General features: G+C 33.1%; 10 protein-coding genes, 1 long non-coding RNA gene and 1 pseudogene across 20 annotated transcripts; 8 read left to right on the top strand and 4 right to left on the bottom strand.

Moving 5' to 3' along the window:
- The first annotated feature begins 681 nt into the window (after window positions 1-681).
- LOC11422889 (acetate/butyrate--CoA ligase AAE7, peroxisomal) lies at window positions 682-3,670 on the top strand. The gene is made up of 3 exons (XM_003609690.4): window positions 682-995; window positions 1,365-1,952; window positions 2,551-3,670. The coding sequence occupies exons 1-3, from the start codon at window positions 780-782 to the stop codon at window positions 3,445-3,447; spliced, it is 1,701 nt and encodes a 566-aa protein (XP_003609738.1). The 5' UTR covers window positions 682-779; the 3' UTR covers window positions 3,448-3,670.
- Window positions 3,671-3,898: 228 nt separating this feature from the next.
- Window positions 3,899-5,279, bottom strand: LOC11417727 ((S)-8-oxocitronellyl enol synthase CYC2). Of its 3 annotated transcripts, none has more exons than XM_039832913.1 (2): window positions 4,340-5,279; window positions 4,099-4,302 (listed from the first exon to the last, which is right to left on the bottom strand). In XM_039832913.1, the coding sequence occupies exons 1-2, from the start codon at window positions 5,148-5,150 to the stop codon at window positions 4,130-4,132; spliced, it is 984 nt and encodes a 327-aa protein (XP_039688847.1). In that variant the 5' UTR covers window positions 5,151-5,279; the 3' UTR covers window positions 4,099-4,129. The 3 variants fall into 3 exon arrangements, with proteins under 3 accessions (XP_003609737.1, XP_039688847.1, XP_039688846.1); XM_039832912.1 differs by having other exon boundaries at window positions 4,099-4,308; window positions 4,346-5,279; XM_003609689.4 differs by having other exon boundaries at window positions 3,899-5,279.
- A 5,572-nt stretch (window positions 5,280-10,851) lies between these two features.
- On the bottom strand, window positions 10,852-12,373 carry LOC11427892 ((S)-8-oxocitronellyl enol synthase CYC2). Its single transcript, XM_003609687.4, has one exon. The coding sequence runs from the start codon at window positions 12,285-12,287 to the stop codon at window positions 11,157-11,159; it is 1,131 nt and encodes a 376-aa protein (XP_003609735.1). The 5' UTR covers window positions 12,288-12,373; the 3' UTR covers window positions 10,852-11,156.
- A 1,655-nt stretch (window positions 12,374-14,028) lies between these two features.
- On the top strand, window positions 14,029-16,037 carry LOC11427891 (protein trichome birefringence-like 4). The gene is made up of 5 exons (XM_003609686.4): window positions 14,029-14,545; window positions 14,653-14,845; window positions 14,951-15,147; window positions 15,234-15,392; window positions 15,485-16,037. Exons 1-5 carry the CDS (start codon window positions 14,040-14,042, stop codon window positions 15,828-15,830), a joined length of 1,401 nt encoding a protein of 466 aa, XP_003609734.2. The 5' UTR covers window positions 14,029-14,039; the 3' UTR covers window positions 15,831-16,037.
- A 125-nt stretch (window positions 16,038-16,162) lies between these two features.
- On the bottom strand, window positions 16,163-21,540 carry LOC11418314 (exosome complex component RRP4 homolog). The gene is made up of 6 exons (XM_003609685.3): window positions 21,164-21,540; window positions 20,994-21,039; window positions 20,810-20,899; window positions 17,467-17,532; window positions 17,324-17,389; window positions 16,163-17,055 (listed from the first exon to the last, which is right to left on the bottom strand). Exons 1-6 carry the CDS (start codon window positions 21,418-21,420, stop codon window positions 16,597-16,599), a joined length of 984 nt encoding a protein of 327 aa, XP_003609733.1. The 5' UTR covers window positions 21,421-21,540; the 3' UTR covers window positions 16,163-16,596.
- Window positions 21,541-29,447: 7,907 nt separating this feature from the next.
- Window positions 29,448-32,417, top strand: LOC11412715 (uncharacterized). Its single transcript, XR_003010937.2, has 3 exons — window positions 29,448-29,818; window positions 30,254-30,781; window positions 31,321-32,417. It is a non-coding gene; the product is annotated as an uncharacterized lncRNA (long non-coding RNA).
- Window positions 32,418-41,690: 9,273 nt separating this feature from the next.
- Window positions 41,691-50,524, top strand: LOC11414692 (AMSH-like ubiquitin thioesterase 3). Its single transcript, XM_003609678.4, has 14 exons — window positions 41,691-42,032; window positions 42,407-42,471; window positions 42,584-42,659; window positions 42,768-42,968; window positions 43,256-43,344; window positions 44,232-44,337; window positions 44,801-44,847; window positions 44,960-45,281; window positions 45,426-45,515; window positions 45,613-45,675; window positions 47,436-47,510; window positions 48,440-48,502; window positions 48,788-48,840; window positions 49,877-50,524. The coding sequence occupies exons 1-14, from the start codon at window positions 41,934-41,936 to the stop codon at window positions 50,055-50,057; spliced, it is 1,530 nt and encodes a 509-aa protein (XP_003609726.1). The 5' UTR covers window positions 41,691-41,933; the 3' UTR covers window positions 50,058-50,524.
- Window positions 50,525-57,464: 6,940 nt separating this feature from the next.
- Window positions 57,465-59,856, top strand: LOC11409033 (MYB-like transcription factor 4). Its single transcript, XM_003609677.3, has 3 exons — window positions 57,465-57,792; window positions 57,882-58,011; window positions 58,808-59,856. The coding sequence occupies exons 1-3, from the start codon at window positions 57,660-57,662 to the stop codon at window positions 59,562-59,564; spliced, it is 1,020 nt and encodes a 339-aa protein (XP_003609725.1). The 5' UTR covers window positions 57,465-57,659; the 3' UTR covers window positions 59,565-59,856.
- Window positions 59,857-65,702: 5,846 nt separating this feature from the next.
- LOC25494113 (importin subunit alpha) lies at window positions 65,703-69,831 on the top strand. The gene is made up of 11 exons (XM_013602851.3): window positions 65,703-66,036; window positions 66,302-66,398; window positions 66,512-66,603; window positions 66,732-66,863; window positions 66,941-67,126; window positions 67,238-67,401; window positions 67,485-67,566; window positions 67,716-67,844; window positions 68,643-68,770; window positions 68,853-69,228; window positions 69,342-69,831. The coding sequence occupies exons 1-10, from the start codon at window positions 65,815-65,817 to the stop codon at window positions 69,208-69,210; spliced, it is 1,590 nt and encodes a 529-aa protein (XP_013458305.1). The 5' UTR covers window positions 65,703-65,814; the 3' UTR covers window positions 69,211-69,228; window positions 69,342-69,831.
- An 11,356-nt stretch (window positions 69,832-81,187) lies between these two features.
- On the top strand, window positions 81,188-87,824 carry LOC25494112 (RNA polymerase II C-terminal domain phosphatase-like 4). Of its 8 annotated transcripts, none has more exons than XM_039833496.1 (10): window positions 81,202-81,343; window positions 81,453-81,533; window positions 81,614-81,762; window positions 83,142-83,221; window positions 84,335-84,459; window positions 85,187-85,367; window positions 86,070-86,359; window positions 86,808-86,993; window positions 87,085-87,123; window positions 87,254-87,824. In XM_039833496.1, exons 3-10 carry the CDS (start codon window positions 81,620-81,622, stop codon window positions 87,554-87,556), a joined length of 1,347 nt encoding a protein of 448 aa, XP_039689430.1. In that variant the 5' UTR covers window positions 81,202-81,343; window positions 81,453-81,533; window positions 81,614-81,619; the 3' UTR covers window positions 87,557-87,824. The 8 variants fall into 8 exon arrangements, with proteins under 8 accessions (XP_013458303.1, XP_024638799.1, XP_039689428.1 ...); XM_039833495.1 differs by having other exon boundaries at window positions 81,203-81,343; window positions 81,437-81,533; XM_013602849.3 differs by lacking the exon at window positions 81,453-81,533 and having other exon boundaries at window positions 81,188-81,343; window positions 83,145-83,221.
- Window positions 87,825-109,046: 21,222 nt separating this feature from the next.
- Window positions 109,047-110,110, top strand: LOC25494111 (GATA transcription factor 16). The gene is made up of 3 exons (XM_013602848.3): window positions 109,047-109,282; window positions 109,399-109,527; window positions 109,615-110,110. Exons 1-3 carry the CDS (start codon window positions 109,259-109,261, stop codon window positions 109,894-109,896), a joined length of 435 nt encoding a protein of 144 aa, XP_013458302.1. The 5' UTR covers window positions 109,047-109,258; the 3' UTR covers window positions 109,897-110,110.
- A 7,331-nt stretch (window positions 110,111-117,441) lies between these two features.
- Window positions 117,442-118,479, bottom strand: LOC25494110 (arp2/3 complex-activating protein rickA-like; annotated as a pseudogene).
- Between the last annotated feature and the right edge of the window lie 3,821 nt (window positions 118,480-122,300).

The raw sequence follows: 122,300 nt of genomic DNA, 5'->3' as shown, positions 1-122,300 counted from the left end.
ACTAAAGGGAGTTCAGTTAATAAAGTGACAGAAAATATTAAAATATCAAAACTGGCTATTTTTTGTTTGGACCGAACCGGTGGCAACCTCCACCTATCCTTTAAAATTGGATTTTCCCATGCATAATAATCAAACTCTCATCTTCTTCATCTTTGATATTGTCCTTCGATTAATTCTATAACAAAAGCATATTTTTATCTCCATGATTTCTTATCTCTATTGGTGGAATAAATACCCACTACAATTCTTATTTATCGGATGAAATACTTTTTATTTTCTAAATTCTTACAAAAATGAAAACTGCATGTCTTAAAAAAACTAAAAGTGTAACAAAAAAAAAAAACTAAAAGTATTTATAAAAAAAAAAAACTAAAAGTATCAACTTTTAATAGAAAAACAAATCAGTTTTAAAAAGTTATATTTAAGTATTTTGATGTAAATTTGCAGAATTTATTTATGAGTAATTGATATATTTGCTAACAACTTCCTCTCTCTCTTTTCATTGGTTAAAAACAATGTAGAGATAAAAAAGAGGAGAGAGCAATGCAAAAATATAATGTAAGTATGAGAGAGAAAATTGTCTAAAATTATTAAAAAATGGTTGTACAGATAAGTTATTTATAGGGATGAGACAATAATCGGTGTGAGATGTGGATGAGAAAGACAAGGGTGACGACAATAAGCTGAAAAGTGAGAGTATAAATATAAACACAGAACAGTAGAGAATTGGTCGTCCATTTCTGTCTTACACACACACGGAACGGAAGAACGCAGTGGCGATGGGTACGAAACAAGACATAGACGACCTTCCAAAGAACGCGGCAAACTACACATCCTTAACACCTTTATGGTTCTTAGAAAGAGCAGCTCAGGTTCATCCAACTAGAAAATCCATCATCCATGGATCCCGTCACTACACATGGCGTCAGACTTATCAACGCTGCCGTCGATTCGCCTCCGCTCTTTCCAACCGTTCCATTGCTCTCGGAAACACCGTAAGAACAAAAACTTCGTACCTATGCATTTTTTTTTTTTTTTACTTTGCTTTTCTCCAATCAGATAGGAGTAGATTAATTTTCCCGATTTGACTTTTGTTTAATCGGATGCTGACGGATGAAAATGAATGAACTTTTCTTTTTACCGTAGTAGATGATGATTTTTTTTTTTTTTTTTTTTTTTAAGACATAGACAGTTTTTTTTATTTGAATTATTATTTTCGTCATCTAAAATTATATTCTGAAGTTTTTTAATTTTGAAAACTTTTTTTTATGTATGATATAAAATGATAAAAAATAGTTTTCAATCATTCTCTACTCTAATTATGTGTTTAGCTTAATCATGTTCACTCTAATTTTCTTATGCAGGTAGCTGTTATTGCACCCAATATTCCAGCTCTCTATGAAGCTCATTTTGGGATTCCAATGGCAGGGGCAGTGATAAACCCTGTCAACATTAGGCTAAATGCATCCACAATTGCTTTTCTTCTTGGTCATTGCACTGCATCAGTTGTAATTGTGGATCAAGAGTTCTTTTCATTGGCAGAAGAAGCATTGAAAATATGGTCTGACAAAACCAAAACATTTAAGTCTCCGATTTTAATTGTCATTGGTGATGAGAATTGTGACCCTAAGTCACTTAGATATGCATTGAGCAAAGGGGCAGTTGAATATGAGGACTTTCTTCGAAGTGGTGACCCTGAATACAATTGGAAGCCACCAGAGGATGAGTGGCAGAGCATTGCTTTGGGTTACACGTCTGGGACCACTGCTAGTCCGAAAGGTGTGGTTTTGCATCACCGTGGAGCGTATCTCATGTCTCTTAGTGGTGCACTTATTTGGGGAATGAATGAAGGAGCTGTATATCTTTGGACTCTACCCATGTTTCATTGCAATGGTTGGTGCTATACTTGGACACTTGCAGCTCTCTTTGGCACAAACATATGCCTCCGCCAGGTAAAACTAATGTCTGATGGATTTGGTTTCTTTTCCTATGCATTTATTTGAATGCTTTAAACAAATAGTTGTTGACTTGTTATGCTTACCCAGGGCGTAGCAAAATTTGATCAAACTACTATTGATTCGTGATACATGATTTAATACAAAGTGTTGTTAAATAGTTGTTGTAGCGTAGTAGAATTTAAAATGTGATATTGATTCAAACAAACCACTATTTTCTGGGATGTGATTGACAACATTGATACCTAATGCATTGATTAGTATAATATTATGTTAGTCTTGTTGATGATTTGTAGTACATTAGCTTCAAGTTTGATGCTATCATTAATGCTAATGCAATTTGTTGAATGTCTCTCATGAACAAATGATTAGGGTCTGTTTTAAAACAAATTGTGGCACGATTCAAACATACACTTATGATACTTTTGACCAGGATTAATCCTGTCATCTTTAGGCAGTTTGTTGTTGGTTAACTAGTAATAACATGCTCTCTTGTTAACTAATATTGTTGTCTACTTTGTTGAGAGTTGTTTTCTTTAATAACTAGTTTGCTTATATCTACCCTCAATCAAATTTTCTTGATGTTTTTATGCAGGTATCAGCAAAAGCAGTATATGAAGCCATTGTTAAGTACAAAGTGACTCATTTTTGTGCAGCACCAGTGGTGCTTAACTCAATAATTAATGCTCCGGCTGAGGAAACCATACTTCCTCTACCTCATGTTGTACATGTGAATACTGCTGGTGCTGCTCCTCCTCCTTCTGTTCTTTCCGGCATGTCTGAACGAGGATTTCGTGTCACACACACTTACGGTCTTTCAGAAACCTATGGCCCATCCGTCTATTGTGCCTGGAAACCAGAGTGGGACTCACTTCCACCAGAATCCCGTGCCCGGCTCCATGCAAGACAAGGGGTTAAGTACATTGCCTTGGAAGGCTTGGATGTTGTGAACACAAAAACTATGCAACCTGTACCTGCTGATGGTAAAACTGTTGGCGAAATCGTGATGCGTGGTAATGCTGTCATGAAAGGCTACTTAAAGAACCCTAAAGCTAATGAAGAGAGCTTTGCAAATGGATGGTATCATTCCGGTGATCTTGCGGTGAAGCATCCAGATGGATATATAGAAATTAAAGACAGATCAAAGGACATCATCATCTCAGGTGCTGAAAATATCAGCAGTGTAGAGGTAGAGAATGCTCTGTACTCGCATCCTGCTATACTTGAGACATCAGTGGTCGCTAGACCAGACGAGAAATGGGGCGAGTCTCCGTGTGCGTTTGTGACATTAAAGCCAGGAGTGGATAGGAGTAACGAGCAACGTCTAGTCGAGGACATACTGAAGTTCTGTAGGGCCAAGATGCCTACTTATTGGGTACCGAAATCGGTTGTCTTTGGACCGTTACCTAAGACAGCTACTGGGAAGGTACAGAAGCATCTGCTGAGGGCTAAGGCAAAGGAGATGGGACCTCTCAAGACGAGCAAGTTGTAATCATATTAGAGTGATAATGTCGATAAAAGCTACTTGTTCTTGCTGGTATGTGATGTGTTATTAGAATTTGTAATAATCAGTAAGAATTAGTGTTCTATAATAATAAAAGCTTTTAGCTGTTCTTAAAAGCAGCTCAATGTTTTTATCTCATTATGCAATTTGGATACTACCTTTCAGTTCACAGTAATATATTTCAGAAAATGCTCCTTGATTGATACAAAAAGCTTTTTAATGAGTTGTAAAAATTGTTATGATTATTTGAATGTAGAATAAAACAGTATTTTTTCTGTCCTATTGCCAAATTCAGAGGGGTGTGATTTTTTTTAAGAAGACAGTAAGGTAAATAAGTGTAGTTCTCCTTTTTATTTCACTGAGTATAGGCCTCAAGAAACAAATGAACTAACAAAAACTAAAATAATGTGCTAAAACTCCATCAATATCCAATTCAACATTCAAAAGAAAGGAATGGGCATTATTAACTCTTGTTAGGTGAAAAAGATTTTTAACAATACATAAAGCAGATAGAAACAAACGATATTATTACAAGAGAGAGATAAAAACAACAATGTAGTTCAATGTTCGTAGATGGGTATGAGATTCATCTCCCTCAGCTTCATCACCCAGAATTTCACACTATTAAACGTCTCAGCATACTCAAAAAACTCATAATTTTTACTCTTATTCATACTAGATACAAGTTGAAACTCAAATCGAAAAACTGGCACCAAGGCATCAAAACAAGCAATTTCCTCCAATTTGGTCTTATGAAGTCCATACTCCTCCACAATCTGATCCCAAACCTCACCCTTATCACGCATAAACTGCACCAAATCAAACTCTTCCTTTTCATCCAAATCCACAAACTTAACAGCAAAAGTCTTACAAAGCACCTTCCACATACTCTTCCATGCGAAAACGTCACCATTTGTGCAATTAAACGCTTGGTTCTTAGCCTTCTTTGTAACTGCAGCCCATACATGTTGCTTTGCCAGCACACGAGCATCCGTCATATCACAGAAATGCTCCCAAGTGTACCTATTTCCTGGAAAACGAAACGGTAATCCTACCTGGCGACATATGGCAGCGTATGTCGCTAGTACCATCAGCATGTTGTATGCACTTCTTGGCGAAGCACCTATTATGATAGAGGAACGATGTATTGAGTATGTAATTGAAGGTGCATAGGATTTAACGAGATCCTCAAGCGCGTAATAGAAATTTGGATAAGAGAGTCGAGGCATATTCTCTTCGAAAGGTGGTTCGTGGCAGATAAGTTTGGTAGACTGAACCGGGTCATGCACTGGACCCAAGTAGTGTTTGGTTCCTGTTTGTACTGTTATATGGGTGAGAGGCGAAGACGGATAAGATTTTAGGACAGTGAGAACGTTAAGAAGCATGGATTTGTTAACGCTGATCTTAACTTCTTCGTCTGCTACAAGCTGGAATGTGACCCAGAATAGGTGGGTGACTTCGTTAGCTATAGGTAATAGCTTGGCGCGTGTGTCAGCTGAGTTAACTGCGTCGAAGGTTATGAAGCTGTCGAGGATGGAAGAAGGGAACCATTCATCGGGGGAATGGCGAGCTGCGCCATAAACTTTCCATGGACCTCCGAGACAATCAGGCTGCTTCAAGGCTTTGGCTAAGCTTAGGCCAGCCATTCCCGTTACTCCAACTACTAGTGCTACGGGACTTTGATGCGCCATATATCACAGTCACTGTAAATTAATGGAACCTTTGATGGCAGTGTATTGACTGGTGACTAGTGATGTTACACTACAATTAATTATATCTAGAAAACGGAGCATGTGAATGGATATTATACTAATGGATAAGCTTTGATGTTTCTTTATATAGAAAAGCTCTGGGAGTTTCTTTCACTATTGACATTGTCGTAACATGGCCACATGTTTCTTACCAACCGAGCATAGCCATATGAGAACAATTTATACTCTAAAGTGTGCATCAATGTGTAGAAAGAATTTTTAATATTGAAACCAAGCAAAGCGGTGTTGGAAGCGAAGTGTTGTTTTATCCAACAAAAACAATTGCTCTAGAGAGAAGGAACGAAACACTACTTTCTAATTTACTACGCATGATCGAATTTTCTTTGCATTTTTACTTTCTTTGTTTATAATTCGAATGCATGTTTCTTGTTTCGAAAATTAAGACGTGTGACTTTGAACCTATCAACTAAGAATTCAACTAGGATCTAAATTTTGTCATAGATTGATCGTCGAGCTTATTTGTTGGAGTGATAAAATTCGATGTCAACAATTTGTTGATGACATAAATATCACATTTGTTTTGAACACCAACGGTTGTAATTTTTTTTTTGAAGCTGCTAATATTATTATGCAGAACTAGGTGTAAGAAGCACCATAAAACGCAAAAAGGAACAAAATACAAGGGGTCCGAAATCACGCCGATATGCCAAAAGAAAAACACCATACTGCTATAACAACTAAACACACCAAGTTGCAGCTGGCCCTAAAACAGCACCAAAGGCTCAAAACTCGGACTGCATCAGTGGTTATAGCAGCAGCAACTGTTCACTGCCCCTAGAAACCAAAAACAAGAGAAAAACCAACACCACAAAAACACCAATATGGAGACCCCACCTCTATCTACTAAAACATTTCTTAGGATTCCAACACCATTTATAATATAAACAAGCTGGAATTTTCAGACACGTTAAACCCAATGATTGTAAACTGACAATAGGAGAACACTGATTGTTCGAGAACTTAAAAAAAAGAGGAAGAACTAATTTGTCATGAAGTATCATATCATATTCTAGCTCAGTTGGATGCAATAATATATTTTGCTAATTATACATGTTATAGTAATCATTATTATTTGTGAATTTATTTTCAGGTATTTTTTTATTTATTTAGATATGCATCCTATTTGTCTAATTCTCGTATGATAAATACAAACAAGCTATTTGTTTATATGAGGTTATAAAATCCTTTCATGGAGATTCATGTAATACACCTCAACAACAATGTCTTCAAATTGTGCAAAAGTTTTAGATTAGGGAATTAAAGAATGTGTTTGGTTGACGTCAACGATTTAACACATACAATAAACTTGTGCGCATGCAACAACTATTTATAAAGATAATTATATATGCATTGTTCAATTGAAAGAGGGATACATTAAAGAAGATCGAATAAAAACAAATTTCTTTAAAATTGTTTTTCACCCATGATTTACAGAAAAGTGGTAATGTATGCATGTAACAAATTCGTTTGTGTTATAATCTTGCATACTTTTTTACAAAGTCACTAAATAGAATTTTTGAACCGCTGATACAAAGTATTGATCTTTACCGTTTCATAGATGATTGTTTGGTTGAGAGACAAAAATAAAGATATTATGTAATTTTCACAAAAAATATTATTGTACTATTTTTCTTTCACAATAATTTCTTTCCAATTAGATTTTTTAATAATGTTTTAATGCGACATGTTAGATTATCCAACACTTGAACCAACTTTTTTTGTCAATATAAAAAAGATGTTAACTTTTGTATAGATTTCCTAAAGAGAAATAACTTTGGCTAAATTAAGTGAAATGCCTTTAAGTTATTTAATTATAACAAATTAGTCCTTTATGTTTTTTGCATACCACTTATTTTCTTTAAATTTTTTAATTGTAACAAGTTAGTCATTCAAATATTTTTCGTAACACTTAAGTTCTAAGATCTGAAAGATCTTTCAAATTGTTACGATTTAAACTTAGGAATAATTGGTATGGAAAAAACTTAAAAATCAACTTATTACAATTAATTTCCTTTAAAAAAATCAATTTATTGCAATTAAATAACTTAAAACCATTTGCGTAATCTAACCAATAACTTTTTTGCTTGGGCCTTTAACAAAGCTATGAGTGAGGTACTAAACTATGAGGAGTGCTATGAACACTCTCTTTCTAACACTCACTTTTTTATTGGGTGAAATTCATGTGGATACCACACGTTGAAAATGGATCCCACGTAAAATGGTGAGACTCACATGAGTTTCACCCCAAAAGGGTGAGTGTTAAAAAAATGTTAAAAAGAGAGTGTTTCTCCTAAACATAAACAGATTGATTATCCAACAAATACAACTAAGCAGGGAATTGGAATAAGCCTCTCTCATCTCATCTCATCTCATTCATCCGTAATAAATATTAGGGTTACTCTCAACGAAGCAAAGGATGGAGAAGAAGACACAGCCAAAAGTGTATCTGCCTCACGAATTGATCACTCAAATTTTAGTTAGGTTGCCAGTGAAGGCTCTTATACAATTAAAGTGGGTTTCTAAGTCTTGGTTTTCTCTTATCTCTGATCCCCACTGTGCAAATTTGCATTTTCAACTTACCACCTCCACTGCACAAACTCCTCCTAGAATTCTAGCCATAATGGAAGATTCACCTCATGAAGTTTATTCTATAGATTTTGAATCGTCCCACTATTATGCTTCTTTAGTGAACCTTACTAAGTCTTGTTTGATTCCCCAATCTCATAATTTTCCTTCTGTTGAAATTAAAGGTTCATGTAGAGGATTTATATTTTTCCACTGTTTTTCAAGCCTCTACCTATGGAATCCATCCACCGGGCTTCACATACAAATACCTTTGTCTCATTTTGATTCCAAATTAAAGAAATATCATTCCAATCATCTATATGGTTTTGGTTATGACCACTCAACAGATGATTATTTGGTGGTTTCAATATCCTATCATCCTTATGATTATAATGATTCATCACATTTGGAGTTTTTTTCATTGAGAAATAATATCTGGAAACAAATTGAAATTGAGGGTACACACTTAGCTTATATGAATTCCACTTTGGATCCTCGTAGCAAGCGAGGGGTTCTCTTTAATGGGGCTATTCATTGGTTGGCTTTTCGTTATGATTTATTGGTCTATGTTATTGTTGCCTTTTTTTTTTTCTCTCTCTTCCTCTAGCTTCATTATTGTTGCCTTTGATTTCATGAAAGGAAACTTTTTGAGATCCCTCTTCCAGATCACGATTTTGACTATCAATCTCGATATTGTTATTTGTGGGTATTTGGAGAAATTCTCAGTCTATTGGGTGGTGATTTTCAGAATGGTACAACTGAAATATGGGTGATGAAAGAATCTTGTTGGACTAAGACACTTGTTCTTCCTCCTGGTTACTTTTACCCTATATACACTACAAAAAATAATGATATCATTGGAAAAAATGGTTTTCATTCATTGGTCAAATACAATGACCAAGGACAGCAGTTCGGGTTTCATGGCAACTGGGACGGGCCATACCAAGCGGTCATGTATATAGAGTCTTTGCTTTCACTCCCTGACAATGATCAAGTTTAAGAACTTGAAGAATGAGGTTTTGATTTTGAAATATTATCCTTCACCGTTTTCTTGATATTATGAACTCTTGGGTAGCATTTGTATGCTAATATGTGTTTGACTGCATTTGTAACATGAGCTGTGGAATAATTTAACAAAACTGGAAGTCTTGATACTATTCAATGAATAAAGCTAACCAAAACAATACACACACACACACTACTAGATAAGAATTAGCAGAATTACAGATATCGACAGTTTTGTTTGTGCGATTCACTGTTATTTATGCATTTGTAACTGGATAGAGTTCTAAATATATGTTGTTGTCACTGTCTGAAATTGTTTTATATGATAAAATAAATTAATCTGATGAGTTTATGCATATTGAAGGAAAAAGGTTTTGTTCTCTAATTTCAGTGGACTCTATTAAACTTTGGCCCTTGCCATTTATCTGTTTCAAACCAGGAAAAAAAAAACTAATTTCAAAATTATTCAGTTCTGCTCTCTATGTTCTTTACTCTCTTTATATTCAGTCTAGATAGGATTTCTTTTCAGAATTATTAGCACCAGTTTGGTCAGTACCAAGCATGCTAGGAGAGTACGGACTTGAGTTCATATGTTTTATTTGTTTTCTATGTTTACAGTTTCCAATTCTTGTGAAAAGTGAATGTTAGTTTATAAATATAAAATTGATTTTGTTTATCATTCGATATATTTGATGTTCTCAAGATTTCAACTCATGTTAGGATTTGATGTTTCCACTTCCGTGTAGAGAAAATAGTTCTCGGGTAAACTCAGTTTTCTACTTCCTTTTGCCTATTTTGTAGTCAACCATAATTTTTTATTTTTTCTAACATTTAAATCACTTTTAACTTGCACCGATTTTACAAAGTCAACTTATTTCTTTGTAATTTTTTTATTTAACTATTCCTTGTATGTTTAATATGATGTACTATTCAATTAAATAGTACACACTATTTGTTTGATCTTTTATAATTCCTTCATTTACAATTTGATCTACTTGTTGATTGATTCTTATTGTTTCATTGATGCTAACAGTACAAGGGTGAGATTAACGAAATCACATGACACAGTGAATTTGTTGAAGCTGCAAAATGTAGTTTTTTTTGCTAAAATCACATAGTCCATTGTGATATTGTCGAACTCGCTGATAAATGTAGTTATTGCTAAAATCACCGGGTCCTTTATCGGCATAGTTTGGATTACTTATATTTTGAAAGTTATGTTTTTGCTATAAGAACTCCAAAACATGACTTTTTGTAGTTAGGTTCACACAAGTTTTAGTTATATGCATCAATTTTCTGTAAACATGTTGTGACTTTTTGCATGAGTTACTCTTTATTTCACAAATTGTTTTTAGGAGGATTTGGGAACAGAGTACCTTGTCCGCCCTCTAGGCTCTCCTGAGGAGGAGGAAGCATCTAGTGAGAAGACGAAGACGAAGGTGAGGAAGATATAGGCGACAATGAGAAGGCTGTGGTTCCACTATATCACCCTTGGTCCATCTTTGCTGCTATATGTCAACAGAGTTACCACTTGTTCCAGAGAAGCCATACTCTAGAAGTTCATTACAGTGTATTTTTCAACTTGTTGCTTATAGAAAATTAGACCGGAAGGAGTAGCGGAAAATTGTAACTGTGATTAAACCATTGACTGAAAAATTGTTAGAATAAATTAATGGAAATGATCAGGAAATAAGGAGCATAATCTCCAGTCCTTTTTGATAATTTTTTTTTCCTCCTCTTGGAATATTAAGCATTGGAAATATTTAAACTTAACATACAGCTGTCTAGAAAATTTGGGAGGTGACAAATGGTATGTATTATCTCGTGGAGACGACTTCTTGCTAAGGTGGTGGGTGGACATGTTTGTATTATGAATGGTTTTCAAATCTTGTCACTTGTCTTTTTTTTGTTCGATCACCTTTGTAATTTGGTGAATCATGTACTCTTTGTACTTTTCCATAATTGATGAGTCAAATCCTAATTATACGTCTCTCATTGATATATAATAATATTAATTTTCTCAACACAGCTGAATTACATGTATTAACAAAAAATAGTACTGATACTAGCTAGTACCTCAACCGAAGATCAAATCATCTAATTGTGTGGATTAAAAGAAAAAGAGAAATGCAACGAGTGTCCTAAATGTACTCTTTAACAACCTTAAATAGTAAGTTTTTATAGAAATTAATGAATTCAATGCATTGAAAATTTAACTATTTAACTTTTTCAATAAACAAACACTTTCGAATCCTTAAAAAATGTCTACTCTTGTTATTAACATTTTTTTACGGTAGTCTCAAATAAACACTTTTTTCCTTCAAGAAAATAAAGAAGATAAAAACGATAATGCAATTATTGTTGGTAGGAGGGTATAAGTTTCATCTCCCTCAGCTTAGCCACCCAGAGTTTGATACTCTTAAACGTATCAGCATACTCTAAAAACCCATAATCTTTACTCTTGTTCATACTAGATACATGTTGAAACTCAAACCGTACAACTGGCACCATGGCTTCAAAGCAAGCAATTTCCTTCAACTTGGTCTTATGAAGCCCATATTTCTCTACAATCAAGTCCCAAACCTCACCCTTGTCACGCATCAACTCAATGATATCAAACTCTTCTTTATCATCCAACTCAACAAACTCAACATCAAAAACCTCACTAAGCAACATCCACATACTCTTCCAAGTGAAAATGTCACCGTTTGTACAATTAAATGCTTGGTTCTTAGCTTTCTTTGTAACTCCAGCCCACACATGTTGCTTTGCCAGCACACCTGCATCTGACATATCACAAAAATGCTCCCAAGTGTATCTATTTCCTGGATACCGAAACGGTAACCCTACATGGCGACATATCGCAGCATACGTCGCTAGCATCATCATCGCGTTGATTGCACTTCTTGAAGATGCGCCAATTATGAGAGAGGATCGATGTATTGAGTATGTAATCGAAGGTGTGTATGATGCAACGAGATCCTCAAGTGTGTAGTAGAAATTTGGGTAAGGGAGTCGAGGCATATTCTCGTTAAAAGGTGGTTCGTGGCATATAAGTTTGTTAGACCGGACGGGGTCATATATCGGACCCATGTAATGTTTAGTTCCGGTTTGGACCGTTATATGGGTGAGAGGAGAAGATGGAGAAGATTTAAGAACGGTGACAACGTTATGGAGCATGGATTTGTTAACAGTGATGTTAACTTCTTCATCTTCTACAAACTGGAAAGTCACCCAGAAGATGTGGGTGACTTCATTGGCTATAGGTAATAGTTTGGCGTGTGTGTCAGCTGAGTTAACTGCGTCAAATGTGATGAAGCCGTCTAGGATGGAAGAAGGGAACCATTCGTCTGGGGAATGGCGAGCACCGCCGTAAACTTTCCATGGACCTCCGAGACAATCAGGCTGCTTCAAGGCTTCGGCTAAGCTTAGTCCAACCATTCCCGTAACTCCGACAACTAGTGCTACCGGACTTTGATGCTCCATCTTCACAATACAGTGCTATAATGGAAACTTGGTGGTGGTGGTGTGTGTCAATTTATATAAAAGCTATTATTGTCGCGTATTGACCGATGATTAGTGATGTTACACTACTAATTATACTAACTAATGCAATCTAGATGTTTCTTTATATAAAATCATAGATTATTAGTCCGCAGCCGCGCAAGTTGCATGTGAAAGATACTTGTCAACTGAGATAATTCATTTTTTTTATAGGGTCGTGAACGTGAAGTATCATGCATCATCCAGGGGAAGCCGCGTATTATTTTCGTGTAAAGTTGTTAAGTATCCAACTCTTTTCTTCTTCTTGCATATATTAGTAGAGAGTTGCTATATATATGGAGAAATACTTATCTAAGAATTTCTCTGCTATATGGTGCGAGAAAACAACCCACTACTGGCACACGAATCATGGGTAGTGTTATTATATTTTCAAGGCTTAAATAGATCTTTCATCCCTGCAAATATAGGTCATTTGAATTTTCGTCCATGAAGTTACTAATCCTTCCAATCTGTCACTGCAAATATTAATCATTTGAAAAATGGTTTTAATTGCATTTGATTAGTAACTTCAGGGGACGAAAATTCAAATGACTTATAATTACAGGGACGAAAGACCTATTTAAGCCAACCACCTCGCCCAATCATCACTTGTCGCATGGGCACCACGTCGCTAATGACAGTCCACCTTAGCGAAAAAACCTAATTAAGACTAAAAGTCAAATGATTAATATTTGCAGTGGCAGATTGGAATGATTAGTAACTTCATGGATGAAAATTCAAATGACCTATATTTACAGGGACGAAAGATCTATTTAAACCTATTTTCAAAATAATAAGTCAAAATAGATTGCAATTTAATTAACATCCTAAGGTGCCTATTTGTTCGTTGTTTTTCCATTATAATATGTTTGTCAACTCATATATGCAAATATTATAACTATAATTGTTAATTTTTTTATAAATTACCGAAGAAATTGGAATTTTAGAAAAGGAAAAAAGGATGATGTATTTTTTTTTTTTGGTAATAAAAGGATGATGTATTTACTTGTGTGTTTTTCGTATGGTTTTAAATTAACCATAATTTCTTTAAATTTATAATTTATTCAAGTTTTATTATAAAAAAAAATCACATAATAAGCACATAAGTTTTGTACTTTAGAAAATTTAAATACTTACGATGAATTCTAGTCATTTTAGATTTTTTCTTAATAGAGGGATAAAACTTACTTAGAGAGATTAATCGATTGTGTTTAAGAGAAAGAACTAGACTTCATAACATGATGAATCACAATTCGGAAAGAGCTATAGACTTCAACACAGATTAACTAATTATATTCAAGCCTCGGAAAGGAAAAAAAAACTCTCTTTCAAGTTTCAAAAACACAATCCGTAAACAATTAAATCAATAAATATAATTATATCTCACTTTTTTTTAAGAATAATCATGTCTCACTTGATCTTTTAATATGACTGATTGATATAATGGTAGAAACAAATTCATATATGGTACAGCTTAACTCATTTATGTAAGATAGAACTAGCCTAAATTTTATCATTTTGTGTCTGTCTATCAGAAATTTCATCCCAAAACAGTGCTACACCTTGACCAAGAGGACGAAGAGGGAAATATAGAAAAGAAAAAAAAGAATGAAATAGCTCCTATACTATTCAATAGTATATCATATCATATATATATTCAATTTTCAACATGTATATCCTTCTTTGAAAATTATCATGGCCTGCCTCAAAAAACCATTGCTGAATTCACCTGAACTTCAAAGAACTCTTCAACACCCTCTCTTACGTCCAAGAACTCACATTTTAACAGTCCCTTTTTTACTTCTCTCTCTGTTTCTCCTCTCAGTATCATACACTACACACTCTACCCGTTACAGTTACACCAGTACCACTCCTTCTCTTCGTTTACCACTTTCTTTGAAACGTGTATTGGCACATGCACCATTCACTTCTTACGTAGTTTCAGAAGCACAGAGCAACACATTCTCTTCTGTTACGGCAGCGGAAAGAACACGAGGAAATCCAACATATAGTGACTCACAAGACCTCAGTTCATGTGATATCTTTGATGGCTCTTGGATTCAAGATGATTCTCATGAAACTGTTTATCAACATGGTTCATGTCCTTTTCTTGATGATACTTTTAACTGTTTCAAGAATGGACGTTCAGATTTTGAGTTTCTTAAATATCGTTGGAAGCCACATGGTTGTCAAATTCCAAGGTTCTATAATTTCTACCTTGTAAAATTCGACATACCAATGTACCATGTTCATTTTAATTTATTTGTGTTGTAAATTTGAAGTTTTTTTCTTGGATAAATACATATAGGTTTGATGGGTTGAAAATGTTGCACATGTTGAGAGGTAAGAGAGTGGTGTTTGTAGGAGACTCTTTGAACAGGAACATGTGGCAATCTTTGGTGTGTGCTTTGAGAGCTTCTCTTAAAGATAAGAGCAGACTCTATGAAGTTTCCGGACGCCGTGAATTCAGGATTCAAGGTTTCTTTTCTTTCAAATTCAAAGTAAGGATGTGTTGGCTGTTTTTCTTGAGAAATTTGATAGAACTTTAGCTTGCTTAAGGTTTAAGGTTTGATATTGTGTTTTTGACATGTTGTGATGTTAATTAGGATTATGGATGCTCCATAGACTTTGTGAAATCCCCGTTTCTTGTACAAGAATGGAAAGTGTCACGTGACGATGAAGTTCCTCAAAGAGATACTCTTAGGCTTGACATGATTCAAGCTTCCAAGTCTCAGTATTATGATGCTGATATAATCATTTTCAACACAGGACACTGGTGGAATCATGACAAGACAAAAAATGGGTAAAAATCAATTCTGCTAAGACACTATTCTTTTACTATTAATAAGTAGTTCAAAGGCTAACTACTATCAATTTTCATTCTTGCAGTAGAAACTACTTTCAGGAAGGTAATCATGTCTATGACAGATTAGAAGTTTCTGAAGCATTACAAAAGGCACTGAAGACATGGGCTAAGTGGGTTGATTCCACAGTTGATAGCACACGTACAAGGGTTTTTTTCACTGGATTTTCAGCTTCTCACTACAAGTAAGAAGAATGTGTACTTCTACTTTGTTTTATCTTTACATCTCTTATCTATTATGTAGTTAAGTAATTGATTCTATGGCTGAAATTTGCAGAGGGGGGCAATGGAACTCTGGTGGTAAATGTGATGGGGAGAGACAACCCATTACAAATGAAAGCTATCTTGCAGCATATCCATGGACAATGGGAATTGTCGAAGATGTTATAGCAGAGATGAAGACACCAGTGTTTTATCTCAACATTACCAAAATGACAGACTACAGAAAAGATGGGCATCCTTCAATTTATAGAGAACCAGGTTTCAGTGATAGCAAAGGCCGTAAAATGGTCCAAGATTGCAGCCACTGGTGCCTTCCTGGAATTCCAGACTCTTGGAATGAACTCCTCTATTCCACTCTACTTGTAGCTCACACAAATTTTATTGCTTCTACAAATTATTAACCATGCGATATGATCTTACTTAGTGTAAGAGAGACATAATTTTTAGGAAAGTAACTTGCACACCTATAGCCGTGATTGAACATTGCAGGATAGCACTTGTTACTCAACAAGAATACTCATATCCTTGTTACAGTTCCATAGTTAGATTCAAAACAAGTGTATACTTTGATACACAACTTTGTAATTTCTCCAGTATACTTTTAACTATATAGCATGATTTCTGTTTTTATTTTTACGTAAGTTGATGACGGATATAATGAATTTAACTTTGAAAGACTCCTTCAATGAAAACGTTCTATTTAACCCACATAAATTAAGTTTGAGATAAACTATTTCGACATAATAGACCACTACAATTTAAATAGCTCCATAAAATTTTGGTCTGAGTTTACAATGAAAGAAAAAGTATGAAAATATCAATACTCATTTTGCCATGATTTAGTATACAAAAGGAAGATTCATAGACAACCACCCATAAGAATATAAGATGATGCACAAAAACAAAAAAAACAGACATGTGTTGTAGGTGTCACTCCTGAAAAGCAAGGTGGCAACGGCCAATCAGAAAAACACTTCACCCCACATCTCCCAGCAGGTGCAAGAGCTTTAACATAAAAAATAAGTCCATCCAACTTTTAAGTGCCACCCTACAAAGTATCAAACATGATTGAAGAAAATGACTTGCTACAGTTAGAATAATTCCTTTCCTATTTTTACCCCTGCAAAGGGATAATAAAACTTCGCTTTCTAACCACGATTTCACAATCTACCGCTTCTTTTTATTTGAGCTTCTCCTTTCTGCCTCTTTTTCGGCAACCAGAACACAGAACTCGGAACCAAGCATGTCGTGTATATCAAGATTCGCAGAAAGGCTGAGATCAATAACTCCCTTGATGATTTCCGATGTTATAATGAATCCTAAAGTGGATAATCCTCTAACAGCATTAGCAGCCCTGCATATGTACTTTCTTGTCTCCAGTGCTGTGTACTTTTTCTCTTGTTCTTCAAGACTCACAGAATTTTTATTGGGAGTTAAAACCTGTGGATCAGATTGGTTCACTTGATCTTCTACCATGTCATCTCTGACTTCAACATGTTCCCCAACCCATATGAACCCATTACAGCCAATTATTAAATCAATACCGTACTGCTCTAGATGATGGAAATGTTGTTTCTGCCTCTTCACTAAATACGGTGTGACTGTAAGCAGTTGACCAGTACTAAGCTGCAATAACACTCAAAGCCATTAGTAACAGTAGTAAATGGCTGAAGAATAAATTTGAAATAAAATTTAAGAACCCAAAACGTATTACAAAATACAAGTGACAAACCATACACAAAATCACTACAAGTGCCATAGCTATCAAAATAAAGTAAACCCCTGATTCCAGGATTCTTGCATTACACCTCAATCATAAACAGGTAATTCTAATCCGTTCAGTTTTATATTTGTAAGCAGCATGAGTTTTTAAAAGGTTTTCAAGAATACAAACCTTTCCATATTTTTGACTTCTTGCTTGAAGGTGTAAGCCATCATGCTGAAAACCACGAACTTCAGCCTGTGGACATAGTTTAGGATACTCAACTGCTATTTCCTTCATAAAAAGTAAATTTTAAGAAACATGGCAGCACTTACACAAATGACATCTGCCTCCTCAAAAATACAGCGCATATTTAGCTCATCTAAAGCTGTCCTTCGCCTCTAAGTGGAAAGAAAAAATCTAAATGAGGGATTTTCAAGCTTAATTGGAAAAGAAATCCAAAAATATGACACAGCATATAAAAAAATAAATAGACCCAATCAAAACTGAAGATGATTGCACCTTGTTCCTATTTTTGTGCTTATAAAAACTCGAAGGACTTAACTGCTTGATAAGTGATGACCATAATTGTTTTACAATTGCATTTGTTTGTACCCCTCACCCTGTTCTATTAGTTTCTTTGAAGTTTAAATTTTAAATATTTTTTCTTGCGTGATTAGTGTTTCTTCATGCAGGCATAAAAGGTTACACCTAAATCAGTATACCCACTTCATGAAGACCGACTTCGATGACCATCAAATGTTGATCCAGACCAAATACACAATTCAGGTCATAAATAATGTTTTAAGTCCAATTAGGGCTGGAAATGAGCCGAGTCAAATCGAACGCATCTGAGCTCGACTCGACTCGTTAAAAATTGGTTCAGCTCGAAACTCTACTCGAGTTCGAAACAAACCTTTTTTTTAGCTCGTGTTCGGCTCGCTTAAAATTAACGAACAGACCGATTCAACTCGTTCAGTTCAGTTGTACAACCCACTTGGTTATATAACATCAAATTTTTTAAGATCCAAAAATTTACTAGAGGTCCTACCAGTTCTTGTTTGGCCCATATCAGAATTTTAAGCCAAACAATGCCCCAGAACTTAAACCAATCTCATTCGATAAAATTTAAAAATGAACTAAACCAATTCAATTTAAACAAAAATTGGCAATAGGACAACACATTAATTCACAATAGTGAAATTGGGCCCCAATTGTTACTTTGATCAATACTGTATCACTCTTTGATTTATAGGCAAAGCGTTCTCTCTACTGCTTACCTACTTTCGATGTGGGACATGTGAAAACAAAGAAATTATACTTTGTTACTAACAAGATGGTTTTGTAATTTATTATTAGATGTGGCACTATTTCATTTTTTTTCTTCTTCTCACAAGCCAAGTAACATAAGCCTCCACTGTATCTCCAACTTCAGAATTTCAATGGAATTTGGCAATAGTAGGGAAGCTTTATATGAGTAAGACTGCCATCAACTAACTACCTTTTGCAATAGCCTTACAACATCCATGAGTAGGAGTACCCACTCCCTTTTCTCAAATGTCAACATTAAATCAACGGTTCTGCCATCTTTACGAGGAAAGAAAGATGAACTCTTGTTAAGAGAATTGCTCAGAAGATGGCCAAATCACAAAGAGAGGACATGTCAGCGCTCAAAGTATTTCAGTTATCTTGATAGATACCATGTCCGAAGACATCAACTTCCTTCTCAACAAGAAATTGGCTTCTTATCCTTCTATTACTTGGTATATGATGAATTAAATAAACAAGTAATGGATGCAATATTAGCTATGATTGACCAGAAACACGCGAGAGAACGGTTGATTTGATGTACTCTTGAAATGCTTCCTTGTACTTGTCATACAATTGTTGAGAAAAGTAATGACTAAATTAGCAGTCGGTGCACATATTATGGATGATTGTATATATCACCATGTAGTCTTTAGAGGTAAAGTGCGGCTTCTAGTCTTTATGGATGATTGTATATATCACCATGTAGTCTTTAGAGGTAAAGTGCGGCTTCTAGAATGTTCTCGAGCTTCTTGAAAGCATCCTGGATAATATTCCATCCTTCTTAGATATCAATAGTCTTGTGGTCAATGTTTTGACATGTTGGCGAGAATTGAGAAAAATATCAAAATCGAATTTACATGCATTATTTTGTTGTGTCTCCTCTTTTTAGAAACATAAAGGGACCAATAGCATAAGCTCAATAACTTATCTAGCACAACCCAACCAATAAAAATAGATCACCACCCAAAAACTCAAAATCCACCTTACTACTTTCACATGGTCACTCCATTACAAAATCACTTTTAATTCTTACTCTCAAAATGCCAATTCATCCACCCAAAGCAAACCTAACAACAAACTTGCAATATTATTCAGACTCCTTTACTCCCAAAACTGTAGAAATTTTGCAAGCCTCTCAACATGGTCTAGTGTAAAAAAATCAGCCAAAAAACCAATAACTTTCCCCCTTCCTAACTAGAGAACACGACAAAGAACCGAACAAAGTCACTACAGATGGAACAATTTGTAATCAAACACTAAACTGGTGAATCAATTTCATCAAAAAAAACCCCAAAAAAATTGAGAATCAGCTACTTCTTCAAAAAATTGGAGAATCAATTACATCAAAAATCCAAAAATAGGAGGCATGAAGCTTGCAGAAGAGAGATGTTCTCTGCAAACACGAAGGAGAGAAGAATACTGGGTTTCACGTGCAAAGACCCCATAATACCCAATAACGTTTAAAAATTAAAGGCAATATGGGTGTTTCTAGGCAAATCGCATGTGCGTTTGCAAACCCACCGACCTGCGAACACACAGAACGGCCGCAGCCTTAATATGAGCTGCACCAAACCACACCACAGCGGCCAACCATGCTCCGGCGCACGATCGCGCCGGAGTCGCAAACCACTGCTATTGACTACCAAGATGCATACAACTGTACAAAATAGTTTTCACGTTTCAATTTAAACTCTACACTGCCCGTAGGTGCTATCACCACTTCTAAGTGTCAGGACCAAATTGAAAATTTTGTCTCGTATATTAAAAATAATTACTATGGCGTCATTTGATCCATGTAGCCGACCCCACTTAGTGGGATAAGGCTTGGTTGTTGTTGTTGTTGTATATTAAAAATAATTACTGTATTTTCATGCCCTAAACATGACAGCCTTTTCAATTTGGTTCCTATACTTCATAATATCTCTATTGAATGTAATGTCATGGAGTTACAATGGCAATAGTTAACAGGACAGAAGTTGAATACAATTGAAACTATATGACAGGCTAAATTGAACACTTTTTAACCGAGGGAGCAAATTAAAAATTACTACCCCTGCATAGAGAAACACACAGTTTGACATATATTGTAATTAATACTACTAAGCACGTGAGTGTGCATACTATAGTCAAATAACCTCCAGGATGAAACCAGGTCAGTAATACAGCAAAAAACTCATCAATACTTGCAATGCTATCACAGTTGTCAAAAATTAGATAAATTGTAATCCACACACTGAAATAGTTTTTGTTTTTTTATCTTTCATTTCTGAAAAATAACTAACTATGATAAAATTTCTTAAGGAAATGGTCCTAAATTTTGAAAAAGGAACGGTTCTCGTTGTCTGCATAAGGGAGATTGCAAAATACCTGTACACCATCAGGCATGTTCATAGCAGAAAGCATCAAATACGCGTTTTGACTGTAATTAATATCCAATCTCCAACGCTTCTGAGCAACCTACACAACACAACAAAGACCAGTAAAATTCCTAGAGTTAAACAAACATTATCAAATCAAATTCAGAAAATGGTTGAAACTATAAAAACTGTACCTCAATGACACGCCCAATAACAATGTCACCAACCTCAGGTTTGTACCTAAAATTAAGTCACAATATTCCATTAACAAACAAAAACATAACAATTAAGGAAGTGGAGAAGCTATGAACTCATGAAGACGTGTCAGTGTGTGCTTCGTAGGTTAAGAAGTAAGATTGATTACCTTGAGCGTAAAGCGCGGACATAAACAAGCTTGTTAACACGTTCAACGACACCACATAGAGTGGCGACGACTTCGCCGTCGAGATCAGCGGTTCCGTGTCCCTTGAGTACGCCGTCTTCATGGTTGACGGGGATGGAATCGGCAATGGTAACTGAAGAATCAGAATTGACCTTGGAAGAGAGAGACTCGAGGTGTTCTAGAGCCTTCTGTAGACGGAGCTTTTGAGTTTGACTCAACTGTAAATGAATCCCTCTCATGGTGGCGGTGTTGCGGTGGCTTAGTTCAGTCGACGGAGGAAAGCGATTGAGGGTGGTAGCTAGGGCACAGCTTCTTCGGTTCTCACTTCGATGTGTCCAAATTTAATAATTCACGGCGCAAGGTTTTTAACAGGGTTTATACTTTCTTTTGTTTTTTGTCCGAGATGTGGTTTTTTTTAGGTGGGTCCCTTCGGGTTGGGTGGGCCGGTTTTGGGTCATACTGATCTAACTTATTCCTAATCCTAGTTAAAGAATATTGCTTTTTAGGCCCCCTAAAGTTACAAAAATGCCCTAAATAACACATCCTATACTTAACTACCGTATGTGCATTTTTTTTAATGTAACTGTTTCACCTCCGGTACATAAGTACCGGACATATATTTTGTTTCTGTTTTCTTATGGAGGACAAAGAAAGAAGATGAAAGAGAAGGATCAGACGATGAAGTTGTAGGAGGTTGTTTCTTTTGCGGTGCTTTTTTGTTGTGACACTGAATCCATGAAATTTGGCTTCCTGTATCCAATACCCATTTGTTGAAGTTGTGGTGGTGTGCCAATGGGAAGAGTCAGAACAAGAGCCATAGAATATTTGAAAGATGATTTAACATTTATGGAAGAAGAAGATGAAGATGAAAGTGTTGTGAATTGTTGGTTGGTTTTTGGTTTGGAGTTTATGGAGATTTGAAGAGAGGTTAGAGACTAGAGGGAACGAAAGGGAGAATGAGTCATTTACATGGTGATTATTAGGTTTTGATGAGAAACATGTGAAGAAAAAGAATGATAAGAGAAGAAGCATGCACAGTGAAACAGAGCCATTGAAAAACAGAGGAAAACAGAACACGGGTGTTTTCTTTTCTTAACCCGCATGAACAAGCTTCAACACGTTTGTGCATACACGTCTCTTGGTCGGCACCGTCATACAAGCAATAAGCACTGTCGTTGTTACCTTAGATGCAACATTGTCTCCGCCGTTGTCCTGGTCATTGCCGCCCAAACCACCATTATAACACCAGAATTGGTTGCTGCCACATGTTGCCAACCACTGCAGAATCACCACCAACAATTTGTCTGTAGCATGCGACTTGTTTCAAAACGTTTACCTGTTCCGACTCGACGTCGACATTGGCGGAGAGAGCACTTGGGGAGGCACTGGCATGGGAGGATACTCTTTTTACCACCATTAGAGCGTTGTAATGTCAGATTACTTTCAATGCCACCATTGAAAAGTTGATTACTAGGTGCGATTTCATGTAAAATGTTATTTCAAAGAAGGAACAACAACGTTACAATTGGTATAAAAAAGAAACATGGTCATTTTTAATAAAAGTAGAGTCCTGATACACATACATCCCTAGCTGGCAACCTCCCCTTATACACCCCCCATGTGGCAAGGCAATATTGATATTTTAACATTAAATGAAGGGCATTTTTGTAAAATCTTTAGAAAACTACCATCTTTCCCTCTTCTCACCTACGTGTTTACTGCCACTCCATCTGGCCTTCACATTCGCCGATAAGGCCACACATCACCATACCCGCCGCCATCACAGACACACGCACCACCATCTTCATCCATTTGGTTCTCCCCACCTTTTCTCTCTTTGAACGACCTTCATCCACCACCCTCGACCCCACTACATCTACCCCACTGCGTCTCTCACTCACTCGCGTTGCTTTTGTCTCTTTTTCCTCGTCGCTACAGTGTTCCCCCCCCCCCCTCTCTCTCTCTTCTTGCTGAATTTCTCTCTCATAGCTGGCTGTTGTCCCTCTTTCCCCGGTGTCTCTCTCCTCCGCCTTCTCTCTCTCCGGTGCCCGATGGTGACTCTTTTGATTATTGCGTTTTTGGCAATACTTCCATCTTTTTCTCTTTATATTGAGTTTGACTGTGTTGTTTGGAATTATGCAAAATTAGCAATTTTTCTCTCAAATTTGATGATTGTTCTGTTAACAAATGAGATTTATTTGATCTTATTGTGTTGATATTACGTTCTCCCTATTTCTGGCAATCATGTGTTGAAGAAGTAATGTTGTTGGCATCTTACCCTGTTTTTTTTTCTTTCAAATTTCCCACCTTCATATCTATAAGTGATGATTGACACTTTGCCGACTTGTTGCATTGTGTTGTTGTTACCCACATGAAAAACAATTTATTTTTGTTAAACTAATGGCTTAAACATGTTTTGATTCAGTAAAAATATGTCTTTGAAAATGAGAAGAAAATTTGGAAGTAGAGTGAACAAGGCAGGGTGAGTGTGGCTACGAAAGAGAAGGCAGAGTGAAGAAGATACAAGATCTTTTACAGTTTTTAGATGTTTTACTTCAATTTATGTTGTATCCTATATCACAACCGTTTGATTGAATCCAACGGCTTATAATGGTGCTGCAGAGACTCTGGAGAGAGAGGGGAAATGTTTTGGCGGGATGGGATGAGTCAAAGATTTTGACCACATGGCAGTGTGTGATTGGATAATGAAGGGTGTATGTAAAGTGGTATGAAAAAGGGTGTTCATGGATAATTATCCTAAATATGCAAGATAGTAGTTAACAATTTCGTGGGATTTCACCTGCACTTTAGCATTTTTTTCATTTGGATAAAAACAACTATATATATGTATAATACATATCCGGTACTATGCACCGGAGGTGAAACAATCTTTTATTTATTAAAGTTAATCGAATGATAATTGTTGCCCTAATTTTAACCTAAATTCAGTACTTGCTTACCCTTTTTAAAATATCAAATTGCATAAATCTCTTTTTTTTTTTAAAAAAAATCATTTCCTACTAAACAGATAAACATAAAAAATAAAAAATCACTCCTGTTAACAAATTGTTCCTATTTTGTTGCAGAAATCTCCTATTTTTTGAACAAAACAAATCACTTTCTTTAAAATAAAATTTTGCTAATTTCGAATTTGACATTAGGGTATGAATATTGTGTAAATTATAGTTGATTTTGATATGTGATTGTGTGAATTACAACTTTTTCTTCATTGTTAGAATAGTTTTTGTTCTTTTTTTCATTGTTAGTTTTTGTAATAGTTATTTTATCTGTGTTTCAGTCTCAATTCAATACCTTGCAACCATGCTACTTCTCTGTTTATGTTCTTCTACTTGAATTATGGATGAATTTATGAACTTTTTTTTTTAATTCTTACCTTTTAATGTTCTTAACTTTTTTTATTTTATTTTGTAGGTTCTAATGAAGGTCCACGCAGTTATAGTTACTTGAACTAGGAGAAAAAGAGCACAGGTATTGAATTTTAGTATCCAAAATTGATAATGATTGTTCTAAGGTGACAACTAGGGTATCCATAGAAGAATGGTGGGTAATTTACCCCAACCAATACACATTAGCTACATAAGCACATTTTTAAGTGGTATCCATTAACTATCTTGATCCCACCAACAAATTTCTCATTTTCATTGGTTGGTGGATAAATTATCCACCATTCTTCAAAGGTAATCTAGAAAAAACCTTGTTCTAATGAATCTGAACGTTTCAAGGTTCTAATAAATGTTTTGAATTTTAGTATCACACCATTAATTGACTCTTTTTTATTGTGTTGTCTTTCTTTCTTTCTTTTATGTAGGTTTGATTTGTGATGTCTTGAATTCCTCGGTGCAAATGTGCTAACAATTAACTATTGAAGATTTTTAATTTTAAGATTCCTGTTTCATTTCAGATATGATTCAGTATTTATACAAATTGGATGTACGTTTCCTTTCTAAATTTGTATGTTTTTGATTTTTTCTGTCAAGAAATATTCTTTACTAAATTTTTATCAAGACATATTCTTTCCTAAATTGACGAGAAATCTAAAATGTAATTTTCATTTGGTTCTGAACATCATTTGCTTAACACCATTTTTATAATAATTCATTTTGCTTTGAACTTTTAAACATGTTAACTGCTTTGCTTCATATGTATTAGGTTGAAATATGGATGAGTTCTTTTTTCTTCATCATAAGTTACATAATGGTTGAAAATGACACAATCATAAGTATATAATACTTTCGTGGTAAGCATAGCTTTCCTCTTCTATCTCATAATTGAATTTCCTTCCTACTATAATATGAGTAAATGCGGCGTACTTTCCTTTTCTCTTGCAGGCAGAGGTACTTGGTGTTGATCCAAGAGAAGTTAATGTTCCAGTGGTAGGAGGTCATGCAGGAGTTACAATATTGCCTCTTTTATCATAGGTTTTGTAAAGGATACTTGATACTTCCTTACTTAAAAATGATGACATCGTTAAACAAGTCACTGAACCTTCTTCAAACATGTTTTTTAAAGGTTAAGCCTCCCAGTAGCTTCGCTGCAGAAGAAACCGAATACCAGACAAATCGCATTGAAAATGGTGGAAAAGAAGTTGTTGAGGTAATGTCATATCCCTTACTCCTTAATGTTATTAGGTTAGCAATCACTTAACCCTAAAAATTTCCCGCTCAAAATGTTGTATTAATTGTTGTTAGTGTTAACCCTAATTCTTTCAATATTCCACCAAATGAAATTCAAAAAACGTAGCAATATTTAACATGCCTTTTTATTAATTTGGTGATACAATGAACTACATTTAATTAATTTCTATTGTTGTGCCGTCTGAAAAACACCAATCTCTCCACTCAGCCTCTCTTTTCGATTTTCAATGCATGTAGAATGGTATCCCAATTAAGTTTGTTTTCTATATATACATGCATGTTTTTGTTTCTCTTGGTTTCATCCTGGTTGTTTTATTTCTCATAACCAATTGTCTATTATCAAGAAAAAAAATGTCAAGAGCTAGACCTGAAACACTTTTGTCCTACCATGCACTGACTGGTAAAGCAATGACATATTACGTTTGGATCTGAAAATAGTGGTTTTTTTTTCTAACTTTTCTTTTTCGTGTTTCTTTAGTTGGATCTTTGGTGAGTAACCCTGCTACTGAATTGGACAAAGCTGTCAACAAGCTCCGGACGAAATACCGCTCCTATATTGTCGAATATGATGTTGAGGATGTGGGTTTTAATATTTTGTATTCATAATCACTTCATTTGTTTTTGCTTATACGAATTTTTGACATTTACATTTGTTTTCTTTGCTGTAGGGCGCTGTTAGGTTGCCTAACCTATTTTCTGCTGACTTTGGGGATGAGATTAGCCGCTTTGCCACCTTGATAGACACAAAAGAGTCTTTATACCTAGGCTATCTCTATCACCCTCCGATGTGAGAATCCCTTTTAAATTTCAAAGAAAACAATTTCCTTTGGCTGTATCATTTGCGATGACAATCAACAAGAGTCAAGGACAATCACTACAAAATGTTGGAGTATATCTCCCGTGCGCCTGTTTTTTCTCACGGACAATTGTATGTTGCTGTTTCGAGAGTTACATCTAGAGGAGGTTTGAAGATATTGATTACCGATGAAGATGGTGATGACACAAATCTGACATCTAATGTGGTGTATGAGGAAGTATTTCGAAATGTCTGATGTACAAGTCACATATAAAATACCTTACTTTTACCTAGGCTTCATATATAATACTCTTGCATTACAATCCATCTGTAACTATCTTCTAAGATGTTCTTAATTATTATTACATATCATCCTTTATACCTTTTCCATAAATCTAAAGTTTATTATATTTTAAAGTCACCTATGGCTTATAAGACCCGTGCAGGGCACGGGTCACTTATCTAGTAAGTAATAAGTTTATCACCTAATATGTGATTGGAGTATTAGAAGGACAAACTTCTTAGATATCATGTCCTTGAACCTATGATTCTTTTTTCTTGTTTTTTTATGGAAATTTGAACCTTTAGGATTGCCTCAAAGAGTCCTAACTAAAATGTGATTTCAAGTGTTCATTTGATAAAAGATTAATTACAGTTAACTTAAAGCTTCTTCATTCTTGAGTGTGGGATTCACATTGTTATTTGGATTGATATAGTTTTTTGCTCTTTGATATGTATTCTTTTAATGTTGCAGCTACTTCATGCAGATTTCTATCGAGGCATTTCCTCAAAATTGTTGCAAATTTATCTTGGTGGATGAGGGTGGAGAACGGGTTCCTTACACGTGCAGTTCTGCTTAACATTTGATGGCTTAAGTCCCTATCTCCTGAAGAATTACGAGAAGCGGCTGCAAAAAGAATGAAATTTTTGGTTTCAAGATATAGTGGACAATTGATTGCATGGGACGTTGTAAACGAGAATGTCCACAACCGGTTTTTTGAGGACAAACTCGGCAAAAATGCCTCTGCAGTATATTATTTAACAGCTTACTATCTTGATTCGAACACCAGCATGTTTATGAACGTGTTTAACACCATTGAATTCAGTCAAGACCAAGTTGCCAGCCCAGCCAATTATATCAGGAACTACTGGAATGCTATTGGCTATATGGGTGCAAGGCCATTTGTCAAGCGGCATGCCAAACATTGCTTACATGAGGTCAGGTCTAGATCATCTTGGTGCAACTGGACTTCCTATATGGCTCACTGAAAGTAGTGTGGATTCTAATCCAAATCAGGTATTTCCTATACTTTAAAAGTTTATGCTTATTACACAAGTCAAAATACAAAGCTGCAAGATTTAAAACATAAGATGCATAGTTTAGCTATCTATTTTCGTCTGTTAGTCATAGAAGTAAAAGAAACAAACCTGAATTTAGCAAACAAATTTTTTAGAAGTATTAGTTTCATTAGCTTCACTGGCTATATTATATGATATGATCAAACAAGAAATGATTATTTTTTTGCTTATTTTTGTGTGTTGAGCAGACAATGTATTTTGAAGAGATACTAAGAGAGGCTTACTCTCATCCAGCTGTTGAAGGGATTATAATGTTTGTAGGTCCAGCGCAAGCCGATTTCATCAACACACAACTTGCAGATGCAAATTTTAAAAATACTCCAACCGGAGACGTTGTGGACAAGCTTATTGGTGAGTGGGGAACTTGAACTCATACAGCCATATCAGACAATAGATAAATCGTAGATATTTCACTACATCATTGAGATTATGATGTAACTGTTACACATCCTCTAATCCAATACTCCAAAAAACTGAATATAAGTGTAAGGAAAGGATTTTCACCGGAACCTACCAATGTAAAAATGCATGCCTAAAGAGCAACCAACTATTATAACTCCTACTGAAGCTAGCAGTATTTAACTGTGTCAATTTTGAAAGATTATTATTGTAATAAAAGGGTTTTGAAAGATTATAGCAACATTTTTTTGTTAATATTACACTTTTCATCCAAATTAGAAGTGAACTCTCTTTGTTAAATATCTACCACAACATGCACCAGAATTTTGCAATCTATATAAACAGGTGGAAGAAACATTTCAACAAACAGTTAAAGGGCATCATTTACGGCTAAGGCCAAATATTCGATAAAAGAAAAATTATTTAAATAAAACCTTTTACATTTTTTTTTTGAGGGAAAATAAAACCTTTTTTTGAGGTATATAATATAACATTAACATATAATTTTTACAAAAGAATGAAGTAGCATTTTGTAAAAAAAAAGAAAAAGGATGAAGTAACATAGCAAATAATATAACATTGACATATAATTTTAACAAAAGAATGAAGTAACACACTATTGATAAAAAATTAATATTTTTAAGGTGAATAAGTATGGTGTCTGAGGTTCGAATTCCAACATCTGCATATATTTTGGACCACATGTTTCATTCTCTTTGATATGCATTGAGATTTGCTATTTCATTCTCTTTGATATGCATTGAGATTTTTTTTTGTCTACTACATCTACAAGTGGAAAGTCTAGTTAAATTATAAAAAATGCACATGCAGTGGTTAAATACCAGATGTGTTATAAAGGACATTTTTGTAACCTTAGGGGGCCTAAAAAGCAATCTTCACACTTAAAACCCTAATTCTACATTTTTAGGCGTCAATCAGTATTACCAATTGGATCTAACCCTGTTTATGACAGCCCTTGATCTAATTTGATTCTTGCTCATCCCTCAACTGCATTGTAAATGACAAATAATTAATGTCTTCTTTTCCAATACAGATATCTATCTCGTTAGGAACCATGACTCAGACCTCACCCTCCTTTCTCTCTCCCTCTCTCCACGATTCTTCATCTCCCACCTCTTTTCCCCTTAAACCGTTGTCTTTCTCCTCTCATCCCTCCCTTCACCAATGCTCTCGGTTACGACACCATCCTCACCGTCTTCGACTCTACCGGCACCTTCTATGCCGGAGGCTTCATCTGTTCTCACCTCTGCCAAAAACTCACGTATGAAACATCTTTTCGCTTTCGATATTTACAACAACATAATCAAAAACCTCTTAGAACCTGAATCACTTCATTGGATGGTCGCATTCACCGTCTCAATATCAAGAACGATTCGCGATTGAATGTCTCACAAGATAGCAAATCTGGTAATTTTTAGATTTACAATTTTTTTACTTTTAATTTAGGTTTTTTATTTTGATTTGTTCTTGAGATTTTCAATTGATGTACTTCCTTTGGTAAGTTATTTTGATTAAAGTTTGAATATTTATGTGATTTGTTATATTGGTACTAATTATTTTTGGTTTTGGAATTTGAAAATCATGCCTCGGAACACTCCAATCTCATGTTGTTTCTCCATTATTATATGTACATCTATATGATTTTCTACATTTTTCATTACTCTCAAATCAAATATTTTCCTTTATAAAAACATGTTTGTTATTTTGATGTGTTAGTTTCTTTTTCTCTGTTGATATAAATGTTTCCATGTTGGTAATTGTTTTAATTTACTAAGAAACAAATGTTGGTTTGTTTATTGTCTGTTTTTTTATTGTAACTTATTTGGATCATCACATTGACAGATCAGAAGGTATACATATTATGCATGTTACCTTTCAGACATGTGAATTTGAGAAGAAATTAAGCAATTTGCCAATCTAAAAATAATTTAGCTGCCAAATAACCATTGGCGGCCTTTGCAATGGACTCAAGGAATCCTGCCGAATTCATAATCACAAGCAAAAATGTGGCTGCTTCTACTATGCTAAGCGTAAAAGTTTGGTTCATTATTGTCTTCACTATACCATGATATTAACTTTTATTTCTTAATTGTCTTCATAGTAACATTTTCAAATCACAGTAGTCATTCCTTCAATAAGATAATACTAACTACATTTCATTATTGGACATTATATTTGCATCTTTGGTGAGGTGTTCATCTAATATTGTTTGTCCAACCGCTTACGTTGCTGGAAAAGTCTGATGAGTGTATCTTTACATGGTTTTTAATGTTTCAATTTTTGGTTTTCATATCAGATTTGATGCAATTGTTATATCATCAGAGGTTGGATATAAAAAACCATACCCAAGAATATTTCATGATGCTCTAGGTATTTATCAGTTACTGTTGCGCAAACTTCATATATGCCAAAAAATATGTTAATTGTATATATTATGTTTCTTCCTAACAAAAATATTCAATTCTTGGTCAGACTTTGTACATGCAGTTTTATTATGATTTTAATAATAAAAAGAAAATTTTGTGCATCGAGTACTTAGCATCAAGTGAGCCTATTTTTTACTGTAAAATAGTCTTAATCTTTGCTTTTTATAGGGGTGTTGTTTCTTGCCAACCAAAAATTGGTGTAATAATAATGATGAACTTTTAAAATTTCAGCTTTTAAATCAAAATCTCTAAACTATAGTTAACACTGGAAGCTCAAGGAAAGGAATGTAGCATTGCTAATGTGTTAGGATTCATTCATATTCATATTGCTCTCCGTTTTTTAAAGATATGCATCTCCAAAAAGTTTTGAAAGTGTGCATCTGATTTATATCTATCCTAATTCACCCAAAAAATGAAAAAGTCTTGTTATATTTTGTTCTATATCTATTTATGGACTGTCCTGTTTCTACATCAATATGGCAGCAAAACGGGTACAAGAATGCACGATGGAGGTTGTCTGCTTGCAGGCAGATGATTTCAAAGATCTAATCTTCAAATATGCAGTATCACTATCACATGTGAAGCTTAATAAGTGGTGCTGCTATAGAGCCAAACTAAGTGTAACGAAAGGGGAGCATATGGTTCTTATGGGTAAAGTTTCTTCTTTCACTTTTATTTGTTTCAATGAAGTTAGAAATTTATACAACGATTAACCTTGAGTTTGCTGATTGTACTGCATAATTGTAGACATGCCTTTTAAGAAGAATGAAAAAAAAGAATAAAATCATTGACCTTACTCTTGGGGATTTAGAGTAAATCTTAGTATTCTGTCTCTTTTATATTTCAGTTGTATTCTTGCACTATCTTTTAATTTTCTCTCCTTCATTTTCCATGGACTTTGTTGGTGTCTGCATGTTTAGCTTTATAATCTAACACATTTGTTTACATACCGAAACAATCGGATAAACTGCTCTCTATGAAGTGATTTTGCTGAAAAAATAGTCATATTTTTCAATACATGACATGTCTTCATCAGTGATTTTGATCCTTCAGTTTGGCAAGTTAATGAAGTATTTATGTGCCATGGGAGTCTCCAATTCATTTTTTTGGTTCTAAGGTCATTTTAAATGGATATTTACCTGAGGTTGATGCATAAAAGAGTGGGTAAGATTATCTATGGTATACAATTTAGTATTCTTACACGGATTATAGATTATTAAGTGCATATAATTTATTTCCCATGGAGATTCGTTCAACCAAGATGAAATGGTCGTCCGACAATGCCAATTCAAGTGACAATGTCCGTATGGAATATGGAGATACTTTTGCCAATATGCCAGCCAAATTGGTCCGTGTGAAAATTGAAAGTGTTGAATGAAGATGAAATTTGACGGATAAAATAATGCCTAGCAACATTGATTGTTGTGGTGTTATACTTGATTTGGTGCTGGACTATTTTTTGGATTTTGTTATTTCATTTTGTTTAATGTTTTTGAAACCTATCATTTGCACTATGTTAAGTTGCGATTTATCTCATGGTTATTATTATGCATCCTGTTAGTTGTGTGTTTTGGTTAATGTCAGTGGTAATGTTACTGTTCATTTTAAATATATTCCTTTTACTAATTAATTGTCATGATGGATAACTTAACTAGAAATTTTACATGGTCATTTTTTATCTTTAGAGACGCTACATAAATCAGTCAACCACCAACCATCTCCATTAATCACATTTCTATTACACTACTTCAAATACCTCATGTCACTCCTGCTCACTGTTGCTATCTATATGCAATTAGTTTTGCTGTATGCTACTATTATTGACATTTGTTCTAAAATATAATGATTTTTTTTTTAAAGTTACACAATGAATTGCAGTAAAGGCATAAGTCTGAGAAAGTACATGCTCACTTATCTATGAAGAATTTTTCCAGAAGTTTAACTCAACAAATTTAACTTCAACGTTGAAAAGACATTTTAGAATGATTTTTAATATGTACATATCAAAAGTCCATAATTACTTTAAGAAAATGGTTAGAGATATTGTTAGAGGATGAAAAAGACAAAGATACAAACGTTACATCTAATGTAGTTTACAAAGAAGTGTTTTAAAATTTTTGTTAGTTAACATTATTACTATCCATGTGATGTTGGAATGAAGTTTCAATTATATTATATTTCACGTTGTTTTAATTTATTTGACGATTGTAAAAGACTTATTCTATGTAATAGATCATATTACAATATATAAGCTTTTTCATTGTTTATTAGCACGGGTAAACGATCTAGTTGTTTTCATTTCAAGGTGATGTTGATATTTATGTTTCTTTTATGAAGATATATATGCAATATTTATCCAAAAAATAAATAAAAAAACATGAATCAAGTAACCATAGAAAATCTGACCGTTTTTAAAATGAAAAAAGAAGAATAAAATAAACTTAGATTTTTTTTTTTGCAAAAATAAAATAAACTAGATGAATCATTTGGTCATCACAAAGCTAAAAATGATCTTATCTTATTATCTTTTTGCATGAAAAAATATCTTATCCTATTAACTAATCACTATAGTATTTATACAGCAACACAATTATTATTTTTCTGAAGAAATGCAGTAACAAAAGATTAGCTAATAATTTATATAAAATAAAAGTTTAGGTAAATCATACTTTTTAGATAATCAACGTAAATCATTACTTACACAATGAATTTAAAAAGTCAACTGTTTCTTATAATAAGGATTAGAGGGAGTACTCTACAACAATCATTGGTAATGTGAGGAACCTATTGAAAAGGAACTTGGAGGGTCCAGCTAAATCATTCTTTGTGGGAAGCGAATTTGTCTGCGGACTTTATGGATAAACTCGGAGTTGCTAGTCATGATGTTTGGTGTGATCTTTTTGAGCTACCAGAGGGGTTGTTGCCGCTGTTGCAGACTAATGCCCGATGAAAGCAGTACCACAAGGCTTAGTATTTAGCTGTTCCTTTTTGTTCTTTTCTTTTGTTTGGCTTGTTCTAAAAAAAAAAAAGTTCAGGACCGACGACTTTGCAGATGAATCAGAAGTCAAGCTTTGTCGGAGCATTCATAAAATTAGCAAGTTCACCATGACCAAAATTCAAATGTTTATAACGAAGAGCATATGAGACAAGTTTGCAACAACATAAGGCGGAAAAACATAGATAGAAACTCCTCTAACTAACACGCTCCATCAACAAAAAGGAACAAAAATAAAGGGTCAAAACACCTTGGCCCTTTGACACCTTGATGACTAGACCAGTTACACCAAACACTAACAAACAGTGAGATAAATGGAAACCAAAATCAATAAACTTAACAACAAAATAAATGCAATCCAGAAAAGACATAAAACAACGACATTGTTCGCCCTCTAAAGACATGACTACAACGACATTTTCTCGAAGTTGAGAAGCGAAGCATCATCCCGAGGAGGACACCAAATGCAGATGTAATACATCTCCTTACACAAGCAAAATAAACTAATAACAAATATCAAAACGTTTTAGAATCCAAGCAATGTACGATTACAACAATAAGACAGATCCAAATGAGCACTCAATCTCCTTCGATGTTAGGATGAAGCTTCAATGAGCATGTAACGCCCTATTTCTATTAAAGCGATAAAACACGCGAATAATAAAAATATTCAAGAAATAGACGCCACGTCGTCAACTATAACGAAATCATCAAGCATATATATAAATTCTCAACAGTTGCAGCGGATATAAACAATACACCTCAAAAGTATACATACCATGAGATCAAAATACATCAACATAAAAATTCTCCAAATCCCGACAAATGGACAAATCTCCACAACATAAATAAATTCAGAATAAACAATCTAGAATAATCATAAGACAAACATCCTAGATCAGACCCTACCCTACGACTATAAGGAAACGATAACGGAGATAGCTCCCGATATCCAAGCAATTCACCAAAAGCAACTAATCGTGCACTTCGTCTACCCATCCATACAGACAGGTAGGCGGTCAAAACCACTAGGGGTAAGCTTTACATCAATCATAATCCACATAAACAGTTTGACATAAATGAATCAAATCAAGTATCAATTAATTAATCATGAGCAATTTATTTCCATATACACATTCATGCAACAATTCCAAATATCACAAGTATGTATTCATCAAACACACTTATCATCAACAATCATCATTCACATGCAACAAATAAGACTCATGCCAATATGATATGCGCCTAATCCCGACACATATATGCATGTGATACCAAATCACCTCAAGGTCATCACCCATGATGCAACAAAAACATCATATGTTAGATTTCATACCCGTCTTACATTATCACCGAAGTAAAATAATAACCTTCCTTTACAGCATCAAGACTCAACATGACCATGATGCATGGACATATAAGCAAAGACTTAACAATGCAAAATCACTCATGAGTATTCAACAACAATATAAAAGATAACCTTCAATTATATTGATCACCTCGACAACAATTGCATTATTAAGTATTTACGTCCACACAACAATCAAGTCATAATTCAATAAAGAGTCATCATCACATTGTCATCACAATTATCAATAATCATCAACATCAATTGGTATATACACATTAATCAACATCAACCATATTATATAGTTCCTGTAACACCCCGTTTTCCCAACATAAAAATTTCGCATAAATAATCAGAGTTTTTCAACATAAACGGAATGTCACATTCTTTTCTTAAAATCATAAACTGAATAAATAACTATTTATCCTTTAAAATTCAAATACAAGATCTTTAATACTTCGCAGCGGAATTTATTTCAATAACTAAAACAGTATTTGGCACGAAGGCCTCTTCATAAATTTCTCATAAAAATCCAATCTAAAAACATAGTCATAAATCTTCAAAAACAATACGTAAGGAATAGAAAAACAATAAAAAGGTTCTCATCCCGTTACGTATCAGAGCACCTAAGACACACGAGAAGGAAATCTCACACGACATCAACTATTCTTGGTTACCTGTTAGTTACCCATGGTGGGCAAATAGAAGAGGTGAGATTTCACAAACAATAATATTAAGCATATAATTCATCAATTACATTTAACAACATAAGCATCATCAATCATATTTAACAACTCATAGACAACATCATGTAATCATCATAATATTCATCATAGATAATAATATATCATAATTCACTTCTTTAATAGTTCATATAAAGAATCACAGCTTTAAACAATTTCATGATTTAACAACTTAACAACTCGACAACTTGATAACTTGACAACTTGACAACTTAACCTCTTGACTATGCAACTTAATCTTCTAATCATGCATGTGGTACCAATCTTTGAGCGTAAATAGGCTCCAGGGCATCAAGCCCTCAACTTTATTTGAGCGTAAAAAGGCTCCCAGGGCATCAAGCCCTCAACTTAATTGAGCAAAGGCTCCAGGGCATCAAGCCCCCAACAATGAAATGCTAATGCATGGACTCGACCTCTTAACATCTTAAATCGACAACCTCTTATATAATCCAATAATTTGGAACTTCATCATCTTAATCAACTTAGACCGACTCATGCAGCTTAGTTAAATAACAACAGCAACACAACATTATACAAAAACAGCATGACATAATAATATCAAATGCAAGTCAACAACGTCTCAATTATTCACATATAATTCAAGTAATGCATATACAATTATATCACAGTATAACAATATCAAATAATAATCAACATCTTAAAACATCATATATACATATAACACTTCATCAATCATGGACAATATCGTATTCACAACATATACATTCATATACTAATTCATCAATCATATTCAATTATTCACTGTGACCTACGTGCAGTAATTTGACTATAACTCTAGTTCTATAAATCCTTTTGAAGTCAAACCAACGGCATTAGAAAGCTAACATTTATACCTACATCTTTTGTGTTTACACCTAAGACCAATTCTGTACCAATCAATACCAGTTTTCATTTCAAATTCGGACAAAGTTGTGCTGAAATTCATAAAAATTCACTAAGACCTCCTTGGAGTATTTTCATCATAACTCCTAAACCAAAAATCATTTTTACGCCAAACCAAAGCCATTGGAAAGCCAACAAACTTATCTACAACTTTCATTTTTACACCAAAACCCAGTTCAAAACAGAAACGTGTGAAAAAGACGCAAGAACATGGAACAGAAGATGCTGTCACTGTGCAGCTCTCGGGAAAAACCAATTTTTCACCCAAAAATTCCAATTTTGACTTCCCAATGCCCAAATTTGATTCCAAAATTTGTCTAAACATTTATATAGATCAAAAGAGACTCAAAATCATATAAAACTTGACCAAAAACATTATTTTAGAAAATCATCAATTAACCACTTTTAACCCTAATTCTCAAATTCTCAAAAACGAAAACCTACAACATGTTAAATCCAATTTTCAGAATCAATGACTTAATATTATTGAATGTTAGTCTCACCCTTACCTTATAGATGAAAATCGCAGCACTCCTAGGTCTTCCCCCTCCTCTCGGCTTTTTCTCCCTTTTCTCCAAAATTGATTGTACGTTATGTTTTTTCTAAACTAGGTTTCTCCTATTTATAACCCCTTTTCTATTTTATCTTATTTCTCTTTCTCCCCCAAAACTCTCTAAAATCTCATAACAAACTCTCAACTCAATCTTATTTCTATTTTCAAATCTTAATCTATTAAATAACAACATAAGCCACTTAATAAATCACATAATCAAATAAATATATTTTAAACTCTTCTTAATAAATTTTAGACTCAATTAAATAATGAAATAAATCTAATAATTCAAAGAGGGCGTTACAGTTCCACCACTCTGAATACTTCTCATATTCCAAGTAAAGAGAAAATGCAACACCTTATGATAAATATCATATTAAACACCTAACAATTCATTCACATATCTTCATTTAGTCATATAAGGCTAGTCACGAAAGATTTATAAGGTAATTGACTTTAAATAATCGTTTTCGACAAAGTCCGTACCAAGTGGAAAAACGGCCAACATTGATAATTTTCAAAATAAGGTAACTTATTTAAGTTCGAAAACTCACAAATCAATCTTAATCAATCATGTAGTCATGAGCTTAAGCCACTTACGAACTATTAAACATTAGTTCAAAGATTAGGCTAAGTTCGTATGAGAAAATCCCAAGTTCTCATATTCCACAATCCCACCCGAAAATCAAGTTTGACATGATTAAGACATTAAACCAACTTTACAAGCCTTGCCTAAGTCCATATGAATTGTAGACCAAACTTGTAATCCCTTTTAGTTCATAAAAGTTCATTTTCGACAAAATCCGAAATTATCAAAAGTTCAAGTTTCAACCAAAATAGAAAACCCCAAGTTTGAATGAGCAGATCATGTTCCAGTAGGTTTAGGAGTTCAAACAGAGATTAAACAAGTTGAAAGAAGTATTTTACAACGCTCGGATTGGGCCCCTAAACTCCGGAACGAAAATCAAAAGTTGTTGAAACTGGGCTCGTGTCGCTTAAGCGGCTGAGTTCCATAAGCTTACCGTAGCTGTTCGCTTACCGGTTCGCTTAAGCGACCAAGTTCCAGAACTTAATGTGACTGTTCGCCTAAGCGAACAATCATCAGTTCTGCAGAAAAACTTTCGGGTTTCAACCTTTTTTCACCCAAAATTTCCAATTTTGATCTCCCAACGCCCAAATATGTTTCCAAAGTTTGTTTACATGTCTTAGCACTTAAAGGGCTCTCAAGAACACATCAAACATGAAAACAAATGTCATTTAAACATAATTCACCAAATCAACCCATTTTCACAAAACCAACAACAACAACAACAACTTATTTCACATCACAAACTCATGATTTATGAACACCCAAACTATGAATCATCAACAACAATATCTCTTAACAACAACAACATCAATTAAACATGATTCTCATCACAAATCAACAACAACACAACACAATTCAACATTTAGAGCACAATTCAAAATATATCATTTTCACATACTATGAACATGCAATTTCACCAACAACAATTCAATTATCACTAATTTCATGTACTCAAACATATCATCGTAACAAGAGCACAAATTTCAACAACTAACAAAATAATCACTTATTCAATTAAGCACTTAAGCATACAATTAGGGAAAAATTACAACTAATTGATTATGATCGAAATCTAACCCCCTTACCTCAATTAACAATAATCCTAGCAAAAACTTCAATTTAACTCCTAGAATCTATATCACCTCTTAGGTCTTCAAGCTTTCTCCCTTCTAACCCTTTTCATCTTCTCTTGAACTTTCTCTCTCCACCTCTCTCAAAATTCTAATGAAATGAAATGAAAACCTATTTTCTCTAAAGACAAAGTTTACATAGGCTCTTCTCAAATAGGCTTAACTCTAATGCCTTAGTGGGCTTAGCTCACTCAATCATTAATTCTAAAATATTTCTACTCTCTTAACGATAAAATAATAACAGCGATCACTTATCAGCTCACAACTAATTACCACACTAGTAACTTAGTAAAATAATGGTTCTCACTTGAAATACTAAAAATAATCATCACCATGAATTTACTAAATTACCCTTCCAACACGAAAACGCATAAAAATGCACCCAATGATAATATTCACACACAAGCACATATAAACACGTATTAAAACAATTAAAATAATTCTAGCGAAAATCGGACAGTTACAGAGCTCATGACGCTCTAAGTGAATTGTCTTTCCACGTACCTTGAAAAGAGCATCCCTCCCACACTTCTCCCGCCTCACACACCCTTAATGTGGAACGCATCTCTTTTAACATTTTTCTCTACCCAAGCATTCATAATCAAATCCCCAACACAATCTTATAATAGACTTATAAGAAAGCACATAAAACACCAATCCTAAATCATATTTATTTGTCGAGAAGGATAACGAAACCTCTGTCCAATTCTCCACGAACAAGGCTTTAATCGAAGCATCAAAAGTAATGTGAGTTCTCATATAATCAACAATTTCGATAGTACTCGACTCTACATGAACAAAGGAAATTGAGGCGAGATGTACCAAGAACAAATTGAAATGCAGCGAGATGTTGAACCACAAACTCAGGCAAGACTTAGAAGTTTGGATGAACGCACGAAACAAATAAATGGAAATCACAACACAAAAAGGGGAAGAAATTAAAATGATTGTAAATAAAAGAAAAGGAACAATTTATCAAGGGTTCAAAACATTTTAGAACCAATCATCGAAATCAAATGGTGTCGTGTGAAGTTAATAGATCAAGCGGTCTTAATAACACCCGAAAAAGAAACAACCACTCGGTTATCTCATCCCTATGAAACGGCAGGAACACATGTCAAAGTGTGTATTACAATGACATGAATACGAAGACTTGTCAACTCAGGAAAAATTCTTATGCTTCATTCTCACATCTAAGCTACAAGTATAAGGGGTCATAGGTGCCACATTAGTACGACACCCTACCTTAAAAAAAAACCACGTCGTTTCATTCTACTTTTCAGACTTAAATGTTGTTTAAACCCATTACTATTAAAATAACCAAGGATCTAGGAGGGCAAGCAATGGCATAAGCCTAAACGATCCAACCCTAGCATATCATACATTGCCCACAAAGGAAGCTCGCTTCTAGTCGAGTAAACAAACCCAATAACGAGATCCAAATACAACACAAAATGAGATGGCCACATCGCCATAAAGGATGACACTTGCAAAATATCACTCTTGTTGTGTCATCTTAGAAAATTAACGCGTACACAAGTAAAGATTCTAGAATCATACAACATCATGACACACATCCAAATCAGGCACCACTTTCTATCTCATATTCAATTACCATAATGAACTAAACATTAATGATGTCAACAAATTGAAGCGTACTATTTTAAAATCTCAATACACGGGTCACTCTCCATGTAGATCACACACTTAACATATTCTCACATTGGCTGCCTTCTATCACCCCCACCTTACCATGGCATCAGAGTTTCCTTTGCAGGTACATCTGAAGAAGGAGCGTATGAATGGAGACGAAGAACACCAACACCTGCCGTGAAGACCGGATCACCTTTTACTATATTAACCTGATAAGGTCATGTAAGTAGTTTTCAAACAAAACTTCAAGCATTCAAATTTTTTTTTTACTAAAATAAACAATATTCATCAAATTGGCAGAGTACATCAAAATCAAACATAAATTCAACATCGTTAAAAATAAAAAAAAGATGAATCAGCGAATGAACTCAAAATATTTGAACATCCAATGTTTTTTTTTTGTTACAACATGCAATGTTGAAAACCAAGTAATTTAAAATATGTAATTGATCAGTTATCTAAAACATACAAACAACATAATTATAGATAAAAACACAACAAAATAACACGGTTGATCAATTAATTCAAACCATACAAACATCACAATCAGATGAAAAAACACAACAAAATAATAATACATTAAGATGATAAAATCACGTGAAAAAAGACCTAGCATTTTTGCTGTCGTTACAAAGCTAATAAAACAACAAAACGCAAAAGATAGAAGAAAAAATAAATGAGAAAACTAGAGCCTCATGAAGAGGGATCCCATAGCGTCCGTCCTAAGGAGGGGAAGCAGGTCCCGAGTAAATTCAACATTTATCAAAGCTCCTACCCTAAGAAATTCACACATTGATTTCTTTTTCTAAGAGTATGATGGATAGATAAAATCCACATCTTTATTCTATAAATATATATAAAAAAGCAGGATCTTGGATTTTTTTTTTTCTTTCTCTCTTGGTTTTAATTTATGACCTCACTATGTCGTGTGTATGTATGAGAACATAAAATAAAATAAATGAAAAGTATAAAAAGAGAAGAACAATAGCAGCTCTTTCTACCTTTTTCGAAACGACGAGTTTAACGACTTGTCCGACACGCCTTTGATCCTTCCTTGCTGTGCTACCTTCAAGCTTCAACTCTCGTGAATTTCAGTCTCAGAAACAGAAAAAGTTTCGTTAATCAATTGAAGTTTCTATCCACCGGCGGCGGTGGCATTCGTTTCCGAAGAAGAAGAAGAAGATGACGATCGACTTGGATTCGATGGCTCCCAAAGTCGACGTTGATAATCGCCTTCCTCTCCGCTATTACTATCGAATCGCCGATAGTCTCCTCAAACAGGTACTCTTTCGATTTCAACACTTAATCATCCATTTTCTTCAATTACGTTAGGGTAGGGCTTTGCTAGATTTATCTCCAATCTTCCCCAATCACAATTTTTTATACTTATCATTTTTAGAACACCGTTAGTGATTTAAGAAAATGACATAATTGAATGTAATCACCGGTACAAATCAATGTAAAACTCTTATGTTAGTTGCAGAATTTGAACTGAGAATGGTGCATGAATTCTATGGCTTGAATTTGGTGCCTTTACGAGTTTTGTGTGGAATTACTTGAACTTTGATATACTTGTCAGACTGTTGCTTTTCATTGGTTATCTTATTCTTTCTAGGCGAGTTCAATTGCGTGATTAATTTTGATCTTGTAAACAGGCACGTGTCTACCGGGAGGAGAATAATGTAGTCGATTTGTACATCATGCTCCTTAGATTTATAAGGTAAAACATTGACGGTTTATGGATTTTCTTTAAACACATAAATTTGCAGTTAAATTAAGGTATAACCTTTCCATTTTTGTATCTTAATGTATTATCTTCGCATCTTTTAAAGTTTGGTTTCCGAGACGATACCTTATCATCGAGACTACCAAGCTACACTTGCTAACGAACGAGCAGCATATAAGAAGGTGAGAAGCTGCTTTGCATGTTTTTATGGTAGATGTCCATGTGTTTATTTTTGTTTTTGTTAAATTTAATATTTTTTACCTTTTTATGTTAATTTTTTTCCTTTATAGAGATCACGACTTGTATTGGATGAGCTTGAGTCCTTGAAGCCAGAATTCAAACGCCGGTTGGACAAATTGAATGAATCGCGTATACAAGCTCCATTGCCTGAAGAAAATGGTTTCGATATGGCTTTGCAGAGTTCAGCGAATTCAAGTTTGGAATGGCCAGCTGTCAATAAAAGATATAACTCAAGCATGGATTTCAAACAGGTGAGGACCGTGTCATATATTTTTACATCAATTGTCGGGACACTGAAAATTCTCAGAATATTTTCATCTGTTCCAATGGTACCTGATCTAGATCCAAGTTGAAGGGCTAGAAAATTTTAAAACTTTTGTGGGCTCTATTTATCTTTTTTTTTTACAATCAATATACATTTTTGAAGGAGCTGCGTAGAGTGCACAAGATTTTGACTTTTTCTGCTCTTATGTGCTTGCATGTGGTTTATACCTTTTACCAATATCAACTCTTCTACTTTTCTCTGACATATTTGCAGTCTACTGGATTGGGCTCACAATCTTCATGGAAACCCAATAATACGTTATCTTATAATTCCATGCCTATTGACAAGCAGTTTCAGAAATTGTAAGCATTTCTGCCCAACATTCTATTCTCTATAACTTTCTATAACTTACATGAGGCCTGTTAGTAAGTGATGTTTTTTTTACGAGTGATTTCTTTGGGGCTTTAGCAATTCTAGGAGATAAATATTATGATGGTGAATTTAGTAAGGGTGGCAAAATTGGCCTACCCGGCTTGCCCCACAACCAACCTGTCTATAATAGGATGGGGCGGGTTAATTTACAATGGTGGGTTGAACATATCACCCACCATGGTTTGGCCAGCAAAAATAGCCTAAAGTAATTAACTATATAAAAAATAAAATGACGGGTCAACCTGCCCTGTTTTTTTATGGGTTATGTGGGGCAGAGGTCAACACAGATTGAACGATTGAAAATTTCAATCCACCCTGCTAAAAAATGGTGGGTTAACCAAAACTCCCCGATGGGTTCAACGCAGTTGGCCACCCCTACAAATTATGAATTGGGATGTGCTCATTCTTTTGACTTCCGTTTCTTTGTCCTCAATTATTTTTTTCCTTTTGTCGCTTAGATGTTTAAGGGGATTTGATGTTGCAGGTTTAGCAGTTGTCCCCCACCCCCCCACCACACACACACGCAAAAAAAAGAGTAAAGAATAGAAGTGTTTCATTTAACAGATTTCTTGCATTTACTACATGTACACCTTACTGGATCTAATTCTAATGTTATACTTATACTTTTTTTGTTGCTTATATACTATTTCCACTCCTAATGCCATTTTCATTCAGCCCAATTTAATTAGCATATATGTTCCTATTATCCGTGTGATTTGAGGAGGTTCTGTCTTGAACATCGGTGATATATTTCAAAAGAAAAATCATGCTGCTGTGTTGAAGGAGGAAATATGATAATTTTTCTCTGGACTTGCAGATCTCTGAATGTACCCCTACCAAATAAGGAGACCTTGTCAAGACACTCATTTTTAGGACCAAATGGTCTTCGGGGACAATGGCTTGGACCTAGTGCAGAAATAAAGGTAAAATTGAAGTGCGGGTTTGTTATATTAAGTGACCATGAATAATATATATCTCTGATATAATACTTGTTGCAACAATGGAGTTTTAGAAGAGAGAATTGAAATTGAATGCTCTGAAATTGATATACGATGTGTAGCAAAGCATATTGAACTAGCCCTTATGTAAATTGTTACTAGACTTGCTGTCTATCTAATTGTGAGGAAATGAATCATGAAATACTGCCCTAGTAGATAATCTAAGATACTGAGTTACTGTGAAGATGCAATAAAGATATTACGAGATAATTTTTCATAGTTCTAAACAATACTGATGATGGGGTTTTTGGGTACTATAGGGTGCCCAAGTCCCACATCGAGTAGAATGGGATACTATTTGGTGGAGTATTTAAGTGACTTACTAGCTTTTAAGGGAGGGTTCCCCAAGTGTTTGGATACATATCAACTCATATTTGGTGCTGTGCAGGTTCAATATCCAAGCAGTAATGATCTTACACATGCCAAAGATTCAAGGTTTTACTTGTTTATTTTAAGATCAGTTTTTGTTCAAAGGTGTTTTGTTCAGCTTTTTTGCTCTAAAATATAAATGCGCACAAACTTACTATTGTGTTGTTCATGCTGATAGCACTGTAAAGTATGACCTTGCTGGCATTAAAGATGGTGACCAAGGACCACTTACATCCACAATGGATTCAATTCTCTCCTTGGATGATGGAAGATGGTTGCATCCTACTGCTGAGTCTTGTTCTCCTGTTGTAACGGAACCAAGGGAGGACTTCTTACAGTCGCTCAACATCAAGCAACCTTTGCCTCCTCCTGTTCTTGCACAGGTTCACCCGGAACGTGCCTGTATTCCTCATTCCAAAGTTGCAGATCCAAGGCCAGGACCAGCAAAATCTTCTCATGATTCTGGACATGGTCCCACTACATTTCAACACCTACACATCGTAAGCCTAATTTAGTTTTCTGCTAGAAGTGTGCACCATATATCTTGGACTCTCTTGGTCATTCATTGGAACATGTTCTTATTTGTGTGTAGGTTGTTTAGTTCTTACATTGTGTAAATCATAATTTTTAATTCGTTTTTGCAGCCTGTAAAAATGATGGAAGATTTTCTGAGATTAGCTTCAGTAAACACGCGAAAGAATTTAGAGACTTGTGGTGTTCTTGCAGGGTCTCTGGTAAGAGCAGACTTAATTTTGTGTATCTCCAGATTCAAGAAAGTTTCTTTGTGCTAATTTTAACAGTTATTTGTGCTTGCAATTTGCGTGGCTCTAGAAAAACAGGGTTTTCCAGATAACAACACTCATAATCCCAAAGCAGGAATCAACTTCGGACTCGGTAAGAAGACGATCATATTTAAGTGCTTGTGATCCAGTTCTCTGTTTTAAGTAATTATATATGCCATTATACTATCTGTCTCAGAGGATGCAAGATACTAAATAACCTGTAATTTGTATTGATGAACAAAGAAAATTACAGGAGAATAAAAGAAAAATCTGATAGAACGAAGTCTACATACGCAAGTCAAAATGCTTCCCTCACCAAAGAAGATTCTCTGTGATCCCACAATCTCGCCATAACAGAATTCTATGATATTCGCTCTCCTTACTCACTTGGTCCTTATATAAACTAACTCATCACAAGTTATTCATCCCCCTTGCCATCTCCAAACCTTGGGTTCATTAACCACATTTGGTATCAGCTGACCCAATTTGTCCTCTTGATTTCTATCATTTTCAAATATTACAGGCTACCTTCTCTGCTTCTATCTGCTTTGAGGTTATGCCACACAGATGTTGTGATCGGAGAATCATGCACAATTAGGAACTATTGATAGTGGAAATGATTTCTTAACATTTTTGTGAAATACTGTTTCAACATCCATCGGTACTTTAGGTTCGAATAATTCACATATTTTTAAACAATCTGGTTCTTTTGTCAATTTTAATATAGTCATCCTTGGGAATTCTCCAATGATTGTGATAAACCCCCTGCTACTGAGATGTATTTGAGCAATGATAGAATGAAAGGCAGTTGATCAGCTCACGGCAACTGTAGCTGTTGGATGGAGAGTATTCAAGCTAATGACCACATTGTTACATACTGCCCATATAACAGTGGAAAATGAGTGACTAGCCGGGTTGAGTGGGGGATATATGTGAAGAGAAGGGAGGGTAGAAGATATGCAGAAGTTGAGTGATGTATTGAGCTTCAGGGCAGGAGGAAGCAGACCCTCAAAGTTCTGTAGTGTTTTTATCATGTTGTCACAACCTGAAAACTCAAGCTGTGTAAACCCAGCCTTGTGATCTTGAGACTCAGAACAATATACTTATTAGAATAGTTATCACAAACAGCCATGTCATAGCATAAACATTTGATAGTAATGCAGATGTCACAAACCAAAAGTTTCAAAATACACCATACAGAAGTTTGGTAAGTGTTATACTTACCCAAAGTGAATCCTACACAAGCTTCCATATGGCTATATAATTTACATGTTAGAGTATAACATCGAAGGAGGCCTACCACAGAATTATGATGCTGAAAATATCTGAAACTGCCAACTCCAACCCTAAACTTCAATAAGCACCGCCAACTTAGTTCATAGGAGAAACTGATGGACGGGGATTTAAAGTTTCACCAATGTCTCAAAATAATGTTTGAGGTATAGATAAAATGGAGCAAGTTGGGGAATATTAAAGTACAAAAGTAGATCCTGTTAGGTAGCAAAGGATGCAGATAAAGGGCAAAGAGTGAAATGTGTGAGAAGCTTTATTTGTTTTCTTCATTTTTTACCTTCATGATCCAATGCATTTCACATATTTTGTTTTTGATTGATTTTTCAGTGGTTCTAGTTGTGAATGGGATTTATGTTGATTTTGATTTTTTTTAACCAAATACCTGGGTTTATATTAGATAAAATGGAATGATGCATATTATATATACATAGAGTGAGTTAGGTAAAATATTATCAAGTACACATCAAAATACAAAGGATTTTATTATTTAAATATGGTTCATTGATGCTCTTTTCTTCTACCCTGCAATGTTATTTTTCTATTAAGCAGTAAGACATCTGAATTGACTTTATTGTTCAGTGTCAAACGTTGAATGAAGAAGAAATATTTGAAGTTCAAGACAGCTTGTCACTTTTTTCTTTAGGTTGGATACATGTAAGTGCTCCTCTGTCTTTGGCTATTATATGTATTTATATTCGGGAGTAACTTGTTTTTCTATCCTGTATGGTGGCAGCAAAAAACTTATCATTTAGTATTGATCTGTTCTACTACAGGGCGCCTGCGTGCTGATTAATTAGTATATGAAATCTGCATCACTTATGTTGCTCATATTTATTAAGTAGTAACTTACAAAGAATCATTCCTTAATTACCCGCTTTTCTTTGTAATCCTGGTATATACAGATAGTTGAACCGGCTACACTAAAATTTTTCATTATCAAATTATTTACTTTTTGATAGAGTGATATCAATGTGAGTAATACTACACAAATAAAAAAGCCAGGTTTTTGACAGAATTTAAGGGTGCTTTTTGATTGAATAAAGTGGCAGTGAACTTTTAATAGCCATCAAGCATGCCAAATCGTTGTGCCACTGTTTCTCAAAAAAGTTCCAATCATCACGTTTTTCTATCAGTATAGCCTTGAAGAAAGCAGAAAAGTGAAAAACACAGCAAATCAGGTTTAGTAAGAAGTAAATGAACAGAATGATTCCTTTTCATTCCCTTTTCCTCTTGGGGCTTTGGAGTATACTCTAAGATAGCAATTGTATGCTACTATTTTGTCCTTGCGATGGTCTCTCTCTCTTTCTGTTTCCTTTGGTTTCCACTGCCTTTAGGTATTTTATCTTTATCTTAAAGATGATAGTTTCTGCCTTTCTATGTAATTACAATCAAAGTAACCATAAGCCTTAACATACTGATTTTGATGGTTGGGTGCATAAATAGTTTTTACTCCTGTAAGGTACAATTGGAGACATATTACCTTCTGTTTCAAGCACACCTCTTGTATTTCTTTTACCCACACTTTTATTCTAAAGTCTTAAATGTCCAGTACTGATCTTACTTATTTATCTTTTGATTTCAAGACACACCCGTCTCAGACTTGTTTCATGTCATCCGTGGATCTACACACGCATTACTCATATCAGGTAAATATATGGCACTATATCTATAACTATGGCTCAGGCAAGAAATATTGCACTTATTTGAATTTTTAGTATAATATATCATGGGAGCAGGGCCTAATATTTTGAAGTATAATATTTTATAAAACACAATTAGACAATAAGCCTTATTTTCCAACTTGAAGTTCTTTTTTTTTTTTTGGTACTACCAAATTTTAAAGTTCTTCTATTCCAACATCCAATTGGCAACTACAAGTAACATTTCTGCATTTCTTCTAATATGATGCATATTTTGTCGTTTCATTTTAGATAATGTTACCAGAGGCAATTGCAATAGTCATGGCTCCTACAGATACAGAGAGGTAATTTTTTTTTTTGGCATTCATAAATCATGATCATCATTTATTGTGGATTAAGCTAGGAAACATCTACAATAACCCTGATCATTAGCTGAGCTTTGGCTTCTCTTCACTCCAATTTTGTTCAATAGTATGCTTTGCCAAGATTGGATTAGAGAATTATTTGCTACTTCTGTTGTTTGATCTTGGGTATAGACCAAGAATGTGGAGTGGAGTGAGAAGGTTTTTGTTTAACTTAAACAACTTGCTCAAAACTATGGTCCACATTCATGGACCATGAATTAGATGCATGCTATTTTTTATTAACCTTCATGGTAAATGATTGATTGATAGTTATTTAGGTCAATCCAATGGACGATTTGATATGGTACAAATATGATCTCATCTGCTACTTCTCTAATGTTCCTCACAGCCACCCCACCCTCCAATCAAAGCCAACCTAGCTAAACCATTTGCCTTTATGTACTGTTATTTGCTTATGAGTTCTTATGTTCTCACACCCCCTACTTGCTTAGTGCATATATCTCTTTCTTTCCCTCTCTTTTCTTTTCTTTTCTTTTCTTTTCTCGTCACATAACCAGTCACATTTTTTTCTCACTCTGTCTCTTCCCTTTCTTTTTTTTCTCTTTCCATCTGTTTTCTCTATACCTCTCTAAGATCTCGAGAGAGTATTATTTTCATTTACTTATTAGTTATTAAAGACATGATACCTTTTGTTAGCAAGAAATGGCACATCCACAAATTGTGGAACCTTAATAAACATCTTGCATGTATAGTAACTGATTTCGGTAAAGTTTTCACCACATAAAATAAAAATCGTCTTTATCATGTAAAAGCTAATAACAGCCACCTACTTTCTTTGATGTATATTATTGGTTGTGCCTTAGAAACTATTTAATTAGTATGGAAATGAGGAGTATAGTGCTAATTCGATATGGATATAATATTTGAAGATTCTTTATTTAAAAAGGAATTATTATATTAATTTGTTTCAATTTCTGTCACTAATTAGAATAACTTCATTTATGTGGTGATGCAGTCCACATGGCATATTTCACCTGTCTGATCCAGGCGGTGTCTCTGTAATTCGTAACTGTCAAGAACGTGGATTTCATCCCCATGAAGAGCCTTCAGATGGAAGTCCAATATATGAGCACTGCTCTCATGTCTATATGAATGCTAACATGAAGTTTGATGTTCTTGACCTTCGCGAGAGATGATTGATTGAGCACTCTAAAGAATTTCACTTCACAAACTACAAGTACAGAGACAGGGATCTGCCTCATTTTCTACCTGACGCTATACTGATAATTGCATCAGTGTATGTGGATTCTTCTGTATTTATAAATTCTGAGAGAATACTGATCACGAGTCCCATGATTTTGTACTATACTAGCGAAACCGTGAAAAGATAGTTGTGTAAATTTAGCAATATTTAAAACACTAAAGAATGAGTTGCTTAACAAAATAACTTAAATGTGATATAGGACACTTAGGTTTGTACAGAAAATCACACCATGAATGTGATATAGGGTTTGGGGCTGATTACGTGCTGCTGTTGGTTTGCTATTTAGAATATTTTTAGACTTTCTGCAAGTCAAAGTAGAGGAGGGGGATGAACCTTATTTTGATTTCTATGTAAATGAATTGTCTTAATTCAAGTTTGTCCTTTCAATTGCTTTTGTGACTAATGCTCTTCTTGGATTGACAGACTAAGAATTGACGTTAGATTCATTTGCAAAATTGAAAAATTGGTACTTTAAATACAACTTTATAATTACGAGAATATAAATTCATGTGCTTAATGCTTGAACTAAGAATAGTTAAGGAATTGAGGGTTCTTGATCGTAAAGGGGTCAAAAGAATTTGATCTTAAATTGATAATAGATTATTCTGGGATTGAGACTTGAGAGTGAAATTTGCTTACATAGAAAAGTGTTAGATTTTCTTTTTTCTTTTTTTGATAACTTGGCCAAGTTCTTGACTTGTTCATGAACCAACAAAAATAGATTGAAATCTATTTTGTGACAGTCCTCTATCAAATTCTGATGGAAACACATAAGCTCCTAAATATATCAATTTACGCTTTCATGCAGTTTGCAGTCATATATCAGTCGCAAGAATGAAAGTAGTAATAATAATTATTGAACCAAAATTATAATCCGTGGTGCCAACATAACCTCCCTTCAAATGAGCTTTAACTTAGTTTATAAGAACATTGAACAATATACATAGGGGTTCAAGTGTGAACCCTGAACATTCCACGTATTCACCTTAGATGAATTTTTAGTCTACTTTCTAAGTTTTTTTTTGTCACTCTGTGACGAAAATAAAAACTCCCTTCAAATTTAACATATGTTTCTTTGTAAGTTTGACCTATGCACCATAAATGGACCCCTATGATAAAAATCGTCGGAAATTCTGAACACCCTCTTCATTATGTTAATATTATGTTGTGAGTGATGATCAAATTTTGGACCTCCTCCTTCCCAACCACCAATTATGCCCCCTAATTTGTAACTATGTCTTGAAGAATTGTCATGCGGGATATAATTAAAACATAGATAATGTTGAAGCCTACAAAGAGTTATGTGAGCAATATAAAAGTTATTTCTTAACTTTTCATCGCATGATTTTCGTCAAACATCGAGAGAATTTGTCGCCTATTTGTTAAGTATAAATAGACCCAGTGTCATCTTAAAGTTTGGTTTTATTCTAATTTAAGACCACCTAGTAAGTTTGAAAATGTCTTGTAAATATATTTTGAATTCACATATATTATCTAATGTGAGATTCTCAATAAATTGACAAACTACTGTGTAATCTACATAATGTATCTCTTTTCAATTTGTTCATTAAAAAGATGGATAAGACACTCCAAGCTACACTTCCATGTCCGTCTTTTGAATTTGTACAATGTAGGAAATCAAGTTGAAAAATTGAAATTAAAAGAATTTGCATCCACACAAAAATACATAAACAACTGCTACTTATGGCACCCTCCCTTAGAGAAACCTTAGGTTAAAGGTATCGTAGTGAGAGCCTTAGAATTTATGAAAAAATCTTCATATATAATATTAAAATTACCGTGACTAATGTCTTCAGCCAAAAAATATCTCAGATTTCATTGCTCAATTTTGCAATAAGTGACACATTCATTTTCAGAACCACCCACGGGTTACCTACTCACTCTTCCACATTCATGCACCAAAAAATTGTATTGTTTTGGAGTTTTATTAACAAGATATTTTTCTCCCCACTCTCTCCTTTTAAATGAAAAAAAATAATATTATTCTCACATTTACTATTCTGGAAGAAAAATAACCATTGAAAAATAAATGATCGAAAAAAGTCAACAATTGTAATGCTGCATGCTGCATTTTTATGGTTAGATTAATATTGAGACCACTTGTTAAAATAAATTAATGTTTCTTGAGGGGATTTTGACCTAATCCCTCTCTTTATATTTTCTTTGTTTTGGTTTATTAATATATCTAGTGGTGGTAGCTAATGCTGCACCACTTTTGGTTTTAAAAATAAATGATATTTCAGCCATTTTATGTTGCTTACAACATTCTTGAATCTTTGTAGCGGCTAGAGCACCTTTTTTGTGTTCTCATGGAAAAAGTTATTAGCCACAAAATCAACCTAGTAAAGAACAAAAAAGGAACAAAATTAAGATAGTACGGAATTTATGTCTTGCTTGCACTCAAACCAAACTGAGAGAAAGGGGTCAAATTGAATTAGGGAACAGTAGTCTTACCTCCATTGTTCCACATTAAATAGCAACTTGCCGTGCTGGTTGTGTCCAGCTCCTCATTATGTGTCTCAGAGTGTCATTAATTGAAAAACCATTAAGACTTGATTCGGTAAAATGCAGTGGATAATTGATAGATTATTTGATGGCGGATGAGTTTATATCAGTAATAAGTTGGGTGTGATAGTAGATAAGCTAGAATACTTATTTTGTCAAACAAAATATGAGTTTTGTTAGGACTTGTGAGGAGTTTAAAATCTAAAATTGATGAACAAATTGGACTAAGTATTACTCCCTCCGTTTTAAAATACATATATTTAAGTCAACCACTTCATATATACCAATGTACAATTTTGATCATTAATATTTTTAATAATCTAATATAAAAAATTATAAAAATTTAATATTTTAAAAATATTTGTCGAGATAAATCAAACAACATCTTACGAGCTAATATTTGTATTTATATATTAGTTAAAAAGTATGGTCAAAGTAAGTCAAATGAATAGTGCACATTACAAAAACTTGACATGTATTTTGAAACGAATGGAGTATGTTTTATATTAATTAGGTATAATTCATTATTTATAAAACTGGTTTGCAAAGTGATGAGAGTTGTCTCTCTTTAAAAATTCGGGCGGACCTGGACTAGACCCGGTGTGGCAAGTGCCACACCAGTCCAGGCCCAAGTTTTTTTTTTTTTTAATTCTTTAGCTAAATGTTATATTATATAAATCAATTTTTGTAAATTAATCACATGTGTATGGTTTAGACCAGTGGTATCAAAAAAATGCATAATGCAAGTGCTGAACCAGAGTACCTTAACGTAATATTCAATAGTATGTACCACTATACCTAAAAAAATTTATGAATAATTATTTTGAGAAATAATATATATACACTAAAGAAATTGCTCCCTCAAAATTTACTCTTGGCTCCGTCATTGATGCAGACCTGCAAAAAATTGTGTATCATTGATATTGTGAAGTCAGGTTTGCCCTGCTTCACGCACAACACTATTGGAGTTGATGTCAGGGGCGGTTTCACCGTCCGGCGATCCCGGGCGGTCGCCCGAGCTCGATCGATAATTTTTGCACATTAGATCCAACCCAAAAGCCAATTAACACACTTACAAAAAGAAAAAATTGGACAATCTGAAAATTCTCACACGCAAATAGGTCTTGGAATTTTATTTAGCACACTATTGACGGGTTCATCACTCTTATTTTAACGGATTAATGGTTCAAATTGACCATGTAATATACATTATGTCTGAAAAATGACCCTTAAAAATACAAAACATATATTCTAGCATTGCAACTTGATTTTCTTCTTATTTTTGACCACCCTGTAATATACGTGTAGTCTAAAAATGTGATCTACATGTTGAATTTTTCATTATTTTTTTCATACATGTTTAGCACGTTAAAATGTAGCTTTACATAAAAAATTAAATTTCTTCGACCAGGGATAAATTAATTATGAATTTTTTATTCCCTCATAATTATGAATTTCTTAAACAATTTATAATTAATTTATATCTCGTTTAAAGACTACAAAATTTCATTGTGAAGGTTCTTATCATGCCTACAAAATTAGGGAACTAAATTTGACTTGTGAGTATACGCTTACGCGGAACAAAAATTTCAATTTTGCATGTTTTGGATGAAAAATCAAAATAAATTTAAATGACTTCGAAATGCTATGAAACTTTACAGATCCTTTTTATGTATTTTTATAGATGTCTTTGCAAATAATGAGCTCAAAATTCGATTTATAGGTCGAGATTTCCGCTGTTTTGTTTTTTGAGCTTTTGACACTTTAAAAATTCATAATTAATTTGTTGTTTGTCGAAAATTTATAAATTTTTTGTGTAAAGCCATATTTTAACGTTCTTAACTCGCCTCTAACAAATCATGAAAAAATTCAATCTCTCGGTTGCTTTTTTGGACTTCGCGTATATTACAGGGTTATAAATAATAAAAATCTCGAATTCTATGGTCAGAAAACCTGTTATTTAATTACAGGGCCAATTTTCAGACTTCACGTATATTACATGGTCAATTTCAATTAATAATCCTATTTTAAATTGTACTTTTGTTGACAAAATGATAAACCTCTTTTATTTTGATTTTTTTAATTAAAATTAAAAAATAATGTTTCGATTTATGACTGTTGATATATTATGTCACATGTAAATTTGCGATAAATTTTTTTCCTGAGCTCCATAAATTTCCTGGCTCCGCCACTGGTTGATGTGCGAACATAAATGGTGGTGGATGGCACAAGTCAATAGATTCTAATACCATATTACATTTTTATATTGATCGTAACTCATTCTTACAAATTCGATTATTGGTGGGACGAAGTTTTTGCAAATAATAAAAGCAACCAGACATATGAGTTTGTTTGTACATAACATTTTCACCAAAAATCTCAATCTCAAGGCATGAAGTAAATCTTTTTCTAACATTTACTTTTTCATCAATGATTTTTTTCATTCACACTTGTCTCATCAACATTCATCCTGTTTTTGGCAAAGCAATAACTGCGAAAGAGAGGTACTACGGCCCCTCAAAACGTGGGCGCACAAATGGTAGCACCTTCTTCTTCTGCTCATTAAATTCTTTTATCCAACATTTCTATGCTACATGAATGCTTTCTTAGTCGAATACGTTTCCAATGTTTCTATTTCCATACACTTTCTAATTCTCAATAGTGACTCAAACAAGGGCAGTAGCAGAGCCATATTCCTCACCTTAATGCTTAGTTGCATGTGATAAAATTAAATAAATTTGACGGGAATGGTTTGTCATTGATGTCGACAATTTTACTATTAAGAACAAAGTTACACTTAGTAGAGAGAGAGTTATACGAAGCTCATCTAAAAAATATTTAAGTGTACCCTTAACATTTTTAACAAAAAAAGAGTTTGATAATAATAAATATAAAGAATAATTATCAGGCATTAAAAAAAAATATATACATGTACGTTACAAAATGAATGTTGTTTAAGGTTTTTACGCACATATTAAGAAATGTGTTAGTTAAAAGAAAGAAATATGTTATTTCACCAAATTATCATAATCAACTATTGATTTGTTTTTCATTAAAGAAAAAATAATACTTTTGAAGTAATGTATATAATATTAATTGAAGGGTACAATTGAAAAGAAAAAGTTATTATTGCATTGGACTGAAAGTGACATTCATTTTAAAACAATTTTTTTGCTAAAACGACACTCATTTTAAAACGGATGGAGTACTTAACAGAAAAAGATTGAATGTAATAATTTTATTTTTTTAGTCAAGTAGCATATCGGCTAAAAATTTACTTTCTTCTAGCTGATTTGCTATTAAAATTTACTAAAAGTAGTAAGATTCATCTTTGGACCATATGTTTGTATTAGATGTCTTAACTATAAAACAAATGTTTTTGTTTTAACATTTTCTTAGAAAAAAACAACCTTTTTAATAGTACAAAAAATTAAATAATAATTATAGAGCAGCTATATATACATATAGGTGAAATAATATAAGCATTATTAAAATAAAACGAATATCATTGGGACTTAAAATTAGTAGTATTTGAGAGTAATACTAGGATGAAAGAACTCTTAAAAATAATTCTCAATAATTTTTTAGTAGCTATATATTTTTATTTTTTTATAATCAAACTGAATTTATTGAGAGTGTCGATCTAGTCGGGATACTCGATTTCTCCTTGATGTCCTCCTATTCATTGAGAAACTATTGCCAAGGTAGTATCAAGAACATATTTATTTATTTTTTAAGAAAGAACAAATAGTGTTACATATTAATGTTTAGTAGCAAATCAACAGTTCAGTTACAAGAAAACATGGCTATAATACCAGCAATAACATGGTCATAGAATAGAGAAAAGCAAACCAAAATAAATTAGACTCATTCAACTCAAACAACAGCTGCAACAGTAAAACCTCATCATCAATCAATTGTGAAACAAATCTTACAACAAAGCAACCTGGACAAATTCAACGAAAATATTTACTAATTATATTCTTAGACATCACATGTTATACGACAATAATTCTCTAATTTGTTTGTTATTATATATGATAGGCAACGTTACATTACTATTACTATGATAGCTGAAGTGTGAACTAGCAAAGTACATTACTTATAATATTCTTATTTATTTTCGGCCACTAGCTGTCCAAATTTTTCTTCCTTTTTTAATATATTTTTTTCAAGACTAAGAATCTCTGCCGCATCTCTATCAAACACAGACAACAAAACAATCATCCCTTTACCTCAAAATGTCAACTAGCTAGTGTAAGTATCATCAACCTGCAAAATAGGAAAATTGTTCTGAATCTACACTCACTTTTCACTTAATTACATGTCTGATCTTATACAATTGAATAAATTAATACACATGATAATAAAAATAAATAAAATATAGCTAGATATTTATTATATGTTGTTAGGTAAAAAATGAAAGTAGGTTTAATGTATGTATGTGCAGAGAATGATCCCACTTATTACTATTCTGGTACAGTATAGGGCAAGGCTAAAAAATGTAGTAAATGTAGATCCTATATATCCAAATAGTACCTAACCAATATATATATTTTTAAGTTGATTTTGTGGTGGAAAAGTCTCAATGGAGGCCCTAGTAACCACAGTAACAGATTAAAACTGTTATAATCTGGGGACACTAATGTACTCTTACTACTGCAAAAAAATATTTCTGACAATTCAACTATGTTATATGTACTGCAGGTAGTTTAATTGATCAGTACTAGTTAGTTACCAGTGAAAGAGTTTGTTTCAAATGTCAAAATCATTGGTCACACTGAATACCTTTATATATAATGCTACAGTGAGGATATATGCATCCGGCCCATCCATGCAAATGCAAGCCCTTTTCAATTCTGTCCCAATTATAATTACTGTCTTACCTTTCCATTTCTCTTCTCTTAGTGTGCATGTGTGAGCACAGCACACTAGTATAGTTACTAGTGTTTCCTTTTGTTTTTATTTTTTTGTGTGTTTTGTTATTGATTACTGTTAGTTATCATCAATGGGAAGAGCTCCTTGCTGTGAGAAGATTGGTTTGAAGAAAGGAAGATGGACTGCAGAAGAGGATAAGATCTTAACTGATTATATCCAAGAACATGGTGAAGGATCTTGGAGATCTTTGCCAAAGAATGCAGGTAAATGATTAATGATTTTGATGATATTTAAATATGTTATTGTGTCTGATCTGAGTATGTATATATATATAAACAAAATGAAATATTAGGTTTGTTGAGATGTGGAAAGAGTTGCAGACTCAGATGGATAAACTACTTAAGATCAGATGTGAAGAGAGGTAACATAACTCCTCAGGAGGAAGAAATCATTGTCAAATTGCATGCTGTTCTTGGTAACAGGTAGGGTTCTTCTGCCCTCTCTGTTGCTTTTTCAAAACATGAAATCAAATGTTATGATTATTCATTAATTCCTCATTTCAAATTAATCTACATACTAAGCTGAACGTGAAATTTCCAATTTACTAGCTGTTTAATTGGTAATTGTTGATAGTATATTAGCAGTAGATAATTAAGATTATACCTTCTACATGTATTATAAGACTTAATTCAATGTGTAAACAAGCATGAACCTTTTCAAATTATATGTGTGTAAGATTAAGTTTGTAAACCTTGTTAACATTCTAAAACCATTTATATATAAATGCTAAATTTTTTAATGAATCCTTTGTTGCCGACAATGTCTTCTCACAAAAAGGAGCAAGACAAAATAAAATACTAGTATTCTTATTTATACATAGACATGTGATTTCTGTCCAAAAAAAATAAAATTAGACATTGTGATATTGATTAATTTTAGTTTATCTAGTGACATAAGGATTTGTGAAACTGTTTGAGAGATCTAATGGAAATAGCTTATGACATGTTTATAGACTGTTTTCAACTATTTTTACATGCTTTTCCAAGATAACTTATGAAAATAATTTGACTTTTTTTTTTTTTGTTGTAGAACTAACTTTTTGAAAGAAAGAGTTATAGAACTATCTTGTACACAAATACTTGTATGATAAATAGACACTTATAATTTAATTAAGTTGTTTAACTAAAAAATTTATCATAAAAAAAAAATTCACAATACATTGAAATTTAATTTGGTTTTATTTACTTTAACTACTTAGAAATTGTTGTTATGGTGTAGGTGGTCTGTAATAGCTGGACATTTACCAGGACGTACAGATAATGAGATAAAAAATTATTGGAACTCTCATTTAAGGAGAAAGATTTACTGCTTCATGAAGTCATTAAATGAGTCATTTTCACCAATTGACTTAGCTGCTGTTAACCTAGCAGCTGCTTCCAAGAGAAGAGCTGGTAGAGGAGCTGCACCAAGGCAAGATCAGAACAACAAATACAACAAAAAAGAGGTTCTTGAAGTTCAATTGCCAACACTACTACATACAAGAAAAGAAGAAGAGCTACAACAAGGTTATAATAATACTAATAATTCATCATGCCCTAATATGAACGAATTAGTTGACAATTTGGAACCATATGAATGGTTAGATGATGAAATTATAAAACTAAGTTACATGTTTGAAAGTGGAGTACTTGTTAGTCCAGATCATGAGAATAATAATAATAATAATAATAATAATAATATTAATATTAATGTAACCAATGATGATAATAATATTCTAGATTCTGATTTTGGTGTACTAGTGGGTAATAATGATGGTGGTAGTGGTGGTGTTTGGAGTTCATCAAATGGTGCTGAAAGTGGAGAGTGTAATTCTTCTGTGAATTCTGTTTATGAATATCAATGGCCTGATATGCATTTAGAAGGTAGTTGTGTTCAATCCTACAATCAACAATGGGACCTTTGTGATCAACAAGGCCAAGATGTTAATTGCTTCTGGGATGCTTCAAATTACCAAGAAAATGGATTTTATCATTGATCCATTGATTGCATTCAGGGGAGATTATATTATATATCCTATAGTAATGTATTTTTCTGGTGCTGAATTAAATAAAAGTTTATCAGGTTTTTTATTGTGTGATCAGTTAGTTATATAATGTACGTAGTAGTAAATTTCATTTAGTTCTTGAGTAATTGAGTGTTATAATAAACTCTAACTCTAGAGTCCCAAGTCCAATTCATACTCAAAAATATATAGATTAGAGGAGACGTGTGGTGTGTCTATGTAAGGCTAATGAAATCAATAAATTCGGCACTAAATTGTCATGAAATTTATGTATAGTTCAATTGGAAATTATGAAACTTATGTTCCAAAAGACATTTTGAATTTTGAGTTCATTCAAAAGAGTGTACTAATTAATATGATATTTTGAATTTTGTTGGGGGTATAACATCAAAATATTGTATTACCAGTTAACATGCGATTAAAGTTGTGGAGTCAGCTACCCTCAATATCTATAGAGTAGATCATTCCCTATGACGTAATATTTAATTTTTCAAGCAAAATGGTCATCATAAAGCGCTTAAAGGTATTTTCAGTTAATTTTACTTTGTATATGTGTGTATATTAAACTTTTAAATGTAACACCAAAAAAAATATTAAACTTTTAAAATATGCACAATTTATTACTAATCTCTCTCTCTTCCGTGTGTTATGCTAGAAGAAGTTATTTAATTAGTCCATTCTTCATTCGCAATGACTTCTTCATAATTTGGTCCACTTGAAATAGCAATGCTCATAAACTTAAAAATCTTAATTTCCAATTGAATTTTTTGTCGATTATTTTACTGTGGTTGGTTAATTTACACTAGCTTATTTTGTAGTGGGTGTATACTAAATTAACAAGGTGTATTTCACAAATTTTTAAAAATGAGTTTATGTAAGTTAACAGGTCCCCATACACTTATACCACTAATTTTCTAATTAATCTAAATTAGCAAACTATACATTAAGGCATATCTAACAAATTTATGGTTAATTTTTTTTTTTACAAAACAATCTTATAATTATAATTTATTTATCTACGTCCCGCAAGGAAAACACCACATATTCTAGACATTAACTATGTTAGGGGGTTCATATTTGTGTCGTTTTGAGTGTTTGTGTCAGAGTTCATGCCCTATAACTTATCATCGAAGATAAAACTTCACATTCTTGATGTTCTTTATAAGTTATAAAATAAAATTATTAACGTACACACAAAGATATTAGTATACCCGTCTATTTTCTTTTCTCGTCTCACATTTTCTTTCTCGCTCTCCTTTTCTGTTTTTTGAAAAATTCTTCTTTTCTTTGAGAGGGTAAAAATAAGATAAAATAATAAACAAAATAGTTTAAAGAAAAAATAGTTAGACAAAAAATTAATCTCTTAAATAATTTGATTGGGTAAAGATAAACAAGAGAATTGCTCTTCTCCCATCTCTTTTTGTTCATTTCCGTCAAACGTGAGTTAGCATACACTGAAAAATACACCTACACCTACTTGAGTTAACTCACACTCGGCTATTTTGACGGTGACGAGCAAAAACGGATGGGAGAAGAGCAATAACCGATAAATAAATCGCAAATGAAAGATTTGGGCTTTAGAGTTGAGTTTAGTGGGCTCAGCCCAGTCGCTAAACTATAAAAAGACACAAACCTTACTACTAGGGCTTTACACACTCTTTCTTTTGAATTTTGCTCTCCCCCTGCATTTTTCGCTCGCACCTTGCAGCCATACCAAAAATGTCCTTGCGCTAGTTAAGTAGCGCAAGTGTTAAACTATGTGTTACTTAATTAGCGCTGCATCACTTAAGATGTACATGTGTTAAAACACTGTGTGAGTTAACTCACACAAGTTTTAAACAATGAAGCTGGGATTGTTGTTGTCATCATAGTTGCATAAAACAAAAGAACAAACTAGCCTTTTATATTATAATATGATATCCCTTTCATACTATAATGTTGTTGTGGTGCTCTGTTACAATTAAGTTTCAACTTTTATAAGTCTTGTTGTCACATTTTCTATGCAAGAAGATGGATTCTCCCATACATGTGGCTTTCAATTATAGCTTTGCATGTCAGCTCTTTTGATTCATTGGCTTTGCATTTAATATTCATTGGCATGGTATTTAATATTCATTAAATGGTTTCTCCACTGCAAAGCCATGAATGCAAGAAATATGTGCCTAAGATGACAACAACAATTCCAACTTGATTGTTTTAAACTCACGCGGGTTATAACATTTGCGTGAATTAACTCATGTAGCGTGATTTAGAGAATTGTTGTTGACACATTTGATTTGGCTAAGACACACGAATAATTTACCTAAATGCCCCTCGGCAGTTAACTACCGAAGTTTTAGAAAATTGACTGCAGTTAACTACCGATGATTTCCTCGACAGTTAACTATCGAGGATTTCCTCGGTAATAAACTGTCGAAGCGTCCTGAAGCCAAGACAGAGGTAGGAGCTTCATTTCCTGAACCTGCAATGTGTTTCAAACACAAAATACAACATATGTACCTTTTTTTTTATGCATAACGGTTCAAATGGCAACACAAATATTGGCGCAAATGCATAACTTAATTAAACCAACATTTTTATACCATTAAACAAAGTAAAATATCCCATGAAATTAAAAGTAATGTCATCAAAATACGAATTTACAAATCAATGTCATCCAAATATCAAAACTAAAAAGCAAGTCCTAGAAAACAAACTGATACTACTGGTCTTGGTCCTGCTGATGTTGTTGATGCCTCCTCCTCGGCCTCTGGCCTCACCTCCTGGTCAAGATCGGTGCGATCTGCTCCCTAAGATGGCTCATGGCCTGAAACCACTGTTAAGGGCTCATGACCTCCTCCTGGCCCATCTGTGCATCAGCGTAGGCAACAGCGGCACTAACCATGTCATAGGTGTCAGGCGAGCTTCTCGCCTCATACCGCTCCCACTGCTGTGCAATGATCTGCTCTTCATTTGCTGGCCTCGGAAGATCTCCTGGAAGAGGTGGCAAAATCTGAGGGTGAGACACCCTAGTGAGTGTACCATAACACATAGCCATCCACCATCAGCCATGTCTGCTCTCCTACCTGCACACCCCAATCCGTCGAATGTCTGGGGACGGCCTGAACGTATCCGTACTGCCTCAAAACCCTCTCGGGCAAGTGACGGTACACCCTACGAACACCGCACATAATCCAACCTGAATACCAGAAAACCTCCTCAAAATTCTGGATCTCCCTGTGCTCTTCGTACGGCCTCCAGCATACGTCATCAAACTGTATACGATCAAGCAGTGACCGATACGTGACCCCCTCTCCGTGACCCTTCTGAAGCTTCTACCTCGCCGCAACCGGATAGTTTTCCATGTAGTCAGTGTTGGGATCAACACTGTAAAAGCCAGGAAAATGCGCCAAAAACCATGCCTGCACAAACCAAACAAATCACATTTATAAATTATTACGCACCAAAAAATATAACAAAAAAATAAAAGTTAAAGTTCGCATTTATAAGTTTCTTACAGTCAGCAGTGTCACGCTTCCCCAGAGAGCTCTGTCTCCAGGCCTACACGCCTAAGCTAACTCGCCGTATAGGTATGTGAGTGTCATCCCTCCCCATAAATAATTACGCATCCTCGCGTAGCCCTCCTCCATGGTCGTCAAATAGACCAACTCGATGCGTTTGTTGCTTCTATCACCAAACAACAAGCATCCTACAAGATATAAGAGATAGGACTTCGCACAAAATGTCATAACCCTCTGCAGCTCCTCCATCTCCTCTGCATCCTCCGTATCCGCCAATACGTTAGCCCTACCAAGGTACCTCGTATATAGCTCCCTCAGCTTTGGGTAACTAATGTACCCACCGTACTCCGTACCACAAATTTTCTCCGCCTCCTGCTGCGACACACCCAAGTGCTTCATCAGTAGTGCCGCTCCCTCATGTTTCAGCATCTTCTTCCCATGGCTCAACATCCGCCCCTCAGTCTGAAGATGCGTCAGACATGCGACATCATCTAAGGTCACAGTCATCTCCCCCAAGGGCATGTGAAAAGTGATGGTCTCGGGATGCCACCTCTCGCATAGAGTCATCAGCAAGGCATGAGGCACAGTGGCGTAGCCCAGGTAAACAAAATCATGTAACCCGCTCTCCCTAAGCGGATCCCAAAACCAATCCTGATTCCCGTTTGGGCGTCCGAGACTCAAAATTTTAACCTCATGATTAATCGGTTTTACCACACGCAGCTTATGAACCTGAAATAATAGAAAAATAAACATAGTTTAAACAATTTATACATTAAACAATGTAAACTTTTAACTAAACAAAATTAAACTTAACAAATGCAAAAATAAAACATAACACATGTAAACCTTAAAACTTAAATAAAACACATAACAAAATAAATTTAAATCATAATTAAACATAAAGAAACCAATCCTGATTCCCGTTTGGGCATCCGAGACTCAAGATTTTAACCTCATGATTAATCGGTTTTACCACACGCAGCTTATGAACCTGAAATAATAGAAAAATAAAATAGTTTAAACAATTTATACATTAAACAATGTAAACTTTTAACTAAACAAAATTAAACTTAACAAATGCAAAAATAAAACATAACACATGTAAACCTTAAAACTTAAATAAAACACATAACAAAATAAATTTAAATCATAATTAAACATAAAGAAAACAATAAAAGTTGAAATAAAGAAAATAATTAAACATAAAGAAAAGAATTAAAAAAAACACATATAAAAGTTGATATAATAATTAAACAAACACACATATAAAGAAAATAATTAAACATAAAGAAAAATCATTTAAAAAAATTACACTTACGTTCTCTGAATTATACCAAAGCGATAACGCCACATGATTGGCATAAGAGTGCAGCAAAGATAGGTCGTTCGGTCCTCCAGGAAAGGGAGGGTCCACAGGTAACACCTCCGGGGCAGCAGCTGCTGCAATGTCATCATCATCTCCTACATGTTGCTGCTCTGGTATATGATCTTAGTCATACCCACCATCCGTAACATCGTAGTGTACTTGATCCTGATAATTCAGGTACTCCACCTGCTGGCTCGGATCAACCACCTGCGACTCTTCAGGCTGTGTAGCCTGAGAAGCCTCCTGCGAACTCCCTGAACCATCCACCCTCCGACCTCTTCCCCTCTTTGGGATGTGGCCGCTTTGCCTCTCCCTCCGGTGGCTCTGAGTCATCGTACACCTACCACCAATCATCTTAGATGGATCAATGGGATCCTGATCGGTCATATCTACACAAAAAATTATAAAATTAACATCATTCAACTTAGACATTCAACCACTTTATCAAACACACTAAACTTAAACATAACCTAAACTTTCACATTCAACCACTTTATGAAATAAACACATTTAACCTAAACATTATCATACACACTATCATTCACATTCAAACATAAATGATCAAATGCATTATCATACACATTCAACCTAAACATAACCTAAACTAAACATAAACATTCATCTTCGTTGAAAAATCAAAAAACATTCAACCTAATTCAATATACACTTTTTCGAATTACAATCAACATCATATTCACAACCTAAACTAAGTAAATAATCAATAAAATTGTCATTGAGACATTTTATCAAACACTTTATGTGCAAAGTATCAAACATACTCAAAATGTGTTTTTTTTGCCACTATTCAAAACCACATTATACTCTAACATTATTCAATCATCAATTAAAGCAACTACATTCAATTATAAATTACATGCAATCATCAAAAATTCAATTCCTACATCAACCCTAACCCCATGAAAACTACCATTTTTTTTTATAAAAAAAACCTACACAAACTAACATTATGATTAAAAATGAGTCAAGATACTTACTTGTGATTAAATGGAGATTATGTACTTGATTTTGCTCAAAAATTGAGATGGGAGAAGTTGTTTGGTTTTGGAAAGTTTTTGAACACTTGAAGCAATACTCAGAAAACTGAGTTTTTGCTTCTGTTTATGTTCAGTTCGCATCGGCAGTTAACTGCCGTCAGTTTTCTAAAACTTCGACAATTAATTGTCGAGGGGTATTTAGGTAAATTACTTGTGTGTCTCAGGTGACTTAAGTGACGCACGGGCTTTTTCGTCATGGCCATAGGATGTGAGCGAAAAGTGCAGGGGAGAGCAGAATTCCTTTCTTTCGCGGTTACATTCAAATTCTTCTCTCGTTTCTTTGATCATCAACAACCGAAACGATGCCGCTTCGACCTAATTCCAAGAACGATTCTAAGCCCGATTCCAAGGCCGATGCTCGCCGTAATCGCTACAAGGTCGCCGTCGACGCTGAAGATGGTCGCCGGAGACGTGAGGACAATATGGTTGAGATTCGCAAGAACAAGCGTGAAGAGAGTTTGCAGAAGAAGCGTCGTGAAGGCCTTCAAAATCAACAACAGTTACCCGTTACCTTCGATTCAAAGGTACTTCACAGTTTCTCTTCGCATTATCGTTTCTTTTGCACAAATTAGGGTTTAATCGTTTACGTGAATTTCACATGCTTTGATTTTTAACTTCGATCGTGTAGTTTGTTAGTAAATGTTAATTCAACCGTGTTTGATATTTTATTTGGATTTGATTACTATTTATGGTTAGTTTAGTTAGTCTATTGGACTTATGCTACTGATTCTTTTATACGTTATTTTCGCATTATTGAAACCCTGCTTCTATTGTCAACTGTTGTTGTAGTTCGAGAGTCTTCCTGCACTGGTTGCTGGTGTCTTGTCCAACTATGGTAGTGCGCAACTAGAAGCCACCACACTGTTTCGTAAACTGCTTTCAGTTGGTAATTGTGAATCATTCGTTTCTATTTGTTATTTTTGTCTTAATTAATTGCTTGTAGAATGGTGTTATTTAACCTGTGATTGTTAATGTTGTTGTTTATAATTTTTGTTGTAGATCGGACCCCTCCGATTGAGGAGGTTATTCAATCTGGTGTTGTGCCACGTTTTGTTGAGTTTCTTGCTAGGGAAGACTCCCCTCTACTTCAGGTTCGAAGTGTTTGAATTTGCTACTTTTGTGTTTGTTGTACGGATACAGATGATTACGTAGCGTATGTAGAGTAGTTGAAATTTGTTTTGTGGTCATTAGTTATTTATGTTGACTGTTGTTTGTTTAGTTTGAGGCTGCATGGACGCTGACAAACATAGCATCTGGAACTTCTGAGAACACTAAGGTGGTGATTGATCACGGAGCAGTTCCTCTATTTGTCACGTTGCTTAGGTCACCTAGTGAGGATGTTAGAGAGCAGGTATCTTGTATTTGAATGTGGTTGTACATACTTCTTCCTTTTCGGCTTACTAAATAACTATATCCATGAAATTGTAGGCTGTGTGGGCTTTGGGAAATGTCGCTGGTGACTCCCCTAAGTGTCGTGATCTAGTGCTCAACCATGGTGCCCTTGTCTCACTGTTGGCCCAGTTCAATGAGCACACCAGAATTTCAATGCTGAGAAATGCCACATGGACTTTATCAAACTTCTGTAGGGGAAAGCCACCACCTGCATTTGAGCTGGTAATATCCATTGTTTCATTTAAATCACGTCTATTGTTTCATTTAAATCAAACCATAGAGATAGCTCTTTTGAGTTTTGCCTATTGCTTTTGTTAATATATTGTGTGACAGGTGAAACCTGCGCTTCCGGCTCTTGAGCGTTTGATTTTGTCGGAGGATGAAGAAGTTCTGACAGATGCCTGCTGGGCTTTATCATACCTATCTGATGGCACAAATGACAAAATCCAAGAAATTATTGACGCAGGTGTATGTGGCCGATTGGTGCAGCTCCTTAAGTGAGTATTAGTTGTACTATACATCCTGTTCATGTTTTTTCAATTGTTGATTGCCCTAACTTTGTATATGATTTCATTTCTAGGCACCAATCTGCTTCAGTGTTGATCCCTGTTGTTCGTGCAGTGGGAAATATTGTGACGGGAGATGATGATATGCAGACTCAGGTAATGACTTGTAACCTGTTGAAATAATTACTTGATACTATCAAAAGGGACAGAGTTGCAGTTGTCAGTCTTCACTTTCTGTCCAAGTCCTATTTTCTTTTAGATTTTGTATTTGATTTTCCTCATTGTGTTGGTTTATATCTTGCTAGTTGATGATCAATCATGGTGTACTCCCTTACCTTTTAAGCCTTTTGACACAAAATCATAAGAAATCCATCAAGAAAGAATCTTGTTGGACTATATCAAACATAACAGCTGGAAGTAAAGAGCAAATACAGGTAAGCCAGGAAATCCTAATTTCTTTGTCATTTTTATGTTTTTTTAGGATTTTTTTATTTGTTTGTACATTGTCGTCTACTTGTGTAGAATATGCATACATATAAGCTTCATAACTCCATGAATAAGTTGTAAAAAAAAAAAACTTCATGAATAAATCAAACATTTGAAGTTGCTAAAATGCGTCCCGGGTTTCTAATTTTTAATTATGGCGTATTGTTTTTGTTGCTCGGATGTTGCCGTAAGACTCATAACACACATAAGTAGTTATGGTGGAGATATGTTGAGATTATAACCAGCTTAGATTTAGTTAGACAGTGTACTTGGCACACACCAGCAGAATTAATGGTGAAATAGTCTCACACCCCACATTTGTAATCTTTATTTCCATTCTAGCGAGTAAAGAATATAGGCTATTGAATAAAAAGTGGGGTGCCATTGATTTTTGGTATCGTGTTGCCTCTTAAGAATAAGAGTTTTGACTGTTTGAGCATAGCTCATGCAATTTGTCGGATCAGTTGGATTGGATGAAATTTATTTTTGTATTTCAAGATAGATGATGTTGGTCATGTATAATTGTCACGTCACAAGTTGTGACGTGACTCACAACTAAACCAAATGGTGGCATTTGTCCTGCTGGAAACAGGGCGTTGAATATTTATATTGTCTAATGTCTAATTTGAGATATCAAATGAGTTTGTATTTATGGTAAAGTTTATTTTTCAATTTTTGTTTTAAAGCTGACATTTTACAGTTTATTTTTTAGTTTTTGTTTGAAAGCTGACATTTTCCATATGCAGGCTGTTATTGATGCCGGTCTTATTGCTCCACTTGTCAGACTTCTTCAAAATGCAGAGTTTGACATTAAAAAAGAAGCTGCATGGGCAATAACAAATGCTACAGCTGGTGGAGATCATGAGCAAGTCAAGTATGTGTTTTCTTTAATAGTTGTTCTTTAAAATTCTAACTTTGTGAATTTATGATACTCACTTGTCTATTGGGGTTACAAGGTACTTGGCGGATCAGGGTTGCATAAAACCACTGTGTGATCTGCTTAATTGCTCCGATGCAAGAATCATCATGGTCTGTTTAGAGGGTCTAGAGAATATTCTGACTGTTGGAGAAGAAGAGAAGAGGCGAGGTAACACTGAAGATGACAACTTGTATTTTCAGATGATAGATGTTTCTGAGGGATTTGACAAGATAGAAAACCTGCAAAGTCATGATAACCAAGAAATATATGAGAAGGCTGTTAAAATTCTTGAAACATATTGGTCGAACGATGAAGATGAGATGCTACCTTCAGATCAATCTGGTTTCAACTTTGGAAGCCAAAATCTTCCATCTGGTGGATTCAATTTTAGATGAAGACCTTTCCTTGAGAAGGTACATGTTTTACTAGTATTTCGGGTAAAAAATCATATGATCATAATTTTGGGTCATTTTTGTGTAAAATTATTCATTATTAATCTCAAACTATTTGGTCTCAACTTCTGTAGGGACTTGGTTGAACGAATAAGGGATTTATGCTGAGAGGCGGTTGTGGTCAAGTCTGGAGAGTCAGTGAGTCGGTCATCGCACCTTGTGTCTGGATACAGTCTGGTCTTGTATCCATTGCTGTTAATAAGGTGCTGGGGAGTGGGGGGGGATCAGTTTAAGCTACCATGTCTACAAACGGAGTGGCTGGTGTATGGAACAGAAGCATGGCCTTGTCGGCTACACAAGCAAATTTCCAAAGAAAAAGAAAATAGTGCTTTGTTTGTACATTCATGCTTTTCCTACTTTATTTTTTTCCTAGCAACACGAAGAGTTATAGATTGTATATAAATCTGTTTTGGTCTGCACTTAATTTGGTCAAAATGACAACTGGTCTTTTTTAGGGAACTTCTACAGTACACTCGTAAATTGAGGTGTACCAGTACTCTTGCTTCATAAATCTATAAACTAACGATCAATTTTATGAAATAAATAAATATTTGTCGGCATTTATATTTTAGAAAATATGTGTCGCGTCATTTTTCGGAGATCAAAGCCATTTGATTAGCGTTTGACTCACTTTTCTTTCCACGACTGAACACATTTTTTTTTTAAGGGGAAAAAGTTCAGAACACCCTATATTAAGAGATTTAGGGTTTGGGGGTTAGTTCCATAAATGGAAGGTATTAGCACCTTTTATGTCGTAGTATTCTACGGGAACCTCTTGATTTTATTTAATTAATGTGCTATGACTTGCTTGCTTTTGAAGAAAAAAAAGTTAATGCGATGATTAAAAGAAAAGAAGAAAGTGAGACCTAATTTATCTGCCTTTTTATTGATTTGAAAGGACATGGTCCTCTGCCTACATACCCATGAGGGATCAAAACCTCGTAGTTTGGGGTAAAAATTGATGTTTGATTTGTTGAGTGTTTTTTATTAGTTTTGAAAAAGGTTTTAAAATGAAAAGTCAAGTGGCAAATGAGTATTTGTTTGTGTTTTTAAATATTAAAAAAATAGACTTAAAGTAAAGTTAAATTGATTGAAGTTTGATTAAGAAAATAAAATAAAAACGCGGTCACTTGTTTTTTTGAAATATTAAATAAAAATTAAACTAACAGAGCAATAAAAATAAAAGCGCGTGGATTTTTGTCGTGACGTTGGATCACCACAAAATTCCTAATCTAATTTTTTTGCATTTTTGGATATATCTAAGGCGGTAAAGAAATAAAAGGACACACACACCCACACACTTTTCTTATTTATATTTACATTGGACCTAAATACATTCTAATTGCTGGAAAATAAATAACAATAATTAAAATGCTAAATAGAATAAAATAAAAAGAAATGGACAACCAAAGGGACAAAAATTACCGAAGGGACAAAATTCCGAAGGGACTTTTCCGAAGGGACAGAAAAAAGAGGGAGAAGAAAAGAATAGCTCGTCAACACAAGCTAAATAGGGAGAAGAGAGAAAAGTTCTTTGACAACTCAAGAGAACTTTTGGTGTCTCAAATGTGTGGAATGAGGGCTCTATTTATAGGTGAGGAGGTTGATGAAAAATGGAAAATTGGTTTAATGGAAATGATGGACAATTATGGTGAATTTTGAAAAAAGAATGTTAAAGTTGACACTTGACTTGAAATTTTTTTAGACCTTGGACATTTTATTTTTTGACCTATTGACACTTTTGTTTTTTGGGACACTAATTAATTAAAAATAAATAAAATAAAAATAAAATAAATCTAATATGAAATAAAATAAAAACAAATTAAACTAAATTATGTAAAGAAAAATAAAATTAAAAGATGGAAAATAAAAATTATTAAATATAAAAAAAAGTAATTAATCTTAAAATTAAAATTAATAAAAGATGGAAAGAAAATAAAAAGAGAAAAGAGGACCCGACTCGGAATAAAAAATGAGGTATTTTAAAATACCTCCCTGCCGAATTTTTTTCACTGAAAAATCAGAGATTGATCAGAGTCAAGTGACATGTGTCAGTGGGGCCTTAGGTCAAAAATTGGGGTATGACAATATGATTTCAGAAGAAAAATGCATCATTCATTGTTTATAAGAATCATAGTTATTTTTTTACATATTATCGTATAAAATAATCAAAGTTCTCTATTATGAGCGATAGAAATTAAAAAAAAAAAAATTGTTTACACTTTTGATGAATAAGATTTAATCATTATAATTATAAATGATAAAAAATAATATTTTTCTTCAAAAAAACGACTTATTTACCTATAAAATTAAAGGGTTGGTGTACCGGTACACTCAAATATGTTGGGTGTACCGTAAAATTTGCCTTTTTTTTATCCTTGTCTAGTTTTCTCAACCCAAAATGACAACTGTAGTATTCGCCTTTTTATTCGTTTTATATATTTTCGTAGATAAAATTGGATTTTGAAAGTGTTTTGAATTTGGGAAAATACTTGGATTGTCCCAAGCATATAAAAACCACATGCTAGAAGAAATGAATAAATCATTCAATGAATCTTACTTAACCAAAAAAAAAATTAGTCTTATCAATAGATTGGGGTCTGTTTGTTTGATTACTCGTTTTTTTTTTTGTAGTAATCCAGGTTTAAATCTCAGACTTTGCATATTTTATGTACCGATCAACTGAACTAAACTCACGAGGATTATTCGTTTGTAATAGGTTGTAATAGGCAATTTTAAACTCTTCCTGTTTTTCTCTTTTTTAAAACTAAAAAAAATGAAAACATTGGTGTTTTACATTTTTTATTTTGGGTTTCACTCTATAAAAGCATAAAAATTGTGACACTTTTCATTAACGGCGTTTTATAAATATAGCAACAAACAATATAAAAAATTAGGACCAATTAAGCTAAACTCACGATGACGTTTGATTACTCGTTTCATTTGTAATAGGCAATTTTAAACAGTTTTTGTTTTTCTCTTTTTTAAAACTAAAAAAGATGAAAACATAGGTGTTTTGAATTTTTTATTTTGGGTTTCACTCTATAAAAACATAAAAAATTGTGACACTTTTCATTAACGGTATTTTATAAATATAGCAACAAACAATATAAAAAATAAGGATGATCGGGTGCGTTTGATTTGCTAAAAAATGAAGGACAAGAAAGAACAACTCTAGTTGTTCAGTGTTTGATTTGTAAAATTGTTTTAGGTGCAGGACAAACTAGAGGCAAGGGACGGGATAAAAACTCATATTTTTGTCCCTCACCAAACCACAACACAACTTTTTATCCCACATACAAGTTGTCTAAAATACAAAAATAGCATTTCGCACCCCAAAAATCGTATAAAATAAAAAATTATTCAATGTCATAAAAATTTGTCCTATGTTGTTATGTCTTATGTTGTGCTATTTTGTCTTATACTGTTCAGTCAAGTACTTACTGTTTTGCAAACCAAGCACCCCGAAGTCTTGTGGAGCTAGTGAGGTTGGACCTGAATTACCAAACAGTCTTTTATTTATTTTTTCTTTCAAAAATAGTTTTTGTACACTGATTAGTGATTTTCAATTGAGTATTTAAAACTAAAAATCAAAAGCAAATAAATAAGCCCACTTTACTAAATAAATTTAGTTTTATGAGGAAACCAAAATAAATTTTAGTATTAAACTTATATGTACACAATCTGCACTCATCTCATTACTATGTCCGATCACTCGCACAAATACAAGGTTTGGTGGGTATATATATATATATAGGTGATGTATCAAGTGAGAGGACATTTTAGAATGAGAGGGTGAGAGGATGAAATAATGACCCTTAGATTAAATTAGATGGCTGTGATTAAATGTCACTTCTATGACTCGTATGATACTCTCTTTTCCTTATCCCTAGCTGAAACTGAAATGTTGGCTTCCTTCTCCCTGTATCCATGGCTTCTCTCTTGCGCTCAGATTCTTTCTTTATTGTCACTCTCCTCTTGATCTTCGTTTGGAAAAAGATGCATAGATTAGATTTTAGCAACATGGACTGGTAATATAGAGGAAAAAAGCGCAGAGAAGAAAGGATCCCTTTTGGAAGCCTTGACTCCGCCGTAACAGTGACGTATCCTCAGACAACCGTTTTTTCGCCGTCGCCAAAGCATTCACCAAACGTTTCCCTTTCGCCGGTAACCACGACGGAATAATCAGGGATTGCACCTTAAAATACTTACTGGAAGCTTTACATTTATGGCTTGTTAAAGGAAGATTCACGTTAATGGTGGAATGTTCTCAAACAAGATTATCCAATTTTCTTAAAAATTAAAATTAATGGTAAATTGCTGAATTTTAGTGTTGATTAATTATTTTTTCATGTGTTAATTAAGGGTATTATTTTTTGTTGAGATGGAAAGGTCTGAGAATAACGTTAAGAAAATCACATGAGATGAGAGCAACAGAAGAGAGAAGACGAAGTGGAGAAGAGGAAAGATAGGTTACAGTATTTGACCCTTTTGAAAGAACAATTAAATATGAGGCGTTGATTTTGATCTAACGGTCTAAATTAATTCCTCTCACCCTCTCATTTTAAAATGTCCTCTCATTTGATACATCCCCTAAATATATATATATATATATATATATGAGTTAAGATCCGTTGACATCAGGTGTCAACAGATTCGTTAACACCAAATCTCATCCATTAAATTTGTTTAATCTAATGGCTATTATTATTCACTTAAAAGTGCACGGTGACATCAAATTTATTTTACACACCTTAATACACTGGTTCTTCACCAATCTCTTTCTACACTCCCGTAATTGACCACACAGAAAGTCTGTTGCAAATTTAATTGAAGGGTTTTCGATTTCACCAAAACCATGAAATTGGTTTTATATATTCATATATAGTGAATTTGATATCTTACTCCTGCCATCAATTTTATGTTTTAAAATTCAATTTGATATCTCAGAGTTGAACACAAGGGCATGAACAAATAAGTTTTTGTCATGAACTTAAAGATTTGTACGACACGCATGGTTTTTTTATTTTTCAAAGAAAGGGTATAACCTTTGTCCAGGAATGTTCCTCTGCACAACCACAACGTAAATGCTTTTGTCAAAATTTCACTTTTAGTAATTGATTACCTCATACTCTCTTCAATTAGCTTCTCCATGTGACTTAGAATGCAAATTGATATTAAAGGGGGAAAGAGACGATCACAATTCCTATAAGAATTTGTTGGAATAGAAGTGAAATTTCATCGATCATCGAAGAGGGAGGTAAACGGAAACGTAATCACCAACAATGATGAAAGAAAGACCTACAACACCTGAGTGCAGGGGGAGTCCACTCTAGTTATCATGTAGATGAATTGTTAGCCCTTCGATTAAAAATTTAGACGGTCAGAATTTGGTGTCAACGAATCCGTTGACACCTGATATCAACGGATCCGTTGACACCTGATATCAACGGATCCTAATTCTATATATATTTAAACGTCGTATGAGAAATATTATATCAACTTATATAATTTTATAATTTCTATAAGCTTTCATTACTTTATGAATTATAATTTTATATTGCATAAATTTAAAATTTTTAATCACTCTGCTATATATACAAGTATTTTTTTACATGTATATTTACGAGCACTTTTTTTAGTTGAATATACGGATATTGTTAATGTGTGTCATTTATTTATATATTAATATATGAATATTAAATGTTAAATTTCCATCCCCTCAAAATTTTTTATAGCACTCTCTGGTGTTTTAAAATGCATGTCGTGGCCAACTACCTCACGCATGCGAATGAGGAACTTTGACCGTCAATATATATATATATATATATATATATATATATATATATATATATATGGCATTTTAAATGAGAGGAGATTTATTGTGAGAGTGAGAGGGTTAAATCTTAACCCTTGGATTTAAAGCAACGGTTCAGATTTAGTATGTTACAGAAAACTAGGCGCGTATTAAATTTCTCCCACAATACCATCTTCTTTCTTCTTTAGTTTCCCAATCACTTTGCTTGGTCTCTTCTGTTTCGTATTTTGTGACTCACCCAATTGTTTCTATCTCATGAAACTCCCATTTTTTTCATAGCTTTTTAAATCATAATTAACAAAACCTGTAAGTTTTCTTTCCATGCCAAAAGGAACTGCACGTCGATTCAAATTTTGGGGCTTAATAGGATGAGCCACTAAGTAAATTATTATTTTTGGCCAAGCTTCAAATTGATCCAGCATCTAAATTTATATATAATAATTGTTATTTTTGATATTGAAAAGAATACGATAATTGTGAGGTCAATAATGGCTACTTGTGACAGTGATGAAGAAAGGTTAGGTGTGTAAATAATAACTTTTGATTCATTTTAACTAAAACAATTAGAGTTGATTCAGCAAACCCAAGAACCGGAAAAGTTAAAATTGAAAGAAAAGATCGTAGCATCAAATCAGCAACACGAGAGAGAGAGAGAGAGAGAGAGAGAATGCAGAATGGTTTTTTGTTTTTTTAATGAAGAAAGGAAAGGAAAGGTCGCACAAGCAAATGAGGGTGGCGAAAAGTTTGGATGCAGTTATTAAAATTCAATACCATTGTAAAGATTAATCCAAGGGCTAGGATTCAACCCTCTCACCTCTCATAATAAAAAGCCCTCTCACTTGATATGCCCTATATATATATATATATATATATATATATATATATATATATATATATATATATATATATATATATATAGATAGATTCAATAACGAAAGAAATACCTCAACTCCAAGAGCAACGATCTCTCTTCGCAACGCAATAAAGAAGTCTAACAGTTTATCTCGGCTTAGGTGAAACTAAGTGGAGGTCCAAACCGACTGAAGTTGAAAAATCAACGGATGAGTTGTGGATAGCGGTGAAATGCCACTCAAACCCAGAGCTAGCTGGTTCTCCCCGAAATGCGTTGAGGCGCATCAGTTGACTGGACATCTAGGGGTATATATATATATATATATATATGACATATCAAGTGTGATCACTTTTAAAATGAGAGATGGGAGGATTAAAAGGAACATATGAGATCTTAAAACTGCTTCTCATATATGTCTTCCTTAACCGCACGCGCGTGATTCTCTCTTCAGTTCCAGCATTGCCTTTCTCTCTCTTCTCTTTTTTTTTTCTTTCACATCTCTCTCTTCTCTTTTAATTATTAAACTCAACAAAAACTCAGATTTGTGTAAAATAAAAATCCAGTTTGTACACCACAACATTGTTATTGGTTTTCCTGTTTGAATAATGAGGCGCGTAGAAAGAAGGAAATACAGGCAGGTGCAATTTAAAGTCCAACTTTTAATGTAGTCCGTTGATCTTGATCCAAAGGTTATAATTTATTCCTCTCATCTCTCATTTTGAAAGTGCTCTCACTTGATATGTCATATATATATATATATGATTTGTTAGAACACACCCACTAGTTTTTATGTGGGAGTGTTTTAGCAAGTTATAACTAAAAAGTTAATAAATACACCTTAAGGTGTATGTTGCTATAACACACCTTCTAAAAAAACAAGTGGGTGTGTTCTAGCAAATTATAGGCATTTGTTAGAATACACTCACTTATTTTTTAGAAGCAGTATTTTAGCAAGTGAATAACTAAAAAGTGGTTAAATACACCTTAAGGTGTAGCTTTGCTAAAATACTTTCACATAAAAATTAATGGGTGTGTTCTAGCAAACCCCTATATATATATATATATTGAATGAGTAAATAGTCAATTTCCCCCCTGAAATTGTAAGTTTCATCAATTACCCCCCTGAAATTAACAAAACTTCAATTACCCCCCTGAAATTTCACAACATTAGTCAATTTACCCCCTCCGTCAAATTTTTCTGTTAGTGAACATGACGTTTTGCAAATACCCCCCCTGAAGTTTTGCACTTATGTGCAAAATACCCCCCAAACTTAAAAATTTATATTATTTTTTTCTTAAAAACAAACAATTAATAGTTAAATATTAAAGCTAACTATTAATTTTGGAGTTTGGAAAAACTACATAGATATATACATCAAAATAGGGAAAAATGTGTATTTTTAAAGTGACAATAATGGTTATTTCTAATAGACAAATTATTATTTTTAGAGGTTTATAAACAAATTAATAATCGGATTTAAATTTATATTTTCTCCTTCACTACCTTAGTCTTTTAACTCCTCCAACTCCTTCAACAATTTGCTCAAACCATTTAAACTACACAACCCCCAATATTAATCCACAAATCATCCTATTATTGTCACTTTAAAAAATACATATTTTTCCCCATTTTGGAACCTATTTTGATGTATATATGCATGTAGTTTTCCCAAATTCCAAAATTAATAGTTAGTTTTAATATTTAACTATTAATTGTTTGTTTTTAAGAAAAAAATAATATAAATTTTTAAGTTTGGGGGGCATTTTGCACATAAGTGCAAAACTTCAGGGGGGTATTTGCAAAACGTCATGTTCACTAACAGAAAAATTTGACGGAGGGGGTAAATTGACTAACGTTGTGAAATTTCAGGGGGGTAATTGAAATTTTGTTAATTTCAGGGGGATAATTGATGAAACTTACAATTTCAGGGGGAAAATTGACTATTTACTCTATATTTAATTATCTAAAGTAAGAAAATTATTAATATTTAATATTTTGAAAATATTTATTGAGACAAATCGAACAATATCTTACATGCTAATATTTGTATTTATACATTAATTAAAAAATATGATTAAAGTAAGTTGTGTTAATGGTATACATTGGAACAATGCGACATGGATATTAAAACTGGGGAGCAATACATAATATTCCTCAATATTTTTAATATATTAATAATAGTTGGTCACTAAAATAGTATGTAGAGTATATATATATATATATATATATATTGACACACACATATATGGACTAACCAAGGCCTCAGTCATTGCCTGAGTGTGTGTTTCTCACAGAGCTTACTTTTAGGAGAACCATATCATGGACTTGTCATAAATATCACTGGATTAAGGCCATAGATAAGGATCCACATTCTACAACATCGATTGAGTCTATATTCAACAATGACTCTTAATAATTTGCTCACAAGTGTCCCCGAGGACAATTGTCCACGTAACAATTTAAGGAGATCTCTTTCACCCACCACGTTTACTGCCTTGATCGTCAGTGTATTTACATGTACATCGCACCCTCTTAAAAAGAAGACCTACTAACTAAGGTCCTATACTCAAAAGTCACCCATCACCCTTAATTTGAGATCTCATAGTCCGAAAGGATTAATTCGATGAAACACGCTCGAAAAATATCGTAATTATTTACTAAATTTGAAAAATATATATTTTATTAAATACATATATATCATATACTTCACTGATACTCATGGGAATATATTCAGAGTACATTTTTTTTTTTAAGGAATATTTTTTTATTTTTAAATACCAAAAAGTACAGATCTTAATACTTGTGAGAAATTAGTTGAGATTTATACATTAGTTATCTTTTGACAAAACATATTTGAATATTGTTTTAGGGAATATTTGGAGTCTATGCAATGATATCAGCTATTGCAATATATGTCCTCGTGAGTTTAGCTCAATTTGTATAGACAATATATAATATATACAAAATCTGGGGTTCGAACCTCGACCACCATAAAAGAAAAAACTATTACAATATATTTGAAGTTTATGTAATGATAACATGGAGTATAGTTTAGGGAGAAAAGATTATGTAGTGTGTTGTAATCGCTTTTTTCGGTCTATGTAAAATATTTTTATCTTTTAATTATGATCATTATAATTACTAGCGGATGACTAATTGTAATAAATCAGCGCTTATCATTTTTAATTACAAATCAATATTGTAAATATATTACTAACTGACACCAATAATATAATATTATTATATAAAAATTTGTTTAAGGGTCCGTCTGGTTCGAGAGTTTTTGAGGGGAAGGAAGATTTTTAATTTGAAATGTTTGTTCAATTTTTAGAAGGGGAGGGAAGGGGAGCAAATCTCTTTAAAATTTTATTGCATTGCCATAATTATCCTTAAATTAATTTTAAATCTCAATATTAAACTTGTAACAACTTATTATTATTATCTTATTTTAATTCAACTTATTATTGCTTATTGTTCTTTTTTTTTTCAATTTTAATTCGCTGAAGATGAGTGATTTCAGGTTAAGAATTGACCCAAAACCACCCCTCAATGGAGAAACTGTAAGAGAAAAGCTAGAGAGAGAAAACTATGGTCGACTTGTTATTTCCTTTATAATTATAATTATTATATACTAACGAAAACATGTCTGTCTTTCTATTTTTTTATTGCACCAACGTTTGAAAATTATGAACGGTGTTTTTTTTTATGAAATTTTAATTTTGATTAAAACTTAAAAAATATATAAATGTTTGTTGCTTTCAAGTCATAAAAAATTAAACTAACCATGATTATTTATTTCAACGGCATCGACAATAATACAATATAACAAAAAAATATAATCTATTTTTTTTTTTAATGACACCATCAACAATTTTATTATAGAAAAAGTTGTTTAAGGGTATAATTGTAATGATGAAAAAGTAAGTATAAATATACTCATCTAGATTATTACACTATTTTAATGATAAAGAAAAAAAAATATCGTGTATTTAAATTCATTCTTATCTATTTGTTAGTTGTGTTATTTATATTGAAAATCGAAAGTATTTTTGGAAAGAAAAATTCAACCCAAAAGTGCTGAAAGAGGTAGTTTTCTGTATATATAATGTATATATATATTACTTTCTCCGTCTCATACTATATGACTTACTCGATAATGTGCAATATTGATTTAACATAGTTTGATCGTATTTTTCTAATCATATCACATAAGATGTTGTTAGATTTGTCTAGATGAATAATATGTTAAATTTTCATAATTTTTTCTAATAAAAAAAATATTGAAAATAAAAAAATTATGCATTTATATGTATGATGGGTATATGGATCTTATTTAAAGTATTTTGTAATCAAAACACGGGACCGGGCATCAAACCGGTATACTCAGGGGGTTCGAGGTTCAAATATCGGATCGGGATTCAATCGGGGTTGGACCGGTAATAGTGAAATATATATATATATATATATTATTTTTAAATATGAAATAATACACAAAAAAATGTTTGGTTTGCAAAACAGCAAGTACAGTACAGAACAGTACAAGAAAGAACATCACAATACAAGGGAGAACATCACAGGACAAATTTTTATGACATTGAATAATTTTTTGTTTTATACGATTTTTGGGGGACAAAATGCTATTTTGATATTTTAGACAACTTGTACGTGGGACAAAAAAGTTGTGCTGTGGTTTGCTGAGGCACAAAAATATCAGTTTTTGTCCTGTCTCTTGCCTCCAGTTTGTCCTGTACCTGAAACAGTTTTACAAATCAAACACTGGACAACTGAAGTTGTTCTGTCCTGTCCTTCATTTTTTAGCAAATCAAACGCACCCATAATATTCATATTTTACTATAAAGTAGTTTTTAAAAAAATTACTTATATGATTCCTCATACTTGTTGTAATTTAAAATGATATAATAATCTTTTATTAATGTTAATTGTATATAAATTATCATAAATGCAATAAATTTCTCAAATAAACGAGTCTAAAAAAACCCAAGAGTAATGTTAATAATCGGCTAGGCCCAAAACTTTCATTCCCTATTGTCGAACCACATATTCCTGACCTCTTCTTATTTCTCAAGAAAAAAACCAAAACACGGTCGGACCTCTGAAACCGGGAAAACCGCCGGTTCCCGGTTTGATAGCCGGTTTCCCGGTTCAACTCAACAACGGTTTTTAATGTCAATCGGACCGGAAACAGAACCGGTTCACGTTTGAACCGGCCGGTACGGTCAGGTTTTGACTACCATTTTTGCGCGTCTCGTTCGGTCTTCACTCCCTCTCCCTCAAGTTCGAACCTAATACGCAGTTGTGCAACCTCTCCGCCCTCCTCCATCACCGTTCCTCGCCGTTGTGCCTCCCATTGCATCATCTTCTTCTTCGAAACTCTAGTCTCCAGGTTTATTCTCTCTCTCTCTCTTGAATCACATAGGTCATGTTTAATTTCGATTTATTAATTTCAAGAAAATTTCACACTGCTTTCACCTTTTAGGGTTTTCCACTTTTAGGGCTTTCTTCCGTTATTATTGGAATCCCAATAATTTAAAGCATCCTGCAATTTGCAATCATCATTGTAGAAACCCGATTGAGTAACCGCTATTATTGTGCTGTGAAACTTTCTATATCTCCCAATCATTGCTTCCTCATTTGTGGTTTTGTTGGATGACAGGTATACATGAGTGTAGTTACAGATTCTCCCGCACATTCTTCTGGCAGCGATGACTTCATTTCATATCTCAATGATGCTCTAGATGCAAGTTCACCCGACTCATCGGCAGATGAAGAAGCTGAAACCCAAGACGAGTTTGAGGATGTCAGGTACTCTTCATCTCCCGTTTCATATTACATGCGTTATGGTATTAGTTAAACTGTTGCCGGGTGTGATTGTACAAATTTATTGAAATCTTTTAGGTATGACATATTCATATATGAGGTTGAGGTTATGATTTGTTAGAGGATTAAACATTGTTTAATGTGGTCCTTATACAAATGGACATATCTTAAAATTTGTTTGTGATAGAGTGCAATGGTATTTGATTGATCAATGTAGCTGACCCTATGTACAACATAGTTGATTGTTGTTGTTGGGTTTGTGGTTTGTATAGAGATATGATGTACGATAATAGAATGTTATTGCGTTATTTGGTCCATGTAGCAGACCTCACCTAGTGGGATAAGATTTGTTATAGGGTATTGTGGCGGTTCAGACTTTTATTATAGTTTAATACCAGTAAGCTGCTCACTAGCTACTTTCAATCTTTTTTTTAAGTGATTATCAAGAATTGACAGGTTTGTTTTAGGAGTGATTCTTGTTTCCGAAAAATCATGAATGGTCGTTGTGTAATGTTTTAACTTTTCATTACATTCAGGACATTGTTTGTACTAGATAAAGACACACTAAAGTGATGGCCTGAATCTTGTAGCGTCTTTCTTTCCCCGTTACTCTAATGATTATTACCACCGGTTACTCCTTTTCTTCTTAACTAGTCAAATGAAAGTATTTTTATCTATGTTTTACATATTCTCCTGTATGAAAAATTAGTTTTTTGGTGTGTGGAATTGTTAATCGCACAAGCTTATAGGGGAATTTGGCTGTGTAATTGTAAGTTCATCAATATTGTGTGAGACTCAATGTTGGGGAGTAAAGAACCACTAACAAATAAGTTCACTGTGGTAGAGATAAAAATATTATGGTTGATGACTGATCATGCAAAATAGAACCAGGAATAAAATCATCGAAGAGAAAGCTGTGATCACTTCAATTGAATAAAAGACAGTAGGGTCTCATATTTAGCTGCTAAGGGATATGTCATATGTCAATTGTCAAGATACATTTTTGTAAAAGAGTGCAATAGTTAAATTGTAAGGGACTAAATGAAAAATAGGATTCCATGATCCATCTGGACTCTCAAATGACCTATCTTTAGACATGATCCATGATATTGATATAGTATTTTGTATCGCTTGGCATTGATCCATGTAGCTGACTCCAACCTATCGGGAGAAGGCTTTAACCATTGTAGTTTTTGTTGAATTGTGAACCAATTAGCATAAAGCTATAGGAGAGACAGGGGTCATATAGTTCTTATTTTTTGTGTCTAAGATACAACGATGCATTCTTTGATTTTTTTTTTTTTGTTTTGTTTCAGTTTTTTATCATTTTTGTTTGTGCTTACACTTTACTTTACAAATTAAAGCAGAAATAAAAGACGTAAGTTGGAGAGCACTGAAGAAACTGAGGGGTCTACTTCAGAAGGAATCATGGAACATAAACTAGGTAATTAATTCTTGTTTCATTGCTAGGAACCAGAATCCTTCCCGCCACACTTGCATGATTTATTTATTTATTTTTTAAAATTTGTTCAGAAATAAATTTTTAGAGCAAGCAAACCAATTTAATTTTAAAAAAAAGGATATCACAATGTTTGTTCTGTTGGTGTATCGGCAATTAATTCACTACTTGTACAACCTAAGATTTTTAGACGGGTATGGTTATTTGCAACTGCCAATTTTCTTTACTTGAACCATTCCTCCCCCCCCCCATTAACCAAGAAACCGAATTAAATTTACTGATGTTGTCAGCTCTTATAGCGTAGTGAGCTAATGATGATGCATACTCCCTCCGGTCACATCTATAAGGAAAAAAACCACCTCACGTCTTGGTCAATATTATAAGCAAAACTTAACCACATTCTTCTATTCCTGATATAGCCTTATTTAATTCCACTTTATCTTTTAGGCATTTATTACACTTTTATTTACCAACAATACATTTGATTTTCAAGGAGTTCCAAGAAACATGTTTTGAGGAGTACCGTAACGATATAAAAAGGAAGAGTCATAAATTGTTGAATGCTTTGGTAGATTTAAATGGAACTAAGAATAAGACAAAGCGTTCTTTTTGAGAATGTTAATGCGAGTCTTCATTTTTTCCTGATAAGTAAACGCACACGAGTTGAATGGATACAAGTTTTGGAATTCATATTAATGCTCTCGTTGAGTGTTTCACATTAAAATAAATTGGTGAATTTATTCCAACAAAAATGTGGTCGAATTTTTTGGTTAAATTTAAAAAGGGCAATATGGTAAACTTGACTCATGTTTTACATCCAATCAAGAAAATTGAGTTAACTGATTTCCTTAAACACCGCAAAAGCAGTTTTTTTTCGCTTATAAATGTGACCGAAGGGAGTACACAACTAGATGTTATACACTTTGGACAGCCTTTTTTATGGGCTACTGGGTTGCAACTTGCAACCATACCTCATTTAAATTTATTTTTAAGGGTCCAGATTATGCACAATCTTTTCAAATCTTTATGAAAATATGATAGTGAATCTCATAACTTATCATTTCATTTTGAAACTGTTGTAATACCTATGTCTCTCAGTTGTCGCAGAGTCATCCGTGAAGGTAGATGTATGTACACATCCTGGTTCATTTGGAGAGATGTGTATACGTTGCGGGCAAAAGTTGGATGGGGAATCTGGCGTGACATTTGGGTACATACACAAGGTATACATTGTTTCTGATGATTATTTTCTGGAATTACTCCATCTGTCCCAAATTATACGACATTTTGATCATTTCACACAAATTAAGAAGTGTAATTAATGTTGCATGGGAAAGAGAAATTATAAGTCATTTTACAAAATTATCCTTCATTAACGGTATAGGAAAGATAAATTAAATAATTGAAAGAAGACAGTAATAAATAGTTGAGGGTATAGTAGGAAAAGTAACATTTAATACTTCATTGGTATTGTAAAGCGAATTATAATTTGGGATAAATTTTCTCTCCAAAACGACTTATAATTTTGGACGGAGTAATAATTTAGATTTGGACTGTTACAACGACATGGTGCAATTTTCAAATGACTGTTTGATCAACTGAGTGGTTTTTATCAATCATGACCGATCAGTGTAGACTGTAGCAAGCCTATATTACCACTCATTTGGGATGTATATGTTCAGCTACTGTGCTAGGGAACTTCATATAACTAAAAGTATACAGTTGACTGGTTTCTATGCACTACCAGAGTTTGATGATGTGAAGATTCTATCAGTTGTATACAGATCATAATATTTCATGCATTGTTTAACATATAAATTGTATATTCATTCTTATGATTTGGTTAATGGTTGGGCTAGTAATGTTAGCATGTAAGTACAGTCCAGTTAATCCATCTAGTTTAACCTGCAATAGTTTATTTAAATATAATGGAAAATTTTGTATTTGCAGGGATTGAGACTTCACGATGAGGAAATTTCTAGACTGCGCAATACAGACATGAAGAAATATTTATTTAGTAAAAAGCTTTACTTAGTTCTTGACCTAGATCATACATTGCTAAATACCACTATCCTTGGTCATTTGAGCTCAGAAGAGTTACATTTGCTTAACGAGACAGATTCTCTAGAAGGTATACCAATGTGCTTTTTCTTTTGGCAATTGACATCATGTTTTATTTTAGAAGGTTCTGCTCAATGCATTTCCTCATCTTTATTGCTTTTTTCACATACCAAGTATGAACTTTATCTTTTTATACAACAGAAGACCTGTATCCAGCATAAATGCTAGACGTGTTCTAGTTCAGCTGTGCTGTCAATATATCATCTATTTGTGAAATGTTGGCATTATACCTTTTTCTTCTTTTGTAAATGTATGAAGATACATTAGTCAAAATGTGTTTAAGGAACGAATGAGTATTTTCCATATAATCTTACAGTTGTGCTTGTTGAATTATTTTTAAAAAGCTTGCACAAGCTTGATGCATTTTTTGTTATGAAAAATTTGCTGAGCAAGCATTTGCTCAAGTTTCTGTAGTTGTTAAAAGACAGATATCGTTGTTATTCTGCAATTGCAAGTACCATGTTGGTCATCATCACATAGAACTCTGCATATATCATACGCAGCGTAGAGCCATGTTGTCGTATAAATAGCATCTCTGGTTTTGATGATAATTTTTTAAGTAGATTGACATGATAACTCAAACTCCTGCATTTTTGGACAATCAGGGTCTTTCCATTTTGATAGCTTTTTCTAAATTTAACCATTTGATGTTTTGGGTATTTTTATGACTGTACATATGTTGCTTTCCTTAACGTGTATTATGAAATTATAGATGTCTCCAAAGGCAGCCTCTTCAAACTGGAGCATATGCACATGATGACAAAGTTGAGGCCCTTTGTCCGTACATTTCTTAAAGAAGCAAGTGAAATGTTTGAGATGTACATCTACACCATGGGTGATAGGCCCTATGCATTGGAGATGGCCAAGCTGCTTGATCCTCAAGGAGAATACTTCAATTCTAAAGTGATTTCTCGAGATGATGGGACTCAAAGGCATCAAAAGGGGCTTGACATAGTGTTGGGGCAAGAAAGTGCTGTCTTAATTCTTGACGATACAGAACATGTGAGTTTACTGCTAGTTTCTTACTTCTTTTGCCGAGTTACCTAATTTTCTTTTACCAGTATATATATGAACAAATCAAACACAATCGTCTAAATGATAATTTTCGCTAAGCCTGATTAATCTATTTTGATGCTTACATTATACTAAATTGAAAAAAACACTGCATAGAATAACACATACCATCATGGTTGTGTCTTGCTCTTGTGAGGGTTTATGTGTGGCGGTTTGCCCTATTATTAGTTTAACGTTGATGTTTTTTTATATTTAGTAATTTTTTGGAATTGAATTAAATAGTTTCTGTAAAGTTTATTCTCTATACAGCAAGCTCATAGTTAGAAATGTGCTTTAGATCATCCATTTAATGTTTCAGATGTCATGGTTTTTCATTTATGAACTAAACTTTCAAATGAGATGTAATGTAATATATTGTTGCTAAAAAATGTTGTAGGCATGGATGAAGCATAAAAACAATCTGATATTGATGGAAAGATACCATTTTTTTGCTTCAAGCTGTCGGCAGTTTGGCTTCAATTGCAAATCTCTTGCTGAAACGAAGAGCGATGAAAATGAAACAGATGGAGCACTTGCAAAAATACTTGAAATGCTCAAGGAAGTCCACTGCACGTTCTTTGATGTGAGTCACTTATTATCATCTCATATCCTGATAAAAAATTCTGTTATTTTAAATATATTGCTAAAGTTGTGTGCTGTGGAACTTCTTGTAGAAACTTCAAGGAGATCTTGTTGATCGAGATGTGAGGCAGGTAGTTATCTTGATGATATTTGTCTGTCTTTTGTAGTTCTAGCATTTTGAAATGGAAATATTTAGCTAATTTATCCCCCTAGTTTGAAATTCTTATAATGTGGCTCCTGCGATCTTTTCATTTTTTCCAGGTTTTATCATCAGTTAGAGGGAAAATCTTAAGCGGGTGTGTGATCATTTTCAGCCGTATTAATCATGGTGCATTACCAACTCTCAAGAGGATTGCGGAGCAAATGGGAGCTACCTGTTTGATGGAACTTGACCCCACTGTGACACATGTGGTTGCTACTGATGCTGGAACTGAGAAGTCTCGGTGGGCAGTTAAAGAAAAGAAGTTTTTGGTTCATCCCCGATGGATAGAGGCTGCAAACTACTTTTGGCAAAAGCAACCAGAGGAGAACTTCGTTGTGAAGAAGACCACTAATCCGTTGTAGTATAGCACTGCCCTATTGGAGACGAATCAAAAACTTCTTTTAACTTCTCTTCTTGGTAGAAGCAACGCGAGGATAGTATAACTTTTTGCTTGTTTTCATTGCTCCACATGTTTTTAGCCTTTCCTTCATTCCAACAAAAATTTAGTCTTTCATGATAATTTTTGAGTTTATGAAACAAAAGAAGTGGAAGGTTTACAATGATATTGCGATTATAACATGTATAGTAATTTTTGGTTCTTATTGTTTTGTTGTACTTGCTTGTATCCAATATATCCCTCTCTCCAACTGCTAATCGTGGTCGGGAAAATCAACGGACATAATCTTGCAACAAAGTGTTGCATATGAATTTTGATCTTTGTAATATGAATCTTCCAAACTTAGACCATAAAATTTCAGTCCATTCTATGTTTTAGTCTTTTAACATAATTTTTATCCAATAGAAGTGATGTGGCAAATAGGGATATGTGTTTTTTATGAGGATGAAAAACTTAATTAACCCTTAGTTATAATATTCTCTTTTTTACGGGATATTTATAATATTCTTTGTCTTGCACAGACAATGGGTTGTATTAAAAAATACATGTTCAAGAATCTTGATGACAATTGAGCATCAAACGATTTTTATATATGAATTCATATAGACAAAATTTGTACCCGTAAAAAAAAATTATATTTAATACATATATTAAAATTTATGGGTTGATATACTTTTGATTCTCCAAAAATTCATAAAGCTTGATTCGATTTTAGATATGGCGTGTGTTTCCATCCCCAACTTCTGAAATTTGTCATTTTTTATCGTTGAAATTCAGTTTTAATCCACTTTGATGTTTGCCAAGGAGATCACAATCACAAATGACATATTTTAAATACGTCATGTAGAGACACGCTCATAACTGTGTTTTTATGGTGTTTTAATCCTGAATATTCTAACATTCTTCCAATATTTGATGAGGAAGAGTAACCGGCCGGATTCAGCATCGTCGTCATTGATGGAACTCTATGACAGTCCACCAAACAGGGAGAAAAGGATGTTGCAGTACATTCATGACCGGAAGAATTCCACTTTAAATCTACTAGTCACCAAAGCATTTCCTTTGTGGACAAAAAGACTTTGAAATGATTTTTAGCAGGGGCAAGCAGCTGTATTGAAACCTCTCAAGCATGGCCTCCATGGTGCTACTAAAATGTTAACTTACCCGTACTGAGTACCGGGCGGATATGCGTATGTATCGATTCATACTCATTTTTACTTGGTTGATTCAGGATGGTAGATAGATATTACAAAAATGTGCAAGTTCTGGACAAATAGTAGAAATAATTTTTATTTTTTAATGTATTTCAATTCTTTTTCTTGCTTTTGATAAAAAAACAGTAGAGGCAAGTGACAAAAAAAAAAAGTAAACCTCTGGAGCATAACGATAGACGTGCGGTTAAACCTGAATACGAATTATATTATATTACATCTCAATCCGAGGAAGACATCATGTGTTGGATACATGATCTCAATCGAAGCTATTCAAAGGTAAGATGCAGGAGCCTTCCATTTTCATACCATTGACTATCAATGAAGTGGTAGCAAATTTACAGCATGTGACAGTGTTAGAGTCCAGAAGAGGAGAGAACTCAAGTACTTATTCAACGAAGTGGCAGAAGCTAGATGGCCGGAGGATTATTTTTCGATAGCTATTATGATCCAAAATAGTAAGTGACAATTGACAATAAAAACCAATGAAGCAAAGAGTGCCAAATAGAGATATTCTCTAAGAGAAAATATTCTTTAGACTGTGCGTAAATAGAACAATTGATGGAGATTCTCTTTCTCTCTTTGCCATTCTAGCTTGATTTCTAACGTAATTCCCACCGTGATTTCTAAGAAGCTAGAAAACCAAGCTTATGCGTTGTCGTGATTTCTACAATCCTGACGTTGGACCAAACACACGAAATGTACTATTTCTTCTTTCTCATAAATTTGATTATGTAGCGAGGATAATCATTCTACTCTTTCATTCAATTAACTTTTGTTACATTTTGGTTTCTTAACTCACCTTCAATCACTAAATAAACCATTTTATGATAAATTTTGTGGAAAATGTTAGCATTCATCACCCCTTGGCATCAAACCCAAAAAAAATTATCACCTTCATTACCAAATGTCATCTTCATCTGAAAATTATCCCAAATCAAAAGGGAGATTCTTTTTCTTTTCTTATTCCTAATTTCACATTATGAACAATTTTTATCAAACAATGCATTTGATGGATTCAAACAACAAATCTTTCATAAAAGTAATATAGAAATGAGTTGAGATGGATTTTTATTTTTTAAAGTGGGTGCATCCATTCCCAGAGGCGTGGAGTTTATCTTCAATGCTAGCACTAGTGGAAGCAAATATTAACTTTTTATTTAATCAACCTATCTTCCTGTTGAAGATTTATGGAGTTTATGATTTTGAATTGGAGCTGTGGAATTGAGGAAAATTGTGTGCAACGAGTATTAACAATCTTCGAATGTGGAGATTAACATTTTTGGAACTTTACAATGAATTATATAGTAAAAGGGTTGAATTTGATAGCAAAGCTCCCACCTTTGTTATGAAAATTTGTTTGGTTTAATTTTTGTTTGAGTTTTTTGGTGATGAATTTTTTTAGATTCATCCGAAGATTTCGTGATTTTTCAGTTCCGATGGAAATAAGTAGCGGATGAGAGAATCGCGCGAATGTAGCGCCCGGAAACTTAGAAAGAAAGTGTCTCTCTATATCATCTAAAAAGAAGTTCAATAAAATGGAATGAAGAAATCGGACGGGAGGTATGTTGGAAATTTAGGTCTTAATAAAACCAGATTACATAAAACACGTTCAACAATTATGAATCAATAGCGGAAGCAAACAAAACATTGAACATGATTATGATCGAATATACGACATGTTTGATTTATCAAGAATATTAACAATTAGGTATAAGGAATACCTGGTTGAGGCTTTCATGGCAGCCACTCAACAACAACAACAATCAGAGAGAGGATGTGATCTGAAACAAACAACAAGGATTAGCGGCGGTTGATTTAGTTCTTCCTCAACGGTACCTTTATGCCTCAAGTTCTCTTCAGATGGAGAGAAAAGAGAGTTTTGCGTGTACGGTGTATTGGGGACCATAGCCTCTTTTATATTGAATGACCATTAGGGTTTTCCATTATTTCGTTAATGGGTCATTCGGTCATCCACTCATTGAGTCCATATCAACTAATTAAATATTTAATTAATTATCCAATTAGAAATCTAATAGCCTTGTTACTTGATTTGACCACTAATCAATTAAGACTCACAATTGATAAATAGCTAATATAATTATTATTACGATATTTTCCGACGTAATGTTATTGGAATATAATTAAATAATAAAATATTCCAACAATCTCCCACTTGGGCTACATATCTTAATAATTATACCATAATTCTTTAGGCGCGCGTCCGAATGCTATTTATCTTTAGATTTCTACTTTACAATCTGGTCCACCTCATACATTAATGATGGGACCACCGCGGCTGTCGTCACTAATGTATAACGTGACGGAACCCCGACGACCACCATATCAATGCACTTGATGACATAGATCGATATGGATGAGTGACATGAAAATTTCATGTAGTGTGATCTCTAAATCATGTCTATTTTCAACTGGTCCAACTGAAAACTTTAGTGAGATCAAAACTGAAGTTTGCAAATTCAATATTTGCACAAAATGATACATAAATGGTTATAACAAATATAACCTCTCGTGAACTTTATTTCTGCAGAAAATCATAACATACAGTCTGTAACAATACCAAAACAAAAGCATAGAACATAAATAAAAGAGACTCCCACTAATCCAAAACATCTTTAATGACAACAACTATAAATTAATTACACAATTTCAATGCATTAACTACTATAATTTTCTTTTTCATATCTTTAACCAGTGCCCCGAGAACACCGGTTAGCATTTCCCTATTTTTACTTAGAGTGCCTATAGATAATGTCTCATCCATATTCTCTAAATATCACATATTTGTTCTTGGTTCTTTACTCATCTAAGTTTATAATATATTAAAATCCATCATTTTGTTTAAAATCCTCTTCCTATCTCTCCATAGTTTTAGAGTCTCTTTGTCTCTTTTATTGTTCAGATTTTGTTCTTCTTTATCAACGGGTGATATATGTGTGTCGCTCTTCGACCGATTGGTCTTTCGGTTTAAGTAAATTTTATTGATTTGTTCTATTTTTTCAGTTATGTAGATTCATTTAAAGATGAAGCTCAAGACTGCAAGAGTTGAAGTTTAACTACAAGGATTTGTAGAGTTCCTCTAAAAAAATCAAAGGATTTGTAGAGTTGTATATTTTACAAAACTAATTAAAGTTGTCGTTTTTTTTTTAAACAGTTGTATATTTTAATCAAGTTTTACATTTGTAAAGTTGTATATATTAAAAATTTGATTAAAGTGTCCAATGTTATGTGGATTATAAGTAGTTTTGTTCGCGTTTAGATTTTAAAAATGCTAGCAAGTAATATTGAAATTGTTACAAGTGTATAACTAATCACACTAATGACGAGTTATGAGTATTTAAATCTACTGATTCAAAATAAAATAGTATTGCATATGTTTGAATGTTCTTTTGTGAAACCTATCGGATTAGACCATATTTTAATTTGATTATAGATTAGATTTTACCTCAAAATTGATCGAAACTGCATCATAAACACCCATATGACGAGCCACTGTTTCTTTCTTAAATGAATATGTATGAGTATAGATTTGACTAAGTTTGGTGGTTACTTTTCAATTGAAATGAAATTTGGATATCAGAAGGTAGAGTTTTTAACGAAAACAAAAACTCTTTTCTGGTGATTTTTCCTCTTCTACTTTATACTTATACATTGTATCTTTTGAAAATACTCTGTAAGGTCAAATGATTGGCCTCTCATTGCTTGTTTCTCATGTTTTTGCTTACATAGGTTACCCTCATAGAATCTCTCAAATTCAAATAAACCAGACACTTTATTATGCAATCAATGTAGATGATATGCATTAATCTAAATATTTATTCTTTGTTATAGTCAATCACCTTTAAATCAGAATAAAAAAATCATTTTTTATTTTAAATCACTCAACAATGGTAACAAAAAAAATAAAATAAAAAATCACTCACCAATAACTTATGTATCTGATCTATACAATGTTAAAGATAGATCAATTATTGAATGAACGTAAAAAATAATAATTTTTCTACTCATAATAGTGATCGAGGGGAGTATATAGTGAGATCTCTAGAAAAACAGAGTTAGCTTACCCTAAATTTTCACACAAAAGCGCACACATTTAGTCAAGAAGAAATGCATCAAAATGTAGGAAATACAATCGCTAAATTAGAGCGGTTTTTAACTTCATAGAAAATTATCCTTGATAAAAATCATGGGATTGACTTTCTACTATGTTTGATAAAATCATTGCTCTTCTACTCATGTATCTTTCATGGTTTTTTAAAGTTGAAATTTTTGGGCTGTCTTGATCATATATATAGCATATATACTCACACAATAAAATATCGAAACATGACCTAATTTCATTGTTACATATGTCGTGTGTTATCCATATGTGCTTGGGTCTTTGATTTTACGCCCTCCATCCATGTATGTAAACACCTTTTACATTTTTCATATTTCTTAAGAAAAGCAATCAAAATCTTTTACAAAAAGAATCCATCAAAGTATGGATTCATCTTCATAGAAAATTTGGGACAAATAACTTCTTTGATTTTTTTTTTGACAAATAAATAACTTCTTTGATGTTATCAGGTTACTAATTTAAAATTAAACAGAAAAATAAATAAAATTTATGGTGAACCTCAAATTTTAAATAGAAATTAAAGACAATCTAATTAATTAGTCATGAAATACGATGCAACTCATCCTCTTTTTTGAAAATATAAATGTTATTCTATCCTCCATCGAAGCAAACCATCCCCATAAGATTATTTTTAATATTATCATTCACCTCTTTAATATTCACTCTTTTCCCTTCAAACATACAGTTATTTTGGTGAAACAAAATTGACAATACAATGAATAATTAATCTCATCAAATGATGAGTCTTATTCTTCTCATAGATTACCAAATTGAATGACATCTCCACAAATTACCAAGCATTGTTTTCTAGAAAACATTTCATTCAATAATTAAAAAAGACAAATAAATAATAATTAAAAAGAAGAAAATTCTCACACGCTTCACATAATAATGCAAAGTAAATGTTTTTATGTACGTTATGTCTTTTAATAAAATAATAACACATGTAAATGTGTTTTAATATAAAAATAAATTAATGATCATCGAACCATAATGATTCTTGAGGTATGACATTTAATGTCACTATTAAAAAAAATAAAAGTCTCAGTAATTTCTTTTTGGTAAAAAAAAGTTATGATGAATGAATGTTAGTTTTGCACAACATAGTAAAGATCATAGAAATAAAAGAGTACTCACTAAAATATTTTCATTACCTATCTCCAAGGATACTTGAATGGCTCACCGTAACTTCTAAATCTAAAGTATGTTTTTTTACTGCTAGACTAAACCCTTTGAGTTGGAGAATTGCAAAGAACTAGAAAATGAATTTTTGGATCAAATTAATCACGGCAAATGACATATTTCTTATACCCGAACCATATCTCATCAAGATTTTTTATTAAAAGCAGTTATTAGTTGGTTTAATTGTTTTTGCTCATTGAGATTGCTTAGTCAAACACATTTTGTTGGTAATTTAATGGGTTTGTTGAGGGAATGGAAAGTTTTGGATGATTAATTTACTATGACACTAAAGTGAATAAAGTGAAATTGTTTGTAATTTTATGATTTTGTTGAAAGAGATTGAGTTTTTTGGGTAATTATTTTACCAAAAAAAATAGACTCAATTAAAAACCAATATTTTTAAAATGTCTCGTAAATATATATTTTGTCAACGAGTAATGCTAGTAACACTATCTTTTGAACACTCTCTCTAATGCTCACTTTCTTATTGGTTTAAATCATTGTGAGTCTACACTTTGAAAATTGAACCCCCACAAAATGGTGGGAGATACATTGATTTTATCCAATAAATGAGTGAGTGCTAGAGAGAGTGTTAAAAAGTGAGTGTTACTAGTATTCCTCCTTGTCAACTTAGAATAACACATTTGTATTTCAACCAATGACCATATTTGTAGGAATTTGAAATGATATAGGTTGACTATAAAGGGCATGAAAGCGAATAGTATCCAAAAACTAAATCTTAAGATAAACAATTAAAAAATGACATCCAAAAAGTAACAAAATAGGTCGTTAATAGTTCAAAGAGTCTAAAAGCAACCACACAACTGAAATTGATACCACATATTTACTTAAAATGTCTAATAAGCATATTTTGTTATCTTCACATATCACATTTTGTCATTGTCAGATCTCACTAAAGACCGTGTATGAAGGAAATTGAAATAATGGAGGTTGGATTTAAAATCAAAGCGAATGACATCCAAAAACTAGATTTAAAGATAAAAAAATAAATAAAGCAAATGACATAAAAAAAAAAGTTCATCATAATGTTGGGACTTCCAAGGGGCATAAACAGGGTTGGATAATCACATTAGGTTAAGAGAACCACAAAAGTGAGGTTAATACCACATCCAAATTGTTAAGGTACTGGGTATTTGGGTCATCTCAATTATATGTTTCATCGCTTAAGTTTGAGACTCTCTGCATCTATGATCTGGTAGCATAACTAATTAAGACCAGGGAAGGTGTAACATGGTAAAAAAAAAGTGGGTTGGTCTTGAGTTGATTTAATGGAGGAAATTCTTTGTTCCTTTCATGCGAAGATAAAAAATAAACTAGAAAACTAAAAAAGACAAAAAGAATTTGAAATGATAAGGACTAAAGGGGTTTATGCTTTTTGACACTGAGAATAAAGTTAGTTACCGGTAATTTACGTGTTTGTTGAAGGAGTTGCAGATTTTTGTTAAATGTTTTACCAAAAAAAGTAAAATTAAAAAGGAGCCACGTTATTTAAAAATTCTAATAAACATGTATCTTGTTAACTAAGCAAAATATGTATCGCGTTTTCCATTGTCAAATTCCACCAAAGACCAAAAGCGAAAGATTTTGAAACAATAGAAGTTGAATAAAAAATATAGCATGAAAGCGAATGATATCCAATAAATAAAATTTGAGATAAAGAAATAAAAAAAATTATTCCCAAAAACTAACAAAACGGTTTATCATAATGTTGGGATAATATTAGGACTTCTTGTTGAGCCTACACTGAAATGAATATTAATATTAGGTCAATATGAACTGTACAAGTGAGATTGACACCACATCTTAACACAAAACCTAGGGCATTGGGTACATGGAACATCTCATTATATGTTGTTTAAAATTTTCTATTCCATCCAATGTAGAATGCCACTCACACTTGACACATTATCTCTTAATGAAGTGAAAAAACATTTGTTCTTGTAATTATGTGACATAGTCAAATAAAGTTAAATAGAGGAACAACATGTTCAAGAAGGACGTGGGCTGAAAACGGTTTTATGGAGGGAGATTTATGTTCATTTCTTTCATAAGAAGAGATAAAAGAAGTTATAAAGAAAAAAACGAATATGAAAAGGGATTTTTTTTTATTACATATGAAAAAGGATTTCAAAGATGAAAGAAACGATAACAGGGAAATATTTGTAGTGTATTTTATTTGTGAGAGTATATTGAATAAATTCAGCTGTCTATAAGGGTTTGTTGAAAGAGTTGAAGATTTTTGGGTAATTATTTTACCAAAAAATTAAACTTGCTTAAAAAAATGTCTCATCATTTTAAAAAAAAAAATCACATTAAGCATATATTGTGTAAACTCAAAGAAAGACATACGGATTTTTCCGTTGTTAAATCACACCAAAAACTAAATATGAAGGAATTTAAAATTATGAAGGTTGAATAAAAAATAGCATGAAAACAATGACATATACAGACTAATTTTTAAGATAATTTTTTTAAATAAATGACATCACACTAACAAAATAGTTCATCATAACGTTATGACGATAGAGGGGGCCTACATTGGATTGGATCGCCATATTAGACTAAGAGCAATCACACATGTGAAATTAACATCAAATCTTCACTCAAAATGTTTAATGAGTATGTGTTTTGTCAACTCAACGTGATACATCTACAACTTTTTTTAGTGTGATCCCACCAAAGACCAAAAGAAAGAAATTTGATATATTTGAGGTTAGACAAAGAAATTGCATGAAAGAGGTTGAATAAAAAATAGGATGAAAACAATGACATACACAAACCAATTTTTAAGATAAATTTTTTAAATGAATGACATCCAAACACTAACAAGGTAGTTCATCATAATGTTAGGACGATAGAGGGAGCCTACATTGGATTGGATCACCATATTAGACTAAGAGCAATCACACGTGTGAAAATGGCACCAAATCTTTACTCAAAATGTTTAATGAGCATGTGTTTTGTCAACTCAACGTAATACATCTAAAAAAAAAATTAGTTCGATCCTACAAAAGACCAAAAGAAAGAAATTTGATATATTTGAGGTTAGACAGAAATTGCATGAAAGTGAATGATGTAACGCCCTATTTTAATATTTATTTATTTTATCGAGTTTAGATGTCTTTCTATAATTCAGTCGATTTATTTTGATGAGTGATATTTTGTTATGTTATATGTTGGTATTTATTAGTATAATATATATGTTATCTGGTGTAGAAATATATATGTTATAGAGATATATTTGTTATTTGGGATAGAGATATATTTGTTATTTGTTATATAAATATGTTATATATATTAGAATAGAATATTGAGACTTGGAGGGCAGATTTGGAAATAAGAGAAAATAAGTAGATTAAGGATTTATATAAAGGGGAGAGTTAGAATTAGAAAATAAGGATTACGTGAAACCTGTTTTTGGAGAAAAAGGGAGAAAACCAAGAGAAAAGAAGAGTCAGAGGATATAAAGCGGTAGAGTCCTCCGTCGACTAACCTAAGGTAAGGGTTGGACTAACATTCTTTAATTCTAGACAAAATTACACAATTAGTCCCTTAACTTTATTTTAGGTAACACTTTCGTCCTTTATCTTTTTTTTGTCACGATTTAGTCCTTTATGTTATAAAATGACAATATCTTATCATTTTTTATGAGATTTTTTTCAAAGAAATTTGATTTTATATGCTTGTATGATGAAGATTTACGTTTGCCTATGAGTTTTTGATGATTTTTTTTTGGAGTTTTTGTTTATTTTTTTCATAAAAAATGATAACTATGTTGTTATTTTATAACATAAAGGACTAAATCGTGACAAAAAAAAAAGATAAAGGACGAAAGTGTTACCTAAAATAAAGTTAAGGGACTAATTGTGTAATTTTACCTTAATTCTAAGTTGTATAATTCTGAAAATTGAATTTTACATGGTTGTAGGTTGAGTTTTTAGAATTTGAGAATTAGGGTTAAAAGTGAGGATTTGATGATTAGATGAGGAATAAATTGTTGAATTGATGTAGAAACTATGTACAGACCTTAGATAATTCATAGGATGATGTTTAGAATCAGTTCTAAGGTTAGAACCATGGGATTGGGTGAAATTTTGAGAAAATTTGCATTCTGCCCGAGCTGACATTCATCGCTCGCCCCAGCGAGCAGCTAGTCTCGCCTCGCGAGTGATGAAGTCCATCGCTCGCCTAGCGAGCAAAACCCTTCGCCTCGCGAGTGACTTTGATTGTCGCTCGCCATAGCGAGTAAACCACTCGCCATAGCAAGTTGCCCAGTGAGTGAAACATGATTTTGTGAATTAATGTTAGAGGTCGAGTTTTAGATGGTTTTGAGTGTCTTAATGTGTATAAGAATGATTAGGCAAATTTTTAGATTTAAACTGGACATAGAGAAGTTAGAAAATGGGATTTTTCAGTAAAAAATGTCAAGTTCCCGATAGTATCCAATTTTACTCGCCAAGGCGAGTAGCCTTTACCTGAACTTGCCATAGCAAGTAGAGTGGCTCGCATCGCGAGTTACTCATTGGCAGTAACCTTGTTTAGGGTTTTGGCGATCTTTGTCGCACGAGATGTTATGAGTTGGTCCTTGGGGTAGGAATGATAGTTGTTTATGATATTAATGTTGTTCAGAGAGTCTGAATTAAGATGATTTTATGTTGTTGGTGATGTGATATAGTTATATATGTGTTATGTGGAAAATGTATGAAGTTGAAGTTGTTGTTGATTACCATTGATTATAGTTATGTTGTGAGCTGTTATGTGTTATCTTTGCTGTATTGATTATTAAATCATTAAATTGCATATGTTAGTCAAAGTTGTTAAGTTGTAAGAAGTTGTTCCAAAGTATTGGATTCATATAAGCTGTCGATGTTGTTTAAGTTGTAAGATGTTGAGTCCATGCATACTCATTCAAGTTGAGGGCTTGATGCCCTGTGAGCCTTTGCTCTTTGCGTTGAGGGCTTGATGCCCTGTGAGCTTTTGCTCTTATGTTGAGGGCTTGATCCCCTGTGAGTGTATTTATGCTCTTGTGTTGAGGGCTTGATACCCTGGTTGGCACCACATGCATGATTAAGAAGGTGTAGTTGCATTGTCGAGTTGAAGTCGTAGATGTTGCATAGTCGTTGTTGATAAGTTGTCATATATCCATAAGTTGTTAATGAAGTATTATATGAAGAATTATTATTATAATTGATGATGTTTATGTTGTTAAATGTATTTGATGAATTATATGCTTATTATTATTGAATGTGAAATCTCACCCCTTCTGCTTGGAAATGTTGCCCTTCACATGGGTAACTTGCAGGTGATCGAGAGTAGTTGCTGTTAGTTACTGTCGTGAGTGGACTTTTCCTCACGTGTCTTAGGTGCTCTGATACGTAACGGGATGAGAATTTTGTCATTGCTTTCCGTTCCTTACGTATTATTTTATGAAGTTTTAAGAACATGATGTTGGAACAATTTTATGAGATTTTATGTTGAGGCCTTGGTGCCAAAGATGTTTAAATGTTGAATTAATTCCGCTGCGATGAAATAATTGATACATTGTTGAATTTAAAGGATAAATGGTTATTTATTCTGTTTATGATTTTATGAAAGAAGTGTGACATTCCGTTTATGTTGAAATACTCTGATTTATATGTGAAATTTTTAAGTTGGGAAAACGGGGTGTTACAAATGACATCTAAAAACTTATATTTAATATAACAAAATTAAGCAAATGACATATCAAAACTAAAAAAAAAAAAAGTAGTTCATTATAGTGCTTGAATTTCTGAGGTAGACTGGAATGAATTGGATCATCGAATTTGACTAAGAGAAACCTCATAAGTAAGATTGACACCACATCTTCACCTGAAATACGTTAGGTATATTGGTTATGAGTTGTGATATTTGTACAACCATATGTAACAACTTTAATGACAACTTTTATTTACTCTCTTCCATGAGAAAGAAAGTTGTTAAAAAGTTGTCAAAAAGTGGATGTACATATATCATTTCTCATTGGTTATCTCACATATACGTTGCTTAATATATAGACACACACGCGCGCGCACATACGCACACACTCACTCTTGCAACAAATGTAGAAGTAACATAACACATTAACATATCTCTCTTAAATTTTAGACTCTATGTGTTTGTGATTTCGTGAAATAGCCAGATAAGAGAAGAGACACAACATGATAAAAAATGTGGGTTGGTAAACGTTCATCGATGAATGTTTTTGTTCCTTCCTTTTAGAAAAGAGAGAAAGTAAATGAGAAAAACAAAGAAATGAGACATGAATTTAAACAAAAGAGAAATGATAAGGGGAAGAAAGTAAAGAGTTTGTTTTATCTGTGAGAGTTACAGGGAAAATAGTGAATTAATGGTAATTTTATAAATTTGTTGAAGATGTTGGAGATTACTGGGCAATTATGTCACCAAAATATTAAATTCATTAAAAAAATGTCACATCAATTTAAAATGTCTAATAAACATGTATTTTATCAACTAAATAAAACATATCTACATTTTTCCATTGTCGGATCCCAACAAAGACCAAAAACAAAGGAATTTGAAATAATAGATGTTGGATAATTGTTTTTACATGAAAGCGAATGACATTTAAAAACTAAAATTTAAATTAAAAAAATTAAACAAATGACACCTACAAACTACATTGTATAATCACATTAGGCTAATAGCAACCACACAAGCGAGATTGATATCACATTTTCATCTCTTTATATGTTGCTCAACATATACTCTTGCATAAAATGTGAAACTTTAACTCATACTTGACACATTAACATCTCTCCATTAAGTGTCAAACTCTCTGTGCCGTGATCGACCACCAAGAACCACTCCGCTCTCCCAAAATGTTGAACAAGGATATCATGCCACTGTTGGGTCTTCTAAGGGAGCCAACACTGGTGTGATCCGCACATTTTAAAAAGAGTAACCACGTAAGTTTGAATGATATCATCTTCATCCAAAATTTTAAGCCTTAAGTATATGGGTTATTTTTTTACTTATAAGTTGTTCAACTTGCACTCTTTTATTCAATATTGGACTCTAACAATACCATTTTTTTCTTTAAATATAACAAAATTCTACCTCGTGATTGGCACGGATGTCCATACTAATATCCATGAAAGGAACCAAAATTCCACAAACATTATGATCCATAAAAGTTGCGGAAAGTAACTAACAATTCCAAAACAAAATTGATCCATAAAATTCCACAAGGTTTGGAAACTAAGTCAAATTTAAATATTTGATTTAAAACATATTCATAATTAATCTATATGATTATCATATCCAAAAATCAACGGTATGTAACTTTAAAACCTTATATCCAAAAGAAATGACGTAAAGCCAAAATATTTAATTTTATTTTTAAAGGGTTTTTCTAACCTGTGCAAGATTGCATAAGATAAAGGGTTATCAATGCACCATTTTATGAATTTTTCCAAATCTTATTAATTAGTTAATTAATTTTTCTTTTTTTTAAAACTGGTTTTCTCTCTCTCCTGCCTCGGTACTGTTTCATTCTCCATCCGCTTACTCTCTGGTTAGTAAATTTCACTCCAGTTTCTTATGCTGCCAAATTTTCTTCCTTTGTGTTTCTTCTTTTGGTCATTTATTTTGTTTATTGGCCTGAATTTATTTGTTGGGATTTTTGTTGATCACATAGAATAGCTTCCAACACTGAAACAGAGTTTCAAATCTAATATGATCTTCAAGAGATGTATTTTGCCACTTTAATTACTTAATTCTAAATACAAACTTTTACATAATAATTCTTCTTTTATTTTGAATTGGCTAATTCTGCTCTATCCAAAACAATATATTACTTACATTACAAAACTGGGCTCAATTAAGTACACTTTCATAAGGGATTAAGATTCCTCAAACTGCACTAACCAATGTAATACTATATGAGTACAACATATATATGTCGAGAACAAAATAACAACAACTAACTATACGAGTACAGATGGATGGTTCTTTTTCACCTGCCATATTCTTGATAAAAATTTTCAAATTTGAAGGAGAAAATGACGTGAGAGAATAATAAAAATGTTTAGTCTTAGTGTGTTATGGGTTTGTAGAATATGACTTTTGACTTTCTTTGTATTTAGTGGCACTGCAATAGTTAATAGAGGAGAGAAGGAAAAAAAAAATTCCAAGGAAAAATCTCATTAAAAAGATTTTGAAAACTCATAAAATATTGAATTAATTACTCATTATCCTATGCAATCTTGCACAGGTTAGAAAAACTCATTTTTAAATGATCAATACGGTAAATCGTACAAGTTTTAATAAAAAAAATCTTATGCCAGTTTACCCAATTGATTAAAATCAAGAGCAATGCTATATATTAAGAAAGATTTTTTCAAGAAAATTTTAAGAATGACATGGCAGAATAATCACCCTTAGATTTTATCAAGAAATAGTCATAAAATTAATGTTAACCAATAAAATCTCAGCCTGGCCGGAAATCATGGGGTGGTGGGTGTTATGTATCTTTTTTTTATGAAAGATTAATAAATGAGACTGAAATCTAAGGTGATTATTATGTCATGTCATTCTTGAATTTTTCTTATAAAATCATTCTTGATATCTAACATTTTCCTAAAATCAATCAAACTGTTACTTGTTACCGCAAATTCATGAATAAGACTTGAATAAAACAAAATACTTCAGAGTAAAGCCGATATCATAAACTAAAAAATTCGGCAAAATCGTTTTACAAACGGCAAGTCAGAATGAATCAACAAACTATAGGATTCAATAATAGCGTTTATAAAATTTTCGGCTAAAACATAATAAAACCTAACGGAAAAGTCCAATAAATCAAAACATGAAGACCCGCTCTGATATCACTTGTTAAAAATTTAATTGTTAATAAAACCAGATTATATAAAACATGTTCAACAATTATGAATCAATAGCGGAAGTAAACATAATTAAGATCGGATATACGACATGTTTGATTTATCAAGAATATTAACAATTACGTATAAGGAATATTTGGTTGAGGCTTTCATGGAAGCCACTCAATAGCAACAACAATTAGAGAGAGGATGTGATTTGAAACAAACAACAATATTAGCGGCGGCTGATTTGATTCTTTCTCGACTGGTACCTTTATGCCTTAAGTTCTTTTCAGATGAGGAGAAAGAGAGAGTTTTGCGTGTACGGTGTATTGGGGACCATAACTTCTTTTATATTGGATGATCATTATGGTTTCTCATTAGTTCGTTAATGGATCATCCGGACATCCACTCGAGTCCATATCAACTAATTAAATATTTAATTAATTATCCAATTAAAAATCTAATAGCCTTATGAAATCAATATGAAACCTCTTAAATAGTTAAGGAAGTGTATATCCAATTTAGCATATCAATTAACAGCATCACAACGACTCCTAACTCAACAATGTAATAAACAACGTAAAATTATATAACTTTTTAATGTGAGATCTTTTTCTTTAATTTTAAAATTTGATTTTTGAAAATTTAATTTAAATTATTATTTCAATGTGATGATAATATATTACGATCAATTTAATTTAATACATATAGCAATATTTTACAAATTTATAACAATAAACTTTTTGAGACATTTATTAATAATATATAAATCACATTCTTATTTTACTTTTTGTGTGAAAGGAAACTTATTTTGCTTTTCTTTTCTTTTGATTTTTTTAAGAAACCTTTTTTTTTCTTGTTTTTTTTTTTGTTGAAAAAACCAAATTAGCTCGGGGAATGATCAGTTGAATCCCCGTTGCAAGCCTATCTTAACCTCCAGTGGATTAGGATTAAAAACAAAGAAATAAGAAATCCCGACTTTCCTCGTTCAAGTTCAACCTCGGGCACGCAGACTCAATAGAAGTTGGGTCGAATTCTTTACCACATCCCTTTTATTTCCAATTTCTACTCCAGTGGCACGGCTTATGCCTTCACCCCGGAGGGAGTACCCATCCAAAAAGGAGACCATTAGAGATTTGAAATTTCCCGCCCCTACTTTTAAAGTTAAGAAGATGAAGACTTGTTTTCTTGAAACACTTGGATTGGCTTTCTATTAGTTCTAGTTATCCTTTCGGGAAAGGATGTTATACCATACCTTTTGACCTAAATCGAATCTTCAAGAGACTAAAAAGATCGGGAATGCAAATATAAAAGGAGAGGAACTTCACTCGCACGGCTTCTGAAGAAGAAGTTGTTACTTGTTAGTGTTGAATGGGCGCAACTAGTGTTGTTGATCCAGCAGAGCCTACCCAAAGGTTCAGGTAGGAAGTGGACGATACGTTTTTGCATTTCACCAAATTGACATCGAAGATAATCAAACTTAAACATTGAAAGAACTACACTCCAAAATCTCAAGCAAATATCGTCAGGCTAACCTAAATAATTTTTTATGTTATTTAATGGGAGAGATGTATAAGTGCAATCAGTTTAATCTTATATACATATTTTAGAATTTATTTTAACTGCCAAAGTTATCTATCTATTAACAATATAGGGCGTATAATGGTGATATTTTTAGAGTGAACATTTTTACTCGTATTTAAACTATGAACTCACAAAAATATCAAATATTATTTGTGAGTTTTAAGGATGACTGGCCCTGTCTTTTATTTTTTTGGTTGTGAAGTAGTTTAATGGTTAGAATTCACCTTTTAATGTGAATATGTGGGGTGTCTAAGATTCGAACCTTAACCCATGCATATGTACGGATGGGAATAGACTAGACCGACCTATATGGCCTACGACAGGTTAGACCAAACGAGGCTTTTTTTTTTCTTAAAAATAGAAGGCCTAGACTTTTTAGAAACCTATTTAACTTAAATGGTCATGTCACGTGTCATTCAAAAAAACATCTTAGGCTTATTAGAGCAAATACGAATAATTGTATTTATTATATATTATATTTTGTAGTTTGAATAAAAATATAAATTTGTTAACTTTTTCAACAATGTAAATTTATTAGTATACAATAATTTTTTGTATATTTTAATATATTATTGTAAACTATAATTGAACTATAACATAATATATAGTCAAATTCTCTAAAAATTCACGTTGATTATCAAAAGAGGGTTTAATCTCATAAATATATTTGATCTTTAGTCTATTTAAACTTATATCACATTGCTTATTTAAATATGTTAATATAGTATAAACTTTTAAATAGGCTAGTAGATGATATCAGACTTAGACCTAAAAAGTAAGTCTCGCATGCAAACTTAGGTCTTAAAAAATTTGACAGATCTGATTTAGGCCTTGCAAAACCTAACTCGACCTAATTTATTCCCACCCATACGGCTATGCATATAACAATGCATTGTCTATGTCAATTGAACTATGTTTCCAGGGAGTGGTTGTCACTTTGTCTATAAATAAAAAGCAAAAACGGAAGTAATTCATGTGAATGCACAAGTAAGTACATTGTTGTTTAGACTAATGATACATACCTCTCTCAACCTCCTCTCGAATCCAACTGTGGAAATATAGTTGCGTATTTTTTTTGTGATGGTCGAGATTCGAACCACGAACCTTGCATATAATATATATTGTCTTTACCAACTGAGTTAAGTTCAAAGGACAAATATAAATACCTATAAACTCAAGTGATAACTTTTTCGCCCACGTAATAACTCGAGTGTTTTGACTTTTGCCATATCCAATTTATGAAAAAAGATAATGGAATCCATGAAACTTTAAATTGTGTATTTTTTTTTTTTTACAGAACTTTTTAAAATAGTGTATTTAGAGAAAGTATAGTTTGGATGCAATAGGAGGCAATTAGACAGCAAAACACAATCCACTAGTACTTTTGTCTCTGACTACAACACGTGATTTATGTAGGTTACTTTGTATTTTGTAGCATGAATTATGAAATGATTCAAATGAATGAATGATAATAACGTGATCTTTTTCTACCGTTGGGATTATTTTCTTACCTATTCTGTCTTGTATGGTGGCGATTCAGCCTATCATCGTATTGGTTGCGACTCTTTTACTATAACAGTTCCTTACGGTATTAGTAAGGCTATTTTTAATTTTTATTCATCAAAGTAGTAAAGATTATTTTTGTGCATGTGTTTTTGTAACGGTACTATTGAAGTAAATGAAGTACTCTCTGTTAATGAGTAAGCAACATTGACCACCACTGTTCATTCAAGATGCCAGCTACGCATTGGAAAAAAAACATTTGTTTTTTAAATGAATAGAGATTTAATTTGTATAATCCACATATCTTATATCAATTTATAAAAATGTCAAAATTGTTAAGCAGACGTCATGATATGATCGGAGTTTGAATCCCTATTCTTTAAATTGTGTTTATAAGTTTTCAACAATTATTATTATTTTGTCTTTCTATAAAATAAAATTGTATACATTAACATTGACGATGTAAAACTATTTAGCATTTTTTTTTGTGGTGGTCGGGGTTTGAACCCCATCCCTTACATATTTTATGCATTGTTCGTACCATCTGAGCTAAGCTCACTTAACATTTAACATTACTATATTAATTTCTAAAATTTCTCTATATAATTTCATTTAACATTATTCTTTTTTAAACTCGATATAAAGAACGATGCATAATATATGCAAGGTTCGGGGTTCAAACCCCGGCCGACCACCATAAAAAAAAAACTTGGCATACGACATCCATTTAACATAATTTGATTGGATAAAATTATTTAAATATTTTACATAGTGTTCACAAACAATTGTTTTTCTCTGAATATAAGATCCTTTAAAAAAAACACCATCCTTCAAAAAAAAGTTCCACACAAACAAATGATTTATGTACAAGAATGTCTTTATTTATTTTATCATTGGCAAACTAAAATAATTTATTTGCTTTTTATGACATTATTTGATTTGTCCGGTAAGGATGGATGGTGGCAACGGTAACGGCACGGTGCTCAAGTGCGGTGGCAATGCAATCTTATGACAGGGTGAAAGGTGCATGTAGGCACGTCAGCACTCCGACGATCATGTCAGTATAAGAAATGAGAGGAGTGTGTAAGGAAGCGTGGGAAAGTAAATCATACCTTGAGGGTGAAGCAAAGTCACCCTTATATAGGCGTGCGTGAGACACCACCGTCTCTGTGTAATGCGGCACCTCATCAGGAAGTCGTTGAGGGACACACATGCAGTTCCTGATGCTCGGAGGCGTCTCCGAGTGAGGCAAGTGTACGATTGTTTTCCTCAGACAATGTGACTTAGGTCGGTGGACGCTTAGTCCACGTGTCATTACGGGATTGGCCTTATGGCCGGTCCAGAACATTATCAGAAAGTCGTCGAGATGCCATCGTCTTTGTGTAATGCAGCGCCTTATCAGGAAGTCGTCGAGGGACACACATACAGTTCCTGATGCCCGGAGGCGTGTCCCAGTGAGGCAGGTGTACGATTGTTTTCTTCAGGCAATGTGGCTTAGGTTGGTGGACGCTTAGTCCACGTGTCATTACAGGATTGACACTCTAGCCGATCCAAAACATTATTAATTATAGAGATAATTGCGTGCAACTCATGCGTTTGGATTCTCTTCAATTACATTACCGTCAAATGAATTTCTTTTATTTAATAAAACATCTAATGAATTCTCAACCATTCTCAACCATTCTCAAAATCTAATAAACGAGAGAAAATATAATAAAAATCTTACAAGGCAATCCATTCTCAAAACCAACATATGTATTTCATACCATTTATTTTAACTTAAATTACCCATTAAAATTGACACCAAGGAGAGACAAACACGAGTAATTTAGAAGGACACATTCCAAAGTTTCATACCAATTCATTCCTTGTTGTTTTTTATTACTTGTGATTTACTAATTTTAAAAAGTTTTTACAATCTATGATAAAGATTACAAGTACCCAAGAATACTTGAATGAGATTATAAAAGATATCTTAGTTTAATCAAATGTTCTTCTAAGTTTGAATCAAACTTTAGAAATGCAACAATGTTAAATTTCTTAAATTAGAGATTTGTCTCTTGTTGTGATTCTACTCAACTTGATAAATTGCACCAAGAAGGACATTTAACTTTTTTTTTTATGGAAAACAACTTATAGCTTTTCACTGTTAATCATTGTCAAAATACAAAGAGATACATTATTACATACACGGGGACCAACTAAGAATGTGAATTCTCTAGCAAGAGTATGAGCGACCTCATTTTCTTATCTTCGACTAAAAAAACGACATTAACTTTTTTTTTGTCAAGTAATATAGTGACTTTAGCTTACACATTTTAATAAATATGAAGAAAAGAAATGTCCGGTGTTCAAACTCCAACCCCTACACATAATATGCAATGTCACTGTCGACTGAATTAAGTTGACATATACTCCCTCCGGTCCTTTTTATTAGAAACAAAAGGGAGAATTTTTTTGGTCCTTTTTATAAGAAGATTGATCAAGTTTTAAGTATGTTTGAAGCTAAATTTCATTTGTGTCCTTATTGATTATGAGAGAGAATATTAAAAGTAAGTAAGTTGATGGAATAAAAAGTAATTAATTTAAGGGTATTCCTAGAGTTTTTTAAATGTAGAAGCATATTAAATGAAGATGATTATTTTCAATGTATTTTCTTAGTTTTAATATTTTAGTCTTTTGTTTCTTGTATAAAGGAGCGGAGGAAGTAACGTTTAACCTATGGTCACACTCACAAATAAAGACATGGGCGAGAAATGATTTAATAATCAAATGAAATGATCAAAAACGAAAATGCAATTCAAGGGTTAAAAAGAGAGTGGCGCGGTTTATCAATTTTTAGGATGTTTTGGCGGGTGAAGATAAAATTGGGAGAATGAAAAGGGTAAAATGGTCATTGAACATTGTACGATTTAGGGTTTTGAGTATCCCATTTATAAAGGTCTGGTGTTTTTAGATCTGCTGCGGCTGTGGTGCGTGCGCGTGTGTTTTGTGCCTCTTCCGATTCTCTTTCTCTCTCTACAACTCTCTCTCTACACTATCACTTCATCACCACCATCATCATCATTCTCTTGATCTTCTTCTCATTCTTGCATGTTTGATCTTTCATTCTGATTTATCCAATCTTGTTTCTGTGATCAGAATCAAAATCAGAATCGAAAATGGTGGTTGATCACAGTGATAAGGTAAGTGTATTTTGTTGATCAATTAATTAACCTAATCACACACTTCACTTCAATCATTCATGATTTAAAACTTCAAATCACTGATCAATCTTGTTTTGTTCATTTTTCATTTTCAGGTATCAGAAGGTGAAGATTCAAACCCTAACGCCGCCGTTTCATCAGATAACAGCAATCCAAAGAAAACATGTGCTGATTGCGGTACTTCCAAAACTCCTCTATGGCGTGGTGGTCCTGCTGGTCCAAAGGTAATTAACGCTAATCAAATCACTAATATATCGATCACACTATTATTATTGTTCTTGATCTGATCTAATCTGTGTTTGATTACACAGTCACTGTGCAATGCTTGCGGGATCAGGAGCAGGAAGAAAAAGAGAGCAATATTAGGGATAAGCAAAGGAAACAACGAAGAAGGAACAAGAAAGGGGAAAAAGAGTAACAGTGGCGGCGGCGGCGGCGGAAGCAAAGTTGGTGATAATTTGAACATGAAGCAGAGATTATTGAATTTAGGGAAAGAAGTGTTTATGAATCGATCGCATTGGAAGAAATTGGGAGAAGATGAACAAGCTGCTGTGTTGTTGATGTCTCTTTCTTATGGATCTGTTTATGCCTAAATTAAAAACCCTAATAAATTATTATTGTCTTCTATTTTAGAATTTACTAGATTATTGTTTTAGGATCCAAATCTAAATCCAAATCAGTATGAATGAGCCTAACCTTTTCATAAGTGTAAATTTTTATTTTCTGCTACTGATTATTGTTGCTGCGAGTGTGTTGTTATCAACCGTTGTAAGAAATCAATGAATGAGATGTTCAATTTTGGTTCTATATCTATTTCGCATTTTTTTAGTTTCATTTTCTAGCAGTGTCCTTGTATTTACAAAATTATTACAATGAATCTATGATATGTCGGCGGCTTGAAAAGATTGTGTTTTAGAAAATATCCAATAAAATTGGATTCTGAATTTTCATATTCGATTTCGTATCTAGTAAAATTGTTTGCAATTTCAGTATCAAATAAATGAAGCACAAGGTTGTATCATCTGTGATTTTGTCATCCATATCTATTAGAACTTTAATTAGGTGAAGCTTACACGAATCCATTTTGTATGCCAAGTTTAAAGGCTGGGTGTCGTTTCATGATCAAGTTTATTTATTGAATATAATTGAATTTATTCCCCTTTTTTGTGTGGTGTGGATTCAATTTTGATCACTCAATTATTAGTATTTATTTCAAAAAAGTGGAGTAGGTGGCAAAAGTTTAACAAAACTTTGAAAGAGGAGGGAATGTGAAATTCATAGTTCCCGCTAGTTTGACTCTTGAAAACATTGAAAAGCAATGGGAATCAAGAATTCTGATTCACACTGTCAGTCATGCCTAGTCATGTTTATAGTCCATCCTCTCAACACCACATATGTTTTACTTGAAGTACTTTCAATATCATATAAAAAAATAAGTTATTTGGACACTATTACACACCTATTATAAAATTTGAGTGAAAAAAATAGAAATGTGATGCGATAAATTTAATACATTGGTGATATAATAAGAAGAGATTGAGATAAAATAAAATGCTAATGAATGTTAAAATATGATGTTATATTAAAATTGGCTCAATTGATTGATGGGTGGATTTTTAAATTTTTGTTTGAGAGAGCAAAAGTGATTTTAAATATTTTGAAGTTGGTATATAAAGGTCTTACTCGATTGAAATTAATTGACTCTCGAATTGATTAGTTTGACTATCTAAATGAGATATGCCATGTAATGAAACTAAATGGAGAATGTTTAGAACTCACAATGACATGAATTTCCTTTCAGAGCAGTTTAATGAATTTTGTAGGAAACGATGTAAAACACATAGTGGATGTACACTTTTAAAAGCTGAGCCACTCAAGGATTTTTGGTGTGACGTGGTAGTCCGGAGAACTTAGTTAGAGGTGGAGTGTTTCACTAGAGAGAATAGAAGAAGAAGATCAATAATGGTACTTGGCTATCTGGTAAGGGATACTGGAAATTAGGTATATTGTTGCACCAAAGCGGTACGACTATGTAGATCTTATGTTATGCAAGACTTGGAATCAGATATCTTCGATGAAGCACTTGAAATCAAAGGAAGTAAAGACTAGTTCATGACATTGAATGACGAAGACCAAACTCGAAAACTTCTTGAACCATCTGAAAAGCCAATGGTAGTTTGATGCAAGTGAATCTTCAAGAGGACATAAGATATTTCAAGGGTTGAATATAGGGCTGGAAATGAGCTGAGTCGAATCGAACCTGTTTGAGTTCGACTCGGCTCGTTAAGAATTGGCTCGGTCCGGACCTCGGTTCGAGCTTGACCCGAACATTTTTTTCAGTCTGAGTTCGGTTCGTTTAAAGTTCACAAACAGTTTGGTTCGGCTCATTAGGTTCATTTCGTTTGTTCAAAGCACATAACTTTAGGTATGGAAATAAGTATAGCCACTTGAACCACGTAACTTAAAAGTCAAAAGAATTTAAATTTTTTACCCATAAAATATATTTGGTATGCAACCACCAAATTGAATTTTGCCTTGTGCCATATGTTTCTCTTATTACATATATGATCAATTATCTATAAATTTCAAAATATTATTTTAAGTGTTATATATAATCGAGTCATCTCGTGAACCAAACGAGCCGAACTACATATAACTTAAGTTCAGCTCAATTAGTTCACGAACTTAATTTTCAGCTCAAGTCCGGTTCATTTGGTTCATGAACCAAGTTCAACGAATCAATTGTCGAATCGAATTACGAACTTTAATCGAATTGGTTCGGTTCATTGCTAGCCCTAGTTGAATAATTAAAGATAAAACTTATGCACTACAAGATGTAGTTGGATGCAGTCAGAAATGGCTAAATGTGAAGATTCAAAGTTGGAAACCGTTCTGGCAGCAAGGATAGTCAGATGCAATAGGAGGTAGATGCCTTTATAAAGTTTCAAGCGGTGCTTGAACTTGATATGATGTATTGAAGTGTAATTTCTGTATCTTTATCAAGGTGGTTGATGGTTAAATGTGTAACACCACTAATTTGATATCAAGGGGAAGAATTGTGGAGTTTTTTTTCCCTAAAAATCAATTTTGTTCAATTTTGCCTCAAACAATATGTGTTCAAAGGTTTAAACACGATGCATATCGAGCAAAAAACAACGAAGACCATGTTTTGCATTGTTTTGGGTGTTAGGTGCGTGTACAGTGCAATGCACTTTCTTGCAATTTTGGTATAAAAACAACAATATTTTTGAAAAATTTGAGAAACTCAGGTCATCATTAAAAGGTGGAATTCTTAGGAAATTTAAAAGCATTTTTTTTAAAACTTTGAGAGAAATAGTAATTTTTTGTTGAGTTCTTGATGCTAATTTATTGTAACTCTTTTATATCTATTGTAAAGACTCATCAATAGTGGATTGAAGAGTTACTCTTTTTTAAATGTGTAAATCAATTTCGATCGAACTTGGTAAACAATCTTGATATGATAGGAAAATAGTAGACATTATAGTTTGAACTTGTTTGAATCTTGATATGATAGGAAACTAATTTTTTCTTTAAGGTGTAGATCAATTTATTCTTTGGATCTTTTTTTTTTGAAGGGTTATTCTTTGGATCTATCAAGTGAAATATGCACAAGTTTTAGATTTGATCTAGATTGAATCTATTTTTGGCTGGACTGTTTAGCTTTATAGCCATTATTATGTGTTTTGATTTGTCTTCTTGGCTTCACAACACCGTTGCTCCAGTTTGAGGGAGAAAGTGATGCTGAAAAATCAAGATTGTTTGGAAGGTTCTCCCTCCGTCCCAGATTGTAAGAGGAAAAAAAATCAAATCACATTTATTAAGAAAATTAGAGTATAATTGTTTGTGTTTCTTTGGAATAAGTTTTATGGGAAGATGTAAACACAATTTTCATTGGCTATTGATAATGGAGAAAATGGAAGAGAGGGAAAATTAAATGTAATTAACATTTAATTTCATGAAAATATACAAAAGTTTTTCTTTAAAAAAAATTAAATGGGATAAAAGTTTTTTTTTTTCCTTATATTTTGGAACAAAGAAAATGAGTTTTTATTGTTTACATTTTAGGACGGAAAAAAAATGACCAACTTTACTTTCGTGTATAGATACATTTAATCGTATTTTATAATGATGTCACGTTACCATATTTTATAATGGTGTGCTTGCTTAATTACATATTGTTTGATGTATATATGAAAGAATTCTACATTGTTAGTGATTCTATTTTATTTTTTTTTGGTCCAAATATTGTTAGTGTTTTAAAATTAAGTACGAATGTTAGTTACTCTAAAACTATTTGGTTGAAAATTTGCTCTTCAATATTGATGATACTTTGCATACCGATATAATATTTATCAACGACAAAATTATTGATTCATATACAACATAGAAAATTTAATAACAAAATATTACAGACACAACTTAGAGCACCTATTCATAAATTTGTAGATCCTATTTATCACACTTCAAGATTTGCCAAAAAAAAGGATGTGTGTGAGAGAGAGAGAGAGAGGTAGATAAATTTGCATGATTTGCTTATGTCTTTGTCACGATTGACTGTTTTCTTTAAAATGCAAGTAACTAATAGTCCAACTCTATAGACAAGTTTAATAATAAGCCATTCTATTAACTGAGATTTACATTTATAAATTCAATCAATGAAAGTGAAATGTATTTCAATCTCGTTTGACTTAATTTTGCGGCTCCAACATTACAATCTTATTTCATGTCTTTTTTAAACTTTTCTACTCCTCTGTCTAGTCTAGACTAGATTGAGAAATATGAGCTTGGATTCTCTAAATCTCACTCCTCCATCTATCGCCCTCTTAAATTTTTCCTTCCCTTTCTCTCTTGGTAATGAATCAATTTCAGAGAAATCTACAGTTAATAAAACTTAAAAGTTCTTCTTCGAAAAGTACTACATCTCTAAATATAATAAGTTTTATTTGAAAAGGAAAAAAATGCAAGTCTATGTTTAAATTGAAGATGAGTTAGTCAAAATCAAGGTAACATCGCAACTATTTTCTAAAACTCGTTAAAATCAAATTAATGATTTCGGTCAACCTCACCAAATTAAACTTGCACTACAATATCTACTATAAGTCTATTTTGAAAGAAAATTTGTGTCTCTAAATATATAAGTTCCATTTTCCTTTAAAATAATATATAATTATCATTGGGACAATTGATAATTATGTTTGCTCCCTAACCATCAACAATCATATCCAACAACTTAAATGTATTGTTGAAAGAAAAATAAACGGAGGGGGAGCAAAAAACAAAACCTCCACAACATCTCTTTAATATTAAGTTGGGAACCCAACTCTATTGCGGAAAAACCGTGGAAAGCTAACTTATTAGTACAACAATTGTCTCATTCTTGTAAATATGAGAGAAAAAAATATAAACAATTTGACTAGTAGTAAAGAAGCTTCCACGAGACTAAAAAAGAATTCTATAAAGATTGAATAACCAACTGCGAGGCAAACACTATCAAGAGGTAATGCCATTACTTTTTAAGGGTTAATTCAACAACAATGATGGCTCAGCGAGAATGAGCAAAAACAGATGCGAGAAGAGCAGTTCTCCACTAAAACGGACAACTCATTGCTCTTTTTCATCGATCAATGAATAACTATATTACAACAAACTCTTTCTTCTCTATCACTTCTTCATTCTCCTTTCATTCATTCTATTCTTTCATTTGTTCATTCATACGCTTAGTTGAAAAGCAAGAAATCTATCTAATGTTGTGTTAATAAATTGCAAAGCAAGAAATCTAAGAATTGTTGTTTACAATAGGTGTTTTTTTTTTGTTTTTGAAATAGCATATTCAATTGAAAGGCCAAGCACAAGCTGTGCAAGTGGCAGAATTGTTACAACAGTGGCCAGACATCCTTAGAGGAATTTGAGAGCACAAACACACCACATAAATAGCAGGAAAAAAACTATGACAGGGAGCCAAAAAAACCATGCCTAAGTTGCCAGAACAGCCTTATGACCGAATGGAAAGCCAAAAAAGCCGAGACCCAAAAACCTTCCCCACCAAAACCGAGTCTTCACTTCCGAGTAATACACTCTCTTGGGTTCCAACACCACTCGTAGAAGAGGCAAGAAGCTATCCTCAATCTACTCAGAGACCAAACCCAAGGTGTGGAATACTCTTTATATGTAGATCTCAGAGTAACTATCAAAACCAACTAGTCTAACTTTTTTTTGACAAAAACTAGTCTAACTATTTTGCAACTAATCTACCTGATTTGCAACTAACATAAACTAGTTTTAAGAGCCCCACAAGTTAGAATGTGGTATAATGTGTCCAATTTGGGATAAACAAAACAATCGAAAAAAGGAAAATACAACGGTTAAAAGTTTTTTGAATGCAGCAACTAAATCGGCAAAAAGAATTTGTTACCTTGCTTCAAATAATGGTATAATAATGAATTTGTTTGCAGTTTATATTAAGTTGGATTGTTAACTTGCTTAAAAATAAAAAACAGGACAATTTCTTCGTTTGAGAATTACTCATGGATTGTTTTTCATATAAGACTCCAAAAAATAAAATACACAAATTTTAAACTGATATGTAATTAGAAGATTTCAATATGAAATGGAAAAGAAAAGGGATCTCATTCTATATTTGGGACCAGGCTTATGCATGTGTAAGCACTATCAAAAGGGCACCGTGAAGAGCAAAAAGACGAGAAACTCAGAGTGGTGCTCTACTCTACTCTGGATATATAGATGACAATTGCAGCATTAGTAGGAATGTAGGACCCCATTCATCACCATAATATCACTAACATGTGACAGCTTCCAGCCAAATACTACCAACAAATATGTCAGTAATTTTATTTTATTTAACAAATATGAATTTTTTTGAACATGATACATTATTACATTTCCCTAAATTGAAAATTATCACAAGACACGGACAATGTGCTCATGTTTTAACCGGTGGCATGTACGAGTACAAGTTCCCCTGCTAGAACAACAAGTTGTGAAGAACCGTGATTATTCAAATAACTTTCAGATTTTGTAAAAGGTCAACGACATATTTCCATGCAATACGGAAATAAAATATAATTGGAACGTTAATGTAGGGTCTCTAATTTATGATTAATTGGGACAGAACCCGTTTATTTGTAAGACGCTCCTGCAAACTACACCTAGTGCCGGTAACATCTGAGCCAAACCTACTTGTGTCACAAAGCACCACCCTCTCCAAATAAAATAAAGGCTTAATTACACCTTTGATTAGGGATGTTCATGGGTTGGGTCAACCCGGTTAAACCCATCCAAAAAATCCAAAAAAATGGGTTGGGTTGGGTAATTGGATGGATATGGTTTCTAAAATTGAAAAACCCATAAAAATAAATGGGTTTCGGGTAAAACCACACCAAAACCCAAAAAACTCACTTACCCAATAATGTTAATATTTTTTTATCTTTATTTTCATAGGTAAGAGAAAGTTATATTTTCAAAACATACACCTTATATATTGAAAATCAAAATATACTAGAGTTAGAATTAATATGTTGCACTTTTTGGTTATTTTGATACTAATGCAATTTTAGTTTGTTGCAAGTATTTTATGATGAAGTTTATTATTTGATATTCTATGATGCATAAAATTAAGTGAGGTGCCACGTGTCGACCATTGTGGATGATACGTCAACAAAGACTAAGTCAAAAGTGGCTTTGGAGCCAAAACTGCCAAAGATCCAATACATAAAGGGCTGTTTTATATTTTAATTAGTTAGGGGGCCAAAATCAAAACTTTTAAAAAGATAGGAGATCAAAAGTGCAATTAAGCCTAAAATAAAATAATACCAAGAGGCAACTCTTGTTGCATTGCAAGAAGACAAGAACAAGCCTAAAGTTTTGCATCTTGTTAAAGCATATACTTATCCACATGGAATGGTATTTGGTACTAATTGAATGAAATTAAAATTAATTGACCCCATAATTGATAATTGGAATCAAATCTTTCACTCTTGTTGACCGTTGTCTTCATCGGCCACAAACCTAAATCAATCACTTCAATTAAAAACTAGCCACAATCCATGTCCAAAATATAAAATGAATGAAAATAAATAAAGCATTAATCAATCTTTTTATTTCAATTTATTTTATCATATTCATGCATATATAGTAGTACTAACGAAACCATACATATATGAGTGTAAATGAAAATTGTCAACAAATTGCATATCAATATTCTATTCTGCACTAGAAATTCATTCATAAATAAATAATAAAGGAGGTGAGAGTAATTAAAAAGAAGCATATATCTGAGTTATTACTTGACATATACACGTGATCACAGAGGGCAAATCGGGAATTTGATGACGACTTCTCCACTCTCACTCCCCTAAGAATTTCTAGCTAGATCTGCAAATCTACGCAGTTATTCCAATCCTTTCCTTTTTTAGCTTCATTTTTTTTCCTTCTATGAAAGCAACAACATGATGAAGGACGAGAGAACAATTGGAGTGAAGAGTGAGCGAGACGAAGTAGGTGCGGAGGAGGGTGGTGGAGGACTGTGGTAATAGAAAGGAAAATAAGGAACAATTGGATTAGGTGGCGGTGGAGTTGGACCGTAGTATCTGTTACTAGGTGGAGGTAATTATAGTAACTTCCTCCGCCACTGGATGACGGAGGAGGTGGAGGTGGAGAGTAATAGTATGAACCTCCACTTGATCCACCACCAGAGGAAGTAGGTGGAGAAGGAGGGGGAGGGCAGTTGTTGGTGGTGGATGAAGGTGGTGGTGGTGGTGGTGGAGATGGAACTTTGTTGCAGGGGTTATCACAAGCAGCACACATTGTGCACTGGATCTGTGCTTTGGAAGTGGTTTTTAGGTGGTGATTTGTTGCATCTGTTGTTGCTATATGTACATTGTTGAGTATTAACACTGCTATTATGAACAATGTTATTGTTTTCATATTTGATCTCTGATCAATGCAACAAATTACAGATGAAGATAAAAGTTGCAAGATGAGAGTGTTGTAAGGAAAAGTGTAGAGTTTGAAGTGTTGAGAAAAGAAGAGGAAAGTGGGGTGAATGAGTGCAGAAGGAGAAAGGTTGGGAAGTGACTAGGACTCTTACTTGAAAAGCAATACTCATGTACCTTTTTGTTGATGCACCTTTGTTTATGTTTAGATACGGTATTTGTGAGTTTAGTTTAATCGATAGAAATAATATATAATATATGCAAGTTTTAAACTTCAAACTTCACCCATCACAAAAAAATGGCGGCATCTCTCCGGTACGCGAGTGGCATGGGTCGCGTACCGTACGTGAGTTGGTTTTTTGGTCTTTTTTGCCAGCAAACGTGATTGTAGCCATCGGATATACATGGACGACTGATATTTAACGGTACTAATGACCTGCCAAAATGTATTTATTTTAACTTTATTTTGTTTTTTCGAAAATGGAATAGTAGTTGTAATAATCAACAGTAAATGGTGTTTTGGACAAAAAGCAGTGGCCCTACCTGAGATTAAACAACATTAAATAATTGATTTTTTAATTGTGGGGTATTTTTGAATAGTATAAGGGCTTTGACAATTAGACATGGGCTGGGCTTGACATGTAATTTAAATTGTCAACACTAATTATTATTTGCAACCCCTTGTTATTCTCGGCATTATTTTATTGATAATTATATCAAATATGAAAATACAATAAAAGACGAAAATAATTTTTTTTATTAAAAATACACATGGTTTGAATAATTATATCATTATTAACGTTTAATTTTTTTAAAGAAACAATATACTCTTATTTATTATTTACTGGTTTTATAGTTTAAAAAATAATAAATGATTATGATTTATGAATAATTGTTTTAATATTTTTGTAAATTTATTTAGGAAGTAATTGGAAAACGCAGTATACATAGCTAATTTAATTACCTAAGTAAGTTGAGGTATATTTTGTAGTCTATATCTGGAATAAGAATTATATTGGTTAAAAAAATCATTATTTACCCATTTTGTAGTAACATCAATATTTTGGATTCATAAACCTTCATTTATAATGGCTTCAACCAGAGAAAAGGCAAAGCTGGAAAGACAACGTGCACATATGAAAAATAGTTTTGGTGCCTAATTGATACGTATGTAAAGGAAAAATAGACATTTGAAAATTTAATTGATAGTCTTAACATGCATTCAGCCAACTAAGCCAGAACAAAGTCAGATAAGTTCCCTAAATAAGTTAAAGCGTCGCATATTAAAGTTAGGCGCCGTTATACACTTAATTATGGTAGCATACAATTAATCCTCCCGGATTGTATTACCTGCCATAGATTCAACGTCTGATTCAACAGCTGTTGAAGGTTGAACTTTCAGGAAAAGTTTAATATCATGTGCAACATAAGTCCACAGGATGGTTAGCTCAAAGCACCATTTGTCTCCGATATATTCAATCTTGACTGCAGTTGGCACTTGGATGCGAAAATATTCCGCCACGTCCTTACCACAAATCAAGTAGTTATCCCCATCATTACACACGGGCAGAACCCTAACATGCACGAGATTGTTAGGTGACGAAAACAGAAATGCAGTATCTGAATTTTTAATCTTTTGGAGGCGGTTCAAAAAAAAAATAGGGCACACCGATATCCTTGTCTACAATGAAGGATGAAAATACATTAAACACAACAAAATGTGAAAAATGAAAATAAACCATTAACATTTAAAAATAATTAATGACAACATCAGTTACCTCATACAGATAGATGACCGTTTTGAAAGACTTTTTTGCAGCAGAGTTACAACCACATTTAATATTCCTTGATGAAACATTATTACAAATAAACATTCAGTTCATGACATTTTTTATCGTAAATAGGTTAAATTCAATCAATGGATGACATACGATTACAATGGTAAGATGATAGAAATTTTTGGGTTATACAAACTGGATGTTGCATTTGCATGATAGTAGTATCATCCATTCATGTACCTTAACGTACCTTAAAAACTATTTTCAAATGATCAAATGATACGTTAAAACATATAAATAATAAGATTGTTATTATTAGCACAACAATCAAAACGAAAACGAAAAATTCTTGAAAAAAAAAATCGTTTTTGTTTGGCCTATTAGGGTAAATCAAAACAAAACAAAAATTACAAAAGTATTTTACAGGGGGAAAAACCGAAAATGACCTATATTACAGGGGGTAAAGACCTATTAACCCGTAATTATATACAAATTTAATATTACCACCAACTTTCTTAATTCCCATGATTTTGTCAAAAGTCTTATATTTAGGGACGAAGGTAATATAAATAAATCAAACTAAACAATTGAGTTTACGTGATTAATAAAATCCGTCAAATGACGAGTCATTTAGGAGAATCCACTTTTAATTTTTGGATAAAATAATTTTGTCGGACTATACTTACATCAGGATCTCATTTCTCTAAGGACATAAGGTTAACAAAAAAAAAACCATAAAAGAATGTAAAAATAGTTTCGTTATTTTTTTAGTCTCTATTTTTTTTTTTAAAATTTCATTTTATATTATGTATGAAACATTTCTTCAACTTTAGTCTCGATCCGTAATATTTTCCTTCATTAGTTTTAGTATCAATAATATATGTCAATATAAAAAATAATGATCTCAAAGATTATAATTATTCTAAAATGAAGAAAATAATTTTAAAAAATCAATGTTTCAACTTATACAGATTTAATTAATATTTTTTGTTTAGACTTATAATTCACGTTTCCAATTTCACAACGAAAAAAAACACGAACCTACATGTTTTTGCCAAAAAGGTTTTCTGAATCTAGATTAAACAAGCAAATGCTTCTCTCACAGTTCTAATTTTAAAATGTGTACAATAGATGCTAATCAATGGTTATCTGCACATCGGACCATGCTGGTCAATTACATTCATGGGTCCATTTTAGCCGTCGCCCTATGGGGAACACCCACACTCAACAACCCAACAAGAAAATCAAACGCCACTTTAATTTTTTTTTTTTTTTTTTTTAAACTTTAAATCATAGCTACTTCAGTATTCCCTATACTCTTCTTAACTTGTTTTTTGACTTCCACGAGAAAAATGTTTTATTTTTGTTTGTGCGGGTAATTTTTATTTTATAGATGAACCGAGAGTAAGCATTAGAAACTCATACACGTAAATAGGATTGACAATGAACTGAATCAATTCAAAAATAATTCAGAATTCAATTTAGTAATTAATTCGTTGATTTTGGTTTATGAACCAGATGAGTCGAACTTGAGGTGAAAATTAAACTCGTTAAATAAACAAATTGAACTCAAGTTATGTATTGTTCGACTTATTTAGTTTATGAGATAGTTCGATATATATATATATATATATATATATATATATATAAGAAGTTAATAAAAACATGTTTAAGCTTGAGTAAAAAATGGCATGGAGCAAGTAGAACATCTAAAAATGACAAAGTTTTAACATAACTTAAAAAAAGTCCCACATGGAAGGCTTGCCAATGATATGGAGAGTTATTATCTATAAAAAGATCACTCGTTCAGTCAGGAACTATGGGAATCCAATTGTAGTGCTATTAGCAATAGCATTGAATAATTGTGTTGTTACCCGTATTTTAAGTGATCTAAGAAAAATGATGATCACTGGATGTCTGGCCGAGTTCAAATCATATGACCTTAGTAAATTAGTTATATTTTATTTAAATTTAAAGTTGAAGAATCACAAGTGGTTCTTGTAGTTTATTTTTTTTATTTTTTGGTTCATTTGATTCGAGCTATTGAGTTGAACCGAGTCAAATTAAGTTAGTTGTGAGTTTGAATCGAGTTGAATTCATGCTCAAAAAAAGTTGTTGTTGTTGTTGCGTCACAGTTGGATTTATGTTGTTGAAATTGTGATTTTTTTTCCTAAAGAAATTGTTGTTTTTAATTATGTGGATTTTATCCTTAAAAATAAAAATATGTGGATTTTGACGGGCTTCCAA

Source organism: Medicago truncatula, chromosome 4 (genome assembly GCF_003473485.1).
Source record: "Medicago truncatula cultivar Jemalong A17 chromosome 4, MtrunA17r5.0-ANR, whole genome shotgun sequence".
In the NCBI taxonomy this organism is placed as follows: domain Eukaryota; kingdom Viridiplantae; phylum Streptophyta; class Magnoliopsida; order Fabales; family Fabaceae; genus Medicago; species Medicago truncatula.
The sequence above is the reverse complement of the archived record's forward strand: the minus strand, read 5'-3'. Positions and strand labels throughout refer to the sequence as shown.

What these genes read in the sequence shown, in the direction of transcription:
- LOC25494111 (XM_013602848.3), top strand. Translation starts at nt 109,259, where the DNA reads ATGGTGGTTGATCACAGTGATAAG. An exon ending in TGGTTGATCACAGTGATAAG is followed by an intron (nt 109,283 to 109,398) that starts GTAAGTGTATTT and finishes TTTCATTTTCAG; the next exon opens with GTATCAGAAGGTGAAGATTC. An exon ending in GTGGTCCTGCTGGTCCAAAG is followed by an intron (nt 109,528 to 109,614) that starts GTAATTAACGCT and finishes TTGATTACACAG; the next exon opens with TCACTGTGCAATGCTTGCGG.
- LOC11427891 (XM_003609686.4), top strand. Translation starts at nt 14,040, where the DNA reads ATGGCCTGCCTCAAAAAACCATTGCTGAATTCACCTGAACTTCAAAGA. An exon ending in CATGGTTGTCAAATTCCAAG is followed by an intron (nt 14,546 to 14,652) that starts GTTCTATAATTT and finishes AAATACATATAG; the next exon opens with GTTTGATGGGTTGAAAATGT. An exon ending in TTTTCAGCTTCTCACTACAA is followed by an intron (nt 15,393 to 15,484) that starts GTAAGAAGAATG and finishes TGAAATTTGCAG; the next exon opens with AGGGGGGCAATGGAACTCTG.
- LOC11417727 (XM_003609689.4), bottom strand. Translation starts at nt 5,150, where the DNA reads ATGGCGCATCAAAGTCCCGTAGCACTAGTAGTTGGAGTAACGGGAATG.
- LOC25494113 (XM_013602851.3), top strand. Translation starts at nt 65,815, where the DNA reads ATGCCGCTTCGACCTAATTCCAAGAACGATTCTAAGCCCGATTCCAAG. An exon ending in TCGTAAACTGCTTTCAGTTG is followed by an intron (nt 66,399 to 66,511) that starts GTAATTGTGAAT and finishes TTTTTGTTGTAG; the next exon opens with ATCGGACCCCTCCGATTGAG. An exon ending in ATGATGATATGCAGACTCAG is followed by an intron (nt 67,567 to 67,715) that starts GTAATGACTTGT and finishes ATATCTTGCTAG; the next exon opens with TTGATGATCAATCATGGTGT.
- LOC11414692 (XM_003609678.4), top strand. Translation starts at nt 41,934, where the DNA reads ATGACGATCGACTTGGATTCGATGGCTCCCAAAGTCGACGTTGATAAT. An exon ending in TTTCTTTAGGTTGGATACAT is followed by an intron (nt 47,511 to 48,439) that starts GTAAGTGCTCCT and finishes TTTGATTTCAAG; the next exon opens with ACACACCCGTCTCAGACTTG. An exon ending in ACACGCATTACTCATATCAG is followed by an intron (nt 48,503 to 48,787) that starts GTAAATATATGG and finishes GTTTCATTTTAG; the next exon opens with ATAATGTTACCAGAGGCAAT.
- LOC11409033 (XM_003609677.3), top strand. Translation starts at nt 57,660, where the DNA reads ATGGGAAGAGCTCCTTGCTGTGAGAAGATTGGTTTGAAGAAAGGAAGA. An exon ending in ATCTTTGCCAAAGAATGCAG is followed by an intron (nt 57,793 to 57,881) that starts GTAAATGATTAA and finishes ATGAAATATTAG; the next exon opens with GTTTGTTGAGATGTGGAAAG. An exon ending in CATGCTGTTCTTGGTAACAG is followed by an intron (nt 58,012 to 58,807) that starts GTAGGGTTCTTC and finishes GTTATGGTGTAG; the next exon opens with GTGGTCTGTAATAGCTGGAC.
- LOC11427892 (XM_003609687.4), bottom strand. Translation starts at nt 12,287, where the DNA reads ATGGAGCATCAAAGTCCGGTAGCACTAGTTGTCGGAGTTACGGGAATG.
- LOC11422889 (XM_003609690.4), top strand. Translation starts at nt 780, where the DNA reads ATGGGTACGAAACAAGACATAGACGACCTTCCAAAGAACGCGGCAAAC. An exon ending in CCATTGCTCTCGGAAACACC is followed by an intron (nt 996 to 1,364) that starts GTAAGAACAAAA and finishes TTTCTTATGCAG; the next exon opens with GTAGCTGTTATTGCACCCAA. An exon ending in CAAACATATGCCTCCGCCAG is followed by an intron (nt 1,953 to 2,550) that starts GTAAAACTAATG and finishes GTTTTTATGCAG; the next exon opens with GTATCAGCAAAAGCAGTATA.
- LOC25494112 (XM_024783031.2), top strand. Translation starts at nt 81,620, where the DNA reads ATGAGTGTAGTTACAGATTCTCCCGCACATTCTTCTGGCAGCGATGAC. An exon ending in CATTTGGGTACATACACAAG is followed by an intron (nt 84,460 to 85,186) that starts GTATACATTGTT and finishes TTGTATTTGCAG; the next exon opens with GGATTGAGACTTCACGATGA. An exon ending in TTGATCGAGATGTGAGGCAG is followed by an intron (nt 87,124 to 87,253) that starts GTAGTTATCTTG and finishes CATTTTTTCCAG; the next exon opens with GTTTTATCATCAGTTAGAGG.
- LOC11418314 (XM_003609685.3), bottom strand. Translation starts at nt 21,420, where the DNA reads ATGAGAGGGATTCATTTACAGTTGAGTCAAACTCAAAAGCTCCGTCTA. An exon ending in TTATTGGGCGTGTCATTGAG is followed by an intron (nt 20,900 to 20,993) that starts GTACAGTTTTTA and finishes TGTGTTGTGTAG; the next exon opens with GTTGCTCAGAAGCGTTGGAG. An exon ending in AGGAGGCAGATGTCATTTGT is followed by an intron (nt 17,390 to 17,466) that starts GTAAGTGCTGCC and finishes CTATGTCCACAG; the next exon opens with GCTGAAGTTCGTGGTTTTCA.